We start from the raw sequence: 144179 nt of genomic DNA on the forward strand, positions 1-144179 counted from the left end.
TTTAGTAGAAATGGGGTTTCACCATGTTGGCCAGGCTGGTCTCAAACTCCTGACCTCAAATGATCCTCCTGCCTTCACCTGCCAAAGTGCTTGGATTACAGCTGTGAGCCACCATGCCTGGCCTGGGACAGACTTTTCTTCTGCTTCCTTGAACATCAGAACTCCAGGCTTGCTGACTGTTGGACTCCCGAGCTTACAACAGTGCTTCCCCCAGCTTCTGAGACTTTTGGCTTCATACAGAATTATAATATTGGCTTTACTGGTTCTGAGTCCTTCTGAGTTGGACTAAGCTGCATTACTTGTATTCCAGTCTCCAGTTTACAGACTGTTGGACTTCTCAGCCACCATAATTGCATGAGCCAACTCCCCTATTAGAACCCCTGTCATGTATCTATGTACATATTTTACTGGTTTTGTTTCTCTGACTAACCTGACTAACACAGATTTGATATTGGGAAAGCCAAATAGTATTCCTTCTTACTGTATTTCTTGAAACACAAAGGAAGAGATCTGTGAAATTGTCCCCTTGCAAAAAGACTGGGATAAATTAAGCGTACAAAGCTACTTAACTATGAAAGATATATGTTTGAAAACTAATTACTGGTGTTGTGAAAGCAGAAAATTGTTTAATTGCAATGGCCAAGCAATAAACAGACTTTCAAATGGACAGCATATATTTAAAAAATTTATAGGTCACAATCACTCTCTAAATACAATTGCAGCAAGTATTTCAATCATAGAAGTGAAAACACAGAAGAAATTACTTCTGCCAAATTATTCAATCACATATGACTTCTGCCCCTTCACATAGTGCCAATTTGTTATGCTATATATCTTATCTTTGCATTATTTCCAATACTGGAGGTATAAATTGTGTGATGACTTTTAGAGAGTGCTATTTTACACAATTTTTTTTTTTTTTGCAAATTTAATTCCAAAAAAGTTCATTGGTACAAGGTTTTTTCTGTGTAAGCATTGTGTATGTACATAAAAATGTTGAAATTTCCTCAATAAATGAAGATATGTCCCTTTTGTACATCTGCATTTGTGAAAGATAAAATTCTCAAGCTCTCAACTCTTTGGTGACTGCATACGTGGTGGTGACCCATGGTGGTCTTTGATTGATCTCACTGAAAGATTAGGTTGCCTGTCATGGTGTTTCAGATGACTGCAGTTATAAAGCTGGGTGCTCACAATTACCAACTATAGTGCTATGGGTTTATATATTTTGCTTTTGATATATTTCTTATTTTAAAAATAAACTTTTATGTTCAGGGGTACATGTGCAGGTTTGTTATATAGATAAACTCCTGCCATGGAGTTTATTGTACAGATTATTTCGTTACCCAGGTGCTAAGTCTAGTAATGATTAGTTATTTTTTTTAGATCCTCTTTATCCTCTTACCTTGGATCACCCTCAGGTAGGCCCCAGTGTCTGTTGTTCCCCTTTTTGTGTCCATGTGTTCTTACCATTTAGCTCCCACTTATAAGTGAGAACATGTGATATTTGTTTCTGTTCTTGGATTAGTTTGCTAAGGATAATGGTCTCCAGTTCCATCCATGTTCTGGTGAAAGACATGACGATTTTTTATGGCTGCATAGTATTCCATGGTATATATGTATCATATTTTCTTTGTCCAGTCTATCATTGATGGGCATTTAGGTTGATTCTATGTCTTTGCAATTGTTAATAATGTTGCAGTGAACATTCGGGTGCATGTGTCTTTGTGGCAGAATGATTTATATTTCTTTGGATATATGCCTAAGTAACGGGATTGCTGGGTTGAATCATAGTTCAGTTTTTAGCTCTTTGAGGAATCACCACACTGCTTTCCACATAATTGGACTAATTTACACTCTCACTAACAGTGTACAAGTGTTCCCTTTTCTCTGAAACCTTGCGAGCATCTTTTATTTTTTGACTGTTTAATAATAGTCATTCTGACTGCTATGAGATGGTATCTCATTGTGGTTTTGGTTTTCATTTCTCTAATGATCAGTGATATTAAGGGTTTTTTTTTTCATATACTTGTTGGCCACATTATGTCTTCTTTTGAAAAGTGTCTATTCATGTGCTTTGTCCAATTTTTCTTATGGGGATGTTTGTTTTCTTTCCTGTAAATTTGCTTAAGTTTCTTATAGATGCTGGAAATTCGACCTTTGTCAGAAGCATAGTTTGCAAATATTTTCTCCCATTCAGTATGTTTGTTTCTGGATGTTTGTTTACTCTATTGATAATTTCTTTTGCTGTACAGAAGCTCTTAAGTTTGATTAGATCCCATTTGTCAATTTTTGCTTTTGTTGTGATTGCTTTTGGCATCTTTGTTACAAAATTTTTCCAGTTCCTATGTCCAGATTGGTATTACCTAGGTTATCTTCCGGGGTTTTTGAATTTGGGGTTTTATATTAAAGTCTTTAATGCATCTTGAGTTGATATTTGTATATGATATAAAAAAGGAGTCCACTTTCAGTCTTCTGCATATGGCTAGCCAGTTATCCCAGCACTATTTATTGAATAGGGAGTCTTTTCCTCATTCCTTGTTTCTGTCAGCTTTGTCGAAGATCAGATTGTTGTGGATGTGCAGGTTTATTTCTGGGTTCTCTATTCTTTTCCATTGGTCTATGCATCTGTTTTTGTATCAGTACCATGCTGTTTTGGTTACTATAGCCCTGTAGTATAGTTTCAAGTTGGGAAACATGATGCTTCCTGTTTTGTTCTTTTTGCTTAGGATTGTCTTGTCTATTAAGGCTCCTTTTTGGTTCCATATAAATTTTAACGTAATTTTTTTCTAGTTATGTGAAAAATGTCATTGGCAGTTTGACAGGTATAGCACTGAATATGTAAATTGCTTTTGTCAGTATGGTCATTTTAATGATATTGATTCTTCCTATCTATGAGAATGGGAGGTTTTTCCATTCGTTTGTGTCATCCCTGATTTCTTTGAGTAGTATTTGTAATTCTCATTGTAGACATCTTTCACCTCCCTAGTTAATGATATTCCTAGGTATTGTATTCTTTTTGTGGCAATTGTGAATGGGATTACATTCCTGATTTGGTTCTTGGCTTGGCCATTGTTGGTGTATAGGAATGCTAGTGATTTTTGTATGTTCATTTTGTATCCTGAAAGTTTGCTGAAATTGTTTATCAATTGAAGGGCTTTTGGGCTGAGACTATGGGGTTTCTAGACATAGAATCATGTTGTCTGCAAACAGGGATAGTCTGACTTCCTCTCCTCCTATTTGGATCCCTTTCATTTCTTTCTCTTGCTTGGGCTTCCAATACTATGTTGAATAGGAGTGATGAGAGAGGAGATCCTTGTCTTATGCTGGCTTTCAAAGGGAATGCTTTCAGCTGTTCCCCAAGTCATATTTCTTTATAAATATAGCTTGTCTGTCTGTTTTCTTGTTTTTTTGTTTTTTGAGATGGAGTCTTGCTGTGATGCCCAGGCTGGAGTGCAGTGGTGCAGTCTCAGCTCACTGCAACCTCTGCTTCCCGGGTTTAAGCGATTCTCCTGTCTCAGCCTCCTGAATAGCCGGGATTACAGGCGCCTGCCATCATGTGCTGCTAATTTTTGTATTTTTAGTAGAGACAGGGTTTCACCATGTTGGCTAGGCTGAGCTCAAACTCCTGACCTCGGGTGATCCACCTGCCTTGGCCTCCCAAAGTGTTGGGATTACAGGCATGAGTCACTGCGCCTGGCCAGTTTGTCTGCTTACAACTGCCACACTTGTGCAACTGTTGTTAGTATACCTGAATGTTTATTCTTGCAAAAATATGTAATTAGCATTCCCTATTTTATTGCAAAAAGTGACCTATGAGGTGTTCCACCATGTTTTTATGTGTTTCTTAAGTAAGTTTCCTTTTAAAAATGTAGGCTGGGCGTGCTGTCTGATGCCTGTAATCCCAACACTTTGGGAAGCCAAGCAGAGTGGATAACTTGAGGTCAGGAGTTTAAGACCAGTCTGGCCAAGATAGTGAAACCCCATTTCTACTAAAAATACAAAAAATTAGCTGGGCCTGGTAGTGTGCACCTGTAATTCTGGGAGTTTGAGGCACAAGAATGGCTTGAACCTTGGAGGCAGAGGTTGCAGGAGCCAAGATTGAGCCACTGCACTCCAACCTGAGTGACAAAGTGACTCTGCCTCAAATAATAATAATAATAATAATAAATAAAAATGTAAACACACGTCTTTTAAATAATTTTTTAAATTTATTTTTTCCAGAGTTTTATTTTTGGAATTTTGACATTCTGGATGGTGATTTTTAGGATTTTAGGTATTTTGACCTTTTGGGATTTCAACATTTCAGATTATGGCCCTCAGAATTGTGTCTTTTGGGATTATAGCCCAAACTTGTATTATCCATAACGCTGGAAGGTCAAAATGATACAGTTCACCTTAGCCTATTGTTTAAAAAAATTAATGAATTCTGTTTTAGAGCAGTTTTAGGTTGACAGAAAAATGAGCAGAGAGTTGCCATAAACTTCCTTTTATCCCTCTATAAGTTTCTCTTAAAAACATTTTGCATTAGTGCAATATATTTGTTGTAATCAATGAACCAATAGTGATACACTATTATTAACTAAAGCCCACAGTTTACATTAAGCTTCACTCTTGGTGCTGTACATTAGGGTTTGATAATATATAATATATATCCACCAGGGTGTCTACTGAATAATATCCAGGGTGTCTACTGAATAGTATCACTGTCCTAAAATGCTCTGTGTGGTACCTATCAAACATCCATGCCTCCCCCCCACTTTTTGGCAAGCGCTGATTGTTTAATTGTTGCCGTAGTTTTGCCTTTCCTGGAAGGTCACATAGTTGGAATCATATAGTATGTAGCCCTTTCAGATTGAGTTCTTTCATTTATCAATATGCACTTAAATTTCCTCCATGTCTTTTGGTGGTTCGATAGCTTATTTCTTTTTATCTCTGAATAATATTCTATTGTATTGCTGTACCACCGTTTATTTTTACACTTGCCTACCGAAGGAGATCTTAGTTGCCTCCAACTTTTGGCAGTAATGAATAAAGTGGCATCTTACCTTGCTTTTTGCATTTAAAAATACATGATGTAGTATTAATTTGCTACCTATAATGTATTCATTATGAAAGTTTAGAAAATACAGGAAATATTTTTTAAAATACTGTAATGCTATTGGCAATCTCATCCCAAAGATAACAGTAGTAGCTGCTATGTGTATCTATGTTTTCTTTTCTTTTCCTAAATCAATATCTATGTCTGAAAGCTTATCTATGTCTATATATGCCTCAATTAATTATTCTTATAAGCTTGAGTATTATACTATCTATATAGTTTTGTATCCTTGTTTTTTCTCCTCACTTAACATTATATGTACATGATGGAAGATGGCATATTCACTCCCTCAAGCATTTATCCTTCGTGTAGCAAACAATCTAACTATACTCTTTTAATTTAAAAGTACAATTAAATTACTATTGATGATAGTCACAGATACTAGGCTGTATTCATTCATTTTAACTATTTTTTTGTACCCATTAACCATCTCTACTTCTTGTCCTCCCCACCCCAGCAGCCTGTTTTGTTCATCAATGATCCCTCCAGCACACAGAAGAATGTCTGGTAGGCACCCAAAAATATTTTTGAATAAATGAAAGAATTGTATTATTGAAATCTGTGTGATCTCATTAGCTCTTCCTTAGAATCAAACCAGAATTTACTTGTAGTAAAAGTTATTGCCTGCTAAATTAAGGATCAAAATAATCATGCAGTCTTACAGTGTTTTTAAGGAACTGATTTCTATAGTGGCTTTTTCATATAGTCAGTAATGACAATGTTTTGACCAGCTCATCATTAGCAGGTTGTGCATTTTTCAGTGATGGGATAATATTGTTCCTGCCCTGCCCCTTATCTTGAGAATAAGGCACACTGTTGCTAAGAGGCTGGTAAGGATTAAGCACTCTTTTGAGCAAAACAACACTGGTTTATGCTGGAAATAACTTTGACTTGGTGGTAGCAATGTGCTGCTGACAGGGTCCCAGCTAGAACATTCGTTCCTCACCATCTTGAAGCTTCCTGGATGAGACCCACTCACTGAAAGCAGTTTGTATGGTTTCAAGTCTGTGCCTTGCCCTCCATATATTCCCTGTAGATTTCCTGGGAAACCAGCCTCTTCACTTCAGCTGACCTGAAATCCCCACAGGTCCATTCAAATGCTGGTATTTGTTTGCGTCCAATGAAGTGGAAGTACAGGGAGTGTCAGTGATAACATACTGTTTACATGGGTGATAGCTGGGAAGAGAAGTTCACCGGGAAATCCTGGTGAGACACTTATGTTCACCAAGGGGTGCGGCCGTGGGCAGACTCCGGAGTCTTCAGATTTCAGAGCAAGGACCTGCAGCAGAAGCAGGAAGAGGAGAAAGGGTGCTGTCAGAGTGGGAAATTATGGAGTGAAAGGCCTGTAACAGCTGTTACTTACTTCTTGGTCTTAGTGAAGGCTAGCCCTGTTCAACACCTTACAGTTCCATTGGGCGAGGTCACAAATTAAAGCCATCTTCATAAAATACCATTTCAGACTAACATATGGGATTGACTTAATTTTTCCATTTAAAAATGCCTGCTTTATATTATAAGCTTTTAAAATTGCTTTCTAAGTAATGGATTTTAAAAAATCTGAGTAGGCATGTATCCATGGTTATAGAAATGATGATAGCAAAGATTTCTGAAGATAGAGTTTTTGTCCTAGATTTTTATAGAGTTTCTATTTATCAGCCTTGCTTTTGATTTCCGTCAGCTCTTTCCATATGATTTGAAAACTTGTCAGTTTTTTTGTTGTTAAAAAATTTAACACTCTTTAATTTTACTCCTGAATTCATTTATTCTATAAGTATTTATTGAATACCTAAAATATGTGGAGTATTTTAGACACAGTGGGAAACAGAAAACGTCAAAAACTCTAATTGAATAGATGATATAAACAAATCTAAATAGTAATTAAAATACAGTGTAATGTTGTATGATCACATAGGAGGGGCAACTAACCAGAAACTAACATGAAAAGATTTTCAAGAGTAAATGTCATCTAAACTAGAAATAGTAAGAAGCTGGAAGTGGAGGTGTGGAGGGAAGAAAAGCATTTCAAGAGAAGGAGGCAGCATGTGCAAAGGCCCTGAGGTGACAGACCACATGGCTGGTCAGAGACCAGAGAATAGCTCAGTGTGACTAGTGTATCAGGTGAGAAGTAGGAATGGTGAGACATGAGACTGTGGAGGAAAACTAGGTCTTTATTAGAACATACCTCAAAAATCATATTAAGGACTTCATATTAAAGACAATGCGAAATAATTGAAGGTTATGATGAGTGAGGAGGATTAGATAGTCTATTTAGAAAGCACACACTGACTTCCCCATGGAGAATAACTTGGTAAGGGACAATTCGCAAGGCAGGGACACGGAAGATTGCATATTTTCCAGATAAGAGCTTATGGTAGCCTATCCTAGGATAAACGCAGTGGGAGCCATAGTAGACTTATGATGACTTGACAATTGATGGTCACAGAGAGGGTATATAAAGGAGAAAGATAAGGGAATGACATTGACTGTCTTAGTGTGGCTTCTCCCTAAAAGCAAATCTGTGTCAAAAACTGGGATGCAGGGGGTTTATTTTAGAGATGATCCCAAAAAATAAGAGTGAGATAATGAGGAAAGTGTATTAAGGAAAGAGAAAAGCTAATTCAGGGAAGGAAGAAAGCCAGTAAAGTGTGCATTATTGAACTGTTTATTGCTGTAAAACCCTGGGGCACATGTTGTAAGAATTCCCAGAGAAACCATGTTGAAAGTTTTTCAGAAGTGGCCCTTTGAAAGACTGGAGACTGAGCCTTTATTCTCTGACTCTCATTTCTCTTTGGTGTAGGGTCACCTCCAGGGATGTTAACTACTCTATACTTGAAAGCTGCTGAGCAAGTTGTTAGAATTCTAAAGAAAACCTGAGATAAAAAATGTGAGAGAATGACTCGAAGTGAAACTACAATTCGAGGAGGGCTAAGAGGATATGATGCGGGGCACAAATAGGGTCTCATACAATGACCGTGTTTCTGGCACAGGAAACTGGATGAGCCGGCATATGTTGAATTCTAGAAATATTTTTGAGACATCCATGTGGTGAGATCCAGTAGGTAGAGGAATACAGTCTGGCATTCAGAGCTGGCACCACAGTAATGAGTTTAGGAGCTACAGTCTAATCGGAGGGAGTGTGTTAGTTTTCTAGGGCTGCCATAACAAAATGCCACAAACTGGATGGCTTAAAAAACAGAAACGTATTGTCTTCCACTTTTGGAGGCTGCTGTCAGGATTTATTGCTTCTCAGGCCTCTTTCTTTGGCATGTGGATGGCCGTCTTCTCCCTGTGTCTTTACATAGTCTTTCCTCTGTGTTTCTGTCTGAATTTTGCTTTTTTATAAGAATACCAGTCATACTGTATTAGAGCTCACGCACATGACTTCATTTTACCCTAATTATCTCTTTAAAGGTCTTATCTCCAAAGAAAGTCACATTCTGAGGTACTTGGTATTAGAAATTCAGCATATCATTTTTTTTGTAGGGGGTGGGACACAACTAAGCCCATAACAGGTAGTAATCGACACAAAAGGAATAGTTAAGCTTGTTCAAGAAGCATATGTAGAATGAGGGAAAGAACAAGGTTTGAAGGGATACCAAGACTTAAAAGGACTAGCATTTAACACTTACAAAATAATACAGGAAAATGGAAGGAAAACTGGGAAAGTATGACTTCCTGGAAGTCAAGGGCAGGACTGTTTGAAGAATGATTGAATAGTCAGCCAATGCCCTGTGCTACTGAGAGGCACAGTAGAAGAAGATACTATGAGATTGTTGAGCTCATTGGTTGGTGTTTGAAAAGAAGGTGAAAACTTGGGCCAGGAGAAGAAGCATCTTCAGGGCAGCACAGAGTAGGTGTGTTTGGGAGCTACTGGGAAGAAGCCTCAAGTGGGTGAGGAAAGGGCTAAAGAGGCAGGTGAGAGCAGCTGACTGGCTTGCGGCAGTGCAAGAGAAAAGTGTCCATGCCTCAGACATGAAATTCATCTTAGTAAGTGTAGAGACACCACTTCCATTTAACTAGGGTGGAAGGAGGAGGGGATGGGAAAAATGACTGGAGAGTAGTAAGGGATGGTTATATGAGCAGAGCTTTGGGGGAGAGGGAAGTTCGTTGGAATAAAATTAAAGTTTAAAGTAAGATATGATAAGAGAGCACACAAATATATATTTAAAATAATTTCTATGTTGTGAAGTCCAATGTCACTTCATCATTGAAATTTCTCAAATTTTTATTCATGATATCAGTATCGTTAAGACATCCTTTTAAAAATTATGAGTTCAGTGGAAATATGAACATAAAGGATTAATAAAATTATTGTTACAATGTACACACATAGATGACTAAAATGCTGTTGTTATATGAACTCGTGCCCAAAAGGTAGCTTGAATAAAACATATTGAATAAAACAAGGCTCTTCTATGGAGGCCTTGATAGAAAGTATAGCAATTTAGGACACTGTAATGATTCATCCCTGATATCTTCAGTTAGCAAAGTTACAATATTTTTAATATGCTGCCTTATCATGCTATTAAGCTACTGTTTACTAAGACGGCAACAATAAAATGGAAAAGTCAAATTTATGTGGATATAAGTGGTGATTACTGTAAACTATCACATCACTAATGTGATCATAGCCCCCTTCAAATTAGATACTGCATTCTATGAATACATTGAACAATCCTCCTTAATTTGCTCTTTTTACTCAGTTTATTGTGCTAAATTTCTGCTGGCCCAGAGAACAAGAACCGAGCAAGAAATATACATTTATTGCATATATTTGCATAATATCTGATTTCATATTTCTCATCTGTAAATTGCCTTAATATCCAGGAGGAAGTTATTTTTTCTCATTTAATATAATTAAGATAATAATCTTACATGTCAATGAAATTATAGTACTGAGGGATTTTAGTGGAAATTAAACTGATTTCATAGTTCAAAGTTCCTATCCTAGTTTGCATTTTATCATGTATCCACTTAGATATCACAGAAAGGCCCTTTGGTCTTAAGTCCCTTAATTTCCAAATCTGTAAGATAAAAGTTAAACACCTCTTTTTCCTAATACAAAGGATGAATGTGAAGATTCTGCTAATAGCTGTGGAATGTACAACATAAAGACATCATAATTTATCTTGGCATAAAATATCAGTGATAATGTATGCTTGCACAACATGTAAACTTTATGTTAGTAGTAACTTCCAAATTGTTGAAAAATTATAATAAAATCATTGCAACATTTTAGCATCCATAAACAAAGACTTCATATCCAAATGCAAATTTTCTGTACTAGATGTAATTCTAAATCTAAAAGCAAATGCATTTCATCCATTTTCTTTGAGGATATGTGAAGTGGCAGGGCCTGGAGTATGGTTAAAAAAATACATCTATTCCCTGTCTTTTTGGAACTTACAGAGTCTAGTACATGAAACAGAAAAAAGCTACATTAAAGACGTATAGTTTTACATGTTATAACGAAAAATCAGTACCATGAATTACTTTGACAAAACTGTCCTCTGGGGAGTGGAGAGTGGGATGAGGCATCATGATCAGAATGAGTGCATTCGAGAATGGGAGGAGAGGAAGTGAAGACAGCAGTTGTAGGTAACTCAAGAAATTTGCCATCAAACGAAAGCAAAACAATAAGGCAGTAGTAGCTCAGGAGACGTAGGGTCAAGGAAACTTTTAAGAGATAAGAGATAATGTTTTCTGCTCATGGGAATAATTTAGTACAGAATGGGAAACTGATGACCTATATGTCTCCTAGGGTTGCCGTAATGAAGTGCCACAAACTGGGTGGCTTAGAACAACAGAAATTTACTGTCTTGCACACAGTTTTGGAGGCTAAAAGTCTGAAATAAAGTTGTTGGCAAGGGCCATGCTCCCCTGAAACCTCTAGGGTAATCTTTACGTGCCTCTTCCTAGCTTCTGGTGGTGGATGGCAATTTTCAGCATTTCTTGACTTGCAGCCACATAATCCAATCTCTGTCTTTGTCATCACATGGTGTTCTCCCTGTGTGTTCCTCTGTGTCTTCACATGGCTACTTTTTCATTTTTTTTGAGACAGAGTCTCCCTCTGTCAACCAGGCTGGAGTGCAGTGGCGCGATCTCAGCTCACTACAACCTCTGTCTCCTGGGTTCAAGCGATTCTCTGCCTCAGCCTCCTGAGTAGTTGGGATTACAGGTGCCTGCCACGACACCAGCTATTTTTTTTTCTTTCTATTTTTAGTGGAGATGGGGTTTCACCATCTTGGCCAGGCTGGTCTTGAATTCCTGACCTTGTGATCCACCTGCCTTGGCCTCCCAAAGTGTTGGGATTACAGGCTTGAGCCACCACCCCCGGCCCACATGGCTACCTTCTTAAAAGGACGTCAGTCATATCGGATCAAGGGCCCACCCTGTTGGTTAAGATGACCTCATATTAACTAATTCCATTTGCAACAACCCTATTTCCAAACAAGGTTACATTCTGAGTTACTGAAGGTTACAACTTCAGCATGTCTTCCTTTTGGGGACATGATTCAACCCATAACAAATACAGCAGTAGCTTGACAGAGATGTAGGGTGAAAGGAACTTTTAAGAGATAAGAGACAATTTTTCAGCTCATGGGAATGATCTACTACATGGGGTGAACTGGTGATACAGTAGGAGAAAGAAGGTTAAAATTGTGGAGTCAAAGAACTTGAGTAGGAAACAGAGGATGAGATCCACTGGAAGGCTGATCTTGCAAGAAACCATTCAAGAAAAGAAGGCAGAGTTTAAGAATTAAGTTAAGGGTGGGTTGTAAATTTTATGATGGCAAAAGTTTCTCTTTTCAGTGTTTTTGTTTTTAGTAAAGGAGAAATAAATGTTTCCCTCCCTTCTCTCCCTCCCTCCTTTATTTCCCTTCCCTTTTCCTTCCTTCCCTCCCCTTCCCCTTCCTTCCTTCCTTCCTTCCTTCCTTCCTTCCTTCCTTCCTTCCTTCCTTCCTTCCCTCCCTCCCACCCTTCACCTCTTTCCTTTCTCTTTTTTTCTTTTCTTATTTTTTGGCGATAGGATCCTGCTCTATTGCCCACGTTGCAGTGTAGTGGTATAATCTCAGCTTACTGCAACCTCTATTTCTTAGGCTCAAGTCAACCTTCTCCACCTTCAGCCTCCTCAGTAGCTGGCATTACAAACATTTGCTACCATGCCTGGCTAATCTTTTTTTTTTTTTTTTTTTTTTGATACGGAGATTTGCTCTTGTTGCTCAGGCTGGAGTGCAATGGTGCAATCTCAGCTCACCGCAACCTCTGCCTCCCAGGTTTAAGTGATTCTCCTGCCTCAGCCTTCCAAGTAGCTGGGATTACTATAGGCATGCACCACCATAACCAGCTAATTTTTGTAATTTTAGTAGAGATGGGTTTTCTCCATGTTGGTCAGGCTGGTCTTGACTCCCAACCTCAGGTGATCCATCTGCCTCGGCCTCCAAAAGTACTGGGATTACAGGCATGAGCCCCTGTACCTGGCCCTGGCTAATTGAAAAAAAAAAAAGCTTTTTGTAGAGATGAGGTCTTACTATATCGCCAAGGCTAGCCTAGAACTCCTGGCTCAAGCAATCCTCCAGCCTTGGAGGGATCATAGGCGTGAGCCACTGCATCTGGTCACAAATGTTTTTGATATGAAATTCACACCAATATTATAATCATCGTTAGTATTCCTTTAGGGCATTGTGGCATATACTGGAAAAGGAAAAAAGTATATGAAAGCACAGCACAGTGCTTGAGATATATGTGTACACACTTTTATACATTTTGCATTTACTGAGCTTCTGCTTTGTGGCTTTATGCTAGACACTTTATATATACTATCTACTTTAATCCTCACAACACTTCATAACAGCATTCCCTGGCCAAAAAAGTCCCTCTTTTCCATGTATACTAAAACTATCTAAGTAATAAATATGTTCATGTAGTAGGCTAGAGGCTAATAGCACACAGTCACATGAACAGGTCCTTTGAAGGTTATTATGTAATCATTACAAAGTTGAGAAGAATAGAGTTTTACAACTTTTTAAAAAGAAATCTTTAGGATAAAGATCAATTAAAAAATTAAAAAGCAAATATTTTAACAATTTTGAAATAATTGAAGGTAAAAATACACTGTGACCAAGCACACCTAGCTTCTTCGTAACAAACTTCACGGGCTGATCAAACACTGCAGTCTCTTTGTACTTTAACCTGGGCTCTTGGCGAGAAGCCCAGTCAGTAGGCATTTTTGTTTGTTTCTCAAATGTAGATCAGCTTATAAATAGATAATGGTCTTGATCATCTCTATTAATATTTATATCAAAATAAGATTATAAATTTGAAATATAATACATATTTATGATTTTTAATTTTGGCCTTTGTTTTAAACAAATCAACATTCAAAAACAAATTTATTCTTCTGTATTTTGTCTATCTTTGATTTAAATTCACTGCTAGTATTTAAGAATATAGGCCATATGCAAAGTGTTCTTGTCTGGTTAAGGCAATAAATTAATTTTCTACATTTTCACATACCAGAATTGAAACATCAGATAGCAAGTCAAGCAAAAGTTATACAAAGAAATGAACATCTGTAAGAAAATGATGGCCTTTAGCCGATGACACGTTAATCTGAATGGTATAGTGAGAATAGTGTTATCTCCACCATAGGCTTCAATCAGAACTGCCCCATAGATCTAATTGCCCCAGAGTGATTACGTCATCATAGTATCTGTGGATTAGAGAGGATAATTATAGATACTATTTTTGTTGATGGCATTTTTTTTATAGTCATACACATTGAGTTCTAGAGTGTCAACAGGGACATAGATGAGTAAAAAACAATGATAAACATTCTGTATTTATTTTAAAACCCAGGTGTCTCTGAACCAACTTTGGAAACAGGTTTGATATGATTTGGTCTGTGATGATGCCCAACTCCACTCTTCAGTTCTATACCTATCACACAGGCCAGGTGTAATGTTCACAGACACTAATGCTATAAACATCCTGGTTCCTTTTCTAGTCCCATTTTTCTGCTCTTACTCTCCAGCATTGGCTAAGATGGAGGACTTACAGGCTTCTCTTAAGATAAGAGAGCAGAAAGGACATTTGAGCTTATCTATCGGCTTAGACTTTCTGTCCTACTCTCTGGATGGCAAATTTATTTTGGCTCCATGTTTGTTCCAAGATTTTTCTGAGTATTTTTTAAAGATTCAAATCTCAGAGTCAGAAAATGATGAAGAACAAAACAGGCAGTGACCTGAAAGACATAATTTTGCATTTTAATGATTAAAAACTTTGTCATAACAATGGTAAAAGCTTGCTTTGTATTAAATTTTTGTAGTTTAAGTAGGAAGAAACAACTTGGAGAAGTACTTTATTCCTATTTTTGATACTCATGAAATATTTTTCATGATTTTATTTTAGATTAAATATTTAGAGTTTATTTAGACATTGAGTAGTATTTTAGATTAGAACTCTCTAACTTAATTACTATTCCTATGCAATATTTTAGAAGAAAACTCTGCAAAGTGGTAACTATCCAGAATTTATTAGGTCACTAATTATATCTTACTCATTTGGATTTTAAGGTTTTAGTCTAAATTTTCCCTTCACATGTGGGAGGGTGCAGTTGCAGTTGGCAAGTTTTATGGAGCACAAAATTTCTGGCCTTGGGGAATTTCTTTTCTTGCTAAATATAGGGTTTGCTTATTTAGTTCTTGTTTTTACAGCCGTAGGATTAGAGTTCAAATATATAATAAGATCTCAAGGTAGTTTGAAAATAAAAGTTTGAAAATTAGAGTTTGAACATGTGATTACACCTTTAATAATAAAACTAATTGGGACATGTCAAAGGAAAGAAGAACTTACTTCAGTCTATGAAACATATTGTCAAACTCATAGTTCCAGAATATCTCTTCTACCCTCCTTATTTCTTCCTCTCTTTTCCCCTCAAATTCACAAATGATAAATAATAAAATATTGAAAGTAAATCCATATGAACTCCCTATTTTCCTGGAATTAACTCCATCACAGCCATTTATTCTTCTTTTAGATGAGAGAAATCTAGGTGATTAGGCAAATGGGACTTTGGAACAAAGCAAAGCACCTACTTATTCCTGTTTGTTGTTAACCTTAAAAGACTCATGTGCTTTTGTCTAAGTAAAGTTTTGTACTTCTTTAACATAAAAAAAATTGTTTCAAGTCCAAATTTGTTCCAAAACTGCAGTGAAAAGTATATTTTTCATTTTTAGAAAGATAATAAGCATGTTTTGGTTTACTTGAATTAATGAGTGACTGTAGGGGTCACAGAAGACATACAAGGTCCATATATTGCCCACAGACTTTGAGAAATACGTATCTACCAGAGAAGGCACCAAAAGGCCTTTCTAGAATTAGGGCCTGGAACATAAAAATCATCAGACCTTAGTAAATCTGTCATTTTCTCCATGGCAGCAGACTTTATGACTCACGAATGTTTCTTCTATCTCAAACACAAATTGAACATTTCCTTATGGTTTTTAGGATAGTAGGATATGTTATTTTTGAACTGTAAGTTTCCTGTGTATTCAAACCATCTTTTCCTGTAATATCTATCCTTAGATTTAGTTTATTTTTGTGTAAATCATACTTTATTTTCAAATGCATTTATCTGCATTAAGGCTTTAATACAAGAATGGCTCATATGTAAATATAAAACCACAGGTACCAAATATTGGTTTGTCATTTGTATGTGCCAAGAAATGTTTTTCTCTGCCTGAAGTGTACCAATCAAAAGTATCAGAACAGGAAATAAAACTGGAAAACATTAAAGGGTCTATGGTAAAATGACAAATTCCATTAAAAAAGAAAAAGCAGACCCGTGTTTGCTGCAGTGGATTCCCTGGACCTGCAGAGAATTAATTTTCCATTGGAGGATGTGCTACCTAGCTTGTTTGATGTTATGTGTGTACAGAAGAACGAGTAGTGTCACAGTGCTCTAAATCATGCTCAAAATGACTTCTCAACCTGGTTAGGCCAGTTTGAAATTTTAAGTTTCCTTAAATATAGAGCTTATAAAATGCTTTAATTTATGTCATCTTAACTAATTCTTGTAATAACTGCCTGAGATACACAGAATTGTTAAGGGGCTTAAACTGTGAAGACTACAAAACTGTTCACATTGTTTCAGTTAGAATCAGAACTCAAATCTTCGTTATTATTTCATTGTTCTTTCCACAATACTGTGCTGCCAGGAGACCTTGGGCTGGGATAGTTTATGCTCATTCCTTAGAGAGCATAAAGCCCCTTCAAACAGGGCTTTATGATTTAACCATGAGCTACAGATGAATTCCTAATAACAGTGAGAGTAAACACATCATTTCACAAAGGTGTTCTGCAGCAAGAATGTGATGTCAATAGATATCTGGAAAGGACTGAAACTAATCAAGACAATTCCTGTATAGATTTAAGCTCCTAGTAGTACATATACTGAAGAGAGAACACTTTCTCTGCTTTTTAAATTTCCAGTAGTCTCACTTAAATTCTTAAGTTAAAGGTACTTTGCAAATTACATAAACCAGGGATATCACAAAAATAAAAAAATTAAAAAAGCAAATAGAGCTTGAGTCAGTTATCATTTTTCGCCCTTAATTTTTAGTATTTTAGCATGCATAAAGATACTGAGGTTAGGAGATTTGAAGGAAAAGAAGGCAAGGGAGGAAAGGGAAGAGAAGAGGCTGTGGGTTCCTGGTACTGAAAGGTTGAGAATCCAGAGGAGAAGAGTTCCTTGTCATAGTTTCATTTCATAAGTTTGTCTAGGGCTAGGCTTTGTACAAAGCTCTTATCTTGCAAACAAAATTTTTAATTGTTCTCACATGATTGGATTTCCCAGCAGCTCAATTTCAGTCAGGCTTTCGGACTCTGATCCTTAAGAGTTGGGAGAGTGGAGATATGGGAAGTGCTCTCATGGAGAATTATTCATGCCTGCTTTTCAGCTTACCCCATACCCATCAACCACTTGGGGTTATTGAGAATTCAGAGTGAAAGGAGTTGGATGCTTTTCAGGGCTTTGTAAAACATTTATTTTGAATAAATCTCTGTTTTTTGGTTAGCTTTCAGTGACAAAGAAGCATGCCAGCCACACAGCATGGGGTCTTCCTGCCTGCTGCTCAGGACTCTCTTCTCATTAGGCACAGGGAGAAAATCTACTGAGCTTTACTCTCTCTGTCCCCATTTAGAGGCTACTCAAACTTCTACCATCATCTACATTTTGTTAACTTTTTGTTCCTTTAAGTAAAACATACCTTTTGAAAAAATGTAAGGACTGGCCAGGCATGGTGGCTCACACCTGTAATCCCAACACTTTGGGAGGCTGAGGTGAGTGGATCACCTGAGGTCAGGAGTTTGAGACCAGCCTGACCAAAATGGCGAAACCCCATCTCTACTAAAAATACAAAAATTAGCTGGGAATGGTGGCACATGCCGGTAGTCCCAGCTACTCAGGAGGCTGAGGCAGGAGGATCGCTTGAACTTGAGATGCGGAGGCTACAGTGAGCTGAAATCACACCACTGCTCTCCAGCCTGGGTGACAGAGTGAAACACTGTCTGAAAAAAAAAAAAAAAAAAAAAGGAAAAAAAAGGAGGATATAAAGGAAAACAATGCATTTCTCTCTACAAAGCATTGTTCTTCCCCATTGAATCATCTGTCCTCAGACCTACTTTCTTAAAAGGAAAACATTGTAAACAACATAGTACATATTCCTTAGACCTTTGTTAATGTACACACACACACACACACAAACTTTACATTGTTTTAAAATGTGTTCTGCCTCCTGTTTTTTCATTAATTTATTCAGTATATTTCCATGTTAGTATGCATACACTTTCCTAACATTCTAAGAACGATTAAAAAATTATAGAATTATAAAGCACAGAAACCATGCTAAGATAATGCTGGGTGAGCTCAGCTAAAACAGCAGCGCAAAGGGTGGGGACACTGGTTCATTAGAAAAGAATTAAAGAAAAAGGATGAAGAAGAAGAGCTAGAACATAGGTTAGTATAATTTCCAGTTTCATTTACTCAATCACATTAAAGTCATAAGGGTGCTGTCCCTGAAACATTGACTGGTGTTTATTTTTCAGTGGTAAAATGGAAAAAGGCAAGCTTGGGCTTCTGTTACAGTCTAAATGTGTTACTTGGCCATCCTGTTAAGTCTCCTGAGCATTCTTTTCCTTACCCACCAAATGACAAGGTTAGACTTGGTGTAATTTATGGATCTTTCCATTTCCTTTTTTTTTTTCTTTTTATTTATTTTTTTATAAGATGGGGTTTCACCATGTTGGTCAGGCTGGTCTTGAACTCCCCAACCTAAGGTGATTCGCCCGCCTTGGCCTCCAAAGTGCTTGGATTACAGGCGTGAGCCACTACGCCCGGCCTTGATCTTTCCATTTCTAATTAGTGCTTTAATTTCCTAGAAAAAACCTTAAAAGCGTTGTAAGATATAAAGTAGTCTTCGCTCTGAGATATTCTTGGTTGTCCTCGTCCATTTCCCTTTGGCCCTTTGCTAGGCCTATTACATGGGCCGTGTTACCCTACTATTCCAGCATATATCAACACCTGCATTCTGCTTTGCAGTTGATAAAGGGATTTCACACACTTTATCACATCTGATTTTCACAATTATTCAGTGAGGTAAATTAAGCAGGTATGATTTTAATCCCCATTTTAGAGATTAGGAATTAAGAGAGGCCTTGCGGAAATCTGATTCCTACCTATTACTGTCTCTGGTATTGGATGGGTGAATAGACACAGATGGTCCAGATAGAATCATTATCTTGCTCTTATTTGAGCATTTTAGGTGTAGCTTATTTGTAATAATGAGGAATAAATACTGACACTGATAATACAAGATAAAGGAAATTTAAATCCACTGAAGAGATTTTGTTGTTGTTGCCTCGGATGATCATAAGGAATCTTTGGGGACATCATCAGATAAAGGCTTGGAATTTTGAGATTTTTTCTTATTCTGCCAGATCCTGCCTTTCTGTTCCAGACTCTCCAATTCCAAGAAACCTCTTGCAGTTCTCTTTATTCTCTCAGGCCTCTCAGGGCACTTTGCATTTTCTCATCTTGGAATGTTCTTCCATTTTTTTTGTCTTTCTGTCGAACTTCTACTTATCCTTAAAGCTTACCCGCTTTGCTCGCTATCATCTGCAGACACTGGTGCTCCTATCTCTCTCCGCTAAAATATTTAGAGTCTTCATTACAGCAACCTTCTCTCACTTCCCTCCAATCTGTAACTACAAGCTACTTAAGAGTAAAATAAGGAGTGTCTTTTCATTCTTGTATTCCCAGACACAATGGACTATGATGCAAATGCTAAAAATATGTATTAGTGAGTAAATTAATTTTACTGAAAATTATCATTCTTGCAAAATTTTAGATTTAATTTTAATGTAACTTGTTTCAGGAACATTCTTCTTTCCTCATTAGTTTTCATTGTTTTATTTTTAAAATTCTGAAGCACTTACAGAAAAGTGGCCAGCACAGTAAAAATATCTTTTTTTTTCCCTTCGGATTCATTTCAGAGTAAGTTGCTAATCTCATGTTATCCTGGAATAATTTAACATAAATTTTCTATATTCTTGGGCCATTCCCTTGCTTTCAGGCACAAGGTGATATTCCAGGTTCATCCTGTTCTCTGCCTGCCTTCTTCTGGAATCAGCCCTTTTGCTAAGGGGCTCTGGTTTCATTTGGTAGAGAATAGTAATATTTAGAAGCCAAGCTCAGTGCCCTAGTTATGTATGCTCTTTGCTATTAGTGTCATTGTTCTCAGACCCTGTCAGTGGACAGAGCTGGGAATTATTTACAACTATATATATATATATATATGTTTCTTCACTGGAAACCATGAATTTATACTGATCTCTTCAATTCCACCCTAAGACCAGAGGGTTCATTCTAGCTTTCTCTCCATATTTGCAATTTTCTCTCATCCCTTCTGAGACGAGAAAACTGGCTATAATGATCTAATATATTTACTTATTACATGAATCCTCTTATGTATAATGAATGTTATTTCTGCTGCCAACCTCTTCCCCACTGATTCCTTCCTTATCCACTCCAAGTTCTGACACACCCATGCCAGGCTGCCATTCTCACTACACAGACTCTGATAGCTCATGCTACTGCTTTTCAGCGTCATTCTGTTATGATATTCTGTTATGACCACTAAAGGGCTGGCTGCCCTTATCACCTTCTCAGGCTCTGACTCTCCACACTGGCTGTCTCCTTCTCTCTCCCCTAGATCTATGGATGCTTCCTAGCTGTGCTCAGTCTCCGACACCCAACACCTGGCCACTACTTTGGTGGACACCCTCCTCTTTCAGCTTGGTCTCTGACAGATTATGCTGGGAAGGATGCTCTGCTGATCATACTTGGGTCTGATAGTCAGTGCTTGGGCACATGCATACACCCTTACCCCATTAGTGATGCATCTCTGATTTCCCATGTCCCTTCCCAAATCTGGACACCTTCAGGACCTTACTTGGGCTCTTACTGTCCATGCTATGTTCCCTCCTACTTACTCTTTTTTTCTTGTTCAAGCTCCAACACCCTTCTTTGGGCCATTATGACTCCCCTCCACACAGACACTATTGTGCTATATTTTAACAAACAACTTCTAGACTGGAAGGTAAGGAAGAGAAGGGAAGAAGAAGAAGAGAAAGGGGTGGGCCATCTTTTAGATATTCTTATTAGTTCTTCCACAGGGAAATGCATGCATGAAAATGTTTGGAAGAGGCAAATTGCTCCATATTTGCAATAGTAACAAAAGATCTGAACTGAGAAAAATTTGAAACCATTAGAGAAAGTTAGATTTGAAGTTAACTGTCCTTTCACTTGGGGAAGCAAAGTCTTATTTCTTTTTTAGGTGTTTCATGTTTTGTTCTGACAAGTGACTTCCAAATTCGAAACTTAGAAATAAAAAGGCTGGAATGGAGACTTGAAATTCTTCCATCCCACTTATCTTGTTTTATGGATGAGGGAGTTCATCCCAGTGAGGTCAAATGATTTTCCCAGGTTTCCCAAGTGCCTGAGACACCGAGAAACATTACATTTTTCAACATGCTGGCCACTATTCTTGGCATGCTACTCTCATTATCGTTTAAAAGTATTTGGCCTTTAAGGCAAATTTCTAAAAAAAAAATATTTTATACATTATACCTTATATTTTTAATTGGAAGTATTTTTCTTTTGTAATAATATTGCTTATAGAATGCCATATTTTGGGCCTTAAAATTTATCTGGCTGCGTGCAGTGGTACAGGCCTGTAATCCCAGCTATTGAGGAAGCTGAGGTGGGAGGATCACTTGAGCTCAGGAGTTCTGGGATGTAGTGGGCCGTGCCAGCCACTAAGTTTGGCATCAGTATGATGGCCTTCAGGCATGGGGTGGTAGTGAATGTGGACCACCAGGTTTCCTGAGCAGGTGTGAACTGGCTCAGGTCTGAACGGAGTAAGTCAAAATCTCGTGGTGGTCAGTAGTTGGACCATGCCTGTGAATAGCCACTGCATCCTAGCTTGAAACACATAGCGAGACCCTGCCTCCTAAAATAAATAAATAAGTAAATGAAACATTATCTGGTCATGAGTTGATTTGAAATGCTCGGGACCAGAAGTGTTTCAAACTTGGATTATTTAAGATTTCTGAATATCTGCTTCTATATAATAAAATATTTTGGGGATGGGACCCAAGTCTAAACACAAATTATGTTTCATATACACCCTATAAACATAGGCTAAAGGTAATTTTACATATTTCCAAGAATTTTGTGCACCTGTCAAATGAGGTCAGGTATAGAATTTTCCACTTGTGGTATCATTTCAGCCCTCAAAACGTTTCATATTTCCCAGTAGTTTGGATTTGGAATTTTTGAATTAGAGATGCTTAACCTGTAGTTCTTTGGTGATTATAGTTTATTAGAGTGGACAATCTAGAAGTTAACGTTACCTATTTGGTAGTTAGTAACTTGAAATTTTCTGAATACTTTCTCTTAATTGTGTTACATAAATTGGGCTTAGTAAAGTTGGCATGCAGGTTGATCATTTATTTTACTGTTTCTTGTTTTGTGGAATTGTTGGGCTGGCAAAATGTATGTTCATAGTCTTGAATGACTGATAAATAAATTATATATTCTCAAAATCCACAATGTAAGATTTGTATTTGTATTTTTATTATTTTCTTTTTTGAGACATTCTTACTGTGTCACCCAGGCTAGAGTGCAGTGTTGTGATCTTGGTTCACTGCAGCCTCTGCCTCCTAGGTTCAAGTGATTTTCAGGCCTCAGCCTCCAGAGTAGCGAGGATTACAGGTGCGCACCATTATGCCTGGGTAATTTTTGTACTTTTAGTAGACACAGGGTTTCTCCATGTTGGCCAAGCTGGTCTCGACCTCCTGATCTCAAGTGATCTGCCCATCTTGGTCTCTGAAAGTGCTGAGATCACAGGGATGAGCCACAGTGCCCAGCCAAAATTTGTATTTTAAAAAACATTTTATATTTGTTAAAATCCAACACTTTATGAACAAATTTAGTTTTAGAAAAGCTGGAAAAAAAACAACTTGCTGGGTACAGATTAACCATTTAGAGCACTCATTAATTTCCAAGAATCATTTTGCATCACGGAAGTCCAAAGGAAAAATAGGCAACAAACTATATTTTAAAATCCAATAAAAGGCTTGAAGAGTCCCACCAGCTGAGTTATTTAAGAGCACAACTATGATATTAACTTACTTCTGGCCCTTAGGTGAAATATTATATTTGATCTTTTTGTATCAACATAATTCTGTAATTTATTATTAACAAATGTGCAGATTTTATAATTTGAAAGAGCACAATATCAAGATCATTTAGTTCATCTCCCTTCAGGTGTGAATCCTCCTACCACATTCTGTAGGTGGTTACCCAAGATCTGTTGATTTGAATCACTTTTGATCATGGAGAAATCACTATCTCCCAAGGCAGTCATGCCGTATAATTGCGCAGAAACCTTCCTCTTGGTGACTTTGCCCCATGACTGCTGCCTTCTGTCCTCTGGAGTCAGATGTAATACAGTTAAACCTTCTTCCTTATATGACAGTCCTTTAGCTTTGTCTCCCTAGGTCCTTATACCCCAGGAATGTTTTCTCCCTGTCTCTTTCTTCCGAAGTTATGTAATTAGGTTTCTCTTTTCTTTTCCCCATCTTCTCCTCCTTGTCTAGACTTAATGTTTCTTTAAAATGTGCTATGTTAGGAGGCTGTGATTCTCCTGATGAAAGGCAAGAACAGCAACTTGAATTCTTTTTATTGTCCTTAGCCACATGAATGCAAAATATCTGAGACAGGTCTCTGTCAATTTAAAAAGTTTGTTTTGCCAATATTAAGGACAGGCCCCTGACACAGCCTCTGGAAGTCCTGAGACATGTGCCCAGGGTGGTCAGGGGTACAATTTGCTTTTACATATTTTAGGGAAACATGAGATATGAATCAATATGTGTAAGATGTACATTGGTTCAGTCCAGTAAGGTACAACAACTGGAAGTGGAAGCTTCCAGGTTAGAAATATAACAGATGGCCAGGCACAATAGCTCGTGCCTATAATCCCAGCACTTTGGGAGACCGAGGCAGGAGGATCACAAGTTCAGGAGTTCAAGACCAGCCTGGTCAACATGATGAAACCCTGTCTCTACTAAAAATACAAAATTAGCTGGGCATGGTAGGCACCTGTAATCCCAGCTACTCGGGAGGCTGAGGCAGGAGAATCGTTTTAACCCGGGAGGCAGAGGTTGCAGTGGGCCCAGATTGTGCCATTGCACTCCAACCTGGAAGACAGGCTGAGACTCCCTCTCAAAAAAAAAAAAAAAAAGAAATATGATAAAAGATAAAATGTTGCATTATTTTGAGCCCAAGATCAGCCTTCCTCTAATACACAATTTAATCTGACCCAGTGAATCTTCATTTTTTACATCAACAATGGAGAAGAGAAAGCAATCAGATATGCATTTGTCTCAGGTGAGCTTCAGAGGGTTGACTTTGAATAGAATGGGAGGCAGGTTTGCCCTAAGCAGGCCCCAGCTTGATTTTTCCCTTTAGCTTGGTGATTTTGGAGGCTCAAGATTTACTTTCCTTTCACAGCCATCTAACAGTGAAGCATGGTTTCACTTTATACCTAAACAACTATATCCACCAAACCCAACCTTTGCCTCAAACACCACACTCACTTTACACAAACCTGTTGACATCACACCTAAGTCAGCTTTTCTTGAGCCTCCATCTGAACAAACAAACCTTCCTCTGATCTGCGGATATCCCGTCAGGAAGGGCCGGCTTGGGCAGTGCTGGCTCAGCTAGCCCACCACCGCTACCGCTACCGTTGGATTTCCTCTTTCTTCTCTAGTTTCAAGAAGTGAGACAAAAAAGCAATTCTTGTTAATCGTGTAGACAATACAAGGGTGTCCAGGCTCCATTTCAGGAAGCTGGTTTCATGAAGGTCACAAAAAGGTGCATGCGTCCCCGAGACCAGAGAGGAGTCAGGGATCCCGATACGAAGGTGGCATCAGGTAACCCTCAGGGATGAGGGTGGAGAAGAGGGCACGGCTGATGCTGGGAATGAGCAGCGCAGGCGGAGGGAAGGCCGGCTGTCCTGCGCCCCGGCGTGGATGCGCGCGGGAGTGCAGGCTGGGGAAATGGGTCACCACGTGCTACGAAGGCGGGGACACGGCCCTCCGCCCCTTATCTGTAAAGGGCGCCGGAGCTGACCGCGGAGTTTCACTGCGGACCTGTCAGAGATAAAGGCATTGTGGGGACGGGAGAGAGAAAGAGAGATCCAGAGACCGAGTCTCACGTTTGACACGCAGAGAGAAAGACGCAGAGACAAACAGAAACAGATAGGAGAGGTGAGAGGCCAGCGAGTCCTTCCGATTAACTTGCCAAGCCCAGAGGAGAGATCCGGGGAGAGGGAGGGTCCCGTTTAGACGCGCAGACCCCCGGACTCCGGGAAGAGCCCTTTAATGTAGCTCCTTGAGGGACTGCACGTCTCACCTCTTCCAAGTTTGCGGCAGAGAGAATAAAGCAGAGACAGGAAGAGGGGTGGAGTTCTACAGTTAGTGCGGTTTTAGTTTCTCCTAAGAAGTGGCGTGGTTTGGGGCTTTATATCCGGGAGGAGCATATGTACGCAAATCTTGGGGCGTTTGCAAACCCGGCTCCGGGGCGGCTGACCCCATGCCCGGCCGGGCGTTTCAGGGCTACCGCCACGCAGCGTTTCTGGAGCCGGCCGGCCGGTGCCCTGGTGGCCTTTATCTCTGTCCCCCTTTGTCCTCTTTATCTCAGGCTCTCCAGGAGGCCGGGGGGCCCACTCCGCCTATCGCTCCCCGCGGCTACGCTGCCACTTCAATGCCCCGCAGGTCGCGAGCTGCTGTTCTCTCGAAGGCGTCGGAGAACCAGGGGCGCCCCGCGCCACCCCTGACTCGGAGCAGCGCCGAGCACTGACGCTCGCGCCCTTGGGCACGGACGCCAGTGCGCCCGCGCGCGTCCCTCTGCGCCGCAGCCCGTCGTGGGCCCCGAAGGGGAAGCCCAGGCCAGGATGGCCCCGGGCCGGGCGGTGGCCGGGCTCCTGCTGCTGGCGGCCGCCGGCCTCGGAGGAGTGGCGGAGGGGCCGGGACTCGCCTTCAGCGAGGATGTGCTGAGCGTGTTCGGCGCGAATCGGAGCGTGTCGGCGGCGCAGCTACAGCACCTGCTGGAGCAGATGGGAGCCGCCTCCCGCGTGGGCGTCCCGGAGCCTGGCCAGCTGCACTTCAACCAGGTAAGGCCACCAGGCCCGGGTGGCCCTCTGTACTGTGGGTGTCCTTAGACTTCACTTAGTATATGAGCCATTTTTATTTGGAAAAAGTGCAGGAGAAAGAATCTTGTTATATTTCTCAAGTAGAGGGCGGTAACTCGTGACGCTTTTCACTAGACGAGGCTAAAGGGTTAAAAGGTGAGTATTGTTCAGGGATTTGGCAGCCAGAAACCTCAGTTTTACGCCTGATGAACTGAGAAGTCAGACTCTGGTGGCTATAAGATTTTATAGAAAAGTTTATGAAGTAGTTGAAGGTGTGACGCCACCTTAAGAGATGCTTTTTAGATAGGAATGAGTTACTTAAATCTTTCCAGAAAGATAACAGCTCACACACTTCGTACAAGGTTGGCTGGGAAGATTATCACATGCTACCCTGGTTAACAGTTGCCTGGTGGGTAACCAGTGCCATCTGAAAAGGAGATGTAATGTAGTTCTGGCTCCTGTGTACCTCCCATGAGGCATTCAGGGCTAAAACCGGGGAGGCCTGGAGACCAAGATTCTAATTTGGTCATCCAGATGATGGTAGGCTAGGCCTATATTGTTAGTTCCTTGTCATATGTCAGGTCAAGTGTTTGATTCTAGTATTTATCCAAAATGATTAAAAAATATTTTCAGTACATAAATAGGGTACTACTAGGCATTTGGTAATACCTGGGGTTTAAGAACGGCTTTGAACTACCTAGAAGCAAGTAAAGATCATACCTGTTGGTAAACATAAAATCAAATTATTCCTAATTATTTCCATTATAAATATTCTATGATTGGGTAGTTCTTAAAATTGTGAGGAGACAAAGTGTACTTTCTGCATCCTTCCAAAACTTCTCTCTCTCTTTTTAAAACTCAGTTAACTCAATGCTTTGATTTTTTTTCCTTCTACTCCTGTCCCATTGACAACTGATATTGGAGAGCAGGATACAGTATTTTCCATATTGTTTGTCATTTTTGGACAATGTTAGTTTGTTACAAGAAGTTTTGGGGGTCCAAAATGTTTGGGAAATGCTGCATACTATGCTCTTGGAAATTTCCTAATGAATATGACTTTAGAAGAGAGTTAAGGAAACTGTAATCAAATACATTCTACGTTAATAACCTTATAGGTAGATTGATTTTCTTTTTGCTAGAAATAGCTTATCTCAAAGTATATGGTTCTTAAGAAAAAGTGGAACTTTCTGATGCCATGGCATATCAGAGGTGGTCTCTCTTTGACCTAGGAGGGTTTTCTGGCCCTCTTATACATGCTCTTTAGTAAATTGTCTATAGCTCCAGTTCTGGCCATGGTATTATATCTGAGGTAATGTCTACGAAATTATATATTTAAGAAAATAAAGTGTTTGCTGGCTAGTGGCATTCTCTTCTTATCAAATAGGGGAAACTGCTGAGCTGACTCCAGTATTTCCAGGTAACTGTGGTCTTGTACTTGGAAAGAACTTAGAGGATTGACTTGAAGCTGCATATCTGTAGCCCACACATTGTTTTGACTTGCATGATCTCCTTATCTTGCAGTGTCTGGAGGTGTTGATGAATTTTAAAGGGGCTAAATACCTCCCACACCACCTTTGCAAAGACGTTAGAAAACATTCCTAAATTATTTAGGAAAATCAGTTAAGTGTATCAGTAATATGATTCTCTGTTTATTAGCAGGTAGGATGTCTCAATAGGTAAAATTATACGTATCTTGACACCTTATTTCTTATTCTTATGTTTGCATATTTAACTGCCCTATTATGGCCTCTGCAGGCATCAAAAAGGGACAGGAAAAAGCCTATAATTACCTTGGAAATAAAAGGAAGATTTACCACTTAATCAGCATAATAAACATCTTTCTGATGTTCTCTCCCTTTCTTTTGTTTTATTTTTAATTTTTTAATTTTTTTATTATTTTGAGAGTTTCACTCTTGTTGCCCAGGCTAGAGTGCAATGGGGCAATCTCAGCTCACTGCAACCTCCGCCTCCTGTGTTCAAGCGATTCTATTGTCTCAACCTCCAGAGTAGCTGGGATTACAGAGGTGCGCCACTGCGCCTGGCTAATTTTGTGTTTTTAGTAGAGACAGGGTTTCTTCATGTTGGTCAGGTTGGTCTTGAACTCCCGACCTCAGGCGATCCACCCGCCTTGGCCTCCCAAAGTGCTGGGATTACAGATGTGAGCCACTGCACTCTGCCTGATGTTCTAAAAAGTCTGAATGAAAACAATAATCACTGGTTAAATGATGGCAAATGAAATGCTAATCCAAAAGAATCTATTGATTTGCTGGTAATTGATGGACTTGAGTATTCATGTATGCTCCAGTGTGAAACCATCCAATCTGGAGTAAAATATTAGGGTCATTAATGTTTATATACCCTAAGGAATACAACTTCAGTTTCCTCACAGGGTAGAATAAACAATGCATATGTCTATTGTGAGACACTTGGTTTTTGACTTTGAAAAAGGCTAAGAGACTAAAATTTGTTTACAGGGTCCAGGAATTTATTGAATCTTCTACAAGACCTAGTTTTTAAATAACACTGGTCTTTTGGTGGAGGGCTGTGATATTTATTAGGTCAGCTTTTCTCAGGTAATAGACTAATCAACTCTGGAGATTTGTTAGACAATTTTGGGAGGTTTTCTAAATATTTTTCTTCTGCATCCTTAAGTACTGTTAAATTAACTTGTTGCTTTGGGATATCAAAGAGACCTGAGTTCAAATTGTAGACAGTAGACCAATTGAGCCAATGGTTTTGCATCTTATAGGGACTGACAGTACAAAGTTAGGTAGAAGCAGTGACCCAAACAACGAAGAGGAGGGAGCCCTTTCTGGATAAAGGTCTGATCTATTGAGGGGAGTTCCTAGAATACACAGGGAAGCCCCACATATCTGGATATCCCTGGTTATTAATGTAGGACATTTAATAGTGGCCTCAGTGCTGACTTTTGTTTGTTCAGAAGTTCCTTTCTCATTCTTCAAATGTTTCTTTTCCTCATTTCCTCTTTTCAACCACTGTATTTTTAAGTTCTTATGTGTAGATAGTGATTAAACAGCCTGTTAAAAAGGAGGATCCTATTTTCTAAATTATCACACTGAGCTGTTAGAAATGCCTCCATTCAGAGAGTCCCCCAAGGAGGGTCATAGAGGGTGCTGGAATGTGGGAGTGAGTATGGCAGGTTGAAGCAGGGAGGGCCTTTATTTCATGCTGTCCCTCAACCTGACACTTCTGCTTCTCTCTCTTCTACCTCTTTCTTCTTTTGATACATATTTTTTGATATATATCTTGTGGCCTATGTTCTGCATTGCATGTAGTTTTTTTCTTCTCACATTTCTACTCTCACCTGGTTGCCAGATTCTATTTTTAACCTTTTTCAATTCATATTCAGTCTTCCCAAAGCAACACTCTTTCTTTCAGAAAGCCTCCATGAACTGTCTCTTAGCTGGCAAACTAAATCTTGAGGCTAACATTTAAGGCCTGATCTCCCTGTGTCAACCTACCTCTCCAGACCTAGCACCTACTAAACCAAACTACTCACTGTTCTATAGATTTCATATGCTTTTGCTCAACCATTTCTTAGCTGATTATCTTTCTTGGACCCTTCCTGCCTTTGACTGGAATGGCCTTCTCCTTGAATTGCGCTTTGAAAATCTACTTTCTTAAGCCCAGTTAAACTTCACCATAAAACCTTTCTGGGGTATCACAGCCAGCAATGATTTACTGATTTCTCTATTTTCTGGATTCCTGAAATATTTTTTACCATCCTGATGTCACTTAACTATTCATGTGTTCAACAGACATTTTGAATGACTGCTGCACTCTAATTAGAGTGGTTATTTTAAACTACAAATCTGATCGTATCACTCATCCTGTTAAAACAATTCAATGCTTTTTAGATAAACTTCAAACACTTATAGTGGCTTTAAAGTCCTTTTATGATTTGATCCCTGTATGTTTCTTAAGCCTTATCCTTTGCCACAGTTCCAATTTTAATGGACTATTTATAATGCCTGGTTCTCTAGAAACACTTGATTATGCTCTGGTTATCAGTTTAGACATTACTTCTTCTGAGAAGCCTTTCTTGATCTTCTCAAGAGTAAAGTAGAAGTCCCTTCAATGCAATCCTATATTCCTTGGTGCCTGTGAAATTATAACATATTATATTATATTATACCATGTAAATTATTTTATATGTATTACAGTTTTCTGCTTATGTGGCTATAACCCCTGATGCCTCCCTCTACCCTACAAAAGATTTTTAACAAGTTGAAGGGCATGGTCTGACTCCTTTCTAGGGAGTAGTATAGTACCTGGTTTATAATGTGTATTTGTTGGATTTTTTTTTGAATAAATAGGTGAAGATTATTTACGATGAGTATGATAATTTGAGCTCTCACATGACTTTGCAGTCTATTGGAAGAGATATGACATATGCACACATAACTATAATGCACAATACAGTGATATGTCTGATTAAGGGACTAACCTGTTTGTGCCTGAGGTTGTGGCTTTTTGAATTTTTGCAGTCAGACCTTGGCAATGATCTTGAGCAGTAGGATGTAAATAACTCCCACATTCTTAGCGTTCCAATAATGGAACACTAGGAATAAATGTGTTTAAAAACTAAAGTAAGATAAGACCTGTGTTTTCAGAAAATTAATCTACATGGAAGTGTGGAATGTATTGGAGTAGGTCAAAGGGGGGATCTAAGGCGCCATCTGCAGTGGATTGCATGAGATGTAAAGATCACTTGAATCTGGAGAAAATCAGAAAGTAATATAAAGCCTCTGCTTCCAGAGCCTTCTAGAAGAGCAGGCATGGCTGAAGGGTATGCAGAAGGCCCCAAAGATAGGCCTTTTCTATTTCAACCTTTGCCTGTAATGGTTATTTATTTAAGTATTGTTAGATTCCTTCCTTCATTATCTTCTAGCCCTGTGATGAAAGAGAGAGAAAGAATAACTCTGGGCTTATATCAATGGATGGCCTTTCTGGGATGTCACAGCCAGCAATGATTTACTGATTTCTGGTGATATGTAGCCAGGATAGTGGTATGTAGCAAACAGGAGTGTATGTATGTGTGTGAATACTGCAAACATGTTGTTTGCATTGCTTGTTGTCATCAACTGCACTTTTTCCTGGGGTGGGGGTAATGATGGGTTAGATGAGGGCGTTTCTGGGAAGCATGGACTGTGAACAGAAGAGATAAAGAACACTTGTTCTTTTTTTTCCCTTTATGTGCTGCGAACTGGTGGGGGTAAACCTTCTAGGAATGCCTTCTAACCTGCTTGTTCAGGTGAGAAACTGGAAGGGCAGGACAGAGGATGAGGTTACCTGGGTCTCTTGTCAAGAGTCCTCCAAGACAATGGCCCCATTCTGATCTATTAGATCACTGTCACATAAGTTGATTGTGTACATTTCAAGGCCTTGGGGAAATGAGGGACATTCGTAATTCATTTGACTGTGATGTCAAGAGCTTGGTTTGCCTTGATGCCAGGTGTGATTTGGATCCATTAGGAAAATGCTTTTCATTTCTTTCATACCTACCTCCCCAAATCACACCTTTACCCACTATCCTAGGAGTCATATGAACCCTTTTACATGTAATATAATAATTATAGCTAGAATTTATTAATCTTTTACTATGTGGCATGATTCTCTTAACCAATTTATTTGTATTATCACATTTCATACTCATACCAATCCTATGATAAAGGTCCCATTATTATCTTCATTTTATGCTTAAGAAAAATGTGGCACAGAGAGGTTAAGTAACTGGGCCAACGTCATGAAGTTAGTGGTAGAACCTGAGGCAATCTTACAAACTGTGCTATACTGCATTTTTTGAATTACAATCTAGAAAACTATACTTTCTCTAGCTAGAGCAACAGTGACCTCAGATTTTGAACCACGGACAGAAGTTACTAGTCATCAACTGCTTATCTGGCTACATTGCTAATGACTAATGTGACATTAGTCACATTAAGGAAGCTGCAGAGGGTACAATGATGATGACTTGTCTTGCTCCTCAGAGACCTTATAATTAAGAAAAAAGATGGAAACTTGTGAAAAGTGAATATGCAAGGCAAAGCTGCAGTAAAGTAATCACCAAAGCAGATGTTGTAAAACATATCACAAGGCCATATATGATTGTCACCTGGATGCTAGAAAGGATTTGCTAGTAGTTTAGAAAGGTGAGGGATTTTTATTGTGGAGGGGGGGGTCGTTGGAAAAGTTACAACTCAGTCAATTCTGCTTATCTGGTTTGGTTTTTTTAAAAAAATTATTGATGGAACTTTTGCTTGTTCCAAATATGATGAATTTTCATGTGAATTACATGAATTCTTTTTTAGACCATGAAATTTTCTTTTATTCTTTCATATATAATGAATTTTTTTTAAGGGACTATATTTTGAGCAAAAATAGTACTTTCTCCTTTGGATAGACTTCAGGTATGTCTAGTGTGAAACCTTTCTGTCCATTTCTCACTTTTATGCTAGAAGTTTCCTGCCAATGAATCCACTGTCTCTTCTGGCAGTTTAGAATGGAAATCTCCCCTTATGATGCCTCTGAAGCAAGTGCATTCTGAACTGCAGAACACTGGAGAACGTGGTTTGTGTGTAGGTGTTGGGGAATGAGTTGAAGCAAGGAGGGAATAGAAGGTGAACTGAGTACTTCAACAGAATTACTGACTCTTAACTATAGGTAAGACAGTGCTGCTAGGAGGCAGTTTGAGCTTTCTCACACAGTTAATCAAGTGAACGCTCCTTAATTGGGATAGATCTTTGTTTCTCTCTAGGGATGTTTTCTAGTGATGTTCTCTCATCTGGGTGGGAGAGTTGCAGCTGTTATGCTTTCCATGGTTTATTCTTGTCTTGCGAGATATTGAGGGTTAGTGACTTAGTTTTCTGCTTCCTAATCATAAAATACCATTACTTTTCAACCGTAACTGTTCTTTAAAGGTGTTTTCTTTAAGTTTGATATACTTTTGATTCTTTTTAAGAGAAAAATGAATTTCTTTTGGTGGTAGTAGGGGTTGGGGGAGAAAAATAGGAATATAAATAGAAATGGAAAATAAGGCCTGAAGCTGAGAAGGATTAATTTTCCTCAGGAAAAGGAAAGCAACCCCTAATGAAGGCAGTTTAATGTGGCTGGTAATGGGTTTGCAAGTTACTTGTATTCCAACTGGTGTTTGCTCAAGGGATGTACACATTACTAAGTGCAAACAGCTAGTATTAGGGTCATTTAGAATGCAATTTATTTTAGAAAAAGAATGTTACTAAATTCTAGACTATCTAAAAAACTATGTAGTTTTCAGAATTCTCCCATTTTCAACTCTATATAATAGTAGATTCCTGTTTGTAGTTGAAACTAATTAATTTATTCTCAAATTATTTCCAGTTGTCTGTTTCATTAGTCAAATGGGTTAGTCTTGAGAGTTATTTTATAAAGAAATGAAACTTTCACTGAATTACCTTTGTGTTGATAGGATTTGGGAGCATAGAAACCTTAAGAGTGGAGCCTTGTTTAATTTGGCTTCCATCGGTTTCTAAAGATACTCTGTTGTTTTTCTTGGCCTGAAGTTTAAGGAGAATAAAAATAAAAATCTGTGAGTGTAGATTAAAGGTGAACCTGAAATGTAGCATTATGCCTTCCAAGGCCAAATAAAACCCTTGACTTTTTTTAAAATAATGAATTGAATAGCTAGAGAAAAAAATCAAGTGAGTGTTGATAATGCCTCTAAGTCTTTAGTTCTGTGAACCTAATTAAAAATAATCCATAATTGTAACCAATTTATTTGGTGAGCTTCTTAGACCTCTAACTATCTTAAGAGAATACAACACAATGGTTTACAATTTGGCTTCTGGAGTCAGGCAAGCCTGGGCTGAAATTCTATTTCTCTTGCTTACCACCTGAAAAATCACAGGCAAGTAACCTAACCTCTTTTCGTAATCCTTAGTTTTCACATCTGTGAATTGAAAAAAAAAGAACTTTACTCATAGGATGTTTTTTTTGGACTAGAAAATAAGAACAATATTAAACATTTACTGAACATTTAATATATTTTGGACACATATATTTAGTATGTTACATATGCCAACTCAATAAAAATATGAGACTTTTTTCCTTACCTATATTGCTTCCAATAATACAAAGACAATTTATGTGAAATACTTAGCATTGTGTCTGGCTCAAATTATGTGTTCAAAACATAGTTATTATCATCATAATACTATGTTACTTGATACAGCTACATTATCCTTAACAAAATTGTCTTTCATTGAAGATCTGAACACCCAAGGGTCTGTCAACTTAAAGAAGAAAGCACAGCTATAAAAAGACAGCAAGAATTAATGAAATAAAAAGACCAGTGAGACCTAAGTGCAGTGACTTTGATTTCAGTCTTGGTTTCCATGGTGACTACCTTGAGAAAGGCTTTTGCTGTTTACCTCCACTTCCCTTTCACTAAACACTGGTAGTAAATTCTTGACAATGTAAATCTTAGGTGTAGAGACAAATAAAATAATTTGAGTGCTAAAATATGCATTGAAATTATTACCTCCCCTACAGAGGACTTCTGATGCTTTATTTAGGAGTAGGCTTTGTTTTATTATTTTTGCCCCAAATTGGCATCACCACTGAAATGTGAATATTTGGGGAACCACCTTATACTTCCAGAAATGGATAGAATTGTGGTTTTAAATTGAGATCTACTTCTAAATCTGTATGAACTTCTATATGGATTTTGCAAGCCAAAGAATCCAGGACCCTCTGTGTTTAACTAAACTTTGTTGGGTAGAAAGCAGGTAAGAGAATGACCACCATTTTAGTCTAACTTGGAGAAGGGAAAAACGTAGCTCTTCAGTGGCAAGGAAACAGCCCAAACTTCAGATGAAAAGTGAACAGTAAAATTAGTAGGCTGATTCTAAATTTGGCAAAAGATCCTGCTTTATATAAATATTTGTCATATGTTCTATAAAACACACTTATGTTAAGAGATCCATGCTATGATGGTACCACATAATTGAGTTTGAATATGAAATCATGATGCTCTACAGTTTTCTTCAGGACCAGAGTTACCAGAGCACAAAGTCTATTATTTGGTTACTTCACCTATACACATTAGCATGAACAACTAGATGCTGGCTCTGTCTCTAGCCTTGGGATGAACGCTGTTTAAGTAAATGTTTTGGGCAGGGCCTTTACCGTGGCAGAGGAAACAGGTCCTGTCCCACTAAGAATATTTGCTAACAATTATAGAGGACTTCCGTGTTCCAGACATCCTGCTCAGTTCTTCCTTATACACCATTCTGTTAATCATCCTGATCCAATGGGGTAAATACTCTTGTTATTCCCTTGAGCAAACTCAACCTTATGTAGGTTAAATAACTCACTTTAAATCAGTAGAAATTTGGACTCATAGTGGCAGAGAAAATATTCCATTCTAGGGTGAGTGAATCCTATAACCGATGCATTTTCCACTGTTGCCTCTTATGCTGAAGTGTATCATCCCACAGAGGGACTTATTTTCCAAAAAGCCAAGTGCCTCTTATGTCATCCAAGTGCCTAGATGTCAAGGTAGAATGGATGCCATTTTTTTGAAGCCACTGGGAACTGTGCAATCATTTATTTGAAGCAGGAAGGTATTCTCTGCTGATGTTCCCCTCTTGTTTGAGTAAAAAAAGGAAAAAAAAGTCTTTTCTTTCCCTTGTTAAAGTTGTACTTGGAATAATCAGGGCTGGCTCTAAAACTTGTTATTACTTCCTCTGCAAACTAGTTTTCAACCTTGCAAAGTTATTTCATGACAATTGACATTTGATACTCAAAATAATATTATGAGAAAATTAGGACATATCATTTCTTCCAGAAACTGAGATACGAATAAGTCATTTGGTAAAATTTAGACAAAGTGCCCAGATTTGTCGAGGAGACCAGCCATTCCAGTTTTGAGTCCTCAGTTTTTTTTCCTTGGGCTAATTTTAATCAGATGCAGTATTAGCAAAGCCACTGTGCTCTGACTCCCGTGAATATTCCGTGATCTTTGTGCTTCGTTTTCTGTGTATAACTGGACCACAGAAAGGTCCGAATGCGTGTTCCATTTTCTCACCTCTCATTCACTCCTCAAACCATTGGTCCTGGTTTTTTTCTGTCCCCACCACTTGCTTGAAATTATTCTATACCAAGTCATGTGGAACCTCATTACTGTTGGCTATAGTGGGTGCTTTTCAGGCCTCACCACTCGGTAATTTTGTTGGTGTTGATTACGTCCTACTTGAAACACATCCTTTCCTTGTTTACAGCTGTTTGTGCCATGTTTTTCATACTTCCCTTGCTGCTGCTTTTCAGTTTCCTTTGCTCATTCTTTGAATATTAGTGCTCCTCAGGTTTCCATCTCAAGCCTCTTTTCTTTTGATTTCACACACCCTTTCTGTATATCTTCAATGACTCATATGTCTGTGGTTATCTATCTGTAGATGCTTTCTACATGAGTTGGCTCCCTTCAGATTGCTTTCTTGAGATTCGGCCTTGCGTACCGAACTGACGATTGATGTCTAACTCTTTTCTTTTCCCCAATTCAGCAGGTCTAAACCTGTCTCAGACAAAACTCATCAACTCCATCTCTAACTCCATCTCTTTCTCCATCAAAAGCTTTTGATATTCCTGTTTTACCCATCTTAGTGATGGGTATCAGCATCTACTCACTGAACTAAACTGAGAAACTGGATATTAATATTGACTCCTCCCTTTTTCTTTCCCCTTCCCATATTAAATGCACATAAATCTTGTCATAATAACTTCTAAATATCTTTTAGTTAATCTTTTGAAGCTCCCAAATCCTCTTTTGTGTAATGTAGAAAATTATACCTACCTTATGGGATTGTAGTGGAGATAAAATCAGATAATATATCTGGTTGCTCTGTCCTGTGCCTGGCAGGCTGTAAGTATTTAATACACATCCACTCTGTTACTGCTGCTGCCCTCTGCATCCAGTCCTGCCTCACATCTCTCTTTCCTCTGCATTTCTGCCGACTTGATTTTTTTTTTAATTATACTTTAAGTTGTGGGATACATGTGCAGGTTTGTGACATAGGTGCCATGGTGGTTTGCTGCACCCATCAACCCATCATCTACATTAGGTATTTCTCCTAATGCTACCCCTCCCCTAGACCCCCACCCAATGACAGGCCCTGGTGTGTGATGTTCCCCTCCCTGTGTCCATGTGTTCTCATTGTTCAGCTTCCACTTATGAGTGGTGTTATATGGTGTTCGGTTTTATGTTCCTGTATTAGTTTGCTGAGAATTATGGTTTCCATCTTCTTCCGTATCCCTGCAGAGGACACAAACTCATCCTATTTAATAGCTGCATAGTATTCCATTGTGTATATGTGCCACATTTTCTTTATCTAGTCTATCATTGATGGGCATTTGGGTTGGTTCTAAGTCTTTGCTATTGTATATAGTGCTGCAATAAGCATACATTTGCATGTGTCTTTATAGTAGAATGATTTATAATCCTTTCGGTATATACCCAGTAATGGGATTGCTGGGTCAAATGGTATTTCTGATTCTAGATCCTTGAGAAATTACCACACTGTCTTCCACAAGGGTTAAACTGATTTATACCCTCACCAACAGTGTAAAAGTGTTCCTATTTCTCCACATCCTGTCCAGCATCTGTTGTTTACTTTTTACTGATTGCAATTCTGACTGCTGTGCGATAGTATCTCATTGTGGCTTTGATTTGCATTTCTCTGATGACCAGTGATGATGAGCTTTTTTTCATGTTTGTTGGCTACATAAATGTCTTTTGAGAGGTGTCAGTTCATGTCCTTTGCCCACTTTTTGATGTTTTTTTTTTTTTCTTGTAAATTTGTTCAAGTTCCTTGTAGATTCTGGATATTAGCATTTTGTCAATAGATTGCAACAATTCTCTCCCATTCTGTAGGTTGCCTGTTCACTCTGATGATAGTTTCTTTTGCTGTGCAGAAGCTCTTCAGTTTAATTAAATTCTATTTGTCAATTTTGGCTTTTGTTGCAAACGCTTTTGGTGTTTCAGTCATGAAGTCTTTGCCCATGCCTACATCCTGAAAAGTTTTGACTGGGTTTTCTTCTAGATCTTTTATGGTTTTAGGTCTTACATTTAAGTCTTTAATCTATCTTGAGTTAATTTTTGTGTAAGATGTAAGAAAGGGGTCCAGTTTCAGTTTTCTGCATAGGGCTAGCCAGTTTTCCCAACAACATTTATTAAATAGGGAATCCTTTCCCTATTGCTGGTTTTTGTCAGGTTTGTCAAAGATCAGATGGTTGTGAATGTGTGGTGTTATTTCTGAGGCCTCTGTTCTGTTCTTTTGGTCTATATATATGTTTTGGTACCAATACCATGGTGTTTTGTTTATTGTAGACTTGTAGTATAGTTCGAAGTCAGGTAGTGTGATGCCTCCAGCTTTGTACTTTTTGCTTAGGGTTGTCTTGGCTATAAGGGTTCTTTTTTGGTTCTATATGAAATTAAGAGTAGTTTTTTCTATCTGTGAAGAAAGTCAATGGTAGCTTGAGGGGATATCATTGAATCCATAAATTACTTTGGACAATAAGGCCATTTGCATGACATGATTCTTCCTCTCCATAAGCATGGAATGTTTTTCTATTTCTTTGTATCCTCTCTTTGTTCCTTCAGCAGTGGTTTGTAGTGCTCCTTGAAGAGGTCCTTTACATCCCTTGTAAGTATATTTCTAGGTATTTTATTCTCTTTGTAGCAATTGTGAATGAGAGTTCACTCATCATTTGGTTCTCTGTGTATTATTGGTGTATAGGAATGCTTTTGATTTTTGCACATTGATTTTGTATCCTGAGACTTTGCTGAAACTGCTTATCAGCTTAAGGAGATTTTGGGCTGAGACGATGTGGTTTTCTAAATATACTGACACATTGCTCACTACCTGCGAGGGTCTGTCCTGCAAATCCTGACTCTGTGACGGATGAATAAAATACTCTCACACACCAATACGAGTGAATGAGTAGGCTAAGAAGGTTGTCAGCTGCGCTCAGAGGGCGATTGCTGCTACTTAACCCCTATCACTGTTCCTCCTCACATTTATTCAGTGTAGATTTACTTACAGAGGTTCTAAGTCAACATGCTTATGGATAATTAACATGGTTAAAAAAGTTGTTTTGTGAAAGATAAAAGCTTTGGTTCTGGGGTCCAGAGTAAACACCATTAACAGGTAATCCCCCTTCGTCCCCTCTGAGAGGACCATCTGACACAAAGTTTATATGAGTAAATAAATAGTTAGAGTAGAAACAAAGGAATGTGGGGTAAACAGACTTAACTGGGGAAGCTTCTATTATCCCTAATCTTCACCCTATGACCTAATGCTCTAAGGTCAGAACTGGCTGCCTTCAGCCTGTTCCATTATACAAGTTGATGAAAACCTTTCAGCCTTCCAAAAGATTTGAAACTATAATCTTATAACTTTCCCTGATATTTCCCTTAATATTTTGTCAACCACCCTGAGTGAATCACAACAATATATAATCATGTAGTTTGTAAGCAGAGACAATTTGATTTCCTCTCTTCCTATTTGAATACGCTTTATTTCTTTCTCTTGCCTGACTGCCCAGAACTTCCAATACAGTATTGAATAGGAATGGTGAGAGAGGGCATCCTTGTCTTGTGCCGGTTTTCAAAGAAATGCTTCCATCTTTTTCCCATTCAGTATGATATTGGCTGTGGGTTTGTCATAAATAGCTCTTATTATTGAGATATGTTCCATTAATATCTAGTTTATTGAGAGTTTTTAGCATGAAAGGTGTTGAATTACCTCAATAGATGCTTTTCTGCATCTGTTGAGGTAATTGTGGTTTTTGTCATTGGTTCTCTTTATGTAATGGATTACGTTTATTGATTTGTGTATGTTGAACCAGGCTTACATCCCAGGGATGAAGCTGACTTGATTGTGGTGGATAAGCTTTTTGATATGCTGCAGGATTCAGTTTGCCAGTATTTTATTGAGGATTTTTGCATCAATGTTTATCATGGGTATGAGCTTGAAATTTTCTTTCTTTGTTGTGTCTCTGCCAGATTTTAGTATCAGGATGATGCTGGCCTCATAAAATGAGTTAGGGAGGAGTCCCTCTTTTTCTATTGTTTGGAATAGTTTCAGAAGGAATGGTACCAGCTCCTGTTTGTACCTCTGGTAGAATTGGGCTGTGAGTCTGTCCGGTCCGGGGCTTTTTTTGGTTAGTAGGCTATTAGTTACTGCCTCAGTTTCAGAACTTGTTATTTGGTCTATTCAGGGATTCAACTTATTGTTTGTTTAGTCTTGGGAGAGTGTATGTGTCCAGGAATTTATTCATTTCTTCTAGATTTTCTATTTATTTGCATAGAGGTGTTTATAATATTCTCTGGTGGTAGTTGGTGTTTCTTCAGGATCAGTGGTGATATCCCCTTAAATATTTTTTATTGTGGCTATTTGATTCTTTTCTCCTTTCCTCTTTATTAGTCTGGCTAGTGGTCTATTTATTTTGTTAATCTTTTCAAAAAATCAGCTCCTGGATTCATTGATTTTTTTGAAGGGTCTTTCGTGTCTCTATCTCCTTTAGTTCTGCTCTGATCTTAGTTATTTCTTGTCTTCTGCTAGCTTTTGAATTTGTTGGCCCTTACTTCTCTAGTTCTTTTAATTGTGATGTTAGGGTGTCAATTTTAGATCTTTCCTGCTTTCTTCTGTGAGCATTCAGTGCTATAAATTTTTCTCTAAGCACTGCTTTAGCTGTATCTTAGAGATCTGGTATGTTGTGTCTTTGTTCTCATTGGTTGCAAAGAACTTACTTATTTCTGCCTTAATTTTATTATTTATTTGGTAGTCATTCAGGAGCAGGTTGTTCAGTTTCCATGTAGTTGTATGGTTTTGAGTGAGTTTCTTAATCCCGAGTTCTAATATGATTGCACTGTGGTCTGACAGACTGTTAGTTATGATTTCCGTTTTTTTTGCATTTGCTGAGGAGTGTTTTACTTCTAATAATGGGGTCAGTTTTAGAATAAGTGTGATGTGGTGCTGAGAAGAATGTATATTCTGTTGATTTGGTGTGGAGAGTTCTGTAGATGTCTATTAGGTCTGCTTGGTCCACAGCTGAGGTCACAGACTTGAATCTTTTTTTTTCTGTTTGTTTGTTTTTTAGACGGAGTCTCTCTCTGTCGCCCAGGCTGGAGTGCAGTGGCACGATCCTGGCTCACTGCAACCTCCTCCTTCCAGGTTCAAGCAATTCTCCTGTCTCAACCTCCTGAGTAGCTGGGACTAGAGTTGTCCACCAGTACGTCCAACTAATTTTTGTATTTTTAGTAGAGAGAAGGTTTCACCATATTGGTCAGACTCATCTCGAACTCCTGACCTCAGGTGATCTGCCTGCCTCAGCCTTCCAAAGTGCTGGGATTACAGGTGTGAGCCACTGCATCCAGGCGACTTGAATCTTTAATACACAGATCTGTGCATGTCACCATCCTCACACGACTTCCCATTACTGTTAAAATAAACTCTAAATTCTGCCTGGTATTTATGGCCCTGAAGCATCTGCCTCCACTCCCATATTTCTCCAGCCTTATTTCTACTTTTTCCTTTACATTTCACCTTCAACGGTGCTTTTTCTGGGAAGTCTTTGATAATCCCATTACCTCAGAGTGGGTTAATTCTTCTCTCTTCTCCAAATTCATGGAGTCTATCTCCACACTTACCAGGCCATGCTGCAATTATATATGTTTAAATATGGATCCTGCAATAGTCTGTATGGTCCATGAAGCAAAGGACTGGATTTACCCGGAAAGCCTCTTCTATGCCCATAATTAGGATAGTCTGACATTTAGGTGATATTCAAGAAATATTTGTTGAATGAATGAAATGCTTGATAAATAACTTCAACCTTTTTAACTGATAAGTTTTTAATGATTTATTTTAAACCAACATAACTTTCTAAATTAATATTCCTTTCTCTCCTCAGCATCCTCTTAAAAGACATATGAACTCTATTCTGCTGGCTTAATGGCAGCAGATGCGTCAACCTAAATGCCCCATTTAATTTAACATAAACCAGCAATTCCTTTTCTTGTTTTATTTTTATTTTTTCAATTAACAGAGAGACAAGGCCTGAGAAACACCCATTGTATTTAGCAATTAGAAACTTCCTCCTTAGCAATAAGAAGGTTCAAGGAAGTGGTGGGGATAGAAGCCAGACCACAATGGGTTGAGGAATGACTGAGAGGTGAGGAAATGGAATAGGCATTCATACATATTCATGGTCCAGTTACACACATAAAAAACATAAAAGTAATAGTACATTAAAATTTAACCCATGGGTCATCTAAATAGAAATAAAGTTTTTATTACTTTTAGTTTATGAACTTTCCAGGAATTTTTTTGTTTTCATTTAGCCTGGGATTTTCTCCATAGCCCATAAGTATGTTCTCTAGGGTAACTTAGAAACACTGATGTCAGGATTAGCTTATTTGTAGCATCAGGGCCACACTGAGCTGATTCTAGGAAAGTTTAATAGAATGAGAAGAAAAACTTATGGCTGGAATATTTGCCTCCTCAGAGGTTCTGGTAGATGACTCCCGGGTTATTGATTTGTATTTCTCAGAATTATAGTCAAACACTGTGTGCTAGTTTGTGATCTCCTTTCATTCACCTCCCTTCCTTAATCTACAAAATTAGCTATTGTTTATAAATTGAGTGTCTTACATGTCCAAAGACTTATTAGGGGCTGAGGAAGATATAAAAAGGAAGAACTTCATCCTCTGCAGATTTTTATGATCTTATTGAAGAAATATCCATTTCATGAGAAAATAATAATACATGGAAGCACACATTAAGTGCTAAACAAATAGATATCAGGAATGGCTCCATTCTGGAGAAGGGGTGGGTATAGCAATATTAGGCAGAGAAGACGCATTCCAAATGGGCCTTGCAGGACAGATAGGAGTTGGTAGTTGGATAGGGGGTGTATTGTATTCTAGGCAGGGGTCATGGGAGATGCAAAGTCACAGTGAAGGTAAAATACAAGGCTGATTATGACTGTTTGGTTAGAATAGAGTGTTCATGTATCTATTTAGAGTGTGCTTAAGGGGGAAAGGAACATTAGAGACAGGTAAGTGAGGTTCTTAAGTGTTAGGACTTTAGACTCTTGGCAGAAATGTGTACAATTTTTTTGAAACAGCGTCTCGCTCTGTCACCCAGGCTGGACTATAGTGGTTTGATCATGACTCACTGCAACCTTGACCTTCTGGGCTCAAGTGATCCTCCTGCTCAGCCTCCTGAGTAGCTGAGACTACCAGTGTGCACTGTCATGCTTGGCTAATTAAAAAAAATTTTTTTGTCATCTAGGCTGGTTTTGAACTCTTGGGCTCAAGTGATCCTCCTGCTTTGGCATCCCAAAATGCTAGGATTATGGGTGTGAGCCACCATGCCAGGCCAGAAATGTGTACTTTTGAAGGTTTTTTGTTTTGTTTTCTTATTTGGCATGTGTGTGTGCAGATGGGCAGTTTGGGCAGAAGAAGGACATACTGATGGGTAATCCAATAGTAGAAACAATCTTGTGGAATTGTAGGATAACCAGGATGAGAAGGGTATTGGATATCATTAGATTAGAAGCTCCTAGCTCCTCAGTGAAGTGGTATATAAGGTCTCTGTTTGTGTGTCACTCTTATGTGCTAGATTCTCAAACTTTTTAGTCTCAGGAACCCTTGTACTCTTTTTTTTTTTTTTTTTTTGAGACGGAGTTTTGCTCTTGTTACCCAGGCTGGAGTGCAATGGCGCGATCTTGGCTCACCGCAACCTCCGCCTCCTGGGTTCAGGCAATTCTCCTGCCTCAGCCTCCTGAGTAGCTGGGATTACAGGCATGCACCACCATGCCCAGCTAATTTTTTGTATTTTTAGTAGAGACGGGGTTTCACCATGTTGACCAGGATGGCCTCGATCTCTAGACCTCGTGATCCACCCACCTCGGCCTCCCAAAGTGCTGGGATTACAGGCGTGAGCCACCGCGCCCGGCCCCTTGTACTCTTAAAAATTATTGATGATACCAAAGAGCCTTAGTGTATATGATTTATATCTATTAATACTTACCATTATAGAAATTAATGTTAGGAAAACTTGAAAATATTTAATAGACATAATAATAAACTCATTCCATGCTAATATTTTTAAATGAAAAATAACTACATTTTCCATGACCAAAAAATTAGTAAGACGAATGGAATTGTTTTACATTTTTGTAAATTCCTTCAAAATCTGGCTTAAAAGAAGACAGTTTGAATCTCATATATGCTGCCCCATTCAATCAGTTGTGACATACCTTTTGTAGCCTCTGGAAACTTTATTGTTTACATGTAAAAGAGTTATAGTAGAAAAGGAAAATGCAGTCTTCGTATTATTTTGAGAGAAATTTTGACCTTGCATATACTCTGGCAGGTTCTTGACAACCCCCAGAGGTCCCCGGACCATGCCTGGAGAACCACCATGCTAAAGAGGTGTCATATAATCGGGCCTGTGATGGACACAGCCAATCCTTGTATATGTGGGTGACATGGCTTTGAAGGTTGTACTCATTTCTTGTGGCATCTTCCCAGCCCTGAGTTGAAGAAGCAGCATGCCCTCCACACTTTATCCCTGGAAGGACTGAGTAGGAGACCCTTGACATACAGCAAGGAAACAAAGGCTCTTGATCTTGGCACAATGGGATGGTGTCCATGGGGTTCCCTGGCAGATGATGGGAAGTAGGCAGACGATATGTCCATGCTCCCTGAAGACATGTCAGGAGTGGGAAGCCAAGATCTAGGCTCTGTGTCTGTGCTCTGACACCACATCAGCCTTGTAGGGGTCTAAAAGAAGACCTTCTCTTTTCAAGAGAGGACCTTGAAAAGCTGAATGTGGAATGGAGCAGGGCTGGGAAACATGTCTATCACTATGACAAAGACAGAAAACCTTGTAAACCTCTTTTTAAAAGATTGTTGTAGCTTTCAACATTTTTTCTTTTTCTTTAGTAAAATCTTTAAAGAATTCCAGCCTACTTTGTGTTTAGGGGAACCTGGAAAAAGAGATTTTAAACAAACAAACCATGACTTAATTTTGTTTTTCTTAAAAGAAACTGAAATACAAGTACATTGTTAAAAACTTTGGCAGATATAAAGAAGCAGAAAGGAAAAATAAAAAAATATGACGCATAATTTTACCACCCAGAGGTAAACACTGTTAACATTTTGGAGCACAATTTTATTCTTATTTATAGCAGCATTCTCTATACATTGTTTCATAATAATCTTTTTATTCCTAGCAGTGTATCATAAAACAAAGCATCTTTCTCCTTTAAATTACATATTCAGGAAAAGTGCTCTTCATCTCCTCTACAAAAAGAGTTTTGACAGTGAGTATATGTGGGTGTATGTGTGTGTATGCATGTGAGTGTGTTTCTATATGAGTGTGTATGTGTATGTGAGAGAGAGAGAGAGAGAGAGAGAGAGAGAGAGAGTGTGTGTGTGTGTGTGTGTGTGTGTGTGTGTGTGTGTGTGTGTGTGTGTGTTGTGGGTGGCATCAGTGCCAGAGTGGCTTTAGTAAGAAGTGTAAGAAAATTTGGGGAAAAATGGAAAAATTAATCTTGGGGAAACAGTTGGGGGTCACTTGACTAGCCACCTTAAACCTAGAGATTATTTTTATAGAGTGTTCTTGGCTCAAAACCTAGAAACACAGTCTTTTATCTTGATAAAGTGATAACGAGTAAACTTTGAAGAGTATTTTAAAGAGGGAAAAACTTGAAGAGATGGTGGAGTGTGTGATTCCGCCTACACATGCACACATGTGCACACACACACACTCACACACATATATATGTCTATATTTGCATATATCAGGGAGATTTGGAAGTGAAACTTGAGTTTCTTGTAATTGAGGCAGTTCCATTATTGCAGGAATAACAAATCTGGAAGCAATTTCCTCAGTCACTCCTGCTTTGAATGTTCCTGTTGTGAGTGTGGAACATTTAAATCACCAATTCCATTGTTCAATGAGCCCTAAAAAGGATAAATTTATGGGGCTATTCATTTGTTTCAAGGGTCAGAAGTGACCTCCCAACTGTTAAATTCAAACTACCGTTTTAAATTTATGTATTTCAATTGCTTTCTTGGGATCTTTGGCCAGTTGCTATGTTTGCAACACTTTTAGGTATCCCAATGATTATTTAATAGGAAAGAACCTCTGGAATCCCAGAATTCATATCTACTTTAGTATTTATTAAGACTATTACTAATATTACTATGTGTCTGGCATGCAGTAGTGCTCAGTAAATATGTGTTGAATGAATGAATGAGTGAATTAATGAACTTCTCAATTGTTTTCATAGCATTTTTGGAGCCAACTTGAAAAATGATTGACTTTCATAGCAGCAAACTAAACAAAATTATGAAAAAGCAAAAGAAATGAAGTGCAGGGAGTGAGGTATACCTCAAATTCTCACCCTGGTGAGAAAAGTTGGCTGATGTTTGAATTGTAGGATTTTTTTTGGTTTGTATAAATATAAGGAATAGAAGGGAAGTTTTGTTACATGAATATATTGTGTAGTGGTGATATCTGGGCTTTTAGTGTAGCCATCACCTGAATAATGCACATTGTGCCCATTAAATAATTTCTTATTGTAGGGTTGTTTTTGAAGTCTGTCTCTGAGTAGGATTCTAAATATAGTTTACTAGTTGATTTAATTTTGTGATTCAGCTCACGACTGGGGCAACAAAGTACATTCTCTGCCAGGGTCTCAATAATTCCTTCATTGAATCCTTCTCAGTGTTCAACCAAGACATAGCAGCCAGAGTATTGGCTTACAAGTCAAAAGGCATGAGAAGACATATATCTGAATTCTGTCTTTAAGACGGAAGTCGTTTAATCTTGTACCAAAGAAATTTACCTAAGACATAATTTCTTCATCCAAATTTAACCTAAAATCTATATGAGTGGTTGATTAAAGAGATGATATGTGCTAAGCATATATTATAGTTTGCTATTACTGTAGTCCTTCTTTGCTTCTCAGAACTCTTATGATAAGTATTGTTTATAACATTTATTCACCAACTAATCACATACTCATTTGCATTACTGATCTCTCCATTAATTTTATTGTGTATCATGTTTCATTTCCCCGAGAATCGGATGCATCAAAATAACAAACTTAGCGCATATATCTCCTCCTCTAGGAAGCCTTCACTGATCTCATCCCTTTAATCTCACAACATGTTGTGCATATTTTTATTTACTTATCTGTTTCATATGTGTCTCCTTTCTATGCTGAATGATGAGATCGTTGAAGATAGAAACAATGTCTTAGTCTCAACATCTACCAGAACACCGGGCCCAGGGAAGGTGTGAGCAACCTGTTTGCTTAATAAATGAATGAGAATGAATGAGAACTGGAATGTGCTTCTGTAAGAGCAGAACAGATAAAGATTTTAGGTGAATTCTTGTTAAACCTCTTACTTGTTGCATATCTTTAAAGGTATGCATTTAAAAAGGAGATTGCCATTTACTTGGAGTGGAAGAAGGATGGGTTTCATGACTGCTGCATATATGGCGAATTCCAGAAAGTAGCTATAGTTCTTACTGAATAACAATAGCTGTAGCAATCACTGGCAGGGCAGGGAAAGGTAGATGTGGCTGAAAGGAAAGACGTTAGAACTTTTTCAGACTTGGATTCTAACCCCAGTTCTCCTGCTGGCTCCCTTTGAGGCTTTGTAATGGTATTTAAAGTTGATTGTCATTGAGTCTAAATGCATTGCAATAATCGGTCTCTCCCTGCCTTTACCTCCCAGAGAGAATACAACTACACCTAACCCTGCCCTTACTGGGAATGTGAGCTGTTCAGCCTCCCACAGAATCCCAACCTATTGCAAAACAAAATCTGAAACCGTTTCTGGGATGGTATTTGAATGGGATGATATTTCATTTCTGGTGTGGTGTGAAGGCCTTGATATAATGGTACAGGATCAGATAGTTTTATTGTATTGTATTACTTAATGTGTGCCACTTGACAAGACAACCAAGCAGAGAAGACAGCCCGTGTGTTGAGAACAGGAAGAAGTGGAGAAGCTTTAAAAAGTGGAAAGGCTTATCTTTTTATTTTCCTATAGGTTATGATGTAGCATTCATTTACTAGCTTTTAAAAGTGACTTTAAAATAATTAAGTATCCATCAGTACTCTTTTATTTATAAGAGTAAAAAAAATTAATTAGCATAAGCCAAAAGGGAAATCATTGGCCCACATAACTGAAGACTCAAGGTGCATATCCACTTTAGGTGCAGCTGTATTCAGGGTCTTAGTGATTGTATTGAAAATCTGTCTTTCTCCACTTCTTAGTGAACTTTCTTTCCCATGGCGGCATAAATGGCTTAAGATGTCCCCAGACTCACAGCAGGACTGGTGGAGAAAGAGTTTTTCAGTAGCATAGGTGAGTACAGGACCCAGACTGGTCCTATGCTTACCAAAATCAGATGGAAGGGAGTTCCCACAGCAGTAAGGAGCTCTGTTACCAGAGGATGGGATAGAAACCCAAGGGTTACATGTCTTTCATCATTCCAGGACGGCAAAAACCACAGACATCCACCAAATTTCACTAGCCTGGATTATTTCTTATGTTTTGGATCTAATTCACTTGGGCTTGTACTCTGGCTCCTTTTCTTGCTTTTGCACAAATTGTGTATGTATTCCCAAGACTTTGTTCTTTTTTCTATATGCTGATCCTCCTGATCAGCTCCTCTACTCCCACGTAGCTATGATCTCTTTGTAGAAGAAGCCACATCTTTATCTCTCGTCTCTACCTTTCTCAGAGAAAGCTCACCAATCATTTCCATTTGGGGTCCCGGGAGCACTGCTACTTAAAATGTCTAAACCAAAGTTGCCACCATCCTGCCAAATGGGCTTCTTTTCCTAGGTTCCCTAATCAAAGTGTTGCTGAACTTTGTTCCTTAGTTTAGCTTAAACTGGGTTCTTATCACATGACCAGAAAAAATTAGGGCACGTAGACACATGGAAGGGTAAGGGGAATGGAATTTACTGGGCGAAAAGGAAAAGAAAAAAAACAACTCTCAGCAAAATGAGAGGGTTTCCTGCTAACAGGCCCCCATATCACATGTTGATTCCAGGCCACACACACAGGAACTGAAGAGGGCAGGCTCCTCCCCCTTGCCCACATGGGAACTTCCCATGGCTCCACCCTGTTCTCCCAGTGTGCAGGCAGGCTGAGATTCTCCCAGGACCCTCCCTTTTATCTGACTCCTGTATGTATCACCAGCAGTAGCAGCATCCTCTTTCCACTCTCCCAGCATTCTATCATCAACGTTGTTTTTGACTATTTCCTCTGCATATCATTTCTCCCTCAAATGAACTCTCATAGTTTTTTATTATTATGTTTTTCATGAATTTATCATTTTGTCTCTAGTTTTATAGATCTTGATGTATCTGATTTATTTCTGCCACAGCTATTTGAGTTTGCTAATGGAAGGCACTTTGACTTATTTATTTTCGTACTATTTCCTTCCTGGTTGTCATCCTCCAGCTTTTTCCACCTTCTACTTCTCCCATCAATGTTATACCTAGACCCTTACGGTTTGATAAATATTTATAGAATAAAGGAAAGAGTTAATGCAATGTGTAGTATAACTTCATGGCTATTATACTTGATATCATTAAAAAACCAGAGCCTAACAGCAATTTTAAATGGTAAAAACAGATTTTATTCAGGAAGCATTGCAATAGGGGTAGGTTAGTCAGAGTTTTCCAGAGACACAAAAACAGCAGGATATAGATATAGATATAGATATAGATATAGATTAGAGAGAGATTATGAGGAATTGGCTCATATCACTATCATGTGATAGTGACTGTGGAGGCTGAGAAATCCCAGGATCTGCTGTTTGCAGGCTGCAGACTGGGAAAGCCAATGTGTAATTTACCCTGAGTCTGAAAGTCTGAGAACCAGAGGAGCCAGTGGTGTAAACTCTAGAGGGAGGATTGGAGAAAATGAAATAAAATGTCCCAGTTCAAGCAGTGAGGAATGAAAAAAGGAACGAATTTCTTCCTCTGCCTTTTGTTCTGTTCAGGCCTTCAGTGGGTTGGACTCACGCTGGGAAGGACAGTCTATTTCACGGAATCCACAGATTCAACCACCCTTGCAGACACCTCAGAAATAATGTTTAACACCAAAGAAATAATGTTTAATTTGGGAACCCAGCGGCCAGTCAAATTGACACAAAATTAACAATCACAAGGAGAAAAGGGACCTAAGTATGGAACTTGGCTCAACGCCAAATACAACACGGACAAGTGGGGCTGAGTGGGGAGGCGGTCATGAATAGAAAATTACTAAGGGAAAACATTAAGGGTATGGGGGATTTTGGTTAAACAGACCTAACAGGATTCTTGCTGAAGGCAGGATGAGGGTGATCAGATATGGAGAGTGGGAGAACTCTCTTTAAACTGACTTGGAAAGTTTCTTGCTAACACTGGGTAATGCAGGTCCCGAAAAGAATGGATGCTAGAGTTGAGGCCTGGGCTCAGAGGAGCCTGCCTGGAATTTAGTTAAGGACAGAATCTGTGTCAGTATTGAAGTTTTCAGATCTTGCCACTCTTCAGCATTTATTATAAGCAGATTTCAGTTGTTTAAAAGGCTAAGGAAGGAACTTGCCCTAATTCCTTGAACTTCCTTCATCCCCTTCTGAACCAGCCCCCCATTTTCCCATAAGGACATGTTTGGGAAAGATGCAGAAAAACTTCCAGCTTATCAAAACTGGTGAGGAAGAAGGAAGAGCAGAAGCCGAAGCCAAAATGCAGAGAACTATTTCCTGAAATGGTTTTGAGCATATTTTGCAGTCTCTTTCGTAATATGTACCTAGTCCCCTACCTCTAATGCTACCTTACTTTGGTGTTTCACATATATAAGGCCCATTTGAGGCACCTGAATGTGGCAAGAGACCAGTGAATAGGAGTTTTTAATATTTAAAAAAAAAATTTTTTTTTTTTAAATATTTTTTTTTTGAGACGGAGTTTCGCTCTTGTTACCCAGGCTGGAGTGCAATGGCGCGATCTCGGCTCACCGCAACCTCCGCCTCCTGGGTTCAGGCAATTCTCCTGCCTCAGCCTCCTGAGTAGCTGGGATTACAGGCACACGCCACCATGCCCAGCTAATTTTTTGTATTTTTAGTAGAGACGGGGTTTCACCATGTTGACCAGGATGGTCTCGATCTCTTGACCTCGTGATCCACCCGCCTCGGCCTCCCAAAGTGCTGGGATTATAGGCTTGAGCCACCGCGCCCGGCCCGAATAGGAGTTTAACTTCAAACTTAGGAAAAAAGTCAACCTGCTGAACACGAGGGTATGTGAAACCTTGAAAGGCCACAGCAAACATCGGGGCAGTATGCTTAGCATGCTTGAGACTAGCAGTGTCATAAAAACAAACATGAAAAGAAGTAAAGCTGTCTGTACATGAATGTGAAGGAGATAGTGAAAGCACATGGCGTTATGAAGGCACATAGCATTCTGTAGAATCACCTTGATTTGTTTTCTGAGGAGCACTTGATGATCCTACCCTTTTCGTAATTTGTTTGTTCGTTGTTTTGGAGGTGAAAGGGTGTGCTTGAGAGGGTGTTTGAGCCTCCTTGTCCACGGTATAACCGGTTGGTTTTGTTGCCCTCACTCTTCAGGCGCTGGACTCTCATCCTGTTTGTTCTCGTTCTGGGAGACACCACCCTTTCTAAGACAACTGCTTTCTTTTGTTTTGGGTTCAACTTTGTTAAATCAAAGGATAATAAATATCAAGTTTGTTTGAAGCCAGAAATAGGCTGCTGTCCAAAATTGTGTGCATTCCAGTTGCTGGTGGATAGCTATTTTAAATAAGTCAAGCTTGCAGTTAATTCAGTTCTGCTACACTGTTAGTATTCTGTTCTCATTCTCTTGTCACAAGGGGAGGCTTTGAGTTTTATCATCTCTACATCTGCATGTTCTTTCTGGTGATTGGACAGTTGCCACTCTCCATGATTACCACAACTATCCATGACCACCTGTCCAGCTCAAATTTCAACACAAATGCTGCACAGCTAAGCTATCTGATGGTATTAATTATATGTTTATTTGACTGTACTATTTCTTTTTTTTCTAATTGTATGTAGGAGAGTGTCTTTAATGATGTACAGTGGGCAATTCTGGGATCCTTAAGGGCAGTGGCATTCAAGTTCTTGACTGCTGTTTACAGTAAGAAATACATTTTACATCATGATCCAGTATATATGTGGATGTTATGTATGATGTATAACTGAAGCTAAAATTTGGTGAAGCAATACTTGCCCCATTATGTGTGATATAGTCTATAGTTTCTATTATTTTGTGTTTTACTTCGTTAAACAGTGCTGACTGTACCTTAGCAAGTGGACTTCCTGATTCAGGAATGGGTTACAATGTGAGTGTGAAAAAGAACTGTTTAACAGTCATCAAGTTTTAGGGAGTCTTAGAATGCTAATTCTTTGGACAACTGCATAGATCTTGGTATATTTGATGTTTTTTCATTTTTCCTTCATAAACAGTAGAGATCTCCTTTTATCAAAATAATACAACATTTTAAATTTCATTGTTTCTGTTGTAAAGGGAATTACAACACCTTATGGTCAAACAATTAACATCAACTCTTGAGTTCTTGATATCATTCATAGTGTATTAGTCAGATCAGGCTGCCGTAACAAAATACCATAGCCTAGGTGGCTTAGGCAACAGAAGTTTGTTTTCTCACAGTTCTGGAGACTTGAAGTCCAAGACCAAGGTGCCAGATGGTTGCTGTCTATTGAGCACTCTGTCCTTGGGTTGCAGAGAGCATTATCTCATTTCCTTATACAGCAGAGAAAGAGCAAGTGAGCAAGCTCTTTGATGTCTCTTCTTATAAGTGCACCAATTCCACTGGACCAGGGCCCCACCTTCATGAACTAACCTAAACTTGATTACCTCTCAAAGTCCCCATCTCCAGATACTGTCACACTGGAGATTAAGGCTTCAACATATGAATTTGGGGTGACATAATTAAGATAAGAGTACATATCTAAGGTCTTAGTGGGGTGTAAGCATTGACTGAAGCATGCAAATAACTTTCCTAAATTGCATTTATTAAAGGCAGACTCTTCCATTTGAGTGAATGGATATTTTTCACACTATAATTCTTATGACATTCATTAGCATTTATTTTATATTTTTCCTAATAACGCAAGTACTGTATATGGAAGATAGCTTACAGTTAAAATGTGAGAACAATGTTATACCTTTAAAAAGTCATTTTCACAGTTTTTTTCTAATGCAGATTTTATTCCTAAATAGTAGTTACTGAATTTCTAAACAGCCCAGCACTGTTTTCAAAACCTAATATAGTATAGAAAAGCTACCCACCATCATTGAGAATAGTGCATATTTTAACAAAAAAACAGTTTATGTAAATACATATTTTGAAACAACTTTTATATATTTATATTTATTGCAGTGTAGAGAAGAGAAGAATTTCTTAACATGAAACTGTAGGGAGCCAGGTATTTGTCTACAAGAAATGCTGTAGAGAGCCATGCCAGTAACTCACACAAAATATCCATTCAAACTGAAGAGAAGTAAACTAAGAGAAGGTACTGACAAATTGTTTTAAAGCCCTTTGTTTGAATGGTATTGCGATTTTTATTTTATTTTTTCTGCTGTAGGAAGACTGTTGATTAAGAAGGTTTTCTTTTTCTTTTTTTGCTCTTTTTCTTGTTTCTAGGTTTAAACTGGTGTGGACTGTTTTACAACTTTGGGGGCCTATCAGTTTCTGTGGTGGGCTTTTGCATAAAGAGTGCTGTGCATCTGGATGACTTAGTCTGTATCTCTTTATAGCATCTTTGCTTATGTGCTTTTACTATGCTAACATATTTTTTTTGTTGTTATTTATTCTATTTCAGTGTTTATCTGCTGAAGAGATCTTTTCCCTTCATGGCTTTTCAAATGCTACCCAATTAACCAGCTCCAACTTCTCTGTCATCTGTCCAGCAGTCTTACAGCAATTGAACTTTCACCCATGTGAGGATCGGCCCCCACACAAAACAAGACCGAGTCATTCAGAAGGTATATTGGAAGCATTTTTTCTCTTTTATTTGAAGAGTCTATGAATGATTATGAAATTAATATGCTGCTTTTTCTACTTTATTGCTTTTAATTAATCTACATAGAACCTCTTAGAATAATACCTGTATTCAGAAGTATTTAGAATGAGAAGAATTATAACTCACTTAAGTTTCATAAATTTTGCTCTTCTCTTTGTTGAATCAAAATTATATTTAGTACACTTAAAAATTTTATAAGATCCAGTTCTTCATTTTAAACAATATATATTTTGTGCTGTGTGTATTGGATTGCATTTTAATTATTTGGCTTATAATTGATCATTTCATTTCCATTATCTTTTGCTTATTATTTTAAAACTGTTTAGTTTATCTGCAGTTACCAATGAAGAAATAAGAGAACTAACATGTTTCTAGATTAAATCTTCAGGGACCAAATTATTAGTTTTAATTTTCATAGGTAAAAGAAAATACAAGCAGCTATTTTAAGTTACTATAATGGTATTGCCATGAATATGGTATTTTAAAGGTATGATCTTCTGCAAAGAAATTTTAAAACATAATAAAATAAGTGTATGCTTAATATACAGCTCACATGCTTAAATGTGTAGAAGAGTAACTTTCACCAATGAGATAAACCAATTGTTCAGGGAGTCTGCCAATTATGTTGGAATTTTAAATTTTCATTCGTTTGTCTATTAAACAAATAATTATTGAATGACATACCAAGCATTGTTCTGTGTACTGAGGAATCAACATTAAGCAAGAAGAAAAATTCTCTGTCCTATTAAGGCTTACAGTGTAGTAGAGAAAAGAGATAATAAACATTTAAACAAACAAGCAAATAAATAACATAGTTTCATAAAGGTGCTCTGAAAAGTATTTTATATAATATTTTATATAAAATAAAATATTAGTAGGTAAGGGGTAGAAGGTGATGGTGCGTGAGTGTCATCTTGGATAGATCAAGGAGGCCCACTCTGATGAAGTTTCATCTGAGCAAAAGGAGAGGGCCACAGCAAGGTCTTCTCTAGGAGAAGAGTGGCCTTGGTCGAGGGCTCAGCCAACATAGCTTGTCAATGAGCTTGGCATGAGTGAGGAGCAGCAAAAGGCTCCTATGTGTCTGGAGCCTAGTGAGTTGGCAGGGAAGGTAGGAGGCGATACATCCTGGTGGGAGATGGAGGCCAGGCGAGGAAGCCTTGTGGGAGGTGGTAAATTGATTGGGTTTTATTCTGAATATACTGTGAAATCACTGTAGCATTCTAGAGAGGGTAGTGCTGTGATGTCATTCAAATCCATAAAAGGGCATTCCACCTGCTTGTAATCTGAAGAGCAGATTGTAATGGGGCAAAAGTAGAAGCAGGGTGATTGGTCAGGAAACTACTGCCAGGAACTGATGCTCAGGATGATGAGGACTTGGACTAAGGTGGGGGAAGTAGAAGTGTGGAGAAACAGTCAGATTCAGGATGTTCCGGAGATCATGCTAAATGGTTTGCCCTGTGTTGATTGTCGGGGAGGGAATGATGAGTCAAGGCTTGAGCCAGAGAAATGGGAGAGATCGTTATATCATTTCCTAGGATGGAAAAGACTGGGAGTAGCCATTTATCATAGAGGAAGGGAGTGGTGAGGATGAAGAGGGGTATAATTTTTGGTGTGGTCACTTTGAGACATTGACATATGCCAGTAGGCAGGGAGGTCTGATAGGCAAAGGCACACAGACATTTGGAGAGGAGATTGCTTTCAGAGGAGATCAAGACTGAGGATTTGCCAGTCTAGTGATGATATTTAAAGATGTTGGGCTGGGCATGGTGACTCATCCCTGTAATCCCAGCACTTTGGGATGCTGAGATGGAGGATTGCTTGAGGCCAGGAGTTCAAGACCAGCCTGGGAAACATAGCAAGACCCCATCACAGCAAAAATTAAAAAAAAAATAGCTGGGCATGGTGGCATGTACTTGTAGTCCTAGCTGTTTGGGAAGATGAGGCAGGAGGATCACTTGAACCCAGCAGGTCAAGGCTACAGTGAGCTATGATTACCCCACTGTACTCCAGCCTGGGTGACAGAGGGAGACCTCATCTCAAAAAAATAAAAGTAAAGATGCTGTTCTGAGTGAGCTCATCTAACATGAGTACAGCTAGATAAAGAGAGTAAAGAGAGATGAAAAGGGAAGACTTAACAAAGGAAGTGACTTTTCATTTCTGGATTCCTTTGTGTATATCCACTTCAGTCTTTCTCTATATGAGTAAAAGAAATAACAACTGCAAAAATAAGAATGATGATAACCGATTCTGTTGTTGTATTTTCTATGTGACAGGCATTCTTTGAAGTACTCTACATGCTAATATATTAATCTCATGCAACTATATGATGTAGGTACTGCTATTCCCATTTTGCAGCCAAGAAAACAAATGTACAGGGAGCTTAAAGTCGTTTGCTGAGAGTTACGCAACTTACATGTGGTAGAGCCAGATTTAACCCAGGTTGCCTTGGCTTCAAAACGCATGTTCTCATTGATATTCTAAATTTATATATACAAAGCCTAGAAATCAGCAAGTATAATTTATCAATATAATTTGTAACTTGTGAATAACAGTAATTTCAATTTTGAAATACTAGTAATTTTGAACTGCTAATTGTTCAAGCACATATTTTTGCTAGAGTGTATTTGTAGTTCTACAAGCCCATTTAACTTTAAATACAGTTTGCACTTTACATTCAAAAGTAAATTCAGTCAATGCTTTAGGATACTACCCTTGACTGTATTACACAGTAAAAGCACAGACTCTGAAGTCAGTTTATCTGGGCTCAATTGCCAGCTCTGTAATTATCCAGATATGTTGAGAACATGACTAACCTTTTCTTGCTTCAGCTTCCTCATCTAAAATAGTACCTTTCTTATGGGCTTGCTGTAAAGATTAAATGACTTCGTATTTGTAAAACACTTCGAACATTATTTGGCATATAGGTGCTGTATTAGGCCTGTTAGGTCTGTTAAATAATTACATCTAACATGTGCATAATTCTAGGTACAGGAAGTGAGGTTTCAGAAAAAGCAAATGCTCTACTCTGTGCAGGTTAATTACTTATATTCAAAAGTAATTTTTTTTAACCCCAGTTGCTCTGTGCAAGTTAATTACTCATATTCAAAAGTAATTTATAAACCCCAGTTACCTAGGTTATTCTGTTTCAGGAACCAGGAGATGAGAACTGCTAAGTCAGAAGCAGGAAGTGAGAGAGAGAATTCTAGGGACAATACTACCAAGTCATAAAATGGGAAAGTCAACAATTTTAAGTTACGAGATCAGAAAGGCACCAGATATTCAGACAGAAAACTCAATAAAAAGATACATGTCTCTTAGGGTGCATATTGTCTTAGGAATTGAAATCAGGCTGGAGTGGAGGGGGATAGGGTAGGAGAAGATACGGAAATGTTTCTGGGGGAATTAGGGAAATGAGTAGAGTACTTGTTATTACTCACCCATCTAAGATGTTTAACTTGGCAATCTATTGCCTTTTTGATGTGATGTCTTGATTGTTTTGTTTTAGTGCAGCCATATGATTATTTAATATCTCTTTGGGTCAGTTATTTCATCTCTAAGTGGATTTCATAATGGTACCTTTATAGAATCGTGGGAAGTATCAAATGAGTTAATATACGTAAGTGCCTGGAACAATGGCTGGCACAGAGGAAGACGACTGTGTTTGTTCTTATACACATGTTCATAGGTTCACCACATTCTCTGGCCCCTGTGTAATCCTATTGTTTTCTCACTAAGAAACACTTTTTAAGATAATTAAATGTACTGGATTTTTCATATAACTTTTCGCTTAATGAAGAGTCAAGTCTTAGCTCATCCGAAGAAATAAAAAATCAAAATAAGAGTAATCTTAAGGGGTCACAATATAAGAATTTGATGAATACGTTTATGTTGACCTTTCAGTGGGTAGATAAAATAATATCATTTCTCAGAGACTTTTATTTTTGAAATTTATTTCCTGTGCTTTATAAAATGATATTGATGAGTACAGTAAACTTATAAGTTAAATTCCTTAGGAGAGAAATTAATTGCATTTTAGTGCTAATTTAATGGTTGAAATTGCCTTACTTTTTGATGAAGTTACAAAATAGTCTTTAATTCAAATAGCAGATAAAGACTATTACTTGAAGCATCCTTGAAGATCATATTGTCCAACTGTGTAATACGACCAGTGATATAAGTCTAAACTCCACAGAGGTTAAGTGGCTTCTTGTAGGTGTGGTACCTAAGGTGAGATGAGAGCTCCTGATTCTTAGTTTATTATTCTTGTTAGTGAATAACAGTGAATTAAATGAATTAACATTTATGTCATGTTCTACTTACGAATTTTTTAAAATATAATAATAATTAACATTTAGTTAAGGGTTACTGTATTCCAGGGACAGCATTAATTGGTTTTATTTTATTCTTATAAAAACTCTACGAAATAGGAGCTATTTTAAATTTAATTTTATTTACTTTTTATTTTTTTGAAATGGAACCTCACTCTGTTTCCAGGCTGGAGTGCAGTGGTGTGATCTCAGCTCACTGCAACCTCTGCCTCCCAGGTTCAAGCAGATCACCTGTCTCAGCCCCCCAAGTAGCTGGGACTAAAGGTGTGTGCCACCACGCCCAGCTAATTTTTTGTATTTTTGGTAGAGATGAGGTTTCACCATGTTGGCCAGGCTGGTATGAAACTCCCGACCTTGTGATCCACCCACCCTGGCCTCCAAAAGTGATGGGATTACAGGTGTGAGCCACCCCACCCGGCCAGAGCTATTTTAATCTGCATTTTAAATATGAGAAAATGGAAACACAGAGAAGTCAAGGAACCAGCCTATGATGCCAATGAGGGGAAGAGCTGGGATTTGAACACAAATCCTCTGGCTCCAGAGTTCACATTGTTAAACACCATTCTATACAGTTTCTCAGAATGTGGCCAGGCAGCAGATATTGAAGCCTGGGCTGTACATAGATCCACAAAATGAGAATCATAATAGTAGAACCATATTTCCTCACAAGTAAAACAGGAATAATAATAGTATCTATCTCATAGGGTTGTTGTGAGAATAAATGAGTTAAAATAGGTAAAGTTCTTATATTAACACACAGTGGACATTCAATACATTTAAACTATCATGACTATATTTCTTTGAAATCTATTAAAGTTTTTCAGGGTTCACTTATGAGGAGACTGGTCCCTCTCTGAAACAGATCATTTGAGAAAGTCCCCTGTGTATATAGAGAGGTCTAAGGAATAGATTTATACCAATTTATTCTTTGGTGTTTCAGTTGAGTAGAAAGGGCTTCAGTTGAGTGGAAACTCCAGACATTTTTTTCTGAATAGTGTTCTAACAATACAAGAAAGGGAAGCTATGCTGTGTGCCTAGAATGTGATGAATTCCACTCTCACCACCCCCCAAGTTGTGCTAATAAATGTGCAAGGGCAAAGAAAGTTAGAAAGTTGGATAAGTGGATGGACTGGTATTTCTTTTTGACAGAGTTCTGGGCTGCACCTTGAAATAGGGAATTTATTCATTCAGTAAGGAATGTGTGTTTTTTCCTGGACAATTTTCTAGGCACTAAGGATGAATAAAACAGTGCTTCTCATTGAGAATCTCACAGTTTATATGATGTAGACAAATATATCAATGATAAAATTACTGTAGCATACAAGAAGTGGTAAGTGAACCAATTAGTTTCGCACACTGATGGGAATCCTGACCAGCCCTGGCGTACTGCCTGGAGCTTCATAGAGAAGATCTTTGAGTTGGCTTTGAAAGCCATGTATGAGTTTCTTAAGGAAGATAGGAAGGTGTTTTCAGACAGAGAACCACAGTGTAAAGGTAAAGCTTTGTTGGGAAAACATGGTGATTGGGTAAAGGCCATGTTGAGAAGGGGATAAATAACCCTTGAGAGGTTGTAGGAGGGGCATTAATAGGGAGTAGTTTCAAATGGCAGCATGAGATGATCACTTTCTTGATTTAGTGTAAGTCTGGAGGCCATGTCAACTAGTAGAAGGGACACCAGATTGCTAACTGTCACCTTATATAAGATGAGGGAGTGAGGCGATGAGGGTCTGACTTCAAGGCACTGGTAATGAGGATGGTGAAGCTGGAGGTGGAGATACCTGAAATAGAATTGGTAGGGTCTGATCACCAATTGTTTGTGGAATTAATTAGTGGAAAGTGAGAAACTGAATTGATCCTACTGTTCCTGTTATTTATGTAGGTAGAGCAAGGATAATGGAGCAGGTGTTTGTAGGGAAGCTGATGAGTTTAACTTGTGCATGTGGCTTTGCTTCTATTTGGAACTTAACAATTTCTTTGCCTTTTAATTTTAGTTTTCAACATGTATATATCTTGTCTGCCCAATGAGATTATAAATATTTGTTGAATGAATGAATGCATGTAGGCTAGTGATTAGATAGAAGTATGTTTGTGTTAAGGGAAATTCCATGTGGATATACCATGAAAAAAGGTGTGAAACTGAGAACTCCCTCCAAGTGGAATGCCTGCGGGGGATAGTGGTATTGTTTTAGATGGTAAGGTAATAAATGAGAATAAAGTGGGCTGTTAGATGAAGTTGTAGGGCATGGTCGGGACCTGAAACTGAAAGGAAAATTTCTGGAGAAGATGCAGTCATCATGGTCAGTGCTGTAGTGATTCTTGGGGTTACATAGTACCATTTATAATCTGATCTTTTCATTTGGTGCTTAGCATAGGCGACTTTGTGTCACTCTGTGTGTGTGTTTGCATGTATGTATGTGTGTGTGTTTGGTCCACATCATCTAGGCTGAATGAACATTTACTAACTTTGTTGATTTGTACATATAAATTCTAGGCTAACAGTAATTATAGTGAACAGTCTTATGTTAATGAAATATGTCTAATTCAGGTAATATTTTTAATTTTGTTGAGTCCTTAGGGCTTTTTAAAAATGAGATTACCTCTACAGGAATAATAAAGGATATTGCTAAAACAATGTGGGCCTGGGAGCCAGACTGTCCAGGTTCAAAATCCAGCTTTGTACCCAGCTTACTTGAACTCCATATGCTTTGGTTTCCCCAACTGTATGAAGGTCGTAGTAATATTTCTCTTACACGGTTTTGTGAGGATCAAGTGAGTTGACACATGTTGGTCACTTAGCACAGAGCCTGGCACATGGCAAATGCTCCTTGAGCTATAGGTGTTGCTAGTGTACTCCACTGACAGTGCCATGGAAAAAAAGTGGCCCACCGTTTCAACATGCTTTGTGGGTATTTTAAAGCAGTGGTTATGCAGGGGCAGCTTTCTCCTCTGTCACTTTGTACTTTGTGTACAGCGTGTGGGGCCAGAGGCAAAGCCTCATGTTGCATAGCCCTGGGGCCAGGTTGTATCTCAGTCTGCACCCATGCATAGGTGATGGTCTTGGGTATGTTTTACTTGTGTTCCCATTTTGTACTTAAACCAGCCCCTCTAGGATAGAGAGAGGGAAATTGAGACCCAAAGGCAATAGGTCACAGGGACCATTAGCTGTAGAGCTTAGGATAGTATTCATTCATTTCATTCTAAGCAACACTTAGTGTGTACCTATTGGGTGCCAGGCCCTGGGTCTCAAGAGATGAAAGATGCACCACCTACTTCTGTCACCAGCATCTCTTCTGTATAGAACGTTTTTGCCTAATCTGTGTCTGGTGGAGTGAGTTATGTAACACAGCCACTCCCTCCTGCCCTTGTGTGCTCACTTCCTGAATGCTTATTGCATTAGGCTGACTTTAGTTTTCAGGAGACCTTCTCCAAGGAGGTGCTGTCCTCAGGAGTCTGCAGGCAAATGATTATGACAAATTCAGTGTTAGCAGCTATGGTCACCTTGAAGCTAACCCCTTCTGACCCATCTCCATCCCTGCTCTCCATCCATCATCCCATACCTTTGCCCTGAAGCTCACACTGCTTCTGCTTTTTCCAAAATGGTGTTTTAATGTATTCTTTGAGCCATAGATGAAACTAGGTGGGTTGGAGCCTATGGACCTCAGATTGTTGCTATTCTAGGTGTTCTCCAAGTTCCCTGCAAACTGTGAAACTCATTAATCCCATAATGATGATTTACAGCTGATTAAAACATAAACTACATTACTATTAATGCTTACTATGCTGTATGTTTATTCTCAGTTTTCTATATACTTTTCATTGAGTAGATTTTGTTCTTTTAAAGAAGATAAGTGTTTTAAACTTTTAAAGATACTTTTTAAGCTTAATGTACAGGAAAACTTCATTTGGTTCCTTGCTCTGATGAATTTCTACTCTCTTTTTCCTCTGACCCACAGTTTGGGGATATGGATTCCTGTCAGTGACGATTATTAATCTGGCATCTCTCCTCGGATTGATTTTGACTCCACTGATAAAGAAATCTTACTTTCCAAAGATCTTGACCTTTTTTGTGGGGCTGGCTATTGGGACTCTTTTCTCAAATGCAATTTTCCAACTTATTCCAGAGGTAAGGATTTTGGTTATTTGTTTCTGTGAATAATTGTTTCTTTTGAACATTTTAGCACTTTGTATGTTTTTAGCCTCCATAATTCTTACAGCGTTTTATGGTCTGGTTTATAGTGTCTTGGATAAAAGAAAGCTGAATCACAGCAATTGTAAAGGCTTGTCCCAAGCTGCAATAGATATCAGTGTCAGAGACAAAATTAATATTCTAGGAGGCCAGCCACTAGGACGTGCTCAGACAGCTCTGGGACACCTCAGAAGGCCTTAAAACTTTATTCTACCTTGCACTTGGCAAATTTAATTTTTCCACACACGATTTCATTATTTATTTATTTTTCTAAAGAGTGTGCAATGTCAAATGCACTGCAAATGTCAAATGTAAATTTATAATTTAAGATATACCACTAAATTCCCTCATATATTTACTATAGCTATAAATGACTAGAGAATAAATGAGAGCATGGCTGACAAACCTTTTTATTTTTTTCAACTGTGGAAAAATATCAATTGAGGACAAATAAATAGCAACTTATTTTTTGCTTTGATAAAATGTGTTATTGATCTGATCTTGACTAAAGTGCACACTATTCAATTAATCAACAGATAATATGTATGCTTTATTTCAAATCTGTGTTGTGCCCATATAAGGAAGGGAAATGGAGGAAAGAAAATAAGTGAAAGGAAAAGAGAGACAATGTTGAAGAGGAAGGAAGAGAGAAAGAGACTTTCATAGAAAGGAACTACAAAGGGGAACTAGGGAAATATATGTATACATGGACTATATCTGCCACCCACAGTGCACACACAAAGAGGGAGAGACAAACCCCATTTCAGGGAGTACCACCCTCATCTCATAATGTTTAGAAAATTATAACTAAAGTTTCCTTTAGTTTTCAAGCTATAATTGAAAGTGGGGATATAGCTTTTTAGAGTTATAGATTTATTATCATTATTTGATCTAGGACCTAAGATAATATCTATTTCAAAGCCTCAGTTATAGAGATGAAAAATATTAAAATCCAGGGGGACTAAAAAATTCGATTATAGCCTTATAATCAGCTAGCAACAAAGGTATGATGATAATGCAGATTTTCTGATTCGAAAGAGTATTATACACATAATATATTTAATATGATATATGTATATGTATTATCTCTTCTGCTTTATGGGTCAAGTTAAATTAAACTAATACTGTATATGGACTAGAGACTACATTTATGATGTTAAGGTTTTCTATTTTATTGAAATTTGACAATATAAAGAATCTGTCTTTGTAATAATATCTCAAATTTCCATAGAGAGTTTTTTGTGGCAAAATGGTTTTCCTTTTCTTATTTCATTTTATTTTCATAACCTCAATGTTAGGTAAATGGAACAGGTTTTTTTTTCTTTTCCATTTTTGCATTGTACAAACAGGTACAAAGAAGTCACTCAAATGAACATGTGACCATGAGGTCTCCCCAGAGGCAAACATAGCACAAGAACTCAGACATCCTCTATTCTGCTTCAGAGGGGTGATTTACAATGTGTGGAATGGTATAAAGTTGTGGCTTTTCACACATTACTCTCTCCTCTGATTCTATTTATCTGAAGTTTATTTGTCTAGTCTGTTAGGAACACCTTCACTCTTTATAACTTCAAACTCTAACTCCAGCTCTTTGTCCTTTAAACAAAGGATTATTCCATTCTTATTGCTGTGGGGTGTGTGAGTGTGTGTGTGTGTGTGTGTGTGTGTGTGTGTGTGTGTGAGAGAGAGAGAGAGAAAGAAAGAGATTGGAGGCAATTTTAAATCTTCTTTTTGCCTTTATTCTTGGGCCTAGCCCTTGATTTATTTATCTTTTTAGGATTTATCACAGTTCTGTAGGTATAAGAGGATTTCTCTTGGGAAAACAGTAATCTAAGTGGCCTGCCATATTTGTTTTAAAAGTTTGACTCTGGATATCACAGACAAATACATTACTTTTAGAGAAAGTTGGTAGGCAGTATCTCATTTATCTTCATTATCTAGACCTAATATTATCTTCTAAATGTGGGAATTAGTGCTGCTGCTTTACTGCTTAAAGTTTGCTCCTTCAAGGCAAATATTGCCATAGGTGTTGTAGCTGGCAAACTGTAAGATCCTCTGTTGGCTTTAATGAGACTTCTGGTTGTAAGATTTTTGTGCTATCTCATACAGTTTGGTTGTTCAAATTTCAAAGTTTTTGTTTTATGATTTTTGGCAGGTAGGGTTCCAATATTACTTGGACGTGAAAAGAGACTTAGAACCTTGGTGAAAACTGTATACTGGTATTATTTTCCAAAAATCAAGTTAAATTTCTTGGTTTTACCTGTATTGCCCCTTTTTCTCCCTTAGGCATTTGGATTTAATCCCAAAGTCGACAATTATGTTGAGAAGGCAGTTGCTGTGTTTGGTGGATTTTACCTACTTTTCTTTTTTGAAAGAGTGCTTAAGATGTTATTAAAGACGTATGGTCAGGTAAATGGACTTTATTTAAAACATCTGATATTTTTTCCCCTTAAAGCTACTTTATGTAGGTAAATAAAGACAGGAATTTTATTCTTAGAATTATGAGAATGGTCCAGTTATTAGGCTTGTGACTTTGAGAAGAATGAAAAGAGTCGCTATATTGACAAGTATCAGATAAATACCTGGTTCGTATTGTAAGATTTCTAGCAAGTACCAGCAATTTAATAATGAATAACAGATGTGCATAGTTCATATTCTGTTCATATTCATCAAAATAAGAATGTATATGTGTTCTAACATGAACAGACAATAACAACAGAATCTAATAAATGAAAATACATATAAAAAAGAGAAATTTTATACATCTGAAATATTTCTTTACATATAGAATAGACATATAATTTTCCCCTTATAAATAAAAAGCAGTAAACTCTATTTTCTTGTCTGTATGAATCATCTTTTTTCTTCTTATAATCTCTTTGGTTTTTATTCCCATGTAGAATGGTCATACCCACTTTGGGAATGATAGCTTTGGTCCTCAAGAAAAAACACATCAACCTAAAGCATTACCTGCCATCAATGGTGTAACGTGCTATGCAAATCCTGCTGTCACAGAAGCTAATGGACATATCCATTTTGATAATGTCAGTGTGGTATCTCTACAGGTATATGTTGAATCAATTTTTCCTTTATTCAGCATTGTTTAGACTGTGTAAACACGACTGTGTATGCAGCTAAGTCAGTATTTTGTACATTTATATATGTAAGACTTATTCCTAAATATGTGGGGTAACTAGAATGTAAGTCTGCATTGTTTTTCCACCTTCCCTCTCTATGTTTACTCTAAACAAGTGTGTTAAGAAAGAAACTGTGGATCCCTTGTTTGGGCCTCATTATTCTCTAAGATTATTTACTATATGAGAGTCTCTCAATTGCATTTATATAATATTACGTAGCAAAATTAATTCAGAGCATTTATTTTACAATTCTTTCAAGATCCAAAATAAAATAATCCTTTGATTTTGAAACTGCAAGAAGAAAGAAGATTTAGAAATATTAAAATTGGTTTTATTAATTGTCTGACTTAGAATTTATATTTATATTCACATCTGCTAAATAATATTAATAGGCACAATTTCTTGAGCAAGTAACACATACCAGATAATATGCTTAGCTCCTAATTATTTGATCTCATTTACTTTCTGTAACAACTACTCATATAGGGATTATTTCTTATGTATTAGAACTATGTTGGTTTCAGGTAATAGAAATCAAACCAAATTATATATACGCAAAGGAGAACTTACTGGAAAGATACTAGATGAGTAATGGAACAGCCAACCTACAGGAAGAACAAGAACCTAGAACCATTAGAACCACTAGGACTCCCCCTCCTTCTCTTTCCTGCCTCTTAGTATCATTCTTTTCTTTCACTGTAGGCTATCTTTTCCATAAGTGGGATACATAGCCACTAGCAATTCCTGAGATTTGTCTTATAATTACAGCTACGAGGAGGAAATTGACCTGACTGTTTCAGTCCTAAGTCGAAAATCCCTGGCAAATGTCTTCCTGTTCCAGTTTGAATTAAATGATCACTTCTAGACGAATTTAAGTGCTGAGACAGTTGCGCCCCTTGTATGGTATCAAGAGAATGTGGATGGAGTAGAGGAGTGGTTATCAAAAAGCGATGCTGAGAAGATAGTATCACTGGTGTCCACAACAATTCTCATTTGACAGATGATGAAAGTGGAACTTTAGATGTAGAATAACCCCTCCAGGTTTACTCAGCTAGTGAATGGCAGATCCACAAGCTATGTAGTTAAACATGATATAAAAGTGAAAAGTTAAAAACAAAATGAAAAGGAAAGCCAGCTAAGGGGAAAAAAAGCAAAAAAAAGAGCAATCTGGAAGAGATTATTATGGCAAATGACCTGAGTTTCCTTCTGGAGAGAAAACATGATTGGTCATATGCTTCTCTCTACCCGATTAAGGAAAATCTCAAGTGTATTTTAAGAGGCAGTTCTGTGTTAGCACTAAGCTAAGAGGAAAATATTTTTTGCTGTGTCATGAATGATGCCTTCAGCCAACAGTTTGCAAAGAAACTGGAAGTGTTCAAATACATAATTTCTTATAATAATAATTAAAGCTAACATTTATTAAATGCTCAAGGACTACGCCTAGAATGTTAGATGAATTACTTCATTTGATCTTCCTAGTAACCTAGGGGGCAAGTGTAATTATAATTAGGAGAGTCTGGCTTAGAGAGGTTAAATAGCAAACCCAAGGAAGCACAGTTCCTAATGGCAAAGCTCGGGTTAGTACCAAGGCTACCTTATACCGAAGCCTGTGTTCTTATACACTTTGCTGGACTGCCTGCCTTATGTTACTACTCTACTATAAGCAAGATGACAATATCAACTCTTAAGTATTTATTTTCATAGTGAGGAAAGATAATTTGGCCCAAGGATATTGCTTTCTGAGGTTATATAATTTAATGCAAGGCACAGCAGAGAGAGCCTAAAGAATGGTAGTTAAAACTCTTCCTTATACCATGTATCTAAATTCTAGTTGCCTTATGCAAGCTTTTGGCAAATACTGGATTATAGTGAGATGGTGGTTGAACTCTGACAAGTCATTCAAGAGGTGCCAGTCAGCCATATTGCTAATTTAAACACTGATTAATAATTCTTTAGATACCAGATGGCAGAGGGATGACCTGCCATGAAATTTGGAGCCTAACTTGAATTCTTGCTCGGATGGAAGATTTTCCTGTATCTTTCCAGAGTTAACAAGATAACTTTAGGCAGGGCTACACTTCTACAGAGAAGGAGCTTTGAATCTAGTCCAACCTTAAGCAGGTTCTCCCCTGGGATCCCCAAATCCTGTAACACAAAGCACGGAAGAGATTCAGTTTGGGATTTAAAATATTTAAAGGGCTGATAACCTCTTTGACCGTACTAGAAACTCAGTGTGACCTCTCCTGTTTTCAGTAAAGTTCCTTCCGATGAACCCACTCGGATAAACTAGCTACTAAATGTTCCTTGAGTATCAGAATATGAGCTGATAGGAATATTTATATTTAGACAGGAGGGTAGCTGTCAAAGACTTTAGCTTTTATAAGTGGCTAAATTCTTTTTAAAATAATAATTAACAAATATGTTTAACTTCTTAAAAGTTATATTTTAGTTAAAGCTTTAAGGCTCCTGATTTAGGATTAGCTATGGCCAGAAGACATGTTGGCAGTAAATCTAAGCACCATGACAAAGATGAGGCCCTTGACATGATCCTGTTTTATATAATTTAGAAATACAATCAGAAGGCGGTTTTTACTCCACTTGTGACAGTGGTGCTTTCATTTTTTTTTCGAGACAGAGTCTTGCTCTGTCACCCAGGCTAGAGTGCAGTGGCATGATCTTGGCTTACTTCAACTGCTGCCTCTGGGGTTCAAGCGATTCTCCTGCCTCAGCCTCCCAAGTAGCTGGGACTACAGGCATGTGCCAACACACCCAGCTAATTTTTGTATTTTTAGTAGAGACAGGGTTTCACCATGTTGGCCAGGAAAGTCTTGATCTCTTGACCTTGTGATCTGCCCGCCTCGGCCTCCCACAGTGCTGGGATTACAGGCATAAGCCAATGCTCCCGGCCTCATTCATTTACTCAATAAACATTTACCGAGTTCCTGTTCATCATCCTGAGCACTGGAAATTCAGAAGCAAGTTCTTGAGGAGTTTATAATTTATTCAATGGAAACAGATAATATAGAAACAAGAAAAACAAAAAATGTCATATAGTAATAACTACTTAGATGAAACTAAAGTGTGATGATGTGAGAGTGATGTGTGGGGCTTCTTTTGATTGACTGATCAGAAAAGGTGCCTCAAGATGTCAGCAGAGAATTGTATAATGAGAAACAACCAGTCATGCAAATATCAGGGAAGAAAATGTGCTGAAGACTTTGAGAATAATCAAACAGGTCACACTCAAGACACCTGGAAGCTAAATGTAGTGGACTTCCCCACATCAACACTGGAGAGCAGTGGCACAATTCCTTTAATATTCTGAATGAAAACAAACATGGAATTGTAAACCTAGGTAAACTACTGATCTAGAGAGAGGGAAAAATGGAGCTAAGATTCTGGAAATACACTTCCAGGAATAAAAAGGCAGCTGAAGAAAGAAGAGAAGGTGCATGCCAGGGTGACAGTCATGCACCAGGCCTTGAGGTAATAGTTTTTATGCTAATTTCTTATGGGGACTATTTTCTCACCATTCTGGTTGAGGGTATAGTCTCAAATAAACAGATGTTTAAACAAATTGAGCAACAGACTGCTATTTTCAGTTTTGTTTACATTGCACAAAAAAATCAAAAGAAATGAAATTTAAGAAATAAGTAGGTCTGGATATTGTTTTAAGAGAGTAGGTATTACAATGTAAGTGATAGTGATTTTAATAATAAAATTAAAATACTTTATAATATTTTATATTATAAAAAAATTTAACTGAGGTGACCCCATTAAAAGGATTGAGTATGATAATATAATTCAGGGTTCAATTTCGGTTACAAGTATGGATTTAAGAATTTTATTGACAATCTCAGTTGTTACTGCTTCAACAGAGTAAAGATTTTCCAAATTTAAAGTAATAAGAAACTATCTAAAAATTATAGTGAGTTAAGAAAGGTAATCTAATTTGGATTACTATCAATAGAATTCAAATTATATGAAAATCTAGATTATAAAAACATGATTTTTTATCTTGCTGAAATATAGAAGGAACAAAGTAATGTTATAGAATACTTAAACTGTATGACTTAGGAATGTCTTTATTATTCATCCAAGCAGTTCTGGCTCATCACAGAATACTCAGCTACGCAATAATATTTAAATTTAGAAGTGTCTGGTGTTTTATCTGTGTTTAGTCATATAAAAATCATAGCTTTACACATCTGTTTTATTTTGTTTTCATAGAAGCATATTGATCACAGCAAAATAATAGAAGATATTTTATTTTACAGTTAACTTGATTATAACTTTAAAATATTTAGACAAAATGATTTGAGAGTTCCCTAATACCTTTTCTCCAGGCCTAGTAAATGTGAGACAGCAGTCCATGTAGCATATGTGTGTGCACATGCCTACTTTTTGGGGAAAAGTGAGGGCTATAGAGGGGTAACAAGGAAGACGTAGGGAATAGGAGGGGTGCACAAGATGCTGCTTTACCAGTTATTCAGTTATTGTTGCTAGGTAATGTGTCACCTGTCACCTTGTGACATGGTTTGTTTTTTTCTCTTTGACTTTCCTGTGTAGCCGAGTGGTGGAGTCATTTTAGTATCTATGCAGCCGGGTGGGGCTCCTCTGCCAAGACACAGCCTTGGTGTTGGATGTTGATTGCTGAGGAATGTTTGGTACTTTTGGGAGGGTGTTGGTTCTTCAAGGCCACTAGGGGGCCCCTGGAGCTCGTTCCTCCAGCAGTCTGTCATCAGTCTCTCGTTTTGTGATGTTTCCTGTGCTTTCATTTAAGAATAGATACTGTTAAATATAAAGTGATTTTTAGAAGTTGACTATCGTGAATTTTATGTGTAAAGTTGAGGTGTAATGAAATAGAATTTAGCTGTAAAGTGTGGTGATGTTAGGGAGATTTTCTTTGTAGATGACTGATATGAAGTGACACTAATAGAATGATAACATTTTTGAGGTGGTTGGGGCTCCATGAGAGTTTAAATACACATAATTCATTCAACAAGTATTTTTCCAGTACTTGACATATACTTGGTACTATTGTAAGTACTGGCACAAAGGGGACAGTGGAGAGGAGTGAGGACCCAGAGCAGTTTTCAAGAAGTAACAGATGAAGTGAGACAGCAGAGTTCACGGATTCCAAACTTTCCACCCTTCCATAGCATAACTGAAATATTACACATCTTGTACAGAAAAAAATGAAGCATTCTGTTTTTTTAAAGTATGAAATACAAAAAAAACCTGTCTGGAAGCTCTGTGTGTACATATATGTGTGGGGCTTGTCCACAGTCTTTTGGGTGGTGGGTTTTTCTCATTCTTGCCTGGCAGTGGGAAGGGCGGAGTATACTCCTGGCTGCCACTTGGGAGGTGAAGTGGGAGGAGGCGGGGACTGGGGCACTAAGAATATTTGACGTTACACCCCTTTCATTAGTACCGTACTTCACAACAGCCTTCGGTTTGCTTTGTGTCCTCGAGAGTCTGTCTGGTTCCCTTTCCCCAGTGTTAGATGTCCAATTATCATTTAGGGTGGCTGCCTTGCCACATTGGCTTGGGAGGAAGGACAAGATTCTACTTGTTCTCTAAATAAACTTGCAGCCACTTCTCTTAGTTTTAGTTCCACTCGTTCTCTGGCTTCAGAAGTACTTGGTGCCTCTAATCCCTGAACTTTTCTGGGTCCTGCATCGCTTTGCTTCTTGTTGACTTTCTTCCTCTGTGAAGTCAGTTAGAACTTGTCTTCCTCTTTCCATCTTCCAAAATACAAATCTAAGTGCTGTTCTATTGTCTCTCATTCTTCCTGTCCTTGCAGATTTATGTCTTCTTTATTCCTTTATAAGGAAATAGATTCAGGAGAGCATTTCAGGAGGGACTAGAGTTAAATATGTATATCCAGTCCACCATATTTCACTAAAAGCCCATTTACTATTTTAAATCATATAATTCTTGAACATCACAAGATTTCAAAACAGAAATTCGTTAATTTCCTCTATAATAACAATTAATTAAAATAAAAAACTATATGCAAATAATAAAATGACATAAGTAATGATTTCCATTGATCTTGCTTGACTGATACTTACATACAAACTGTAACTAGAGGCAATCATGAGGAGAAATTCTGGGTTGTCTTTGCTGTTAGTGGAATTTCCCTCTCCTGGGTCTATCTCAGGGCATCCCTGCTTACCAGTGTCAGTCATGGACTACTTTGATATCCATATGTAAAGGTAACATTCTCATTAATTGTGTGATAAACATTCAAATGGTCAGTATTTTTGTGGAATTTATAATTTTAGACGTTTGGTATATGCTTTAAGGTCCATGCAAACATAATTCCAATGTTATGGGGCTTTGAGTTCTGGAAATAACCTGTAGACATTTAGGTTTTACTTTCCCCTCTGTGTATAGTGTATATATATATATGTGTATATATATATATATGTATATATATTTATATAAAATTTAAATATTAAATATTTATAATATACAAATATACATTTTATATATAAAATCATATGTTTAATATATATATACATTATAATAAATGGATGTATAAAAATGAATCATAGAGTATGTACATATTTAATTTTGTTAAATAACAACAAAATGCTCTCCAGACTCTTAGGTTTGTTACCCTCTCACGAACAGCAAAAAAATAATTTCTGTTTTCTCTTTATCTTTAGCAATACTTGGAAATTTCAGACTTAAAAAGATTATTACCAATTTAATATGTTTGAAATGATATCTTTTTCTAATTTGTCTTTCTGATTACTAATGTAGTTGAGCATCTTTTCATATGTGTTTTGGTCATCAGTTTACTTTTATGTTTCCTATCATCTGTTTTGCACATTTTTAGTTGAGTTTTTTTTTCCTCTTAATGATTTAGGAAGCATTGCTCTGTGTGTGTGTGTGTGTGTGTGTGTGTGTGTGTGTGTGCTGAATAACTCCTTCCTTGGTTTAAAAAATGCTTTGGTAAAGAATGTATAAATTTTCAATGCTTTTGAAGTTACTCTCGGGAATATTATTGTGCAGCAAGAAGCTAAAAGAAGAGGAAAGGCTAGATCTGGTAAAGAGATACAGGAGAAAAGTAAACTATTTCAAGGAGTTTGTTATTGAAGTGAAAATGAGGGAGAACAGCAGTTCACTGGAGTATCAGGATTTGGGATTTTGTTAATCTGAGGGAGATTTAAGACAGTGAGGAAAGACCAGGTGGACAGCGAGACGTTGAAGATTCAAAAGAGAGTGGAAGTTGTGGTAGGGATGTCTTATGGAGCAAATATCTAGAAAAGAAATAAAAATAGAGTACAAGTGGAGCTGTTTACAATGAAAAGGGGAAGTATTCCTATTCTATGATGGGATGGAAGATGGAGAAAGTGTTTGTGGGTGGATTGTGTGTTAGATATTCCCAATTTCAGGCAGGTAGGAAGTGAGAATGAAGGACTATGGGGTTGGGAAAAAGTGGGAAAGGCTTTAATAGGCTCTGTCTTAGTGTGGTTCAAGTTGACTAGAGATGATAATACATTGCTGAGTAGAAAGTCAGAATCCTTAGCCCTGAGCCAGTGTCCTCACTTTCAAGGGCCAAACTGTTGATTTTTACATCCTTCACACCTACTGACTCAACCATGTACTACACAGTTGGGAGACACAGATGGGTGTCTCCCATCTAGTTAGAATCACACAGTGTTACAGACAAGGAGAACAGTATGCCTTGAAACTTTGGAGTGCCCCAGGAGCCAGGTGAAAATAGTCTGCTTCCTTGTATGAAGTTCCAGAAAGTAGTCACATGAAAGTATTCTTCCTTGTATGAAGTTCCAGAAAGTAGTCACATGAAAAAGTAGTCTGCTTCCTTGTATGACGTTCCAGAAAGATCATTATGTTCTTTACCTCCTGGAAGGCTGTCCCTGCTTAGATTTTCTCTGAACCATAGTCAGTGTCAAAATCAGGTGAATTTGGTTCCAGACCACTGCAGTAAAGCAAACATCACAATAAAGCAGTTCACATGATTTTCTGGTTTCCCAGTGAATATAAAAGGTATGTTTTCATTACCCTGTAATCTATTAAGTGTGCACTTATGGCATTATGTCTAAAAATGACACTGACATCTTAATTTAAAAATACCTTATTGCTAAAAAGTGCTACTAATCATCCAGGCCTTCAGCAAGTTCTAATCTTTTTGTAGGTGGATGGTCGTGCCTCTGATGTTGATGGCTGCTGAACAGGCTGGTGGTTGCTAAAGGTTGAAGCAGCTGTGGAAGTGCTTTAACACAATGAAATTTGCAACATCAATTGATCGCTTCTATTATGAAAGATTTCTCTGCACATGCGATGCTGTTTGACAGCATTTTACCCACAGTAGAACTTCTTTCCACATTAGATGCGATCTTCTCAAACTCTACCACTGCTTTTCAACTACGTTTATGAAGTATTCTAAATCCTTTGTTGTCATTTCAACATTGCTCACAGCATCTACACCAGGAGTAGATTCTGTTTCAAGAAACCACTTTGTTTGCTCATTCATAGGAACAACTACTCATTTATTCAAGTTATTCAACTACTCATTTATTGATCATGAGATTGCAGCAATTGAGTCCATTTCAAGCTTCACTTCTCATTGTAGTTCTCTTGCTATTTCCACTACACCTACAATTATTTCCTTTACTGAAGTCCTCCTTTACTGAAGTTATCCATGAAGGTTGGAATCAACTTGTTCTCAATTTCTGTAAATGTAAATATTTTGAACTCATCCCATGAATCATAAATATTCTTAATGGCATCTAGAAAGATGAATCCTTTCTAGAATGTTTTCAAAGTCCTTTGCCAAGATTCATTACAGGAATCACTACTATGGCAGGTACAGTCTTACACAATGTATTTTTTATATAATATGACTTGTAAGTCAAAACTGCTCCTTGATCCATGGACTTTAGGATGGATGTTGTGTTAGCAGGCAGGAAAACGACATTCATCCCTTTGTACATCTCCGTAAGAGCTCTTAGGTTACTAGATGCACTGTCAATGTGCAGTAATATTTTGAAAGGAATTTCTTTTATTTTTCTGAGCAGTAGGTCCCAACATTGAGCTGTAAATATTCAGTAAACCATGCTGTAAACAGATGTGTTACCATCCAGGCTGTGTTATTCCATTTCTAGAGCACAGACAGAGTAGATTTAGCATAATTCTTAAGGGCCCTAGGAGTTTTGGAATGGTAAGTGATTATTGGTCTCAGTTTAAAGTTAGCAACTGCAATAGCCCCAGACAAAAGAGTCTGCCTGTTCTTTGAAGCTTTGAAATCAGGCATTGACTTCTCCTCTCTATCTGTAAGTCCTGGATGGCATCTTCTTCCAACAGAAGGGTGTTTTATCTACATTGAAAATTTGGTGTTTAGTGTAGTCACTTTCATCAATGATTTTAGTTAGACCTTCTGGATAACTTCTCCATTAGCACTTGCTGCTTCAGTTGGCACTTTTATGTCATGGACGTGGCTTTTTTTCGTAAACCTAATAAACCAGTTCTACCTTCCAATCTTTCTTCTTCAGCTTCCTCACCTCTCTCAGCCTTCATAGAATTGAAGAGAGTTAGGGGCTTGCTTCTACTTTAGGGCATGTTGTGGCTGGTTTGGTCTTCTGTTTAAACCACTCAAATTTTACTCATGTCAGCAATAACACTGTTTTGCTTTCTTATCATTTGTGTGTTCATTGGAGTAGCACTTTTAATTTCCTTCAAGAAGTTTTCCTTTGGATTCACAGCTTGGCTATTTGGCACACAAAACCTAGCTTTTGGCCTGTCTTGGCTTTTGACATGTTTTCCTCGCTAACTTGAATCCTTTCTAGCTTTTGATTTTAAGCGAGAGACATGCAACTCCTCTTTTCACCTGATCACACAGAGGTCATTTTAGGATTATTTGTTAGCATAATTTCAATACTCTTGTGTCTCTGGGAATAGGGAGGCCCTGGAGAAGGGAGTGGCTGGTCACTGGAGCCGTCAGAACACATACAACATTAATTGGTTAAGTCTACCATCTTATGTGGGTACAGTCATGGTGTCCCAAAACAATGAGAACAATAACATAAAAATCACTATAATAATAATGAAAAAGTTTGAAATATTGTGAGAATCACCAAAATGTGAGACAGACATGAAATGAGCACCTGCTGAAAGAAGAATGGTGCTCTATCTAACATAGACTTGTTCAATACAGGGTTGCAACAAACCTTCAGTTTGTAAAAATCACAATATCTGAGAAGCACAATAAAGCGAAGTTGAGGAAAAAGAGGTATACATGTACCTGTGCCTCCTGAATAACTAATAGAAATAATAATGGTGGTAGTTGGTGGTGTGATGCTGGTGGTACTTGCCATGTGCAAGGAATATACCAATACATTATGCATATGCAACATTCATTTAGGTGTAATTATCCGTATTTTACAGATAGGAAAGCTGAATTTCAGGGAGGTGTAACATCAGAGTAAGGATTTGAACTTAGATTTGTTACACTCAAAGTTCTTTTAAGAAAGCAAAATTGCTTCCTGATTTGTATGCTTCTCATCAATTAAAATGACTAAATAAAATCCAAGTATACATTTATTTTTGTGAAAAAATTCTTATTTATTTGAGTAGAACTTTTTGAGCATGTAAAACTAGAACTTACTGAAATGTAAACATAGTTATTGTGTCGTGTCATGAGTACTAGAGTAGAGGCATATACAAGTCACTGTGGCGCGTGGTGAGGTGGGACGTGATGCAAGTGGAGTGGTGCATATTGGGATGTGACATGGTGAAAGTGAAGTGATCAGGGATGCTTTGCCGAGAAAATGATGCTTGTGTCCATCTTGACAGATATGTAAGAGCTTATTGGGATCGTACAGTTGGGCAGAACAGCAACCTATGTGCAAATGATGCTTCCAGCCATTCATTTTGTTTTCATCTGTGATAATCATGGATGATTTTATTTTCCTTGGGGTGCTGAAATTGAGCTGAAAAAAAAAGGCTCTTTGAATATGGTTTTAATTTCTCACTGCAGTTTTTTTTGTTTGTTTGTTTGGTTTGTGGGCTGTTCGAATTGTAATTTTTAATTGCCTTCTAAAACAATGGGAATTTAACATAATGTTTCAGTTGTTCTTGAGTCGACTGGCTTATAGATTTATACACACATGTGTGCACACACATAAACACACACACACACATGCACAGAAATTTATCACATGTTCAGCTTCTTAACTTGGCCCACCTGATTATGCTTAATACCCTACATTCATACTTCTGTACCACAGATTGGTTTTCACAGCAATAAATCTTCAGTTCTTTATCATTCTACTTTTAAAAAATTGGCATTTTCTAATTTTGAAGAATTCAGGAAAGTGGCTATAGAACAATGGTTTTTAAACATTCCCTTAGACAGCCATTTGACAAAGCCCCTTGCCTTTTGCAACAGACCTACCAAATTTTGCATACAATTTAAAGGGGTTCACTGATGCTCCTCTATGACCTGCTCGCCAATATTCTCTTATATAGAGAAATACTTGAAAAAGGAACATAAATGCTTAGGGGTAATAGTAGAGGTCACTGTGGTAGCTTTTTAGCCATTATTATATTAAATTCCTACAATAGCACTGTGAAATTGATATTAAGTTGACTTAAGATTCAGTTAAGTACAGTGACTCCCTCAAGTTCACACAGATAAGAAACGGCAAAACTATGCTGAGATCCCCTTCTGGGGTCTTGCATCCGAACCCATGTTTGCTCAATATACATGATACTAATTTCATAATGAGAATATTGCTTTAATAAGTTATGATTTCTAGCAGCTTACAAATGAACTTTTGTATTACAACTCATAATGAAACCTTGTTAGATTTGATTACCAATCTGTCATAGCTGATAAGTCATGATTTGTTCTCTTTTGCTTATGGGCTTGGCTCTAGAGTATTTTGGCAGCATCTATAAAATTTCTTTTGAAACACTGTTTTTGGCAAGATTGTGCATAAAGTTTCTAAATTTTCTAGAGAAATTCCAAGTTGTTATGTGTTTGATATGTTATGTTAGTCTTATCCATACACTGTGGCAGGTTTTCTTAAGAACCTCACTGTATCTCATCTTTGCTGCTGGAGCCCAGTTTGCTAGTCTTAAGTTCTGGAAAGCAATAAAAGTGCATCTATCTAAAACGTTCTATACTAAATTGCTTTCACTAATCAAGCAGGACCTATCCCTATTTAGAAGAATTAGTGAGGTTTTAGTCAATTAGGCTTGATGTTGAGTTAATTTTTCCTCTATTAGTGTAATGAAGAATTGCTATGTTGTTCTTTCATGCATGCTGATTGATAAAAAAAGTTAATAATGAATGCCAATACATTTTCTCTTGAAAAATGAGCAAATAATATATGAAGTTCAAGTAAATTATTCTGCTCATAAGAAAGAATTGCTATTCTACTATGTGGAAAGCCCAGTGGCAAACCAGGATAAACAATGGAATATTTAAATACATATTCTATTGCTGGTCAGTCTTTAACATCGGCTTTTTAAAAGATTGCCTTATAAAGGATGTCCATTTCATAATTGTTGGATGACTAAAATAGGCCTTTTTGTTTTCTTTGGCTTCTGCTATTTGCTTATTTAAAAATATTTATATTGTGCTCTATTCTTTGCATGCTGCATTCTGCAGTTTGGGAATACTGAATCAAGATCTGGTGAGTAACTTTTACTCAGTGGATTGCATGATGAAAGATTTGCCAAACCATGAGGTGTTTTATTGTAATAAATAAAATCCATCTCCCTTGAAGAAGCACTTGCAGAGGCAGAATTTATTCTATCTTTTATTTATTCTATATGTTCAAGATAAGGATTCCATATTAAAAAGACCACAAAGCTAAAGCATCCTATAAATGAAGTGTGGTCTTGCCAAACTGCTTTTTGAGTTTGACATTATAGATTGATCAAAGTCACAAACGCTATATAAGTTACAGAAAAAATACAGACTATTTTTGCAAGTATTATGCAGTAATTATGTAGTAATTAGCAGATTGTCTCATGCGCACACATAATATTTGTCTCCTTTACCTATAATATTTGTCTCTATAGTCATACCTATTCAGTTTTATGTCTGAAGTAAATTTCAAGATAATGAATTTTACTTTTATAACTATTAATACTTCACTGATAATCTTAGTGAATAAAAAAACAATTGAAGGTATTTGAAGAACAATTTAAGTGCCCACTCTTAATAAAAGTATTAAGGGTTAGAGTAAGGGCAATGATTGGGTGGTGAAATTTGATTCTACTATATGTCTGCTTTTTAGATAATTTCAGTCTTGTTCTAAGGCTCCCAAGTTAATAACTTCTCATTTATTTAAATTAAGTAGTGACATTCTCCTGCCTTTAACTTTGCCCTCCATGCTAATTAGTGGCTCAATTTATTTAGAAATATTATTTAGAAGTTTTGAATTCTAATAAGTAGGAAGGAGATACCAATGTGTGAGCCCAATTCTTTTTGGAAGTGGTTCAGGTATTATTACTTTTTATTTGTTATCAGATGTCAGAACATTAAAGAAAAAAAAAAGAACAGATTTTATTTTACCGATTCTCTTTCTACTTAGAAATATCAAAGTGCTTATGAACATAACTTTATTGAACCTTTATACCAACTTAGTGAAAGTGGATAAAAGTCAGAAACATTTAGCAGCAGAGGAAACACCAATAGAAATTACATTTGAAGGTACTGTAAACCATTCAGGCCTCTGGTCTTATGCTTTCCAGTGTATCCTCCTTTATTACTAGGTTACAAAATATATATTGGAAAAATAAGTAAGGGATCAACCATCATTAATAGTTTCCTAAGTTGCAAACAAACATCCAAATCTAGAGATTGTTTCCATTTAGAAAGTAGAATCTCAAAAATTCTTTTTTGGACAAACATTGCTTTTGCAGAAATAGTCTGTATTTTTTCTGTAATTTTTATAGTGTCTGTGACTTTGATCAAAATCCCAGAATCATGTACATTTTATACTAAAACAATAATGGCAATCTTAAACTGGGCCTCACAGGGGGAAGAGGGTACATGATAAGATATTACTTAATGGTTACAATGTATTTTACTTGGGTGATGGATACCCTGACATCACCACTACTCAATCTATACATGTAACAAGATTACACTTGTACCCCATACATTTGTACACATAAAAAGACAAAAATAAATTTAAAAATGTTGTGCAGAGAATTAAAATGTGATATGATGATGTCTGGATCACTATGTGAGTGTAGGTGGTCAGGGATGACTTCCTCAAGGAGAATACATTTAAGTTAAAATCTGAATTGTAAGAAGGAGCGATTCATGTGAATATCAGAGAGTATAATGTTATGGCTGAGGAAACAGCCAGAAGTCTCTAAGATAGGAAATAATTCAGTGGGTTTTAGGAACAGAAAGTTGAACAGAGTAGATAGGCACAGTGGATGCTTGTATAAATGATGCTGAAAAACATTCTAGATAGAAATCCTTCCTCAAAGTAAGGATTCTTGTGTTCTAACACTTAAACTGTGTTAATAATACAAGCCATTGGCTCCAAAATGATATTTTATTAAATGTTGCAAACTAAGAATGGGCCAATCAGGCAAACAATTATCTTTTGTAATCAGTGTTTACAATTGTAAACAATAGATTATATGTAGTGGATTTGAAAGCTCTAGGATGGTGTTTTTTTTTCTCCTCAATGATTGGAAGTATTATTTTAAGTGTGCGTGAAGTGTTAGCAATCCTCAGAACACCTCAGCACATCAGTTGAGTGTATTCCAGTCAAAACCAGAGCTACATGAATCCTGACACCTTCCAGGATGGAGACTGGCAAATAGCAATAAAATATTTTCTTTACTTTATAGCAACAAGCTACTGAATTCAGAAATTCTTCATCTGAAAATCTCAATTCTCTTGAGCAGTCTCTTGGCCTCTTATTGCATGGGCTTAGGAGTCAAATAGTCTGGGCTCAAATCCTGACTTTCCCATTTTCTAGCTGTGTGGTTTTGGGCAAGTCCTTTCTTCCAGTGTCCTCATTTACTTCCTCTGTAATCAGGATGATGTACTCATCACAGGCATTTAGACAAGTATCTGGCAAACAGTAAGTCTTCAACAGGTTATCTGCCTTCGCTGCTAATATTCTTACTTTTATGCCCTCCCTTCTCGAACAATCTTCTGAAAAAATGTGTAAGTCTGCAAAGTTAGTTGCAAGATAGTTGCCAATAAAAATCTTCTGCTTTCATCACTAGGACTGAGATCCCTTGACTGGAATGTATTTTGCTATTTCATTTCTCTACTTAATTCACCAACACCCCCCCCCAATTTAATTAAAAAGTATTTAACGAACACCCATTAAATGCTAAACTCTTGGCTGAAAAGAAAAAAAAATCTTGTCCTGCCAGGAGATTTTGATCCAGCTCCTCAACTTTCAGTAGTTAAGAACTGGCAAACAAACAACAACAAAAATATCTCTGCACTGAGTTTTATGTTATGTTGGTGAACCAATTTGGAATTGATTAATGAACTTTTTAATGCACACCCTTTCCCTGTTGTGTGTAAATGTCTGTATGTTTTGCTCTTTGGAAAGATTGGAATAGATGCTTCATGGGATAATGATTTGTGGACATGTCATGAGAGAAGATGTACTTTTACTATTACTACACCTTTGTTTAGTCAGTCAACAAACACTGAGTGCCTACAGTGCTACATTCTGGGTGAAGAGGAACAAACAACACAGAAAACAAAATCCCACATCTCCTAGGGATCACAGGCTTATCTTCTTTGGCATAGAGGTTCAAATCCTATCTCTGCTTGTTTCTAGAGGTCTGACTTTGGTTAATTTATCTAACCTTTCTATACCTCAGTTTCCTCATTTGTAAAATAGGGATAATATCTATATAGGGTGTTGTGAAGATAAAACGATGGTATATGTAAAGTGCATAGGACAGTACCAGGAGCAAATAGTGAGAATGCTGAAGGAGGCTCTGTTATTACTATAAATACTATCATCATTACTGTTCTGTGCTCTAGTAGTGTATTCTGTATCTTTCATGCCCAATTCTTCCTTTCTTAAATGGGTCAGCATATCTTCAGAGTGGCACAGTGACAGCTTTAAGAGGGAATGCGGTCCTGGTACCCTTATCCTGTGTGGCTCCTATTTCTTACACTCCATGTACAGAGTGGAGGCAGCCTCTGTTTTTCTGAACTATTGAAATATAAATGAGGGTACCAGTGCCCCTTGCAGAGAAGAACTTTGTGTTTGTCTCTGTTACTTGTTTCCTCTCTATTGGCAGCTTGCCTCTTGCTTATCATTCCCACTTGGTCCTAAGTGCCTGTTCTGTCATGGTGGTTGCAGTTACCACTGGCTCTAATCTCTCTTATCTATTTATTATTCTTTGCCTCTTACCACTTTCGCTAAGCTCCTTGACTGCATGTTTCTAGATCTTCTCTGCCACAGGAAGCAGTCTTTTTTTGCAGGTGAGTCACATGGAGTATATTGAGTGGGATCTTGAATATTTCAGTTCTTGACGTAATTCATGTCAAATGGTAAGACATGACAGGCAGCTGCTGCACAGGGTTGGTTTCTCCATGGCACCCATCCTACCCCTGTGTTCTCATATGAATTATTCTGAAAGCCTTGATGCTGATCAATGTTGATATTCCTATATTTTGGAAACACTACTTTTCAGGATCCTAGCAACTGATTTCTCCAGCTTATATTGAAACTTACATTTCCTGGTGCCTCCTGAATCCCTTTAAGATGTCGCAGTAACAACGAGAGTTGTGTAGGCTGGGAGGTACATTTTACAGGCTTTTTATAAGAAGTGATATCCTGTATCCTGAATGTACCAGTGCATTAATGCCATCCTCATCTGTAGCAATAGCAGCCTTTTAGAGTGTTATAAATAGTCCATTTGGATAACTGTAAATATTTAACCATTATGTAATTCAGATTCCATTGGCAAAGTGGTAGCAGATTTCTTGAAAACCTCTCAGATTTCTCCTAAATTGTTCTTTTCAAGGCAGTAAAAATGCTGTGGTCCCAAACTGAAAATAAGTGATTATTAATTAAACTACTAAAGACCAAAACAACTTTATTCACATTCCACAGAAGGATTAGAGGGAAAGAAACAACTTGCAAGGTTTCTAGAAATTGTTATTTTCTTGTTCATGGTTATTTTAATTAGCAAAGACAGTTTTGGAAATAGTTTTGAGCTTTACCTGAAACCAAATGACTGGAAGCTAAGTACATTTGAATTATATTTGGTAACATGTATTACATAATTTCTCCTTTCTCATGTGAAGCTTCATTTTGGTTGTAGTTAGCTGACTTTTCAGCATAAGGAGAAAGACCAAGTAATCACCAGCTATACAATATAAACATTGAAATCATTGGAAAATTTAGTAATAAAAGCAAACCCTATCAAAATTTTATATTTGTAGAATGCATTTAACTCTTTTTAATATATTCATCTCTGTGTAATCCTTTTTGTCACTTTTTTCACTAAAACTTATTTAATTCTGTATATAGTTCATAGCATTGTGTTGTGGAATGAGCATTAGACTTTGGATTAGTCAAATCCTTTCCAGAGAGAGATGGCCCACTCAAATAAGGATAAATAATAAATGGAGGAGAGACAATATATAAAACTCTGAGCATATTATAGGTGAACCACAGGGAACAGAGCAATAACCTGAGACTAGTAACAGTGGAGCTGTTAACAACGTATGTCCAAAGGGGAAAGGGAAGAAAGAAGCTTCTTTGGAACATGAAAGGAGCTACTTTTGAATTAGAAAGCCACTGTAAGTGGAACAGTGATCTTTAGTTGGGGGCATAGCCAGCCTAAGTTACCCTTCAAGGAGGGAGCCAAGAGAGTAAATATCCTGATCCCTGCTCCACCTTCCCTCCAGTTTTGTTAAAGCTCATTGTCAGGAACCTGCTGAGCACTGAGGGTCTTTGATAAGAGTGCATACAGGTCTTATCGGAAAAGAAAAGCAGAAAGCGGATCTGGAGGGAGAAATGAAAGATGTCTTGAATACTCTACCCCTTTTCACTCTATCAGTCTCTAATCTTGTCCTCCATGTGGTTGAAAAATACATGGCCCTAACACAGAGGATGCACAAAATCCCATCAACTACCATATAATTCCTGTGATGTCCTTTCACAAGCACTGCAACCTGACTAAAATATTGGCCCCCAGCAGCACTCTTCATATAAAATGCTTGGAGAAGAGGATGCAATTAAGGAACATTAATTATAGCTGCAGCTTACTTCTGTAGCTGGTCATGAGACCTAACCTGCTCATTATAGGGAACCCCATTGACAATACCACCTATACTATCTGACATCACCTTGACTGGATTGGTCTTTTTCCAGTTAGGGCAACCAAAATCTTCATTTCTGTAAGATCTGAGTGCTTGGTAGTCTTGTTTTTATTTGGGGGATTGTTGCTATTTTCCCTTGAACAGGACTATAGGGAAGGAAGTACTTAAGAGGCATCCCACTGAATTCCCCAAGTTCTAAGCACTGTCCTTGTCTTCATTCTGTAGCAAAAAATCAATTCCCCTTGATCATTTGGTGTGATTACCCTAGCTAGTTATACTGATTTCCTCATCTACCTGCTGGTCTAGGGGCATAAAGAACTTTAAATTGCCAGGGGTTAGTCTCTACTTCCAATGAATCAGAAAATGACCATGTTTCCTGGTATAAGTATTACTGCCTCAGACAGTAGGCCCAACTAACTCATCAACTCCAAGGTTTTGGGGACAGGAGGCAAGAATTCTTCTTTTTAAATTGTACTTTAAGTTCTGGGCTACATGTGCAGAACATGCAGGTTTGTTACATAGGTATACATGTGCCATGGTGGTTTGCTGCACTCATCAACCCGTCACCTACATTCGGTATTTCTCCTAGTGCTATCCCTCTCCTTGACCCTCACCCCTGAACAGGCTCCAGTGTGTGATGTTCTCCTCCCTGCACACATATGTTCTCATTATTCAATGCCCACTTATGAGTAACAACATGTGATGTTTGGTTTTCTGTTCTTGAGTTAGTTTGCTGAGAATGATGGTTTCCAGCTTCATCCATATCCCTGCAAAGGACATGAACTCATTCTTTTTTATAGCTGTATAGTATCCCATGGTGTATATATGCCACATTTTCTTTATCCAGCCTATCATTGATGAGCATTTGGGTTGGTTCCAAGTCTTTGCTATTGTGAATAGTGCTGCAATAAACATACGTGTGCATGTGTCTTTATAGTAGAATGATTTATAATCCTTTGGGTATATACCCAGTAATGGGATTGCTGGGTCAAATGGTATTTCTGGTTCTAGATCCTTGAGGAATTGCCACACTGTCTTCCACAGTGGTTGAACTAATTTACACTCCAACCAACAGTGTAAAAGTGTTCCTATTTCTCCATATCCTCTCCAGCATTTGTTGTTTCCTGACGTTTTAATGATCGTCATTCTAACTGGCATGAGATGGTATGTCATTGTTGTTTTGATTTGCATTTCTCTAATGACCAGTAATGATGAGCTTTTTTTCCATGTTGTTGGCCACATAAATGTCTTCTTTTGAAAAGTGTCTGCTCATATCCTTTGCCCACTTTTTGATGAGTCTTTTTTTCTTGTAAATTTGTTTAAGTTCCTTGTAGATTCTGGACATTAGGCCTTTGTCAGATGGATAGACTGCAACAATTCTCTCCCCTTTTGTAGATTGCCTGTGCACTCTGATGACAGTTTCTTTTGCTGTGCAGAAGCTCTTTAGTTTAATTAGACTCCATGCTACTTCTCCATTTCCTTGTCCTCCCTCTTGCCCCAAGCCTCCTCCTTCTCCTCTTGTACTTTCTCCTCCTTCCTTGAAGTTAAACTGTTCTGCAATAAGCTCATTTGTTTTCTCCATTTTAATTTTTAGGTACTTAAAAATTTTTTTTTCTGTTTTTTCCCCTCCAATTTATGTTGGGATTCAACTTAGTCTCCCTCTATTTTCATAACTTTGGTGCATGATATTCTTTCTCACCCATTCTGATAACACTACACATTGCTTTGACTTTTATTACCATTAATAACTAAGTGAAAGGTGTTAAGAACCTTGCTGAAGATCACATGGTAATTCTTCTCAGAGCCAAGCTTGAACTCAGTATATTGAACTCTATATTCTAGACTTAGGGTCTTTTCATTAAGTTGAGCTGCCTCATCTTGGCTGAGGATAGAAATAGCTTCATATTTAAAGTAAAACTCAGACAAGAAGACAAGCAAGCGAACAACAATAACAGCAAACAAAAATGAAAAAAAGAGAGATAGGCATATTCACTAACTTAAGTACAGGAACTTGAATTTAGTGTTCTCTCTGCTCAGTCATTTAGTTCTGGTGAATTAAAAAAGATGTTTCTGTGAACATTTGCCTACTTTGTTTTGTTTCAAAACTATTAAAAATGTATAACTCTTACTCTGCTTAACAGTATCATTTGGGACCTAAGTTCATAGAGCTAATAGGAGGCATAATAAACAGTCAATAATATCCGTACTTAGAGGTAAGAGAATCATTTCTGATATATTAATTTAATTTCTTCTGTAAAATTAAGGGTGTTTGTATACAGACTCTGTATGTGATATCAGGTAGTCAAGACTTGGTTTTGTAGTATTCTTCTGAAATCATCACAATAAGGAAGTTTTAAACACGTAATTAGATAGATTGGAAGATGGAAACAACTGCTTTAATTCAAAATAATTTCATTAAGTGCATCTTGGCAGTACGTTTTACAAACCCCGGGCCACCTCCTCTGTGGCTTTCACTAAGACAACCTTTGTTTCTCCTTTAGCTGTAATTGCTTCCCACCCTGAGGCATTTTTTATACAAGCCAACCCAATCTACCTGTGCTATATTATGATTGTTTATTGTGTTGTGCATTTAAGGTATAGTTATAAAGTCAAAAGACCACATTTTAAGAAAAGATAGAATTATTTTTATGCAGATAAACTTTGTTTCTTAAAATAAAGGAGATTAGATACTTATTCAATATTGCATCAAATATTCAGGAAAGTTTTCTGAGAGGAAGGAAAGTCTCCTTGTGAACTGCCTTCAGATCCTATTACAAAGAAGAATTCCTCTCTCCAATATGTTTGTAGTAATAAAGCACCTTTACCAAAAGTGTGGACTTTTTTTTTTTTTTTTGTGTATCCCTGGGTGAGTTTACAAACCTTTTTGAGCTTTAATTTCCTCAACTGTAAAATGATGGTAGTAGCTGTACTTTCCTTATTGAATTGTTCAAAATAAATTAGATATCTGAAGTACTTAGAACAGTGTCTAGCACATTATAAATGTTATGTGCCTTTGCTGTTTTTATTTCTACTACAACCACATTGATGATGACGATGCTGATGACTCCTATTACTAACAGCTTCCCATTCATTTCATATTAATTAGAACATTTATTTGCTCCAAATGTTTTTGTCTGTGCAACAAAAATCCAAAGGTGCAGATTTGCCACTAATGAAACAGTGAAGAGATGTATTGCAAAATTTAAGGTTGGTTCTGAAAGTGTTGGTCCCCAAAGTGTTTGGAGTAGTAAAATGACATTGGAGTAAATGTCACTTAGATTGTTGCTCTGAAGTAAGCCCCTCATTTTTCATGTTTAGAAAAAGTGTATCCCTATACATTATGACTTGTTTCTCCAATGTAAATACACCTCTTGAAGACAGAAGCTGTGTTTTCCATTTCCATGTATTTCCCATAGCATTCAGCAGAGTGTTTTACAAATTTCAGATGTTCAGTGAAGGTACTGATTAGCTGCTTAGGTTGAGGTGAGAGGAGAAGAATTAGGAATAAAATGTTCTCCAGTTAATTGCAAACTGCTTTCCTATTTAAAAATGAATTTGCATTTTATCTTTTTCTACAACTTCTGGAAAATGTTTTAGTTGGCATTTGTCATTTGATTTTGTAGAATTTTGTAAAGTTTCTGGAAATCTAAGTTTTACAAGGAATCCATCATAGGATTTTCTATTGTTTCAAAACGAAAAGAAGTGTTAGTATAAAGGCTAGCCTGTTTCAGTTACACTTCATGCAGTTTGTTAAGAAAATAATTAAACTTTGAGCTGGTAGGGACCATATTGATACAGCCTAAACTCTCTACATGGTACCTGGAACAGAGACTCAGTAAGTTGTTGACAAATAAATGAATTATTTAGGACATTCTCTTCATTTCACAGTTGAAGGAACTGTCCGTGATAACTTGCTCACTGTCATATGGTGGCATAGGAGGGATTAGAACAAATGTTCCTGATGTCATCATGCTTTAGTTGTGGATTTCATATTTAAGTTGTAACATGAAAAAGACTTTAAGTTTAGTCTTTGAATAACTTCCTTCATTTTAAATTATGTGTATAAATAAAATTCTTAAGGTAATATCTGCTACATTTTAGAAAGGCAGTAGGAAGAAGTTCATACAAGTCAAAAAGATTGTTTTAAACGGAAAGTAAAGGCAGATGTCTGTTAGTGACTTATTCAAGTGTGTCAGTTGATTAATTTATTTCTTTCTGCCATAAGTTTTCTTTGCTCTTTTATGCATTGCTAGGCTTTCCTAGCTACCCTGAAAGACTTTCTAGTTGAAACAATTTGTTTTTCCCAAAACATAACCCATCTCCAACTTGTCCATATTTCTGAGACTTTCAAGAAATGTTAGTTATCATTGTGATTGATTTTCTGCTAGGATGGAAAAAAAGAGCCAAGTTCATGTACCTGTTTGAAGGGGCCAAAACTGTCAGAAATAGGGACGATTGCCTGGATGATAACGCTCAGCGATGCCCTCCACAATTTCATTGATGGCCTGGCGATTGGGGCTTCCTGCACCTTGTCTCTCCTTCAGGGACTCAGTACTTCCATAGCAATCCTGTGTGAGGAGTTTCCGCACGAGTTAGGTAAGGAGCTCTGCTCATATTGTGAAAGTCCGCTTACTTCTTGATTTTAGTGGAATGAGACTATTTACGTGACATGCTCTTAAAATCCTTCTGATGCACTAAAATGAAGAACTTGTTGGACATTGATGATTATCTTTGATCTCATCCAGAAATAGAAAAAAACTATTCACTTGATATTTTCTTCTTATTCTAGGAGACTTTGTGATCCTACTCAATGCAGGGATGAGCACTCGACAAGCATTGTTATTCAACTTCCTTTCTGCATGTTCCTGCTATGTTGGACTAGCTTTTGGCATTTTGGTGGGCAATAATTTTGCTCCAAATATTATATTTGCACTTGCTGGAGGCATGTTCCTCTATATTTCTCTGGCAGACATGGTAAGAAGCGTAAATTTTTAATTTTGTTTTAATTTAAAATTTGGAAATGAGTATCTTGATTATGAGTTAACTAAAGGTAGCCTTCTGCTTTCCACAGTGTGGAAGTCCTTTCTGTTGTAGTACAGAACATTCCCATTTCAACAGATCATTCTACTTGAGCAGTTTACACTAATAGTAATTTGGAACTGATCCTTATTGGTTCTTTAAAAATAATCCTATTGTCTGAAGGTGAAATGATTTGTTTTTGCTGAAATAGAGATATTTTCCTCTATCTCTATTCCCTTTGTGTTTGGTAAACCTTGTCTTGTATTACAGTATGTCCCTATAGGACTTTTTCTCCCTCTTTTGTGTCTATGTCATGTTTGGAAGAGGAATAACTTATTAAATAGCATTTTGTTATTTCAAAGTTCTAAACAGTGGTAGCTTTTTGATTAAACTAAACCTGGTACACTAAAATTGGTAAAATTTTGACAATAGTTATTTGACATAGTATATATTTATATCTGTTTAGTGTCTGTGTCTTTGTATCTATGTGTGTATGTGTGTGTGTGCTCAAAAGAGTGTGTGTGTGTGTTAATGTGTGTGTGTAAGAGAGAGACTATCCTGTGAATTTTCAAATAAATCATGGACATCTTTCTAGAAAATGATGATAGGGTACGAAAATCAAGGCATATTTCTTTTGCATTTGGAACTGGATGTACAACATACATAATTTAATAATTTAATTTTCTTCATTTGCATTCTTACCTCCAAATTATAATTGTCTAGCTCTGCTCATTGTTCCCTGAAGGCCCTCATCAGAGCAAGGATTTCATCTCTTAGAACCAATGCTACATCTATAACTTTTTGTCCAAAATTATTGTCTTGTAGTATCTTATAGTCATTTTACTTTCTAATATAAGAATGGAATCTTATTAGAGTTTTTCAGTTTAAAGAAATAACATTAATAAATAGTACTGATCCTGAAATGAGCAAAACAGGCATAGTTTATGGGCTTTCCCATTCATGGGGCTTTTCCTCTAGAAAGGGGGGATCCTAAAATTAAGCAAAAACAACAACAACAAAAAATCACCCAGATGACCAAATAATTAAAAATAATAAAAAAATGCTATGAAATAAGAGACAAAGTAGAATATTTGATGAAAGATGGTAATAAAGGAATCGAGAATAAACTAGGATTGGCTAACATAATTGTTTTAGCAAGATATAAGTTGAAACATGAAGGATTTAGTCCACTGAAAAATTAGAGAAATGCAAGTTCATGTAGAGTTGTTGGCAGGTGTGGAGATTTTGCTGGATGCACTTGAGGTCATGAAAGAATGTGGTGGGTGAAGCACAGAGAGCAGGTAATGGAGAAGGAGAAAGAGAACATAAAATAAGGTAAACCCCATCCCACTGATTGATTCAGATGGAGAAAAATACTACTTCACTACTTTTATTCTTGTTGATGCCTGAAAGAACTAGACATTCCCATTAAACTCTCCATACTAAAACCTTTAAACATCCAAAGTAAATGATTATACCACCCATCCCAGAATTCTATTACAGGTGCATCTTGGTTTATTGCATGTGGCTTTGTTGGACTTTGTAAATGCTGCGTTTTTTGCACATTGAAAGTTTTTGGCAACCCTGCCTCAAGCAAGTCTGTCAGTGCCATTTTTTGAATAGCATGTGCTTATTTTCTGTCTCTATATCACATTTTGGTAATTTTTGAAATATTTCAAAACTTTTCATTATTATTATATCTCTTATAGTGATTTGTGATCAGTGATTTATGTTTTGGGGCTCCATGAACCACATTCATATAAAATGGTGAACTTAATTGATAAATGTTGTGTGTGTTCTGCCTGCCTCCCCAATCAGCCATTTTCCCATCTCCCTCCCTCTCCTTGGGCCTCCCTATTCCCTGACATGCAACAGTGTTGAAATTAAAAAAATTAATAATCCTACACTGGCCTCTAAGTGTTCAAGTGAAAGGAAGAGCTGCATATCTATCATATTAAATCAAAGGCCAGAAATGACTAAGCTTATTGAGGAGGGCATGTTGAAAGTCACAATAAGCCAAAAGCTAGACTTGGTGTGCTAAATAGCCCTGTTGTGAATGCAAAGTAAGGATTGATGAAGGAAATTAAAAATGCTACTCCAGTGAACACACACTTAATAAGAAGGCAAAACAGTCTTATTGCTGACAGGAATGAAATTTAAATGGTCTGGATAGAAGATGAAAACTACTACAACATTCCCTTAAGCAACAGCCTATTTCAGAGCAAGGAAAAGCTCTTCAATTCTATGACAGCTTACAGAAGTAAGGAAGCTGTAGGAGAGAAACTGGACATTAGCAGAGGTGTGTTCATTAGGTTTAAGGAAAGATGCCATCTCTATGACATAAAAGTGCCAGGTGAAGCAGCAAGTGCTGATGGGAAGCTGCAGAAAGTTATACAGAAAATCTAAGATCACTGATGAAGGTGGCTACAGTAAACTGACAGATTTTCAGTGTAGCTGAAACAGCCTTCTGTTGGAAGAAGATGCCATCCGGGACTTTCCTTAGCTAGAGAGAAGAAGTCAACTCCTGGTTGCAAAGTTTCTAAGGACAGGCTGACTGTCTCAGGCAGGCTAATGCAGCTATAACTTTAAGTTCAGGCCAATGATCATTTACCATTTCAAAAATCCTATGGCCCTTAAGAATTATGTTCAATCTACTCTGTGCTCTAGAAATGGAACAATACAGCCTGGATGATAATGTATCTGTTTACAGCATGGTTTATGAATATTTAAAACCCATTGTTAGGACCTACTGCTCAGAAAAATAAAAGAAATTCCATTCAGAACATTACTGCTCATTGACAGTGCAAGCCACCCAAAAGATCTTATGGAGATGTACAAGGAGATGAATGCTGTTTTTGTGCTTGCTAACACAACATCTATTCTGCAGTTCATGGATCAGTTCATGGAGTAGTTTTGACTTACAAGTCATAGTATTTAAGAATAATTTGTAAGTGTATAGTTGCTATAGGTAGTGATTCCTCTGATGAATCTGGGCAAAATAAGTTGAAAACCTTCTAGAAAGGACTCATCATTCTAGATGATATTAAGAACATTCATGATTTATGAGAGGAGTCATTCACATTAACAGAAGTTGGAAATAAGTTGATTTCAACCCTCATGGATGACTTTGAGGTGTTCAAGACTTCAGTGAAAGAAGTAACTGCAGATGTAGTGGAAATAGCAAGACAGCTAGAATGAGAAGTGGATCCTGAAGATAGGACTGAATTGCTGCAATCTCATGACTAAACTTGAATGAATAAGGGGCTGCTTCTTATGCCAGAACAAACGGTGATTTCTTGAGATAGAATCTACTCCTGAGACAGAGCAACCTACTCTTGAGACAGAATCTACAAATGCTGTGAACATTGCTGAAATGACAACAAAGGATTTGGAATATTCTATAAACAGAGTTTATAGAGCAGGGACAGAGTTTGAGAGAATTGCCTCCAGTTTGTAAATAAGTTCTACTAATGCTTTCAAACAGCATTGCACACTACAGAGAAATCTTTCATGAAAGAAACAGTCAATTGATCTTACAAACTTCATTGTTACCTTATCTTAGAATTTTCCACAGCCACTCTCATCTTCAGCAACCACTACTCTAATCAGTCAGTAGCCATCAAGATGGAGTCAAGACTCCACCAGCAAAAAGATTACAACTCACTGAAAGCTGATTGGTAGCATTTTTTAGCAATAAAGCATTTTTTTTTAAATCATGGTATGTATGTTGCCTTTTTAGATATTATGCTATTGCACACTTAATAGACTGTAATGCAAATATATCTATTATATGCACTGGAAAACCTGAGAATTCATGTAACTTGCTTTATTGAGATGTTTGCTTTATCACACTGGTCTGGAACCAAACCCATACTATCTCTGAGGTATGCCTCTAAGTGACTGTTTTGTGGTTTGCCACAAGATGGCAACAGTTATCTAACAATGTGTCTGTCTTCCAGTTTCCAGAGATGAATGATATGCTGAGAGAAAAGGTAACTGGAAGAAAAACCGATTTCACCTTCTTCATGATTCAGAATGCTGGAATGTTAACTGGATTCACGGCCATTCTGCTCATTACCTTATATGCAGGAGAAATTGAATTGGAGTAATAGAAAATGGAAGATGGTGTTGTTAATAAAGGCATTTAATAGATAAAAACATCTCCAAAAGGATTTTGAAGCTGATCCTAGTTAGTTAAAAAGATAATTTTGCTTTCAACTGTAGGTCAAGAAAACTAATTATTGGCTTCAGTCTGTGAAATAGTCCATTATTTGTTGTTAAAAATGCTTCAAAAGTTTTTCAGTGTCAGTCTGAGATGCCTGGTATAGAGGAGTCTTTGGGAAATACCTGTTTTTCAGTATTTCATGCATATTGGATATCACCGTGAAGCAAGAGACATACATTTCATAATCATGTAGACACTCAGACTCAGGGGAAAATACAAGATATGTCCTGAAAGCCTTTAAAACTGTATGGCAGGATCAAAGATTCAAGTGATTTCAGAGTGGTTTTATTTCAATTAATTTGTTCTAGTGCTTTCAAGAGCAAGTACATCAAAATGTAGAAGGTAAAATGTATGCAACACTAATATAAATGAATCCAAGTCTTTAAGGAGCCAAAGAAAAAAAATATTTCTCACAGCTTTTTGTTCTGTTTTGTATTTCAATTAGGAATTTATAGGATTATTTTGAAAACCATTCTAAAATAATAGGAGTTAGGAAATTAATAAAGTTTTGCTAGCCCTGCTAAGTTCAGGCTTAGAAGCTTATTGCTAAATGTAAACTTCACTAGATTCCGTGAAAAGCTGGATAGCTTTCTTTTCTGACTTATGTTGTGGTTGCATCCCACACAAATGGCAGAACAGTATGTAAAGCTGGTAACACCTCAGTTTCAGTGCACCATGTGTGTGCTTTGTGAAGGTGAAGAATATGTTGGTTTAGAGAAAGAAATTGGATGCAATTTTATGCAATTTACTTTTAAAGACGAACATAATTATTTAGCACAGAATATTTTAATAAATGCAAAACAACTGGACTGCTGTACACCAAGGACTGGTTAACTGGAAAACATATGTTCCTTATGTGTGATCGGGAGCCGATCAGAAAAGACTTCTTTTGTGTTCACCCTACACTTTTCCATATGGTATATCTTGGAAAAAATTAGCATACCATGGTTATTTTTTTAACCTTTTATAAAAGAGCCTGTTTACTCATTTAGAAGATAGAGAAAATTTGTCTAAAATTGAACTTCTTAGATTCACACTCCCAAGTCACTTAAGGGAAGATGATTTGATGGTGAGGAAAATGATGGACAAAACCCAACAATGATCTCAGGAATTACATTTTCCAACAGACCAAAAAATGTTTTCATGTAGCAGCAATGCAGATTTGGTGAATATTTAATATATATTTTGGTATGTATTTCACTTTATGACTGACAATTAAAAAATTATTTGAATAGTAAACACCTTTTGAAACCATCTATTGTGTCATTTGTTATTTAATATGTGTCCTGTTGAATGACTGCCATGTATCTGGTATTATGGGGGAGAGATATAAACAGGAAATCAATGATGTGCTCAAACTATAAATCTAACCCCGCCATGGTTTATTTCTATAGCAGTTGCTTAACATGGCCAACCCGAGAGTCCCTTATTTTAATAGTCCCTGAGTGGTATTAGGGTGATCTCTAGTTGGTTAGTGGGCCCTTACCTAGTAGACTGTTTCTAATTAATTTACCACATCCAAAACAGTTTCTTTCTTTTACTTTTTTTTTTTTTTTTTTGAGACGGAGTTTCACTCTTGTTACCCAGGCTGGAGTGCAATGGCGCGATCTCGGCTCACCGCAACCTCTGCCTCCTGGGTTCAGGCAATTCTCCTGCCTCAGCCTCCTGAGCAGCTGGGATTACAGGCATGCGCCACCATGCCCAGCTAATTTTTTGTAGCTTTAGTAGAGACGGGGTTTCACCATGTTGGCCAGAATGGTCTCGATCTCCTGACCTCATGATCCACCCTCCTCAGCCTCCCAAAGTGCTGGGATTACAGGTGTGAGCCTCCGCACCTGGGCAGAAAGGGTTTCTTTAATGAGGGGCTTAAATTTTTAAGAAGTGAACTAGTCAAGAAGAGCCAAAACACACCACAAGTTTACCAGACAGTTATCACAGGCTTTTTAACAGCTAATTACTGATGGGCTGTGCCAGGGGAATATTAACTGCCAGTCTGTTCTCCATGCTCTGGTTGGCATCATCATCCTATAGGTCTCACTTTGGTTTTCATCAGGAGGCTACTTTGATTTCCAGACTTCTGTGTTCATTTCAGGTCCATTACAGAAAAGAGGGTCTTACGCCTATAATAAATAGATTCTCCAACACTGATGTTACTACAGTTTCTTTCTCACCGATACTTTGCCTTCCATACAACTGTGGGTTGCAATGTCTGTTTTGAATTTCTTTTCCTTAGCTTCCTTTCTGTGCCAGGTATGCACAAGGCATTCTCTCATGGCCATTTCTTTTTCATATTGGGAATTTCCAAATTCTGGATGGTCCCAGAATCGGTGAGTTTACTCGTAAGATTTCAGGCAAGCTAAGGCAGCTGGATAAACTAAAGACTCCAAATACCTGTTTCATTAATTCCAAGACATGCATTTCCCCAAACGGTATGCTGTAATCACCTACAGCTGGGCAGCATTGTGGAGGCCGTTATACTCCCCTGAAAATGAAAATCATCTGTTGAAATCTGGTAAGGCTAAGAAAACGCCAGTAGCACTGTGTTTAGGATTTGATGGTGTATGATAACAGGGGCTTATCTATGTTAGGTTTACCTTCCTTCTTATAAAACAAATGTGGAAGGAGCAGTGCAGAGCTGGCATGGCAGCTCCATGGTTACTGGGAACCCAGACTCCTTCTATCTGTCAGCTCTGCCGTCTTTAGCTTGTGACTCCCACCTTCAAGATTACTTCATGCTCTAAGATGGCTGCTAGAGATTCAGCCTTAAGGTCCAAATTCTACACAGCCAGAAGGAGGAAGGGGTAGAAAGGCAAAAAATTCACACCCAGCTCTTTATCCCTCTCTAAGGAGCCTTTTCAGAAGTAATAGCCAGCAATCTCCACGTGTATTCAATGACCAGAATTAGTCACATGGCCATATCAATCTGCAGGAGAAGATGGGAAACATTGCTTTTAGCTGGATACATTACCAGCAAGAAAATCAGAATTCTCTTACTGAAAAGCAGCTCAGAATGGATATCGGCTGTCTGAGGTACAGACAAGTTTTTATCAGTTTAATTCGGAAGCTTATTACTCCCTATGGTTCTTATGCAGTCAGTTTAGGGAACGGCTTTTTGTAGAGATTCTCATGACTTGTTTCAGATCAACTCTTGACACTTTAACTCTTTTAATTATACTGGCCCATCCGAGCAGTCTTACCTTATAACCAGTATTATTATTTACGTGTTTGTACTACTTGTCTTTATAGTTTCTCTGTCTTAGCTTCTTGCGAGTACTATTTATTTACTGCGAATAAATCCTATGTTTTTCGCAGGATGATCTAAATTCTAAGGAAATGGAAACAAAACTTTTTCTATGATCTTTCTATTTAAAGCTCTTCTGATTACTGGAGCCATATCCAGAACTATGAAAGTAAATACTATTAGCTCATACTGGCAAAAATAAATGTAAAAAACCACTTATCGCCCCCCGCCCCCATATGGGTTATTATAGTTAGGCAGTACAAGAAAAGTTATATCTGAAAAGTTTGTTATCTGATTTTGTTAGATAATTAAATGGGCTACTGGTGATATCAAATCTCAACTTCATTTACTTTGGATCTATACAGTAAGAATACCAAAGAACAATTTGTATGGGTAGGGCTTGCTTGTTTAAATTTTATGCAATGGCTTAATTCCTACTTCAGTGACTGTGCATGTTAGCCCCACAATGGTATAGACCAACCGGTAGTAAAACCCCAGTGAGGCAACATGTAGGTAATTTATTGCCATGCTTATGGTCACCAAAGGGATGTTTGCTTAGGGGTCACAGGAAAGAAAAATAAAGATGAAGAGTTATGAGTGCAGCGGGAAATCTCCTTGGAAGTATTCAAATGGGAAATTCTTCCCTCTCTCAATAAGCTGAGGAAGTTTATAAAACTTGTTTCAGTCTGTATTTTGTGACAAGCTCCATTAGTAGACTTCAGAGATACTGTGGATGGTGTCGGGGAAATAGTGTCGGGAAAATGGAGGGACTCAGAGGAGGGCTGGCAAGTGCCTTTGCAGGTGAAGTGAGGATGAGAATTGCTGCTACCTCAGCCTGACCTTCAATCCTAGAGTTTGTTGGAACAAAGGGTAGATGAATATTCCCTTGGTCTAGCGTGAGCCGAGTGGTGTGTAAGATCTGTTTGGAACAATTTAAAATCTTGAGTAAGAGGGTTACCATTTTGAAAATAGAAAGAAGGTCAGTACTGAGTGGACTTCTGGAAAACCAAGGACTAAGTCATGTGGGGCAATTGGAGAACTAGAATATATCACTTGGCAGGAACCCCCCTGAAGAATCCCAGAAGTGCCTGTAAGAGAAAAATTCGTCTTAAGCATCTGTCAGACAGACAGCATGAAGCCACATTTTGACAGTATCTGTCAAATACGATATTTTTTATCCCCTCTTTTCTTTCCTTCATCTAAGCACTTAACCCTGGTGGGGCCAAAAGCCAATTAGCAAACAGTGGGAAGTAAGGAAATTAAAGGGAAGGATTCCTTCTAAGAAGTCTTACCTTTGAATACAAATTATATTACTGATTGATGCATTGGACTGGACACTTTCAATAGTTGAGAGTATGTTTGTCTGGAAGTGATTGTAGGATTTTATATTCCCCCAAAGTCCTGTGTCAGAACAGTCATTGTGCCACCCCAAGTTTCATCCAGGGGTAGGAGAAGGGCTAGCAAGGGCTACCCTTCTCCCCCAAGCCGAGTTGCAAGGACAGTGAGGATTGAAATTAATGTTGTTTAGTTACCCCATGAGAACTGCATGTTAATATACTGATTGTATCTGCCCTTAAAAAATTAGTACTTACAACAAGCCTGTGAAATGGGCTCTATTTTTAATACTAGACCAGGCTGCAGCTGAGAAGTTGCAAAAGAACCACATGCTCAGGGGTGCAGCCAGGGAAGAAAAGCATGACCAAAGCCCTCCCACTTAGATTGCTGACCTCTTCAGCAGCTGCAAACAGCAGGAGAGCCCCTTCCTCCTGCAGTATCCCTCCAGCGGACTCTACTGAGACAGCTCAACCTCGTGCTCACTGTAAAGGATGGGTGCTAAAGGAATTCTGTTCATTAGGACAGAGCATTTATTTAGAGTGAATCTGGAGTTCAGTTGCAGTAAGTTGATAAGTGGCACAGGGACACATTACTCTGTGACAAAATAATATCACTGTAGTGATGGGACTTCGTGCATTTGCTATGTTGGAGACATAAACTTTTCAACTGTACAGGATGGAGATCCACTCTCCACCCTTCTGTATTCCGCTTTTTGCCTCCAAAGACTGACCCACATGGACCTCAGTGAGGATAGCCAAATTGAGAACTTCAACAAGAGACTGGAGGAAGTGAGGAGAGGAATAATAGAGTATTGATTTCCTTGACTAGTCTCATGCTGGGTATCCTTGAGCTGTCTGTTTTCCTCAAGTAAGCCTTCTCCAGAGAAAAGCTTCTTACAATATCTGTGGTGAATGCCTAGCATGTTTTCCTTATTTCCAATTTGTCAATAGCTGGCACTTGTGTAAATAGATGGAATGCAAATTACTAGAAAAATGAAATACAATTAAAAATAAATACATAGGAAATCCAACCCTATATTTATTATTAGATAAACCCCATTTCTTATTAGACACAATTAATCTATGGAATTGCTGTTGAGGCTTATAAATGCTTATTCTCAATTTCCATACCTAGTTCATCTAGAAAAACAGTTACTGGACCAACACCTGCCTGTGATTCCTCTCTATTGGTTTTAGTGCACACTATCTCTCTGTCCCTTTGGCCTAGGGGTAGTAACAGCTCTGCTGCCTTCAGCCCTGGGTTCACGTAGCATCACTTGTGGTTTCCCTGCACCCCACTTGCATATTTGTAATTAGTCCCTTTGTAAATCAATGACCCTGCCTCACCTTATCCTCACTGAGCATGGCAGTTGCTTGTTTCCCTTGTGGCTGTGATTGATTAGCAGTAAATGTCTTATCCTGGAAGAAGAGGTGACAGCTTGAATTTGGCAGGGGAAAGCAAGAAGAAAATTTATGGGGGTGAAAGATGATAAGAAGCCATTAGCATTAAATGTTTTAGGGTAACAAGATGGAATTAGGTTAATTTGTATGAATAGCTATGCATACAGAAGAATATTAGGATATTTGAGAGACTAGTTATAGGTAGACATCACATTTCTGGCAGATAAGAATCTTAATAAAATAGATGAACGACTATAACTAGCTATCTGACAACATGGCCCTAGGCATGAATCATCACTTATTTTTAGATAAAGACATAGATTTCTAGATGGGGAAGAATGAATATATTTTGATAATTGTTTATTGAGCAGTTTATGCCTTATGAGTATCTTTCTCATGTAGATGTATCTGTAGGTCACATTCCCTCACCTAAAGTGTACTATGAAGTGCTACGTGGAATATCTGAGAACACTGGGACCACTGCTTGTGACTGTAGAGCTGACGAGTTCCACCCACTTGCAGCAATGCTCATAAATAGACAATGTTTTTGCTTTGGGAGTCATTATATGTGCTAACCTTAATGGTGGTCCTCTAATTATCAAGTACGAGCTTGTTAACAAACTGGGAAACACTGATTTTAGAAGCCCTAGAAACTGTGGAGGAAGGTGCTTCACATGCATCTTTTTACTTTTTGTATCTTTTGTGTTTCCATGAAAAGATCTTTTAATTTGTGGAAAGTAAACCTCAGAATTTCATGTCTAAGCATTTTATAGAAGGATGCATGTGAGAACAAGCACCTGTACTGTCACAGTGATCCTTTGGTGTTTTAAGATGAAAAAGTTCAAAGCATTTTAGAATAGTCATAAAGATGACATTGTGTAAGTTAGGAGCTGGGTTGTCCTGTCACTTGGTGGTGACAAAACTGGTGAAAGTGGTATTAAAATCATTGCCAGAGATGTTTGAAGTAACGCACTTCTGTTGATTTTTCCTGCGTATCTTGACTTCCACCCTTCTCCATGTAAAAGCTTCACTCTTCCTCTTAGAAACTGATTTCTCCCAACCCCTACTGGAGATTGTCAACCAGTGCACTTAACCTTACCTGTCTGCCATAAGCTGGGCAACTCACCCAGTCTGAGTCAATTGTAATCTTTACACAGAAACTTCTAAGGATGTGCAGAGCCAAAGCTCCTGCCTCTTGTACGTGACTCCAGAGCTGCTGGTGGTCATGTTCCTGGCACAAGGAGAAACTTGAGACAGTGAGACGGATGCTGAGAAAAGAGTAGAAAATATGGGGACTGGATGGAGAGAGTTGCTGTGTTGTCTTTGGTTCTAGTTCCTGACATTCTTAGTACTTTTCTGTTATTTTTCTTTAGTTCCTTCAATTTTGTAAGTTACTCAAGGTATTCTAATATTTCAGTAAGTCCTTTTTGGCTTTAGCTAATTTGATTTGGGTTTCTGTTGCTTCCAATAAAATTTTTCTAACTAATACAGCAGTTAAATATTGAGATCTTTCATTCAAACAATGTTCCCAGCTCTTGAGTTTAGCACAGTTCCTCAGCACTTTCTGGAACACTCTGCTGTGAATGTCCGGAGTCAACTTCCTAGACAGAGTATAGTAAAATCTCTATTACCTTCCAGTAGTGGTGAGAAAAAAATCTTTCAAAACTCACAGATAATTTCTATTTATTTTTATTTCACTTTGGAATACACGGAAATGTTGTACACATTTTACTTTTTCCATTAAGCACAATTAATACATCAAAAGTGAAGTTTGTTCTTCAGTGATAACTATGAAAGGGTAGCTAACATTTGATGCCACTGAAAATTTTTGCAGCCAAAATGGGCCTCAATCTATAAGCTAAACAACTCTGAGTTCAGAACAGACAATGGTGTTGAAATAATATTCTATATATAGATCCATATGATTTTTAAGAGCAGGAGCAGGATAACTGTGGGAATAACTTATATACCTTGATAAGCCATGCAAAATCAGACTTTATAGATAACTCCAAGAAAGATGTTTAATGTAGGATATGAATCTAGGCCACTTTTCATATATCACATGTTCACAGAAAAATGCAGTTTCTTAGCAACCATCACCTAGTTGTCAAGTTATTATTTGATTTTTATAGACATCTGGCTTTTTAAGGCACATGCCTCACTGATATTTAAGCCTAGTATCTAGGTTAGTGTTGAAATAATTATATTTTACTTTCTTCCAAATGATACTTTAAAAATTCATTGTTCAAACTTTCCTTTGTTTTTGAAATTATGATAAACAATTGTAGGGAACTATTCTGGAGAATGAGGAAAATAATTCTGAGCTTGTTCTTCTGTGAATGAATGAATGAATTAACTCATTTGTTCAATAAAACACATCTTCAATGTCTACTGAATGAATGAATTCATTTGCTCAATAAAACACATAGTCAATGTCTACTGATGCTAGGGCTGGAGGATATAAAGACAAATCAGAGCTTATCTCTGCTCTCAAGGTTACCATGGCATGTGGAAAACCAGTGAAACCACAAATCATAGTGTTATGTTAGAGAACATAGACAGAGAGCTCAATAGTAATTGAGCACAAGTGGGAGAATTCTCCTTAGGTTGGAAGAGGAGTCAGTAAAAAATACTTCACAGAGGAGGTAGCAGTTGACTATTTGATTTGGGTTTAGTGAACATCTAATTCATTTCTAACCAGACCTTTTCTCTCCTCCCACAACTAGAACCAGGAGGCTTATCCTGTGACATAACTTGAGCTGAAACTCTTTTGCAATGAATGATACCAAAAGAGAATTATAGAGTGTAAATATGGGTAGGGGTAAGGTGTTCCAGATAGTTGTGATTAATAATGTTACCACAAGGAGGAAAGAAATGCAAACAATCAAATTAATACTAACTGAAAAAAGGCAGGCTACTCAGCAGTAGGCACACAAAAGCCACACTTTTTGTTATGTGTGTGTGTGTGTGTGTGTATATATATATATTAGTATGGGATATCTCCATGGGATTATGAATCATTTTAAATTGGTTCTTTGTAAAATGTTAATATTGTCTCAACTTTTTTCAATAAACATGTGCTTACCAATAAATTAGAAGAAGAAATTAGAAGAAGTCTCAGTGGAATTTTTGAATTATTCAAAATATATTGTTCTTAATGTTTTCCAACTTTCTTCAATGAACATGTATTCTAAAAAAGCTAAGTGATATGATTAGGAAAAAGGAGAAAACCTAACAACTTAGAGAACTGAAAGATTACGGAATCATGATAACTCACATGCTTAATACTTGACTCTGTTCCTTCTCTTTGTCTGTCAGGCAAGGTAGTAATTGCATCATCTGGAGTATTTCACCTCCACATCTCTGCAATACAAGCCCGTTCAACAGTGATTGATTAGAGGTAGGCATATGACATGGTTAGGACCACTGAGACAAGATGCTGTTTGTGCTGTGAAGATTCTCAAAAGGAGTAAGGGAGATACAGCCTCTTCTTTCTTTCTAGGGACTTTGTTTGTAGGTGTGACACCTGGAGCAGCCATTTTGCCACTGTTTTGTTTTGAATTGTTCCCACCCGCTCAAAAAAAAGATATGTTTGAATTCTAATCTCCAGTATCTCAGAATGTCACCTAATTTGGAAATAGAGTCATTGTAAATGTAATTCATTGAGATGAGCTCATACTGGAGTAGAGTGGGCTCCTAATCCGGCGTGACTGATATTCTTATTAAAAAGGGAAATAGGGTTGGATACGGTGGCTCACGCCTATAATCCCAGCACTTTGGGAGGCTGGGGTGAGTAGATCATGAAGTCAGGAGTTCAAGGCTAGCCTGGCCAAGATGGTGAAACCCCATTTCTACTAAAAATACAAAAATGAGTCAGGTGAGGTGGTGGGTGCCTGCAATCCCAGCTACTTGGGAGGCTGAGGCAGGGAATTGTTTGAACCCAGGAGGCGGAGGTTGCAGTGAGCTGACATTGTGCCACTGCACTCCAGCTTGGGCAACAGAGCGAGGCTCCATATAAAAAAAAAAAAAAAAAATCAAAAACCGGAAATTTGAATGCTGAGAACACCAGGTAAAAACGAAGGCAGATATCCTGGTGATGCGTCTACAGTGTAAACAATTGCCAGCAAACCATCAGAATCTGGGAGAAGGGTATGGAATGGGCTCTCTCTCAGCCCTAAGAAGTACCCAATTCTGTGCACACCTGAATATTGCATTTCCAGCCTCCACAACTGTGAGACAATACATTTTTGTTATTTTTAAAAATTAGGTCCCATTTGCCTATTTTGGCTTTTGTTGCCAATGCTTTTGGTATTTTAGTCATGAAGTCCTTCCCTATGCCTATGTCCTGAATGGTTTTGCCTAGGTTTTCTCCTAGGTTTTTATGATGTTAGGTCTTATGTTTAAGTCTTTAATCCATCTGGAGTTAATTTTAGTGTGCAGTGTCAGGAAGGTGTCCAATTTCTGCTTTCTGCTCATAGATAGCCAGTTTTCCCAACACCATTTATTAAACAGGGAATCCTTTCCCCATTGCTTGTTTTTGTCAGGTTTGTCAAAGATCAGATGGTTGTAGATGTGTGGTGTTGCCTCCAAGGTCTCTGTTATGTTCCATTGGTCTATATCTCTGTTTTGGTACCAGTACCATGCTGTTTTGATTACTGTAGCCTTGTAGTATAGTTTGAAGTCTGATAGTGTGATGCCTCCAGCTTTGTTTTTGTTGCTTAGAATTGACTTGGCTATGCAGGTTCTCTTTCAGTTCCATATGAAGTTTAAGGTGTTTTTTTTTTTTTTTCCAGTTCTGTGAAGAAGGTCATTGGTAGCTTGATGGGGATAGCATTGAATCTGTAAATTACTTTGGGCAGTATGGCCATTTTCATGATATCGATTCTTCCTAACCATGAGCATGGAATGTTTCTCCATCTGTTTGTGTCCTCTCTTATTTCATTGAGCAGTGGTTCATAGTTCTCCTTGAAGAGGTCCTTTAGATCCTTTGTTAGTTGTATTCCTAGGTATTTTATTCTCTTTGTCGCAATTGTGAATGGCAGTTCATTCTTGATTTGGCTCTCTTTAAGTATGTTATTGGTGTATAGGATTGCTTGTGATTTTTGCACATTGATTTTGTATCCTGAGACTTTGCTGAAGTTGCTTATCAGTTTCAGGAGATTTTGGGCTGAGACGATGGGGTCTTCTAAATATACAATCATGTCGTCTGCAAATAGAGACAATTGGACTTCCTCCTTTCCTAATTGAATACCCTTTATTTCTTTTTCTTGCCTGATTGCTCTGGCTAGAACTTTCCATACTATATTGAATAGGAGTGGTGAAAGAGAACATCCTTGTCTAGTGCCAGATTTCAAAGGGAATGCTTCCAGTTTTTGTCCATTCAGTATGAAATTGGCTGTGGGTTTGTCATAAATAGCTTTTATTATTTTAAGATACATTCTGTCAGTACCTAGCTTATTGAGAGTTTTTAGCATAAAGGGCTGTTGAATTTTGTCAAAGGCCGTCTCTGCATCAATTGAGATTATCATGTGGTTTTTGTCTTTGGTTCTGTTTATGTGGTGAATTACATTTATAGACTTGCATATATTGAACCAGCCTTGCATCTCCAGTATGAAGCCTACTTGATCATGATGGATAAGCTTCTTGACGTGCTGTTGCAGTCAGTTTGCCAGTAGTATATTGAAGATTTTTGCATCTATGTTCATCATGGATATTGGCCTGAAGTTTTCTTTTTGTGTTGAGTCTCTGCCAGGTTTTGGTATTAGGATGATGTTGGTCTCATAGTATGATTTGGGGAGGATTCCCTCTTTTTGGATTGTTTGGAATAGTTTCAGAAGGAGTAGTACCAGCTCCTCCTTGTATGTCTGGTAGAATTCACGTGTGAACCCATCTGGACCTGGACTTGGTTGGTAGGCTATTAATTGCTGCCTCAACTTCAGCCCTTGTTATCGGTCTACTCAGGGTTTCAACTTCTTCTTGGTTTAGGCTTGGGAGAGTTTAAGTGTCCAGGAATTTATCCATTTCTTCCAGGTTTACTGGTTTATGTGCAAGAGTTGTTTGTAGTAATTTCTGATGGTAGTTTTTATTTCTATGGAATCTGTGGTGATATCCTCTTTTATCATTTTTATTGCATCTATTTATTCTTCTCTCTTTTTTTTAATTTTTTTTTTTTATTTTTTTTTAGTAATCTGGCTAGTGGTCTGTTTTGTTGGCTAGTGGTCTATTTTGTTGATCTTTTCAAAAAAAACCAGCTCCTGGATTTCTTGATTTTTTTGAAGGATTTTTTTTGTGTCTCTATCTCCTTCAGTTCTGCTCTGATCTTAAGTTATTTCTTGTCTTATGCTAGCTTTTGAGTGTTTTTGATCTTGCTCCTCTAGCTCTTTCAATTTTGATGATAGGTGTCAATTCTAGATCTTTCTTTGCTTCTCTTTGGGCATTTATTGCTACATATTTTCCTCTAGACACTGCTTTAAATGTGTCCCAGAGATTCTGGTATGTTGTGTCTTCATTCTTGTTGGTTTCAAAAATCATCTTTATATCTGTCTTAATTTCATTGTTTATCCAGTCACATTCAGAGCCAGTTGTTCAGTTTCCATGAAGCTGTGCAGTTCTGAGTTAGTTTCTGAATCCTGAGTTCTAACTTGATTGCACTGTCATCTGAGAGAGTGTTTGTTATGATTTCCATTCTTTTGCATTTGCTGAGGAGTGATTTACTTCCAATCATGTGGTTAATTTTAGAGTAGGTGTGATGTGATGCTGAGAAGAATGTATATTCTGTGGATTTGGGGTGGACAGTTCTGTAAATGTCTATTAGGTTTGCTTGGTCCAGGTCTGAGTTCAAGTCCTGGATATCCTTGTTAATTTTCTGTCTTGTCGATCTGTCTAATATTGACAATGGAGTGTTAAAATCTCCCACTATTATAGTGTGGGAATCTAAGTCTCTGTGTTAGTCATTTAGAACTTGCTTTATATATCTGGGTGCTCCTGTATTGTGTGCATATATTTAGAATTTTTCGCTCTTCTTGTTGCATTGATCCTTTTACCATTATGTAATGTCCTTCTTTGTCTCTTTTGATCTTTGTTGCTTTAAAGTCTATTTTATCAGAGACGAGAATTGTAACTCCTGCTTTTTTTTGCTCTCCATTTGCTTGGTAAATCTTCCTCCATCCATTTATTTTGAGCCTTTGTGCATCCTTGCATATGAGATGGGTTTCCTGAAAACAGCACACCAATGGGTTTTGGCTTTTTATCCAATTTGCCAGTCTGTGTCTTTTGATTGGGGCATTTAGCCCATTTACATTTAAGGTTAATATTGTTATGTGTGAATCTGATCCTGCCATTTTTATGCTAACTGGTTGTTTTGCCCATTAGTTGATGCAGTTTCTTCATTGTGTCGATGCTCTTTACCATTTGGTATGTTTTTGGACTGGCTGGTACTGGTTGTTCCTTTCTATGTTTAGTGCTTCTTTCAGGAGCTCTTGTAAAGCAAGCCTGGTGGTGATGAAATCTCTGAGCAATTGCTTGTTTGTAAAGGTTTTTATTTCTCCTTCACTTATGAAACTTAGTTTGGCTGGATATAAAATTCTAGGCTGAAAGTTCTTTTCTTTAAGGATGTTGAATATTGGTCCCACTCTCTTCTGGCTTGTAGAGTTTCTGCTGAGAGATCTGCTGTGAGTCTGATGGGATTTCTTTTGTGGGCAACCTGACCTTTCTGTCTTGCTACTCTTAGCATTTTTTCCTTCATTTCAACCCTGGTGAATCTGACGATTGTATGCCTTGGGGTTGCCCTTCTTGAGGAATATCTTTGTGGTGTTCTCTGTATTTCCTGGACTTGAATATTGGCTTGCCTTGCTGGGTTGGGGAAGTTTTCCTGGATAATATCCTGAAGAGTGTTTTCCAGCTTGGATTTATTCTCTCTGTCACATTCAGGTACACCTATCAAACGTAGATTAGATCTTTTCACATAATCCCATATTTCTTGGAGGCTTTGTTCAATTCTTTTTACTCTTTTTTCTCTAATCTTGCTTTCTTGTTTTATTTCATTGAATTGATCTTCAATCTCTGATATCCTTTCTTCTGCTTGATCGATTCAGCTATTAAAACTTGTGTTTGCTTCATGTAGTTCTCATGCTGTGTTTTTCAACTCCATCAGGTCATTTCTGTTCTTCTCTAACCTGGTTTTTCTAGTTAGCATTTCGTCTAACCTTTTTTCAAGGTTTTTGGTTTCTTTGTATTGAGTTAGAACATGCTCCTTAGCTCAGAAAAGTTTGTTATTATCCACCTTCTGAAGCCTGTTTCTGTCAATTCATTGTACTCTTTCTTGGTCATGTTGTGATCCTATGTTGTTGAGGAGTTGTGATCCCTTGAAGGAGAAGAGGTGTTATGGTCTTTGAAGTTTAATCTTTCTTTCACAGGTTTTGTCCCATTTTCATGGATTTACCTGGCTATGGTGTCAGGGAGCTGCTTGATGATGTTGCTTGTTTGCCCATGGAGGTGATATTGGGTTTCTAGGGACTCCTTCAGGTTACTAGGGAAGCTTCCTGTGTCTTCTTTGTTCATACTGGGAGCCTAGGCCTGCCTCTCCCACTGACTTGTAGACACTGCTGGTTGGTCAAGAATGCTGTCCTGTTGCTACGTAGGCTTCCTGTGCTTTTTGTTAACACAAGTAGACCAATCCCACCCCTCTAATGGTGGGTTGTTCCCTTCCTCCACTGGGCTGGATCATTCAGGGTTCAGCTCAGACTGTGGCACTGGTTGCACAACCCACTAGAGTCGGAGCCTCAGCTTTCTGGAGTTTGTTGGGGAGGGTAGAGACCTGCCCAGCTGCACCCAGCCATCTCCCCCTTTCAGCTTCCTCTCTCTGGTTGTAGGGTAGAGGCCTGCTGAGCTGCTTAGTCTGTCCTCCTGCTTATAGTTCCCTCTCTTTCTGGGTAGAGGGAGGGGGTGATAGCTCAGTCTGCAGGCTCTCCAGATGGCTTTTGGGCTTATGTGTCTGTTTAGGTCTGTGCACCAATCTGGGACACCGTCCTGGATTATTATTCAACTCCATGCTTGTAATTCCTGGTGCTTGACTGGCAAAGATCCCTGTTCTGTGTATTGCTGAGGCTGTGGGGGAATCACTCTTTCTGGTCTGGAGTGCCAGAGGGGGAGCCTCTGACTCACCAGTCAGATGCACTTTCTGGGTGAAGCAGCACCCCTCCCCACCTTGGTCTGCCTTGCCTGGGCTTTGCTCACTGTAGGACCAGACCCGTTGAAATGCCCCTGGTACCTTGGTTGGAGCTAGGAGATCTCTGGATTTCTGCATCTCTCTTGCTGGGTGTTGTGTGCCAGAGTTGTATCTATTCGGCCATCTTGGAGAGAAAGCCACATTTTTGTTAGTTAAGCCACCCAGTTGTGACACTTTGTTACTGCAGTCCTAGCAGACTAATACAACTACCTTGAGAGGAAATAGCATAGGGATGAAGGTGATGTGCTGAGAAAGCATAGCAGAAAGTGGAGAGATGGTCCATGAGGACATCCTTAGCTGTTGTATTGACAAGCCTCTTTCCTGTAGTCCCTCTTCCTTGGGATTTTTTTTGGATAATCACTTTCCTAATGGTGCAAACCATTTTGAGTTGCTCTTTGACTACTAGTAATTAAAGCAAACTAACCAAGTCAACGCTCCCCTGTGTTCCTTTTTGCAGTCTAAATTCTGATGTCCCACTCTGCCCTGGGCCACTCTGTTCCCAGATGTCTCTCTATATGTTTAAAGAAGAAAAAGAAGGATATATCCTTCTTCTCCCAAGATATCTCCCCTGCTTCAGTGAAAAACAGAAAGAAGGATGTTACTTAACTTTTCTCATCAGTATAAGTCAAGCCCAGCCGTGACTCCTGTTATGACATTTTGATGGCCACATTTTATGAGAAAAGCCTGAATAGACAGACCTGTCTATAAGTTCTTTTATCCTTTTGCATTCTTTTCTTGACCATGTCTTAGGGAGTGCTTGATTATTGCAGGGTAGGTGGAAAAGAAGCAGTTTCTGGCCTATGCTCTAGTTTCTCAGTTTTTGGAGTTATCTTTTGGGTCTGGCGTCTCTGGGAGTAAGGAAAGGAGGCCATTTTTGTGGTGGTGATTAACTTCATACACTTAGGAGGCTGCATGCAATCTCCAAGAGGAAGAGAGTGGCGAAGTTAAGAATTATGCCATCAAGGTTGGGTGCAGTGGCTCACGCCTGTAATCTCAGCACTTTGAGAGCTGAGGCAGGTGAATCACAAGGTCAGGAGATCGAGACCAGCCATGCCAATATGCTGAAACCCTGTCTCTACTAAAAATACAAAAAAATTAGCCAGGCACAGTGGCGGGTGGCTGTAGTCCCAGCTACTCAGGAGGCTGAAGCAGGAGAATCACTTGAACCCGGGAGGCAGAGATTGCAGTGAGCCGAGATCATGGCACTGCACTCCAGCCTGGGTGACAGAGCTAGACTCTGTCTCAAAAAAAAAAAAAAAAAAAAAAAAAGAATTATGCCATCAAAATGTGCTGCTCTGGCATATTGACTATTTTGAATTAAAGATATTTTAAAAACATCAGACATGAAGCTATTACTCTGATCTTAATTCTGTGTCTTAAAGGCAGAAGATGAAATTCCCGTATGAGAGATGGCCTCCCTGTCACAGAAGAAATACCATTCTCCTTATCATGGATGAGAAATTGAAGCCAAGAGAATTCTGTATAGACCTTGTTCAAATAATTCTTATATTTCAAGTTTCCCCATATAATTTAGCTGCCTTTTCAAAACTTACTGTCCTTTGTGCAACCAGTATAGAAGCGATCGACTCACACTGCTTCCTTGGGTCTTCTTTTCCCTATACGGGCTCTTATGTCCTGTAAAACATGTATTAAATAAATTTGCATGCTTTTCTCCTGTTAACCTGTCTTATATCAGTTTAATTCTTGAGCCCAGGTGGGACCCTAAGATGATGGAGGTGGAGATTTGCCATCTCTGCAAGAGAAAAGACAGATGCCCAGACCACCAAGCTTGGGAAATCAGATTTCCTAGGCGTTGAAGCGGGCACTGTGTCTGATCCTGGCCCTCTAAAACTTCCTGTTCTTGGACATCCCAGCTGCTAATATGAGTTGCCCCTTAAATGGCTTAGGGCTGGGACATTAAAGGAATTTTGCTTTTGTTGACATAACTGTAGAATGACTATAGCTAATAGCAATATATTATTTAATTTCAAATAGCTAGAAGGAGGATATTGAATGTTCCCAACACAAAGAAATGACAACTATTTGAGATGATGGGATGTGCTAATAACAATCTGATTCCTATACATTGTATGTATCACATATATATACATTATATATATAACATCACTATATACCTCATAAATATGTGCAGTTATGTGTCAGTTAAACAAATAAATTTAAACAAAGATTCCTATGGTTTTCTCATTTTCATGTGGCTTCCCTGCGTCTTTTAAGTTGCTAGAGTAACTCACACTTCTACAGAGGATATGGATTTGGGAGAGGAGAATAATTATTTATACTCACATGAACTCTCCAGACCCCGATCACCAGGCAGAACTCCTAACTTGTATCCTGCTTCCATTTGGGTGGCAGGGATGCGTTTGAGGGATCTACTGAAAAACCTTTGGTGTTTTTACTCAGGAATGCTGGTCTGGGCTCTCATCTTATTTACTCATTCATTTAAGAAATGGTGGTGGGTGGGTTGATATTCAGGAAAAGATATTTTTGAAGCTGGTGTCTTTCTGCTGATGAATAAAGAATGGCAAATGTCTTCCTTGAATGCTGTGGTTATCGAAGTTGAAATGAATGATTGTAAAGTATCCTTACAAAACTTGTGAGAGTAAAAATCTTTCCTAAAAGGGTGCAAAGAAATGAGATCATTCTTCAGCCTAGTTATAACACACAGAACTTGCTATTTTTATTTCCAGATTAGCATAAAAATAGGTAATATTGAGCAGAGAACATTTTATTAAATATAATACATATATTTTAGTGCTGGCTTATTGTCAATCAATCAATAAGTATTAGCCACTAAGTGCTTCTTCTATTTAAATTATAAATCATATTATTTATTTCATTTACCACTTATACTGCCACTTACTAAGTAGGTATTATTTCTGTTAAAAGTAATTTTCCAGGCTGGGGGCAAAGACTCATACCTGTAATCCCAGCACTTTGGGAGGCAGAGGTGGGAGGATCGCTTGAGGCCAGGAGTTCAAAGAAGGCTGAGCAACATAGCAAGGGCCTGTCTCTACAAAAAAAGATGGATGCAGCAAACCACCATGGCACGTGTATACCTATGTAACAAACCTCCACGTTCTGCACATGTCCGCCAGAACTTAAAGTATAACAATGATTAAAAAATAAGCTGAGTGTGGTGGTGCTCACCTGTAATCTTAGCTACTCAGGAGGCTGAGGGGAGAGTATCACTTGAGTCCAGGTTCTAGGCTGTAGTAAACTATGACAGCATGACTGTGCTCCACCAGGGTAGATTCTGGTGAGACTCTTTAGAGACAGGTAGACTCTGTCTCTAAAGAAAAGAAAGTAATATATATTTTTTAAAATTCCTTCTATGTATGTAATTATCGAAATACATTTCTGGGATAATCACAGAAATAATTTCCTATTTAAAGTTTATTGAAAATTTAATTTTCAGTTACTTAAGCTTTTAGATGTGATCTTACATCACTCAAAACAATCCTTTACAATTTATTTATTTATTTATTTGAAATTGGAAAAATAGCAGACATGTTGAAAGAAAAATTATTTTGGAATCAGAGAGCCTAGACATTAAATTCTACCTCTGATGACTACTTGCTGTGTGAACTGGGTCACATCTCTCTGGAACTCAGTTTCCTTCTATGGAACATAAGGATAATAATTTCTGTCTCACTGAATTAAATGTCACCGTGCATGAAACACCTGGTATGTAGCAAACACTCAACTTTTAAAACCCCTATGTCCATTCTTGTTTGGCAAAATGAGGTGTATAAATAAGAAATTAAGGTCTCTTGGCTTATGGTAGGCTCAAGGAGCACATTTCGTAGCTACCCTGCTCACTATTTGGATTTATTTATAGCTTCTTTCAAGAGAGGCATAACTGTGTCAAGCTTTACTAAGCAGTTTCGTTCCAACAACGACCCATTTTTCCTGTGTCTGTTGTCCAGCTGTTTAGTAGGTTCTTGGTCTCCACACAAACAGAAAGGTTTCAGGCGTTACCCTCAGGAAGGGATTTGCCACAGGTGTGTCTTTTCCACCATTTAAAATACCCAGAAATGATGAGATTATTGAGTAGCTGACTAAGGTCTGTATACTTCTCTTAGTTCTTCACCAGTTGCTACTTTTGAAATTCTTGAGTGCTGTTCCTTTGTTGGTTAATGTATTCAAACAATTTGGAATAAAATATGTATGCTCAACAAAATAACTATAACAGAAACAGAATAGTCCAAGTATCAAAACAGCATGGATAAAACTATGGGACAAAACATGTATAACTGGCATATATACTAATATATAATCCTCTCCCTGTCATTAGAGAAAAGTTCTTTTTACTCTAGAGTGGAGAGAACTAATCATCTGTTTTCAACACTATATAATTTCTGCCATCTTTTTATTATCATCATTACAAAATATATTTTTTAAAAATTAAAAAAAAAACCCTATGTCCTCGGAATGTAGGCACTTAAGAAGTGTGAATGGTTGATATTTTGTGGTTATAAGGCCACAGAGTTATTGTCAATTATAAACAATTTTAATTGATGCTATTTTTACAGTCCCACCATTACCCGAGATTTGTTTCCTTTTAACATATGTGTGTGTGTGGTAGGAATATTACTAATATAATTAAATGCCATTTTCACTGAAAATGCTGGTGTTTAACCACAAGTGTGTAAGATCGATAGGATTCCTGCCTGGATTCAGATGGATTCACTAAATGGCATGTTATCTTGAGCTTGTCTGACAGAGAGATTTGTTTTGATTTTAGTTCTTCTCTGATGACTTCCAATTTCTTTCTAGTGTGTAGTTTTAAAACATACATTACCAATCTCCAAATGCCACAGAATTTTTTCCTCTCCTATATTGCATCTGTTAGAGAAAATATGATGTAATGTTACTTTAACAATAATAATTCTAATATTTGCATAGCACTTGGAGCTAAGCATCTCTTTATCTATTATATAATTTCATATCCATATCAATATAATTTCATATTCATATCCATCTCTGCATGGTACTTAAGGCAAAGAATATTGTCTTCATAATTTAGATGAGGAAACCAAGCTCCAGAGAAACTGAGATTTGTCTGAAATTAAAATCAGGTTCTGGTATTCAGTGTTAATACTACCTTTGCAATATTATTTTTTACTATGTAAGCAGCAATTGGTTGTTAAGCTTTTTTAGACCCTGGAATTCTTTAAATCTCTGATGAATGTGATGGTACCTCCCTTCATATAACAGCAGAAACAAAAACATCAGCTGGGTGCAGTGGCATACTCCTGTAATCCCAGCAGTTTGGGAGGCAAAGTGGGCGGATTACCTGAAGTCATGAGTTCAAGACCAGCCTGGCCACCATGGCGAAACCCTGTCTCTACTAAAAATACAAAAATTATCCAGGCGCGGTGGCACACACCTATAATCCCAGCTGCTTGGGAGGCTGAGTCTAGATGACAGAGGTTGCAGTAAGCTGAGACTGTGCCACTGCACTCCAGCCTGGCCAACAGAGTGAGACTCTGTCTCAAAAAAAACAAAAACAAAAACAAAAAACTACACACATTTGTGTACTGTTCATCCTACTTTCCCAACTCAGCTAGTAAAGTGAATTTCAGTTTAGCATTCCTGCTATGGATGACATTGCAATTCGCCTAACAAGACAACCTGGTTTTGCTGTTTATGACACTCTTGTGAACACCGAAGACAAACCCTTCTCTCAGCAATGCACTCTGATAGTTTTCACCACAGATTGAGTAATTCATTCAAACTGTGTTACATGAAAAATGAATAATCTACAAATGTTAACATCTTTAACAAAAAAGAATATCATGTTCCAATAAGTTTAGGGAATGCTGCATATTACAGTCTCCTCATGGAGGTTGACTTTAGCATACAAAAGACTCTAGAAGTTCTGCATTGACAAAAATTGTGTAACTCTTTTTGACCCAGCTTCTCCCCATATCTTCAAACCACATAGCCATATACTCCCTCCTTTTTGAAGAATTCTTATTAGCATCACCTAAAATACAATTTTGGAAATGGTGACCACTTTCATTGCATCTTTGTGATCCTTACTACATCTGTCATTCATCTTGGAACCTGTTGACAATGTTGTGGTTGCGTCACCATCTGGGAAGCCTGGAACTGCTAGGTCTTTAACTGTTTCCTCTTCCTGTGATTATCACTTTCACCTAGGCCAGTTTTGAAGACTGTTGCCTTGTTCTGTCCAATGATTTAATGTATTGAGACTGATGTGAAGCTCATTCTACTGCTTTTTGTTCTAACAGCTTTTGAAGGAATCAAGGATGCCCTTTGTAGTAGTTACCTCCTTTTTTCACACTCAGCAGTTTTTAATTCTCTTTTTTCTTAAAACTGTGTTATTCACTATTTCAGTGATGGTTGAAAAGAGATTATCCTGCTAGGATATAACCAAAGTCCATCATCAGGTAGATTTGAGAGGGAGAAGTGGCTCTATGACTGAGAGCCCTGGGCTCAAGTCCCAGGTCCACTGTGTACCGAACCAGCTCCTTGAGCAATGGCAGTCCACTAAGCTTCATCTATAAAATGTGTGTAATAATGGTGCCCATCTCATAGGTGCCATTGATCTGAGGCAGTTAATACAAATCATGGAATTAGAAGAGGGCTCTGTTGATGATAAGTGAGTGTTATAACTGTTGAAAGTCAATCTGATCCTCATGGCTTACTGGCCTTGCTCCACAGCAAGCACCTAAATGTTAGCTACTGCTATCATCACTATTACTCTTTCAATAATTCTATTGATTATATTCTAGTCTTGAATTACCTGATTTTAGAATGAGAATAATTTTAATATAAACTGTTTCTAGAAATTTTAATTCTAGTGTCCAGAGTTTCTGTTATGGAATTGATTTGATATTTTGTTGATTTTTAATAGCATATACACAATAAAGAACAGACTATTTTCCTTCCTGCTGATTGAAAGAATTTCTCTGCCAAGCTAAACCTTAGGGTAGAAGAGCTATGTGTGTGGGAATGTGTCAGGATGTATCTAAATGAGCTTCAGGAAGGGAGAAGAGGCAATTATGTTAAACCTTCTGGAAATGCACAATCATCGGGAAAGCCACAGTTAATGGAAAAACAACCTAGTTCTATTTCTGTGTTTATTTTTTTGCTCCTAACCATTTCATTACATGGCTGCAGAGTGAAGGGATAGCTTCATTGTAAGTTTGCTCTGACAACTTAAATAAATGGCTCAGAAAAACAAAGGCAAGTAAGGCCTGCATTTTCAGTTCTATGCTTATTTGTTCCTTTCAGATTCTAGTGTTCCTCCCTTACTGTGGGAATATTTGTTCAACCATTGTAAGTGTGAAATAGTTTGTTTGAATCAAGGTTAGTTTTCTCTTGAAACATGAAAAAATTACTGATACCAATTTAGATTTGTTAAAATTGGTCATTAGTCATGTTTCATCTGTTAGAATTATGACCCTTAAAAAAGAAGGCCAGTTTGATTTGAAAGCAGATGGGTTGGGACCTATTGTGAACTCTCCTGTTGACAGGCACTGGATGAAGGCATGTAAAAGAAGCCCTGGCCTAAGTGATGCTCTGTTACACATTAGCAAGCAGTTTTCAGACCCTTTTTAAAATAGTGGGACTAATTATTCACATGAAATCTTATTTCAAACCTAAATCTAAAACAAGGGGCGACAAAAATGGTTGAAGTGTGAAGATTTGTTGACTTTCCTTGCTGTCATTTTTCTCTCAATATTATCTCTGGGGAACCTGAGAACTTCAGGTTTGAAAATCAATGAGATGTGGAATAAAGAGCTATCCTTGTTAAATTTGTCACTATAATATGTTAGCAGGAATACTTAAAAATATTTTAAGCTTTTTATATTTGTAATTAATACTTTTGAAGAGGAGTTGGCAGATTGTGTTTTTCTGTAAATTGATGTAAATGTTTTAGCCTTTGTAGGTCAAGATGCAAAATTGAGAATATTATGTAGACACTTATGTAACAAGGGAGAAAACAAATTTCCATAACATTCTTTGACAAAATTTAAAGTATAACAATCATCATCATCCTAGAGTTCAAGTTTTTGTACTACAGGTTAGCTAATGAGAAAACTGAACTTTAAAAAAATAAACAAATTGATTAATTGGGACAAAAATTAGTGTTTCTGATTATCAAATCTATTGCAAATATTCATCTATAAAAACAATTCTTTACTTGTGAGATGTATAAAACCAGATGACAGGGGAGATTTGATCAATGGACCATAGTTTTTGGATCCCTCCTCTAGAATAAACGTCAACTAGAAGATAACAATTAGGAGATTTCATAAAGCAAGTTCTTAATGATCTAAAAGGGATTTCGACTCCCACACAATAACAGTGGGAGACTTCAACACTCCACTGTCAATATGAGACAGATCAACGAGACAGAAAATTAACAAGGACATCCAGGACTTGAATGCAGAGCTGGACCAAGAGGACGTAAAAGACATACACAGAACCCTCCACACCAAATCCACAGAATATACCTTCTTCTCAGCACCATATCACACTTACTCTAAAATTGTCCACATAATTGGAAACAAATCCCTCCTCAGCAAATGCAAAAGAACGGAAATCATAAAAAACAGTCTATCAGACCACAGTGCAATTAGATTAGAACTCAGGATTAAGAAACACTCTCAAATCTGCAAAACCACTTGAAAACTGAACAACCTGCTTCTGAGTGTTGACTGGATAAACAATGAAATGAAGGCAGAAATAAAGATGTTCTTTGAAACCAATCAGAATGAAGACACAACTTACCAGAATCTCTGGGACACTTTTAAAGAGTGTAGAGAGGAAAATATACAGCAATAAATACTGACATGAGAAATAAGGAAAGATCTAAAATTGACACCCTATCATCAAAATTGAAAGAGCTATAGGAGAAAGATCAAAAAATACTCAAAAGCTATTAGAAGACAAGAAATAACTAAGATCAGAGCCAAACTGAAGGAGATAGAGATGCAAAAATCCCTTCAAAAAATCAGTAAATCCAGGACCTGGTTTTTTGAAAAGATCAACAAAATAGACACACCACTAGCCAGACTAATAAAAAAGAAAAGAGAGAAGAATCAAATAGATGCAATAAAAAATGATAAAGGGGATATCACCACTGATTACACAGAAATACAAACTACCATCAGAGATTACTAAAAAAAGCGCTATGCACACAAACCAGTAAACCAGGAAGAAATGGATAAATTCCTGGACACATGCACTCTACCAAGACTAAACCAGGAATAAGTTGAACCCTGAATAGACCAATAACAAGGGCTGAAGTTGAAGTAGCAATCAATAGCCTACCAACCAAAAAGTCCAGGTCCAGATGGGTTCACAGCCGAATTCTACCAGACATACAAAAGGAGCTGATTTTCCATTCCTTCTGAAACTATATCAAACAATACAAAAATAGGGAATCCTCCCTACCTCATTTTATAAGACCAACATCATCCTGATACCAAAACCAGGCAGAGACTCAATTAAACAAGAAAACTTCAGGCCAATATCCATGATGAATGTCAATGCAAACAAATCTTCCATAAAACACTGGCAAACTGAATGCAACAACGCATCAAAAAGCGTATTCATCAGGATCAAGTAGGCTTCATCCCGGGGATGCAAGGCTGGTTCAACATATGCAAGTCCATAAATAATCCATCACATAAACAGAACCAAAGACAGAAACCACATGATTACCTTAAGAGATGCAGAGAAGACCTTTGACAAAATTCAATAGAACTTCATGCTAAAACCCCTCAATTAACTAGGTATTGATGGAACAGTATAAAATAATAAAAGCTATTTATGACAAATCTATAGCCAATATCATACTGAACAGGCAAAAGCTGGAAGAATTCCCTTTGAAATCAGGCACTAGACAAGGATGCCTTCTCTCACCACTCCTGTTCAATATAGTATTGGAAGTTCTAGCCAGAGCAATCAGGCAAGAAAAAGAAATAAAGCGTATTCAATTAGGAAAGGAAGAAGTCCAACTATCTCTATTTGCAGACGACATGATTGTATATTTAGAAGACCCCATCGACTCAGCCCAAAATCTCTTCAAACTGATAAGCAACTTCAGCAAAGTCTCAGGATACAAAATTAATGTGCAGAAATCACAAGCATTCTTATACACTAATAACAGACAAACAGAGAGCCAAGTCAAGAGTGAACTCCCATTCACAATTGCTAAAAAGAGAATAAAATACCTAGGAATACAACTAACAAAGGATGTGAAGGACCTCTTCAAGGAGAACTACAAACCACTACTCAATGAAATAAAATAGGACACAAAAAGATGGAAAAACATTTCATGCTCATGGTTAGGAAGAATCAATATCGTGAAAATGGCCATACTGCCAAAAGTAATTTATAGATTAAATGCTATCCCCATCAAGCTACCTATAACCCTCTTCACAGAACTGGAAAAAACCACCTTAAACTTCATATAGAACCAAAAAAGAGCCCCCATAGCCAAGACAATCCTAAGCAAAAAGAACAAAGCCGGCATCACACTGCTGGACTTCAAACTATACCACAAGGCTACAGTAATCAAAACAGCATGGTACTGGTACCAAAACAGAGACATAGAACCAATGGAACAGAACAGAGGCCTCAGAAGCAACACCACACATCTACAATTGCCTGATCTTTGACAAACCTGAGAAAAACAAGGAATGGGGAAAGGACTCCATGTTTAATAGATGGTGTTGGGTAAACTGGCTAGCATTGTGCAGAAAGCAGAAACTGTACCCCCTCCTGTCACCTTACACTAAAATTAACTCCAGATGGATTAAAGATTTAAACATAAAACCTAACACCATCAAAACACTAGTAGAAAATATAGGCAAAACCATCCAGGACATAGGCATAGGCAAGGACTTCATGACTAAAACACCAAAAGCATTGGCAACAAAAGCCAAGATAGACAAATGGGATCTAATTAAAATTCAGAGCTTCTGTACAGCAAAAGAAACAATCATTAGAGTGAACTGGCAACCAACAGAATGGGAAAAAATTTTGCAATCTACCCATCTGACAAAGGGCTAATATCTGGAATCTACAAAGAACTATAACAGGTGTACAAGAAAAAAAAAACATTTAAAAGTGGGCAAAGGATATGAACAGACACTTTACAAAAGATGACATATATGAGGTCAACACACATATGGAAAAATGCTTGTCATCACTGGTCATTAGAGAAATGCAGATCAAAACCACATTGAGGTACCATCTCACACCACTTAGAATGGCGATCATTAAAAAATCTGGAGACAACAGATGTTGGAGAGGATGTGGAGAAATAGGAGCACTCCTACACTGTTGGTGGGAATGTAAATTAGTTTAGACAGTGTGGCCATTCCTCAAGGACCTAGAAATAGAAATTCCATTTGACCCAGCAATCCCTTTACTGGGTATATACCCAAAGAACTATAAATCATTCTAGTATAAAGACACATGCACACATATGTTCACTGCAGCCCTGTGTACAATAGCAAAGACCTAAAACCAACCCAAATACCCATCAATGATAGGCTGGACAAAGAAAACGTGGCACATATACACCATAGAATACTACACAACCATAAAAAACTATGAGTTGGTGTCCTTTGCAGGGACTTGGATGAATCTGGGAACCATCATTCTCAGCAAACTGACACAAGAACAGAAAACCAAACACTGCATGTTCTCACTCATAGGAGGTTGTTGAACAATGAGAACCTGTGGACTCAGGGAGAGGAGCATCACACATTAGGGGCAGTTGGAGGGGACTAGGAGAGGGGCAGTGGGGGGTGGAGAGGGTGGGGAGGGATAACATGGGGAGAAATGCTGGATATAGACGAAGGGAGAATAGAGGCAACAAACCACCTGGTTATGTATGCACCTATGCAACAACCCTGCATAACCTACACATGTACCCCAGAACCTAAAGTAAAATAAAATATATATAAAAAAAGAAATTATATGAGAAATATAAAGAGGGTAAAATATGTGCAATTGATGAATCTAGTTGAAGGATAAACAGTGATCATTGTATTATTCCTTCGGTTTTTCTAAGTTCAAATTTTCAGGAGAAACATTTTAGAATAAAGTAATATATTTACTTTTTTGGAATTTTTTACAATCATATGTTTTTCTATTTAACTCTAATCAGAAACACATCATTTATATAAGTAAAATGAACTAGATTATTCTTCAGTAAGCAACGGCATAAAAATAGCAAGGGCTTAGAAAAAAAAAGATTTCAATTACCCTTTAGTGCGCTTTCATTTTACAATGACGGCAATGAAACACTTTGGCAATGTTTTTTTTTCTCCTTGACAGGGAAATTCCAATACCCAATGTGGATAAAATTTCTGTAAAAGAGATTCTTACAACTTCTCTGTGAGAGTCTTTTTTGGAAGGGAATTTGTCAAAATGTGTCAAGAAGTGTAAAAAAAAGTGCACCTATACTTTGTTTAACCCAGTGATTTTACTTGTGGGAATTTAACCAAATGAGGATTATATCAAAGTGTTTATGTGCAGAGTTTTTTATTCCATTTTTCCTCCCTTATTGTGGGAGGCGTTGTTTATCATAAAAAAATATATACACATCCTAAATGGTCAGCAATAAGGGGATCAGTAAAATGCATCATGGAAGAGGCATAAGAAAAGATTGCAGTGTAGCTATTGCCAATTACATTGTGACATTTTATTGTCAAGATGGTCACAATATATTATTAACTGCTTCAAAAAAGCTACAGAAAGTATGCATAGTACAATTCCTTTATTGTATTAAAAATACATGCAAACATGCTTAGAGAAAACAAAATGAAAGACTACATGCTAAAATGTTATCAGCACTTATTTGTGAGATGTGAACACAGATCATTATTATTAGTAGCATAATAATAGGTACTATTTCTTGAGTGTTCAGGAAATGCAGGCACTCTGGGAAGCGCTTTACATAAATAACCTCATATAATCTTTAAATCAGTTCTATGAAATAGACATTCTTATCTCTTCTAATGACAGGGACACTGAGGCTTAGAGAAGTTAAGTAGCTTGCGCAGTTGGCACAGTTAGAAATGGAGGGTCTGGGCTGGGTGCGGTGGCTCAGGCCTGTAATCCCAGCACTTTGGGAGGCTGAGGCGGGCAGATCATGAGGTCAAGAGATTGAGACCGTCCTGGCCAACATGGTGAAACCCTACCTCTACTAAAAAACACAAAAAATTAGCAGGGCGTGGTGGCATGCCCCTGTTGTCCCAGCTAGTTGGGAGGCTGAGGCAGGAGAATTGCTTGAACCTGGGAGTCGGAGGTTGCCGTTAGCTGAGAATGCACCACTGCACTCCAGCCTGGTGCCTGGTGACAGAGCAAGATTCTGTCTCAAAAAAAAAAAAAAAAAAGAAAAAGAAAAAAAGAAAAAAGAAAAGAAAAGAAATGGAGGGTCTGGGGTTTGGGCCCAAATGTGTCCGATTCTGGAATTTGTACTGCTGTCTTTCATACCATACTGTTTCTCTTACTGTCTTCAGGCTAATTGGTATTTCTGATCTTGCTGTGTAGTATTAGTAGGTGTTTCTTTAAAAGTTGAAAATGAGAATAGTGAGTGTAAATATAGTACAAGCACCGAATTGCCATGTAGATGATGTAACTATTTCTTATTCCTTTACTGCTGTTTCTAGGGACTCCCATTTGTTTACACTTTATACTGGCCCAAGAGGCTTTCATGAAGATTTAGAAAGGCAGAAATCATTACTCCAGGCTTCTGCAAAGAGTGGGTATTACAGTTGTCTCTAGGCCTATAACCTAGCCAAGAAAAAATTTGGCTTTTTCCGAAATGAACAATCTTCCGTATTTTTAAGGTAAATTTCTTTGCTCCAAAAGACAATCTGTCTTACTTTTTAGAGTCAGTGCAGGAAGTGGGAACAGGAGCAGAAACTTCCTAACCCTTCACCAACATCCCCACCACTCCTTGCTCCTTACCACATTCCCTCAAAAGTGAATCAGGATAATATCAGTCCAGGAAAGGAGGATTAACTTGTTCAAATTAAAACCTTATGTGCTTACATAATAATGTGTCTACCACAAATAAATTATTACCTGGATTTAAACTTCATAAGTTTTTGTTCTCTGCACGCAAGTCTACAGATGATATAAAAGTGATGACTCTTGCCAGGTGCAGTGGCTCACACCTGTAATCCCAGCACTTTGGAAGGCTGAGGTGGGTGGATTATCTGAGGACAAGTGTTTGAGACCAGCCTGACCATTGTGGTGAAACCCTGTGCATACTAAAAATACAAAAATTAGCCAGGCATGGTGGTGTGTGCCTGTAGTCCCAGCTACTTGGGAGGCTGAGACAGGAGAATCGCTTGAACCCAGGTGGTGGAATGCCACTGCACTCCAGTTTGGGTAATGGAGCCAGACTGCAATCTCAAAAAAAAAAAAAAAAAAACTCTTAAACTCCAACACTTTCCATTCACTGAACAAGATGAATTGCTCACTTCTGCCTGTCATGAAAGGACTGTGATCACCTTGCCACTTTGGTTTGTGTGATTACGGGGTTATAGTGCATAGTCAATATGATCAATTTTTTTTTTCTGGCCTGTTTTGTCACATCTTCTGTTCCTAGCTCCTTGAAAACAAAATGGGGGTAAATTCATCTTTCTTAGGAGTTGTGAGGAGCCATAGTTTTATTTAGTGAATGCAGTTAAAGTGATCTGTTGTGAAATGACAGCATATCACAGATAGGTAGGGTCATATAAGGCTATTACAAAACAATATGAAAAATTTTGAAACACTGGAAGATTAAAAGTGATTATAAATAAAATCTGATGTTGAATTTGAAATTTAATGGTCACGATTTGTTCTGAATCATCTTGGAGCAGGCAAAAATGATATTGTACAGTGAAGGATATTAAATAGTTACATATAGTAATTGGGGGTGAGGGGTTGGTGGAATCTAGTATATACTGTTATCTTTTTAGTTCCTAGTCATTCATACATTCATTTAGCAAATATTTATTGGGTTCTGTAGGTAATGAAGATAGAGAGCCAAACAGAGCAGACCCAATTTTCATTCTCATGGAACCTAGAGTTTCCTGGTTGTATGCTGAGTATCTTGCAGTGTCATCTGACTTGGCAATTTTCATAAAGCATGATGATTTATAACTCTCCCACCCCTTACCTACATAGACAGGTCATTGTGGTGACCATAAAAATGAAAGAGAAAGGGCAGTCTACAGGGTTGACTTTTCTGACTATATGAAACTTAGATTGATTCATATTTTTAAAATACCCCAGTGTCACTGATTCAAAACAAAGGGAGAATACTGCTCTCGTAATTGCTCTTTTCATAATATCTTTAGAGTTTTCATTCTCAAGAGGTGACATCAAATGCTGACAATAGCAGAGCTGTCCTTTCTGCCAGTTTTGCCTGATCCCATAGATAGTGGCTTACTGCTGGATCCTCTTTGTTTAAGCAGTCAATTTTTCAAGTTCAGTGTATTTGTCTAATGTAAAATAGCATTAAACAAAAGAATAATTTTGAAAAATAATGTTTTTAAAAGAACTAAGAAAAACTTGTCTTCTCCATTATTATAAACATTTCTTTATCCAATCTTCAAGAATTCTGGTCTGGAATTATAAGTTTCCCCCAGTAATTTGTCCTTGACCTTCATCTAGTTGACTGTCAAAGTAATGTATGCTGTTTGTCATTTAGCAGTTCTTTATTTTCTGTATTAGTAAACTTATCCAATAGTCCCTTAGGTAGTATAAAAAAACCAACACACAAACTGATGGACAAACATACACAGAAATGGACACTTTTGGTCTTAAAGCTTGAAACTTACATTTGTTTATCAGAGTTTCTTCCTCAGGAAAGTACCTCTAGGCCTCCCAAAAAATATCCAAGAACTGAAACTCATCAGATCATGGAATCCAAACAATGAAACTCCAGGCCCCTCATTCATCATGATTGCTTCCTTACACTTCCAGAGTTCCTGTTTTCCCATACACGGTTACATTTCATCCCTGCTATATAAACTCCTAATTTTAGTCAGTCAAAAAGATGGATTTGATCTCCCATCTCTTTGGCTATAGCACCCAATTAGACCCTTCTTCTCTGGCAATACTGGTTGTTTCAGTGACTGGATTCCTGAGCAGCAGGACCTACACCAAAGCCCTGGCATTTTGGTAACATTAGGAACAATTAGTATTTGGTTTTGGAAACTTTATTCTTGCAGAGGAGACAAAACTGTATTTCTGCCTTCTTAGTGTCATCAGCTGGGCCTGAGAAACTGACATAAGATATATTAACAGGAGAAAACTTATAGATTTTTGCACGTACATGGGAGCCCCCATAGGAAAATCAAGACTTAGAGAAGTGGCAAAGCCAAGATTCTAACATAGTAGAATGAAGAAAGTGTGGCAGTTATGGAAAAGTAACGAAGATAAATGGAGAAGCTAAGGAAGATAAGACATATTTTTAACAAATTCTGTTTGTACAGATTTTTTTCTGCCTCAACTACCCGTCTCTGATGACAAGAATGTTTCTTTTTTGCTGGTACTAGAAAAGGGGAGGTCAGAGTGTCTCTTTTCTGTCAGCTGTTTTTCAAGTGCCTTTAGGGCAAAAGAATCCTTACGCCAAGGTGGCGTATTTTGGAGTGGCATATTTTATTATACTTTATTTTTTAAATTCATTCATAGTATCAGAATAAAATGAATTTGTTTTGGAGGACAAGATGGCTGCAGAAGCCCCAAGAATCGTATCTAATATCCTGGGATTTGGAAAAAAACTATCCCTTTCCTGTATTCCATTTCCAGAGCTCTTTTTGAAGACTCTCCTTATGATTCACTGGGCTGCACCTAAGCCAATTCCTGGCAAAGGGGAATGGAATGACTGTGGCCAATCATGATTCGTCTACAGGGCCTGGAGAGCCTTAAGCTCCTTTTTAGTCAATGTCTTCTTGCAGAAGGATAGACACCATTTGGTTTCCACTGACCCAAAAGAAGAGTAAATGACTGTTGGGTAAGAAAGCTATGATGTTTGTCAAAGTTGCTTTTTACAGTTAATGTTATCATTTCTGGTTAAAGGTTTTTTCCTCTTACATTAGTTAAAATTTTTTTTCTTACCTCACAGTATTCTGATTCTTTTTCACATTATTAATTTTCTAATAGAACTCATTGCTCTGTTTTAAAATATTAAATGTTTTAAAATAAATATTAAATTAAAATATTTTATTAAAATTTAATATTTAAATTTTAATAAAATAGTTTAAAATATTTTATTTAAATATATTTATATTATTAAATATTTTAAAATATTTAATTTTTTAATATTTTATTTTAAGTTCTGGAATACACGTGCAGAATATGTAGGTTTGTTACATAGGTATACATGTGCCATGGTGGTTTACTACACCTATCAGCTCATCATCTAAGTTTTAAGTCCTGCATGCATTAGGTATTTATCCTAATGCTCTCACTCCTGTTGCTCTTCATTGCTCAACAGGCCCTGGTGTGTGACGTTCCCCTCCCTGTGTCCATCTGTTCTTGTTATTCAACTCCAACTTACAAATGAGAACATGCAGCGTTTGTTTTTTTTTGTTCCCATGTTAGTGTGCTGAGGATGATGGTTTCCAGCTTCATTCATGTCCCTGCAAAGGACATGAACTTATACTTTTTTATGGCTGCATAGTATTCTATGGTATATATGTGCCACATTTTTTTTTAATCCAGTCTATCATTGATGGGCGTTTGGGTTGGCTCCAAGCCTCTGCTATTGTAAATAGTGCTGCAATAAACATACATGTGCATGTGTCTTTATAGTAGAATGATTTATAAACCTTTGGCTATATACCCAATAATGGATTTGCTGGGTCAAATGGGATTTCTGGATCTAGATCCTTGAGGAATTGCCACATTGTCTTCTACAATGGTTTAACTAATTTCCACTCACACCAACAGTGTAAAAACATTCCTATTTCTCCACAGCCTCGCTAGCATCTGTTGTTTCCTGATTTTCTAATAAGTGCCATTGTAACTGGCATGAGATGGTATCTCCTTGTGATTTTGGTATACGTTTATCTAATGACCAGTGATGATGAGCGTTTTTCATGTTTGGTGGCAGAAAAATGTCTTTTTCTGAAAGTGTCTGTTCATATCCTTTGCCTACTTATTGATTTGTTTGTTTTTTTCTTGAAAATTTGTTTAAGTTCCTTGTAAATTCTGGATATTAGACCTTTTTCAGATGGATAGATTGCAAAAATTTTCTCCCATTCTGTAGGTTGCCTGTTCACTCTGATGATAGTTTCTTTTGCTGTGCAGAAACTCTTTAGTTCGGTAAACCAATAATAGACAAGCAGAGAGCCAAATCATGAGTGAACTCCCATTCACAATTACTACAAAGGGAATGAAATACTTAGGAATACAATTTACAAGGAATGTGAAGGACAAACCACTGCTCAAGGAAATAAGAACACAAATAAATGGAAAACTATTCCAAGCTCATGGATAGGAAGAATAAATATCATGAAAATGGCCATACTGCTGAAAGTAATTTATAGATTCAATCTTATTCCCATCAAGCTGCCATTGACTTTCTTCACAGAATTAGAAAAAAACTACTTTAGATTTTATATGGAACCAAAAAAGAGCCCATTTAGCCAAGACAATCCTAAGCAAAAACAACAAAGCGGAGGCATCATGCTACTGACTTCAAACTATACAAGGCTACAGCAACCAAAACAACATGGTACTGGTAGCAAAACTGATGTAAAGCAATGGAACAGAACAGAGACCTCAGAAATAACACCACACATCTACAACCATCCAATCTTTGACAAACCTGACAAAAACAGACAATGGAAAAAGGATTCCGTAGTTAATAAATGGTGCAGGAAAATTGGTTAACCATATGCAGAAAACAGAAACTGGGCTCCTTTCTTACACCTTATACAAAAATTAACTCAAGATGAATTAAAGACTTAAATGTAAAGCCTAAAACCATAAAAACCCTAGAAGAAAACCTAGGCAATACCATTCTGGACATAGGCATGGGCAAAGACTTCATGATTAAAATACCAAAGCAATTGCAGCAAAAGCCAAAATTGACAAATGGAATATTTGAATTTTAAAAATAATTAAATATTTTTAAGTATTTTAATTAAATATTTTAAAATAAATACTCTTTTTATGTAATTTTTATTGTAATGACATTTTATTAAAGTGGATATATTTTTAGAATCACTGCCTAAAAAATTCAGTACCTACAAATGAAGCAGGGCAAGAGTAAGAAAACTTTACAGTATATTGAAGGGAAAAGTAATATACAAAGTTCTTCATTTCTTCAGGTTATGGTACCTAGAGCATTGAAATACCTATTTCTTTAGATGCATCTTTCAGAGTAGTTGGATTACATGAAATGACAAGGAACAAGAAAGCTGATGTGAAGTGTTTAGGGCCAATGTGTGTCTCCTAAAAATGTTGAAGACTTAACTTCCCATACCTCAGAATGTGACTGTGTTTGAAGATAGGGCTTTTAAAGAGATAATTAAATTAAAAATGAGGCCCTTAGAGTGGGCTCTAATTCAATCTGACTGGTGTTCTTATAAGAAGAGAACGGGATACACTGAGAGACCTCAGGGATGCACGCTTAGGAAAAACCATGTAAGGATATGGTGAGAATGTGGCCATCTGCAAGCCAAGGAGAGAGGCCTCAGAAAAATCTAAATCTGCTGACATCTAGATCTTTGACTTCCAGGCTCCAGAACTGAGAGAAAATCTGTCATTTAAGTTGCCCAATCTGTGTTATTTTGTTTTGGCTGCCTAGCAAACTAATACAGATAGTAGTTAATGCCATCTTTTACTGAATACCATCTTACAGAGTGTCAGAGATGTGTTAAAAGTCCTTTATGAACCCCCACTGGAGGTGGAAATTATCTCTTTTTAAAACCGAGAAAATGAGTCTCAGGGAGGTTAAATGACATGCAATAGAAGAATTGAGAATCAATGCACTCTGAATACTATGCAGCCTGGATAAAGTATGTTTCTGACATATGATACATTTAGCAAAAACTAATCTAATTGAATTTTTCCTACTTGTCAGGCATTGTGTGCTAAACATCTTACATGAATTAGTGTGCTCAACCTCACAGTAACATTCAGACATATGTACTATTATTATTCTCTATATTACAGACAAGGTTTGCAGACTCTCGGTTGACTCCCCAAGATCACACAGGTACCAGTGTGGACTGAAGCCTGGATAATTTGACTCTAGAGAATTCTCTTTTATCCATCATCTAGACTACTTTCTACCGGAATGAATTAAAAGAAGGAAAGGTTTATGATGCAAAGCACAAGTCAAAGTTTTATGGAGCACGCATAGTAAAGCAGAAATGTAAATTCACTGATGTATTAATTGGCGAATGGATCTTGAAGGGATTTAAAAAAGGCAAAAATGAAATAATATTTATGAAACTGGCAAGCAGTTGGAAATATTTGTTTCTTGTTAGTGCCCAGAGACTAGTCTTTCAGTTGGTTAGTCAATGGAAGGATCAGCAAAAGAGAAAGAGGCAACTCCTGAAATGGCACCATGTGAACAGAGTGGCAAGACTAATTCTTTCTTTCAATAGGAATATGCTACAATTAGAGCTCTGGCAGCAGGACTCATTATTGAATACTCACACATATAGCCAAAGTATACCACAAAATAGAGACTTATGCTTTTTCATGTTAATGTGTAAGGTATCTTAAAATGAAAGAAACCCAAAATATATTTAAGTACCACAAAATGGGAATTGATATAATGTCCATCACCTTTCTCACCAACTTTAACACACTCTGAAGTTTCAAAAAAAGTGATAATAGGCATCTGATGTGTGACTATGGAAAAGATGAGGGAGAAGAAATCATTGCTGGTGATGGCAGGTGGGTGGTATCTATGAAATTGCAATGCAGCTATAAGTCTCAATTTTTTTTCTTTCTAAATGTCAGCTTTACCTCTCTCTCATAGCTTACTTGGGTTGCTGCCCAGAAACCAGTGGATACATGGAAAATGCAGTAAGATGTGAAGTGGGTTGTTAATTAGTTAGCAATGAATGAAAACTCATGATATGTGAAGAGCTCAGAAACAGGATGCCTGGCTATAGGAATTTCTGGGATTTATATAAAATATCCTATTTTTTGAGCTATAGAATCATTTCTTAGTTAATTTGAGTATTATCCCTCTTGACATTGATAAATGATATGTAATATGCCATGTGGTTTTGAACTAATGCTATTTCTGCTTTGAGAAATTTTGCATCGGTCTCTGGTACAAATACCCACAACCTCAAAAGCTCAGGACTGAGAATGATTTCCTTTTAGTAAAATTTATCATACTATTGGAATGAATAAACGTAGAAAGCATTTCAGCATAAACTGTGCAACAGAGACTTTTATGCCAGAGAGTAGAGGATGAGGTTCGGAAATAGTAGGGTATTTAAAAAATCTACCTCACTTTCTTATAAAGACTTAGTAGTCAACCCTCTAAAATTCACCTCTAACAGACAGGGGTAATAATCCTGACTCAGCACTTCTAAGAGAGACTGAAAAATAGACTAATCTTTGACAAGATTAAGAGGTAAATGTCTTAAGTGAATTGGAAAACTTTTTATGGTGGTGGCAAAATTGAGATTTTTATTTTTTTTTGCTTTGACTCAAAATTCTACTTTTCCTTAGACATTTAGGCCAGAATTTCTGGTCTACTCTCATCTCATATTCATGAAGATGACCCCCTAATGCTGCTGGCAAACATGCCACATTTCTCATTCACTGTCCAGTCTTCTGGATCACGATATAGTTCTCATTGTCATCTTCTTCCTCAAACTTCCAAAACCTTTTTACCATTCCTCCTTTTGTTAATGAATTTGTTTCTCATTTCAATGAGAAAAAAAGCAAATAGAAGAGGACTTCTATAAGCTGCCGCCATGACTTCTACACATCTGTATGGAAGTGCTTTCTCCCCTGATGTTAGAGATTAACAATTTATTGCTAAAGGAAAAAAAAAATTCTGAGACTACTCCCTCTGCTGTCTTCAGCTAGGTCCCATTCCTTTTCCTTTGTTCAAGGGCATTACTCCAACAATTTTTCCCTCTGATCTTTGTAATCAAAGCACCTCTTGCTACTTGAACATTCTTTTAGATTGAAAGCATTCTCTATATTCTCATATTAAAAAAAAAAAGAAGGAAAAAAGGGAAAAGAAAAAAGAGAAAAGAAAAACTGACTTCTCTCGACCTCATCATTTCTCTTTGTTATCACCCATTTCTCAAGTTCTCTTTAGTGTTAAGATCCTGAATGAATTTTTTAATATTGGCTTTCTCCAATTTCTCTTTTATTCCTTCATGAATCCAATGAAATCAGAAGTTTGATACCACCAGTACATCTAACTGCTCTAGTGAAGATCATCATTCGCTTCCATGTTGCTAAATCCAATAGTCAATTCCTAGTCTTCATCTCATGGAACTCCAAGCATTGACATTGTCAATCACTCCAATCCCTTTGAAACATGCTTTCTTAATGTGTAGGACATTCCACTTTAGTGCTTTTTCCTCCTACCTTACTGGCTACTCCATCTCAGTCCCTTTGATAGCTTCTATTCATCTCTTGGACCTTTAAATGTTGATACTCCAGCACTTAGATATTGAACTTTTTCTCTTTCCATTTACACTCACTCCTTTGGAAATATTGTTGAGACTGGTGATTCACAGGTTTATACATCCAGACCAGATATGTTTCCTGAATTTCAGATTCGTGAATACAACTGTCTACTTGACATTGCTACCTGAATGTCTAACAGATAGTTTAATCTTAACACATCAAGATCCCTGCTTTGCCCATGGTCTTTCATATCTAGGAAAGGCAGCTCCATCTTTCCACTTCCTCAGATAAAAAATAAGATTCCTCTCTTTCTTGATCCAACATTTGACTCACCCATAAATCTCTTTGACTCTGCCTTCAAAACTTTTTTAGACTCTTACCATTTCTTACTACTATGACATCTGACAATATACTCTTATTCATCCTCTAAAGTACTAGAATGCCTTTATATTGTTCTCCCTTTCTCTGTCTTTGTCTATTCTTGACTTAAGTGCAGATTGATCTTTTTAAATATAAGTAACTTTCTTTGCTTAAAATCTTCCCATGGCTTCTTCTGGTGTTATTTGGAATAAAAGTCAAAGGTCACAATATGTCATGCCTTGTCCCTACAGATGTGTTATGTTTCACCTCATCTACTACTTTGTCCCTCACTTGCTCTATTCTGACCACAATAGCCTCTGGGATGTTCTGCCTCAGGGCTTTTGCACTTGATATTTCCTTTGCCTTGAGGATTCTTTCACCAGATACTTATAAGTCTTGTTCCCTCATCATAGTCAGGTTTTTACTCTAATGCTATTTTCTTTTGAGGTCTTCCCATAACAGTTATTTAAAACTGCAACCATGTCATTCTTTGCTGTCTATTTTTCTATAGCGCTTTCACCATCTGACACTGTAGATATTTTACTTAGTTGTTGTTGTCTGTCTTCCTTCTTAGAATGCATTCTACGATAGTAGAAGCTCTTGATTTCTTTAATTCTAGCATATAGCAGGTGCTTAGTAAATATTTGAATATGTGAATGTATGTATCAAATCAGATGCTATCTAAATATAGCTTATAAAATCCTTCAGGAGGTATGAAATAAATTAGTAATTTATAGCATTAAGTTTCTGTCCTTTAAAATAAGAATTCTCTCTTATAAAAAGTAAAAGGAACCCTTATGATAATTAATCAGACATTATTATAACTAGTGAGGCAATATAGAAAAATATAATTAAGCAATAGGTTATGCTTTCATTGTTAATTTATACAAGTTTTCCTAAACATAGATTTTTTTCTCTTTCACTTCAGTGTTTCTAAATGCTTCCCTATATTTTGTCTCAAAAATCGATTATCTCAATAGGTCATTTGTAGAAAAGTAGAATCTGTCATATTCATAAACGATCTGAATGCCAACACAAATAGCAGAGTGGAGGAAAGTTACCTAAAGTTAGATTTTTTAGTAACTCTCACATTCTAAATGAGTGGTTTCAAACTATAGGGTGCATAAGAACTCCCTGGAGCTGCTTGTTAAACACAGCTTCCTTGGCCCCATTCCAGGTTTGCTCTATTGGAAAGTACTGAAGATGAACCCTGGGAATGTGCATTTAACAATGGCCCCCAGGGATGCCGATGCAGGAGCTCTGTGGACCTTGCTTTGAGAAGCATTGCCCTAATGTTTCAAAAGATGTTCAGTATCTTTCCTAGAAATCAGATAAAGGCTTACGGTATGGAGAAAAATACCATAAATTTCATTTCTGTGGAGACCAATTATCTTGCAGCTTGGCTGCAAACTGTCCACTATCCCCAGGGTGCCATCTTGCTTATTTGTGTGGCTTACAAGGGAGTAATGAGTAATTTTGACCAAGCTCTGCCTGATCAATATTAGCCTATCACTCTTAGTGAAAATATAATTCTAAAGGAATGTCACATAACTAGAGATAGTTAGAATCACTTCTGGGCTACATTAGCTGACTTGTCATCATCTGCTCCATGAATGGCTACTTTTTTTGTCTTAGGATTTTTGTCTCCTTGCTCCTTTCATTATCCTAAGAGAATCAGGTGATTAAAGGGGTCAGAATATGGCACACTGTTACCATGGAGACCAGAAGCTACTCAGCTCTTGTGCTGGTTTTTTTTCTTTTCTCTGGTCAGATGTTATTCTATCAGAGTAAAGGTTTTTTACCAAGTGAAAAATAGTAGCCTTTAAAAATTTTCCTTTTTGTTCTAGTATGTGTGAGAGAGGAAAGCCACCAAACAGTGTTCATTAATTTAGGACAAAGTACTAAGAAAGTGGTGGGCTTTGGGTGGCAAAATTTCCTGCCACTATGTTGTTTAGTTTTGGGGCTTGTACTTATTTTATGTTAAATTTTTGTGTTATGCTTTTGGCTCTAGCATTTTATAATCATGAGTGGAAAGACATGGAGTGTTTATAATACATTCCCCTCCTGCTATGAGAGAAAAACTAGATATGTTAGTAAATTGCAAATAATTTGATAAAATTTTGTTGACTCCTTTAAATACTTACTATGTCCAGGTGCTCTTCTGAGTGCTTTACATCTAATTATCTAACTTAACCCAACAGCAAAGTATAAGGTGGATGCTAATATGTCCACTTTACAGATGAGGAAGCTAAAACACATTGTATTTAAGTGACTTGTGCACTTAAACTTTCCATGATGAAACTGAGACTAGAACTAGGCAGTCTTGCCCCAGACCCACACTTGGACTATGATTACTGCTCCAGAGAAGCTACTGCTAAATCAACTATGTGTCTTGTGACAGTGCTGCTCTATAACCAGAATTAAGGTTACATTCATGTCACATGTGAGTGTGCACATCACAAGGCTGAACTAATAGTTAGTTCAGCAAGGTATCAAATATCCTAGAAGTAGGGTGCAGCAGACATCTGCACTGCAGTCACTAGGTTCAGCTCCAGTTTCAGCAGCAGCTATGGTAGATGGTTATCTGATGATTCAGTCTTAGCTCAACACAGCTAACATCCCACTTGGAGCCCAGTAATGGGTTTTTCTGTGATTTAGCCCAAGGTCTTCTCTGGTGCCCTGGTCTTCTCTGTGCCCTTGTCCACAGCTCCTTATCCTGTGCACAAGAACAGCCAGGAACTGTGTGGGGATGTTAAAAATGCCCAGGGATAACACTCATCCAGAGGGATTATGGGTGAGACTAGCATATAAATACTCCAATCTTCCATTGGCATCTAGATAATTCTAGAAGGCATTCTATATATTTCTCAGAGGTTAGAGTAGAACCTAGAATCTATCATAGAGGAATCCAACAGCAACCTTGATAACACTGAATAATAGTTTACCCTCTTTCTTGTCTTGCCTTCTTTACTTACTTGTTCCTGCTTTCTGGGATTGGCTCTGAAATACACTGCCTGCACCCGAGTCTTTGTCTCAGACTCTGTTTTATAAGAAAATCCAAACTAAGATCCAGAGTTATTTATCAACATCAGAAGTATGATGATTATACTGCACTGAGAGTAAAACCACCAATGGTGTGGTCACATCCACATGGTGAAGATACACTTGTGTATGTGTTTGGATCCTGGCTCTGTCACTTATACAACTTACAACACTGCCACTTAGTCAAATATTTTAAACTTAAATAACCTGGGAAAAATACCCACCTGATGGGGTTGTTGTGAGCCTGCTTGGAACTTGACATACAAGTCTTCGTGTGACTATGTTCCTTGCCCCACTTCTGGACTTCCCTTAGTCCTAGATGTTGGGTGATGCTAAGTCAGGAAGAAGGAGTGTGAGATAGTCATGAACATATGTGTATGGCAAAGGAGAACCCAAAGCACGAATTCTCCCTTCTGGAACAAGAAGGTAAACTAAAGTTTGGCTAGAGGTCTCCATTCATACAAATGTGGGAAAGGATTTGCTGGGCAATGTTTTCTCAATATTATTACAAGGCATTTTATAAAAAAGAGTCTGCTTTCATCCATCCCCCTTAAAGAAAAGAGCTATGAGTGTACTATAACTATGAGTAACATGTAGAGAACTCTGGGACCTCCAAAAAACCCAAAAACTTCAATTTAAATTATGCTGCCATTTATTAAAATGCTTCTACTTTATTAAACTTTATGTCTCTTGCTGTTAAAGTGATGTTATAGTAAATGCGAGCAGAAAGTCAGTGAGTGTGGAATTGATCTAGAGTTGCTATGGAAACAGTAGGTGCAACCAATCAGTGAAGAGAGAGTGTTCATCCAGGAAGTCTTCAAATTGCCCCCAAAGGCCATCTGACTGTATAAGGGAACTGCATTATCATAACTGGTGCATTGTGCCCACTGTGAAACCCCAAATTGAAGTGATAGTAAAAGAAAACTTACCTTCATACCCAGCTATGCGGCCCTGAGGATAATGGAAGTCATCTAAGCTGCAGTTCTTTTCTCTGCTTTTGCAAATAGCAGGACAGACCGTGGGGTTGGTAATAATACTTACATACTTATAGTGCTTCTTCCATTATTAAGGCATTTTATATTGGCCAATTTAAATCTGTATGACAGTATTGGCCTTATCCCATCCCATATTATAGAGGAGAACACTGAGGCACAGAGGGATTTGTTCAAGGACCCACAAATAATAAATAATTAAACTGGGACTATATTCCTGAAATGTTTGCAAAACTTTCCCATTCTGCTAAGTCATGGCCCAGAGATATCCTGAAGGAGGATAAAGAAGCTGGTTGTTAGTTTCTCTGGAACCTGAAGGAAATCCTGATGGTGCTGTTGGGAGCTCAGATGCTGAGGTGCTGTATATATCAGTCCACCTCTCCTCTACTGTGTCTTTCATTTCTGCCCTAATCTAAACCTCAAATTCTTTTCTCCAGGACAATTCCTCCATGAAACATTTCAGAGGTTACTGATACCCACAGATAAGTCTTTCTTGAATTCTCACATCAGTTAATTATCAGAGCAACCCACATGGTATTTAAATAACACCTTTTGTACTATTTCATGTATGAGAATCTTGCCTCTTCAGCTATTAATAGATTATAACTTCTCTGAAGGCAAAATTTATAAATGTATGTTATGAGCCCTTTGTTTCTCCCTAATTTCTGGCAATGCTGGACACAAACTAAGTGTTTAGATATATTGGTTGATAATATGTACCACCTCCTATAGATAGATTTGTAGCCCCTCCTATCCCAGAGCTGTGGTTGTTATTGTTTGCTTGTTTTTTTTTTAGTGTGTGTGTAAAATGTGATATTAAATTTTATGAGATCATATCCTTTTTATGACCCACCTAAAATTTTGACAGAAGCAAGTAAACAAGTTATTACCAGTACCAGAGTCTCCTCTCAATTGCTATAGGCTTGCTGATGTTCTATGGTAAAGTAGTTAATTCAGAAAGGAGTTTAGCTGCTAGAGTCTTGGGATAGTTTACTGACCTTAGCATGCTTTCTCACATTATGAGAATGAGCTGTGATGTTATAAGACTATCTCAAAGAAGTTAAGAAACAACAACAATAACAACAATCATTTATACAGGTGAAGCATCAATTCATATTGTAATATACATCCCTATTCTTTCCTAGTTGAGTCTTTCTCTGTAGTTAGGGTAGGCTAACTGCTATCACCAATACACTTTCAAATGAATAATGGATTAAACACAATAAAACAGTATTACTGATTCATGTAATAGTCCTTAGAGCATTAACAAGTCAGAGACACAGCCACCTACTCATCCTCTGACTTGAAGTGCAGAGGCCCTGCTTTCCTTAAGGAGTGGCTTCCAAGTTCACTCTGAGAGTGTCTCCATTTCAATGAGGAGGAAAGGAGGAGTGAGGAGGACCGCTTAGTGGGTTTCTATGGACCATGCCTGGATAACATGTGTTCACATTCAATGTCCTCTCCTAACTGGAAGGGGGCTGGGAAATCTTGTCTGTGTATCCAGGAAGAAGAATAATATCTGACACCTCTCCTGCTCCAACAATAACTTCATGTTTCGTAATAAATATTCAGACTTGGAGTGTTACCTGGAGATGCCACAGGAGTGAAGAAGCACTAATTTATGAATATTTCCTTCATGTTCAAATAGAAGTTTATCTTTGGGGGGTATCCGTTTCTGATCTTGTGGTCTTTTAATTCCTTTTAGCTAAGATTAACAGGGTTGCAAAATGTCCTTGGAGAATAAATTAACTGTCAAAGCCTCTGCCTAAAGACAAATGAAAAGGGAGAGTAATACAGGTTAGCCAAGGAAGGTTTGTAATATTCAACATTTTTGAACTTGGGTGCCCAGTACATCTTTAACATCTCACACACATCACTATCCTCCTTTCTTGGAAAGACTAGTTCTGGCAACTGATTATAAGGGAGAAGACTGAGGATTTGTGATTGAGAGGAAGGAGGACTCGGGCTGTTGTAGAACTGTGGATAAGGTGTGCTCAGGACTGGGTGCTGAGTGGGAGTTTTATGAGCTGCCCTCAAGGAAGTGACTTGTCAGATTTTCATGAAATTAGTGGTGCTGGGTAGCCCCACAATGTTCCTGTATCTCTTCATCAAGGTGAACAACATCACCGCCCTTGTGTATTGTGTGGAATTTTGTTTTAATTTTTGCTTCTGACACACAAATCAACTTCTTACAAGTCGCTCTAGACTGTCTCCCCTTTTAATGACCCTTCTTTCAAAAATACCTGCTACTATTTTCTGCAGTGTCATGTGTATAATATTCTTATGTTAAGAAACCATAAACTGGAAGGTAAATAGTGGAGACTATCCATGTAAAAATATAAACACAAGTAACCTGGTAAAAACTGTAATCAAATATATGTGTTTGGAGAAATGTAATGAATTCTTAACTGTGAAATGGGGATGAGAAAATTATACATGTTAGTCCTTTTATATTTACAGCAATGCTGTGACACAGATACTCTTATCCTATTTTGCTTAATGGAAGGGAAAATGAGGCATAAAAATTATTTAGTCATCTTTCCCCCGTCAAATAGTTGGTGTTAAAGAAAGGAATTGAACTTGGTTTTAATTCTAAATGCTGTGTATTTTATTGTTATACCAGTTTACTTTATCTTTGGAACTCATATTTGAAAACACTTTCTGTTTGTTCTTAGCTACTGCTTGAAAGTATAAAATAGGAAGTGGAGTTGTTTGGTCAAAATGACTGAAAATGATCATCACCAAGTAACGTCTTAAGTTCATATACATGCATTGTATTGAACTAAGTGTTAGGAAAAAATCCTGCCTCTAGAAGTTTATGCTTGAAAACACCAACATGTCTTACTATTTCTCGTATCCTGTGCATGCCCTGTGTCTTCTTTCAATGTCAGGGCGCACATTTAATTGCTGACAGCTGGCTTACTCCATAAGATTTACTTTGACTGCCAACACTTTTCAGGATTTTTTCTAGATCTGCTCAAAAAAAATTTTTTTTTCTTTCATATACTCGTAATATTTTGTCAACATTCTACAAATGCAATAAAATTTTTACCAATGTCTTGCCTCTCTCACAAGGGTTTCTAGAAGGCAGGACCAAATGTTATGTATATTTTACTCTTGTTGATGTCCTGACTGGAGCCTTACACATAAGTGTAATACAAACATCTGCTGAAATGAGATAGTATGTCTTCCTTTAGCTTAAGTATGACCATTTTTTAGCTTTGGCTTTTTTTTTTTTTTTACGTTTGTATATTTTATTGTGTTTTATGTTTTGGGGTACAAGTGAAGAACATGCAAGATTGTTGCATAGGTACACACGTGGCAGTGTGATTTGCTGCCTTCCTCTACATCACCTACATCTGGCATCTCTCCCCTTGCTATCTCTCCCCAGCTTCCCAGCCCCCACCATACCTCCCCTATTTCCCCCCAACTGACCCAAGTGTGTAGTGCTCCCCTCCCTGTGTCCATGTGTTCTCATTATTCAACACCTGCCTATGAGTGAGAACATGCGGCATTTGATCTTCTGCTCTTCTGTCAGTTTGCTGAGAATAATGGTTTCCAGGTTCATCCATGTCCCTACAAAGGACACAAACTCATCGTTTTTGATGGCTGCATGATATTCCATGGTGTATATGTGCCACATTTTCCCTGTCCAGTCTATCATCGATGGGCATTTGGGCTGGTTCCAGGTCTTTGCTATTGTAAACAGTGCTGCAATGAACATTTGTGTGCACGTGTCCTTATAGTAGAACGATTTATAATCCTTTGGATATATACCCAGTAATGGGATAGCTGGGTCAAATGGAATTTCTATTTCTAGGTCTTTGAGGAATCGCCACACTGTCTTCCACAATGGTTGAACTAATTTACACTCCCACCAACAGTGTAAAAGTATTCCTATTTCTCCACATCCTCTCCAGCATCTGTTGTCTCCCAATTTTTTAATGATTGCCATTCTAACTGGCGTGAGATGGTATCTCAATGTTGTTTTGATTTGCATTTCTCTGATGACCAGTGATGATGAGCATTTTTTCATATGTTTGTTGGCCTCGTGTATGTTTTCTTTTGTAAAGTATCTGTTCATATCTTTTGCCCACTTTTGAATGGCCTTGTTAGTTTTTTTCTTGGAAATCTGTTTTAGTTCTTTGTAAATTCTGGATATCAGCCCTTTGTCAGATGGGTAAGCTGCAAAAATTTTTTCCCATTCTGTTGGTTGCCGATTCACTCTAATGACTGTTTCTTTTGCTGCGCAGAAGCTGTGGAGTTTGATTAGGTCCCATTTGTCTATTTTGGCTTTTGTTGTCAATGCTTTTGGTGTTTTGGTCATGACGTCCTTGCCTACGCCTATGTCCTGAATGGTTTTGCCTTGATTTTCTTCTAGGGTTTTTATGGTGTTAGGTCTTATGTTTAAGTCTTTAATCCATCTGGAGTTAATTTTAGTGTAAGGTGTCAGGAAGGGGTCCAGTTTCTGCTTTCTGCACATGGCTAGCCAGTTTTCCCAACACCATTTATTGAACAGGGAATCCTTTCCCCATTGTTTGTTTTTGTCTGATTTGTCAAAGATCAGATGGTTGTAGATATGTTGTGTTGCCTCCGAGACCTCTGTTCTGTTCCATTGGTCTATATCTCTGTTTTGGTACCAGTACCATGCTGTTTTGATTACTGTAGCCTTGTAGTATAGTTTGAAGTCCAGTAGTGTGATGCCTCCCGCTTTGTTCTTTTTGCTTAGAATTGATTTGGCTATGCAGGCTCTCTTTTGGTTCCATATGAAGTTTAAGGTGGTTTTTCCCAGTTCTGTGAAGAAGGTCATTGATAACTTGATGGGGATTAGCATTGAATCTTAAATTACTTTGGGCAGTATGGCCATTTTCACGATATCGATTCTTCCTAACCATGAACATGGAATGTTTCTCCATCTGTTTGTGTCCTCTCTGATTTCATTGAGCAGTGGCTTATAGTTCTCCTTGAAGAGGTCCCTTACGTTCCTTGTTAGTTGTATTCTTAGGTATTTTATTCTCTTTGTGGCAATTGTGAATGGCAGTTCATTCTTGATTCGGCTCTCTTTAAGTCTGTTATTGGTGTATAGGAATGCATGTGATTTTTGCACATTGATTTTGTATCCTGAGACTTTGCTGAAGTTGCTTATCAGTTTCAGGAGATTTTGGGCTGATACGATGGGGTCTTTAGATATACAATCATGTTGTCTGCAAATAGAGACAATTTGACTTCCTCCTTTCCTATTTGAATACCCTTTATTTCTTTTTCTTGCCTGATTGCTCTGGCTAGAACTTCTAGTGCTATATTGAATAGGAGTGGTGAGAGAGGGCATCCTTGTCTAGTGTCAGATTTCAAGGGGAATGCTTCCAGTTTTTGCCCATTCAGTATGATATTGGCTGTTGGTTTGTCGTAAATAGCTTTTATTATTTTGAGATACGTTCCATTGATACCTAGCTTATTGAGGGTTTTTAGCATAAAGGGCTGTTGAATTTTGTCAAAGGCCTTCTCTGCATCAATTGAGATAATCATGTGGTTTTTGTCTTTGGTTCTGTTTATGTGGTGAATTATGTTTATAGACTTTTGTATGTTGAACCAGCCTTGCATCCCCAGGATGAAGCCTACTTGATCATGATGGATAAGCTTTTTGATGTGCTGTTGCAATCAGCTTGTCAGTATTTTATTGAAGATTTTTGCATCTATGTTCATCATGGATATTGGCCTGAAGCTTTCTCTTCTTGTTGAGTCTCTGCCGGGTGTTGGAATCAGGATGATGTTGGTCTCATAGAATGATTTGGGAAGAATTCCCTCTTTTTGTAATGTTTGGAATAGTTTCAGAAGGAATGGTACCAGCTCCTCTTTGTGTGTCTGGTAGAATTCGGCTGTGAACCCGTCTGGACCTGGGCTTTTTTTGGGTGGTAAGCTCTTAATTGCTGCCTCAACTTCAGACCTTGTTATGGGTCTATTCAGGGTTTCGGCTTCTTCCTGATTTAGGCTTGGGAGGAGGCAAGTGTCCAGGAATTTATCCATTTCTTCCAGGTTTACTAGTTTATGTGCATAGAGTTGTTTGTAATAATCTCTGATGATGGTTTGAATTTCTGTGGAATCTGTGGCGATATCCCTTTTATCGTTTTTTATTGCATCAATTTGGTTAATCTCTCTTTTCTTTTTTATTAATCTGGCTAGTGGTCTGTCTATTTTGTTGATCTTTTCAAAAAACCAGCTCCTGGATTTATTGATTTTTTGAAGGGTTTTTTGTGTCTCTATCTCCTTCAGTTCTGCTCTGATCTTAGCTATTTCTTGTCTTCTGCTAGACTTTGAGTTTTTTTTATCTTGCTCCTCTAGCCCTTTTAATTTTGATGATAGGGTGTCAATTTTTGATCTCTCCTTGCTTCTCATGTGGGCACTTATTGCTATATATTTTCCTTTAGAAACTGCTTTAAATGTGTCCCAGAGATTCTGGTATGTTGTGTCTTCATTCTCGTTGGTTTCGAAGAACATCTTTATTTCTGTCTTCATTTCATTGTTTATCCAGTCAACATTCAAGAGCAAATTGTTCAGTTTCCATGAAGCTGTGCAGTTCTGGGTTATTTTTTGATTTCTGAGTTCTTACTTGATTGCAGTGTGGTCTGAGAGACTGTTTGTTATGATTTCCATTCTTTTGCATTTGCTGAGGAGTGATTTACTCCCAATTATGTGGTCAATTTTAGAGTAGGTGTGATGTGGTGCTGAGAAGAATGTATATTCTGTGGCTTTGGGGTGGAGAGTTCTGTAAATGTCTATTAGGTTTGCTTGGTCCAGGTCTGAGTTCAAGTCCTGGATATCCTAGTTAATTTTCTGTCTGGTTGATCTGTCTAATATTGACAATGGGGTGTTAAAGTCTCCCACTATTATTGTGTGGAAGTCTAAGTCTCTTTGTAAGTCATTAAGAAATTGCCTTATGTATTGGGTGCTCCATATTGGGTGCGTATATATTTAGGATCATTAGCTCTTCTTGTTGCATTGATCCTTTTACCATTATGTAATGTCCTTCTTTGTCTCTTTTGATCTTTGTCGCTTTAAAGTCTAATTTATCAGAGATGAGAATTTCAACTCCTGCTTCTTTTTGCTCTCCATTTGCTTGGTAAATCTTCCTCCATCCCTTTATTTTGAGCCTTTGTGTATCCTTGCATGTGAGATGGGTTTCCTGGATACAGCACACCGATGGGTTTTGTCTTTTTATCCAATTTGCCAGTCTGTGTCTTTTGATTGGGGCATTTAGTCCATTTACATTTAGGGTTAATATTGTTATGTGTGAATTTGATACTGCCATTTTGGTGCTAGCTGGCTGTTTTGCCCATTAGTTGATTCAGATTCTTCATTGTGTTGATTCTCTTTACCATTTGGCATGTTTTTGGAGTGGCTGGTACTGGTTGTTCCTTTATATGTTTAGAGCCTCTTTCAGGAGCTCTTGTAAAGCTGGCCTGGTGGTAATGAAATCTCTGAGTACTTGCATGTTCACAAAGGATTTTATTTTTCCTTCACTTATGAAGCTTAATTTGGCTGGATGTGAAATTCTGGTTTGAAAGTTCTTTTCTTTAAGGATGTTGAATATTGGCCCCCACTCTCTTCTGGCTTGGAGGGTTTCTGCTGAGACATCTGCTGTGAGTCTGATGGGCTTCCCTTTGTGGGTAACCCAACCTTTCTCTCTGGCTGCCCTTAGTATTTTCTCCTTCATTTTAACCCTGGTGAATCTGACGATTATGTGCCTTGGGGTTGCTCTTCTTGACGAATATCTTTGTGGTGTTCTCTGTATTTCCTGGACTTGAATATTGGTCTGCCTTGCTAGGTTGGGGAAGTTTTCCTGGGTAATATCCTGAAGACTATTTTCCAGCTTGGATTCATTCTCTTGGTCGCATTCAGGTACACCTATCAAACGTAGATTAGGTCTTTTCACATAGTCCCACATTTCTTGGAGAATTTGTTCATTCCTTTTTACCCTTTTTTCTCTATTCTTGCCTTCCCGTTTTATTTCATTGAGTTGATCTTCGAACTCTGATATCCTTTCTTCCCCTTGGTCAATTCGGCTGTTGATACTTGTGCATGCTTCGCGAAGTTCTCGTGTTGTGTTTTTCAGCTCCATCAATTCACTTATATTCCTTTCTACTTTGTCCATTCTCGTTAGCATTTCGTCAAATCTTTTTTCAAGGTTCTTCGTTTCTTTGCATTGGGTTAGAACATGTTCTTTTAGTTCACAGAAGTTTCTTACTACCCACCTTCTGAAGTCTGATTCTGTCATTTCATCACACTCGTTCTCCATCCAACTTTGTTCCCTTGATGGTGAGGAGTTGTGATCCCTTGTAGGAGGAGAGGTGTTCTGGTTTCGGGTGTTTTCATGCTTTTTGCGCTGGTTTCTTCCCATCTTTATGGATTTATCCACCTGTCGTCTTTGTAGTTGCTGGCTTTCAGATTGGGTCTCTGAGTGGACATTCTGTTTGTTGATGATGAGGTTATTTCTGTTTCTTGGTTTTCCTTCTGACAGTGTGGCCGCTCTGCTGTAGGTCTGCTGAGGTCCACTCCAGGCCCTGCTTGCCTGGGGATCACCTGCAGCAGCCTCTGCACTTTCACTGGGAGCTGCAATCCTGAGCTTTTCCTAAACGGCCATC

The 144179-nt window shown here is 37.7% G+C and overlaps 1 protein-coding gene and 1 long non-coding RNA gene across 4 annotated transcripts; one reads left to right on the forward strand and one right to left on the reverse strand.

The window, feature by feature from the left end:
• The first annotated feature begins 24846 nt into the window (after positions 1–24846).
• Positions 24847–94554, forward strand: SLC39A8 (solute carrier family 39 member 8). 3 transcript variants are annotated; one of them, XM_032261614.1, is made up of 9 exons: positions 24847–24997; positions 25431–25902; positions 53883–54045; positions 62365–62534; positions 64884–65006; positions 65498–65662; positions 88445–88652; positions 88846–89030; positions 93035–94554. In XM_032261614.1, the coding sequence occupies exons 2-9, from the start codon at positions 25684–25686 to the stop codon at positions 93182–93184; spliced, it is 1383 nt and encodes a 460-aa protein (XP_032117505.1). In that variant the 5' UTR covers positions 24847–24997; positions 25431–25683; the 3' UTR covers positions 93185–94554. The 3 variants fall into 3 exon arrangements, with proteins under 3 accessions (XP_032117505.1, XP_032117507.1, XP_032117506.1); XM_032261616.1 differs by having other exon boundaries at positions 25505–25902; XM_032261615.1 differs by lacking the exon at positions 24847–24997 and adding an exon at positions 25026–25203.
• LOC116539003 lies at positions 57709–75987 on the reverse strand. The gene is made up of 3 exons (XR_004263884.1): positions 75908–75987; positions 74125–74129; positions 57709–57719 (listed from the first exon to the last, which is right to left on the reverse strand). It is a non-coding gene; the product is annotated as an uncharacterized LOC116539003 (long non-coding RNA).
• Positions 94555–144179: the final 49625 nt, after the last annotated feature.

Source organism: Sapajus apella, unplaced genomic scaffold (genome assembly GCF_009761245.1).
Source record: "Sapajus apella isolate SASKATOON/1434 unplaced genomic scaffold, GSC_monkey_1.0 scaffold124, whole genome shotgun sequence".
Taxonomy (NCBI): domain Eukaryota; kingdom Metazoa; phylum Chordata; class Mammalia; order Primates; family Cebidae; genus Sapajus; species Sapajus apella.

Excerpts from the sequence above, each read along its gene's own strand:
- SLC39A8 (XM_032261614.1), top strand. The coding sequence starts at position 25,684 with ATGGCCCCGGGCCGGGCGGTGGCCGGGCTCCTGCTGCTGGCGGCCGCC. Across the intron at positions 54,046-62,364 it reads AAGACCGAGTCATTCAGAAG|TTTGGGGATATGGATTCCTG; the intron begins GTATATTGGAAG and ends TCTGACCCACAG. Across the intron at positions 62,535-64,883 it reads TTTTCCAACTTATTCCAGAG|GCATTTGGATTTAATCCCAA; the intron begins GTAAGGATTTTG and ends TTTCTCCCTTAG.